Here is a 144,179-nt window from a genome sequence, read left to right as displayed (position 1 = left end):
GAAAGCTGGATGTGCTTCTGAGCTGTGTCCAGCTGGTCTCCATTCAGGCTTACAGGACGGAGGTGAGTCTGAACCAGCTGGGTACCTCCTTCTAGTCTGCAGGTAGCACAGCTTTGCATTTCAGGTACCTGGATGGGCTGTATGTTAGGCAGATTTTTAAAGTGTGATGCTGTTCTGAAAAGCAAGGAGGTTAAAGTGGGATGGTAGGTCTTTGAGCTGATTCCCTCTGTGACTCAGATCAGATATGCCCAGCCTGCAAAGGAAGATGATGAGGAGGTTCTCCCTCACCTTAATCTGGGAGCCAGGTTGGTTGTTTTACACTGTAGTCATTAATTCTGCCTGATTTTGCCCAGGGAAAACAGACAGCCATTTATCAAAGAATTATTCAGATGATGCAGTAAAGAGCTAAAATACAGCTTTCTACCCATGAAAACAGGGGCAATCCTCCATGGCGAACATTAACAGAGAGTGAGTAAGTGTGTATTTATATGCTGCGGTGATCAGCGGATAGCAGCCTCAACACACACGGGATATGATTTTAAGAAATAATTATTTTCCTCAGCCACTTTTGTAGTCACACTAGGATTGCCCAGTCACTTCGGAAGATCTGCTTCAGCTCCAGACATGGGCTTTCTTCTCCACAAGGCTTTCATTTGTAGCTGTGCAGCATTTCAAGCTTTGTGTGTACCTGTGGCCCCGTGCACCAGGCAGGGGAAGGATTGAGCCCAGATTTAAAGTCCTGAGCCTGGGAATTTGGTAGGAGGCAGGGGAGCTACATTTGAGCTGCAGCGTCTGCAGCCAGCCACATTGTTTTTGAAGTGTTCCCAAACACACAGGAATACCATTAGTTGTCCCTGCTTGGCTGAGGCACTCTTGATACATCCCATTAAATTCAGGCAAATTAGTGCTGTTAACTCACCAAGCCGTCCCCGCTTTTGCTTGCAGGAGGCAAACCAGATGAGGTGGCTGGCATCCTGCCACACCGCCCAAGTGGCATTGCCACTGCCAGAGTGACAGGGTCGGCACAAGCCACCGTTTGCCGGGTCCAAGTCTGGTTTTGCTCCATGACTACAAAAGGAGAGAAGCTAATTCAGGCAGGAAGAATATTCTGGCACCGGTTCCTGGCAAGCACCAGGGCCTTATTTATTATTTCATGCATTTTCTTTCTTCTGCTCATACAGTCAGTTCAGATCACATTTTGTCTTCCAGAGATAAATTAGAACCCGCAATGGGCTTCAGACCAACCTAGATGGAAGCTGCTTAAACAGAGCATGAATTTGCCCCTCTACCTTTGCTCTGATTTAAGGAAACATGCATGCCCAGATTATTTCACCTGAGGTAGCCAAGCATTAATTAATTACATAAAAGCATTTGTGAACCTGTTAAAACTATCTATTAGATGAGCAGCACTGCTATCTCCACCATCGCTCTAAACGTTTTAATTAATTTGGGGGAATTTACACATGCACGCTGTCTGCCAAATTCAACAAAAACTTGCTTTATAAACTAATAATAGCATTTGCTTTCACTGTGAAGGAGTTATGCAAGCTCTGTATGTGCATGTAAGGGGAGAGGGTGCTGGGTTCTGCACAGAGCCAACCGCCGCTTGGTGATTTACCAACAAAACCAGCTTTCTCATCAATATCACATTCACGTTAATGTCAGCAGAGGTGCTGACAAATGTGTGCTCAGCATCTGACAGGATCTAGCCCATCAAAATAGTCAAATATATACATATATATTTAACATACTGAGAAAAATAGCAATTTGCTTTTGCAAAGGTATCGGTGAGGCAGCAGTGGCTGATGCTACCCCCCTTTTCTGCTGCAGATTTCACATTGCATGTAGATAACATAATTATAACTGCACATCTGGGCTCAGATGCTGGGAATTTATGGCTGGTGCACGACTTCTAAAAGGAAAAATTACTTCTCAGTTTGACAGAATTTAAGAGGATAACCCATTCATTAGGTAGCCTGGAAAACAAAATAAAATCCTAATCATCTTTGGTGGATTAGCCACACGGGGCAAGAAGCAAGGCCTGGACAGATGTGAGGAAGCTTTGCTAGATGGGGCAATCTCAGCTCGAGGAAGGAAGGCGCAGTGCCTCCTCTGGTGGCACTTTCCTCCATGGCCACAGGAGGAGGAGACGGCTGGCAGCCAGGCCGGGTGGCATGGGAACACTTGCTATGGTATTCCCCCGTGCCCCAGCACTGCCGCCGATGCTGGCCCTGCTTCTCCACGTGCCCCACCGTTCTCCATCTGGACGTGGATGTCCTGCAAACACCCCAAAGATCCCCCTGTCCCCACACGTCCCCACACCGGGGTAGGCCTGGCAGCCTCCAGGCCTGGTTGCCCCGCAGCCTGTCCTCACACAACCTCTGCCCGCTGCTGTCCCGTTCCACAGCACGGAGGCGCAGGTATTTTCGGGAGCACTTAGACGTCGAGATAGGCATCTGGCCCCAGCCCTTCAAAGGTGCTGAGGCGGTGCCGTGCTGCAGCTTGGGTTAAACCCACTGCAGCGGGAGCAGGAGTGCCCCTGCGCTTGAGGTTTCTCTCCAGTTTAACTACATCACTCCAAATCCACCTAGATAAACCGATACAACTCTTCTTGTATAGACAAGACCATAATCTCTGCGTTTCATCTCTTCTCGCTATTGTTACTCCTGGCCTGGGCCTCCTGGCAGCCTTGAGCACTAATCACAGTCAGGTACAAGGATTCCTAGGGACGAGCAGAAAACTACCCCGCAAATTCATTTCCACTTGTGCCTGGCACAGGACTGGCACTCCAGTCCCCTGAGGCTACCTCAGTTTCAACATTTCCAGCCTGCAAGACTCAAATTTAACATTCAAAACGCATCTCCTTAATTTATCTTCTTCCCTGGATATTATCTTCCCTGTGCTTCTCAGTGATTTGTTTGTTGTTATACCTACAGTGGTTTTGACGAAGATCCCCCTTCTCCAGCATCCCGGGACTCAGTACACCACATCACACCGCTGCTCTGTCAGATTGCATCTCCTCTCTTTGAGGGGCCCTGCAAGTACAATTTTCAGAGAAATGTGGGGAATCCCACCCACCATCGGGCCTGTTGCGGTCACCGATGCTGTGCTGCCTGCCCAGCACGGCCTGCTGGTGTGAAGGTGGCCCCAAGATGGTCCTGCTGCCTTGGGCAGCTCTGTCCTTCGTGGTCATCCCACCTCAACTGTTTGTGCACATCATATTGTGCACAAATGAGAAGGTCCCAGCCATGCCGTGCAGGGACTGTGTTAGTGCCCCTACAGATGTTCACTCTGGCCAGATCCTCTTCATCCCCTGCGTACCGGGAGCTCACACACCGAGCCAGCCTTCACCTGATGCCTCTCACAGCTCTATCCTTTTAATCTTTTGATTAGGCAGGTGGCTCTGGATGTATCGAAATGAGGTTGGGGGTGTTGCTCGAGGTGACCACTGAGCTCTCCCCTGCTCTGACCTCAACCTGGGTAAAAGCAGAGGAGACAAACGGGAGTCACATCTGACTTGGGTCAGACTCTGGCCTGGTGGAGGTAGAAGTTGTGTTTTGTAGAAACTGCCATAATAGAGGCTCATGACCACATCTTCAGGGCCTAGGTTATTACAAAAAAGTAATCATCAGAACCTCTAAACCAGTCAATATTTATGCAGCCCCCATGCCCTCCTAGCCACACTTCCCGTGCAACGTTTCCCAACAGTACCTGCAACTCAACGTGCAGCTGATACCCTTGGAAAGACCAACAAAAAGAATGATTTCCATTTAAACAAGATTTGGAAATCAACTTGGAAATCTTCTGCAGGATGGTCCCCATACCTCAGCAGGCTCCGTTCTTACAACAGGCACACATGTGAGGAGATGTCAGGAGACATGCAGCAGCTCTCAGGGCTGTGTGAATACCATTTCTCACTTGCAAAAGCTCTGGGCTCGCAGCAGGGAACCATTTGCAGTTGCTTAGAAAGCTAGGAACAACACATGGCATGCGGTCTGCGGGCGTACATGGGTGCACGGAGTCACATCCCCTTCCTCACGCTGTTTCATGGCCAGTAGTTATTTCACTTACCATTAACTGCACTCGCTCTTCATCCAGGTAAATGTGTGCCTGCACTTGACGTACCGTGTCAGCGGGAAATACCAGAAGGGAAATTTGAGCAGACACATCTGCAGGATGTGCAAATCAGCACAGAAACGAGGAATTTGGCAAGTCTCTCGGAAATGATGATAGCGGTGTTTTCTTTTTTTACATCTCATGCCTTTTACTCATTCAGCTGGGACACTATTTCCTATTTCACGACATTTCCACATTGCATATCTACTGGGAATGTAAACACGTTCCAGGATTCAACTGCAGCTTTTTTCGGGAGAGAAGTCACAAACATCTGCTTTCTAGTGTCACGGCCGGGGAGGCACTGCCTGGGTGGGGAAGCGCTCAGCGGAGGAGTGACGCAGACTGAGACAGCCCTGATGGTGAGCCCCGTACCTTGGGGCCAGGCAGGATGAGCTCCACGACCCGTCCCGGGCTCTGCAGCTCCTTGCAAGGAGAGGAGCTGCTCTGGGACCAGCAATGGCAAAGCCAGCGCCTACAAATGGAAAAAGCAGGGGTGCTTGTCGACAGCACGGAGGGGGAAAATAAGTGTCACAACCTAGGATGCTGGAAAAGGTGATGGGTAGAGGCTCAATGGACAGAGATGCATTTTTTTTTCCCGTAGGAATTAATGTAACTAAAGGGGGAATGAATGCTTGCAGGGGCTTGTAAAATGCACATTGTTTCAGTGCCCAGGGGCAGCATCGAGGGTGCAGAGGATATGGACACGGGGACAGGACCATCAGGACCTTTGAGGGTTTTCAGAGACTGTTTCTGGGGGAAAATGTGGGTGTCCTTAGGCCCTCGTGGCTGTATTCCAGGGAGCAGAAGCACCGCTGGAACCACCATCCCTCCCCAGTGACTCCTTTGAGGATCAGTGAGCCAGCCAAAGGAGAGCAGGATAATCCGCGTGCCCTCACAGGACAGCACAATAGTTCCCTGCAAGGCGTGCTTCCTTCCGAGGACCACAGCCTGTATGGTGTAACACAGGCAGGGCCGTGCACAGGCTTTGGTTTACAGCTTTCCTCATTTATATGATCTCATTTAGTCTCTCCTGCACTCTCCCCAGTTAGGTATGATGCTACCAGAGCACTTTGCTGTCCCCTCCATAGTCAATCTTGCACTTTACACATACACTCCCTTCCCCGATATTAAATTTTGGCTCCATTTTCTGCTTCTGCAGAGACACGTTCTTTTCAAGGCAGTGCAATGCCATCACGTGGCAAATTTTTGAAGGTTTGGCCCTAAAAATCCAGACAAAACGGCTTCTGAATTGTTGAGGAATCCAGGATTGCTGTTCCAGCTGACTGCTCTGTCCCCGAGCTCTGCCCGCTGCTGGGCTGTGTGGGCACCTCCTCTGCCTCGTGCTGCCTTTGCTGATGGAGGAGGTCACCCCTTCTCCTGCGGGCCTAATTCTGGCTAGTAGTAATGCAAGCTCACTGGATTCTGGAATGGAGATGGCTTATAGAAAACATGGAAGAAATGAGAGTGGGTGCTCCGACAAATCACAAAATACCCCAAGTTGGAAGGTACCCACAAGGATCATCCAGTCCAACTCCTGGGTCCCCAAAGGACCACCCAAAAATCATACCGTGTGTCTGCGAGCATTATCCAAATGCTTCTTGAGCTCTGATGGGCTAATACAGGAAATTCATGCCATCTGCTATTTCCCAGCAGACATTACTGTTCCTTGCCACTCTGGCCAAAGCACACTGAGTCTTCAGCCAACAAAGTTTGCAGCTAGGTACCTTAGATTTAAACTGGTGTCAATCCCTGCTCCATAAAACATGGCTGGGGATGGTGACCTGTGGCCAACGGAGGGCAGCAGCCTCCCGAAGCACCCCGCGATTCATGCCAGTCACCAGCTCAGCCCCACCAAATCAGGCAGTTGTGGTCACTGCCACAGGACCTTCTATACGCAGTCTTAAATAAGCTCTGAGGTTAAAAACTGAGCACAGCATCTCACAGAGAACCCTGATACATCTGCTAATTACCCACACAAGAATTAAGTTGTGATAATTAGAAGATCAGATAATGGTGTCTGGGAAACACCAGAGGAGCAACAGCAGAAATGTTGGTTCCGTAATGAAATGCGTGTTAAGTACCTCATTAACATCTGGGGTGTGATTGCCAGCACCAGCCTCAGTGTGCTAACAGCAATAAGACTCGTTGACCTCCAAACTGAAGTGGACATTTTCTCACTGATTTTTTTTTTTTTTAATATATATATTTTGGCAAATGAGTCAAATGAAATCATGTGGAAAAACTTGTTTTTCACACAGTTTTCAGCATGAACCAGTTTTCACTTTTCAGCACTGTGAACATCACTGAGTTGCACTCCTTGGAGTTGATTTACTTTCTCCTCCCTCCCAAGAGACATGGGGACAACCCAAAGGGACTTGAAAAACCCAGGCAAGAAGATGATGGGAGGATTCAGCATCGCAGTGGGAGAGTCCCTTTAGCCACCAAAGGGAAAGTGTCACAGGAGAGAGATCTCATGCTCTGACTTCACCCCCAACTCAAAAAACTTCAGGAGGAAATAGCACAAGCGAAATACATTAAGTGGGTAGGAGGGAGTGAAATAAATATAAGGTCCAGTACACCTGTAACAGGGTTATGACCAAGTTCTCAAAAAGAGACTAGCTGCTGGAGTAGCCTCTTCTTGTATACCATTTGTGGCATCCTAAAGAGAGTCCCATTTCAGAAGTTCTGGAGCAACAGAAGAGGTTGCACAGAGAGACGGTGGGGTCTCCTCCTTGGAGATATCCAAAAGCCACCTGGATGTGGTCCTGGGCACCCTGCTCTGGGTGGCCCTGATTGAGCTGGGGATGGACCAAATGCTTCCAGAGCTCCCTGCCAACTTCAACCACTCTGTGATCCAGTGATTCTGTGATACATTTGCTTGAAAAGTGAGCTAAATTCAGGCAATTAATGAATCCTTTTTGGAAACTTTGGCCAGCCTACTGTAGGCTATTCAGAAAACAAAGTACTTCATGCCAAACAGTCTGTAGTTGGTTAAAGCAACACTTCAAGTATCTACGATAAAGCCAAAATCAAATAATGAGAATAGCTACATCAGGGGTGTTAAACCTTCTTAAACCAAACCAAAGGAAAGGGAGGGGTAGAAACACCAGCCACTGAAGTAAGTGGAGAGGTTATCCACCTCTGGAAAACCTACAAAAGAGGGATTCAGCACAAAAGCTGAACCCACCCCTACAGGTGGACTCCCATCTTCAGTTTGCTCAAGCTCAGAGCACGTCTGGCCAGAGGTGGGTGAGCTCCTGCTCTGGAGTACCACCTACCCTGCCCACTTTTGTTTTGTTAGTTATGATGCCATAAAAACTTGTCTGTCAGAGAAGGGACTGCCCTGCTGTCACCTGCTGGCTGTGTGACTGCCCTCTGGCTGGATTTGGCACTGTGGCAATACCAGGTAACTTCCTCTGAAAAACACAGCTCAGTTTTTTATCCAAATACTTCGCAGACTTCTGAATGGATTCAAATACCATACAAGCAAACAAGCTCAGGAAGCTACAGGACACCATTCAGGACAAATTCTTAAGCAATCTATCATCAAAGGAGATGGACCGTGGCAAAGGATTTTCCAGCTGTGCCCACTTAACAACATCCCTCAAAGACAATGCTATTATGAGTGTGCATTTGCAGCCATGTACACAAGACTGTGACGAAGGCCCTTTTATTGTGTTGAATCTTAAAGTCACTCCCTGGAGAAAAATTGGCCTTCCTGTCCAAAGCATGGTTATTAAACTACCAAGTACTTTATAGCTGGGGAAGGGAGTTCATTATGAGTATTCCTCAAAGCTTATGAAGACCCAGAAAATGCTGAAAAGTATTTCTTCAGCAGCTGTAGATATTACTTATAGATTAAAATAGGAGTATATACTACAGAGTCATTTGGGGTTTTTCTTAAATCACTGAAGGATGCTAAATTGCCAAATGCTTGCTCTGCTCCGGACATACTTTGATAGCTAACTGGCAGAACATTAGGATTACGGGATAGCGATCAAGATATTTAATCATTAGAAGCCTGTGTCTCCAGCCCCTGATTCTAAAGGTAACTTCAGTCCATACTTAATTAAAAAGTGATACAACTTCTAACTTGTAAGCCAGTGTTTTGGGTTGGGTGAGATTTGCAGAAAGGGTACTTTCCAACTAAAGATTTCTCCTGCTCAGCAGATTTCTGTCCAGAATATTTTGTCTACTCCACGATTTTTATGAGAGGACACTGAACTGAAACCATGCTTTGGACAAAACAGAAGCATATATATCTGAGAGTGGTACCTATAAATGGGTCCAACATTATAAACTGTGACCTGGTGGGCTCGCTGGGATTACACAGGGGATCTCTCCATGTACAGATCATGAATTCAGGCTGGTAACATGAAATCGCAATATCAGAGTGTCTTAGCATTCATGCCAAGGCTGTGTCACCTAGACTGAAGAGAATCTTTAAAAATTAAAGCCAAAATGAAATATTATTTTTGGAATAAAACATCTCTAAATAAAAATAAAATGCTAGATCAAATGTTTTCTTCCTGATGTTGCTACAGAAGAATGAGGGTTGGCAAGCAATCCCAACAGAGAATGACAAAGCAATTGGATTAGTTCTGCTTTTTAAAATCTGCAGTTCTCAAGAGGGTGCAGGAGACCTCAGAAGGAGCAGGGAGTCCCAGCATGGGCAGGTCATAATATCACAGCAGAAGACCAGCCACATTGATGCAGTCCGTCCCAGAAGAAGGATTTTGTGAGGCAGGGGATGCTTCTCTTCACTCAGTGAATACCCAAGAAGAAACTGAACATGGAGCCACACATGGGCATACACATACACGTGTTCTATGTAACTGAATTTTCCATGCTAGCTCATTAAACACTGATTGTCTTGTTATGGTGTTTACAACATCCATTATGGCTTTTTCATGTCCCTGAGCATGTGAAATCTAACCCCAGGACTGGGGCTGTTATAGGCCCAAAGGAGCTAGTCCCACTTCTAGGAAAAGGTGAGTAAGAAATCTGCTGTTTAAAAGGGGGGTTAAGTGGGTGAAGAAAAGGATTGTGTCGCAGCCTTCTCAGAAGAAGGGAAATGGAAGAGAAAAAAGGTCCGTCACAGTGCATCCAAACACACGGGCCTGAAGACCTTCTGCCTAAAAGAGCTTTTTGAGAAACCCCAGGAGACGAAATGCTGGCACCCAGTGTTGGTGCCTGCCCTCAGAGAGAGGCTCAAATGCTCCTGCGCCCAGGGTTTCACTGTGGCTGGCTCCGGGTGGCCTCCACCTCAGCCCTCCTGCTTGCTGCATCGCTCCCCAACCAAACAAAGCTCAGCAGGACAGAGGAGTGCCTACAGCACCAGTGTGAGAGTCCCTGGGGAAGGCCAATTAGAGCTGAACAATGAGTTGGACACCATCAGCCCCTGCACATAAATAACAGCCCTGCGAGCGGCCTAGCTCACCTCAGGGAAATGTGCAACGCCAAGAGCTGCATCCCTCACCATAACACAGCCACGGGCAGCAGGAGCCACAAAGCACGGACCCAGGGAAGTCATCTCTCCTTGACTTGTGTAACACAGAAAAAAATGAGGTCGTTCCCATGAGCAGCACAGCTGTGTAGGACTGGGCTTTAGCACAGTGCTCCTCCAGCATTGTCTTCCTGAAATGAAGCCTACCTCGCCATTCGTCTTGCTGTGTTTGGTAAAAGAGAGCACAGGAAAAGAGATGATGCTCTACCTGATTATCCTTTTGTCAGAAGTGACTGCACCTTTGTGTTATAAAGCCTAAGGCTGCTTTCAAGAAGCTGTCAGCTGCTTTTGGTGCAACTTCTGCTGCTACTGGAGCCTGATGTAGGCTACTGAGTTACCATACAAGCTGGCACAGAAATGTAAAGCAATAAAAAGCTTACCCGTCATAAGGTACTAAGCAGTGGTAGGAAAATTGACTAATTAAAAAGCTTTTTAAGCTGTCCTGTCATGGTTGTTTTATTTGAAAACCATTTACTGAAAATGAGCATTTCCTCTCTAATTTGTGCTCCTTCATAGGGGATTATCATCTCATTGCCACAGTTTGCACCGCTTGCCTACGTCTGCGTGATGTGGCACGGAATGATTTTCGGGGCTGCATCATCCACCCCAGAGAGGCAAGATGCCAGGCAGGGGGAAGGTGGAAGCTCAGAGCCGAGCTCCCTGATAGCTTGCACCTTTAGCTCTGCCATAGCCACAACTATCCTGCAACCAAACTGCACCACAGAAAGGAGTGCAACCAGAAAAAGGCCAGGAAATAATGTAGCACAAGAACTAAAAGCTTACTCTTAGCAGATGACCCAGGACTTGTGATGGCTTGTTTAATAGTCCCATTCTTCAAAGGCTATTTCATCTGGCCCTTTGGGGAAGGGAATGTGTTTCCAGGCCCTCCTGTTTCACGTCAGACAGTACGTGGGGCATTTCCACACAGCCTTTCACATCAGGCATGAGTGATTTTTGTTCCTGTTCCACGTGGATCCATTATAGACCAGGTGCAGCCAGAGCTATACGGCTGCAGAAAGCTCCAGCACACTGTGCTCCAACTGCCACGGCCTGACTTCCACTTGGGGGTTGGTTTGGATGGTGGCAGGAGAACTTCTCCATGTCGTGTCAATCTGAAAAAGACTGATATTCCCTCAGACTAAGATCTTCAGGAAAAACAAACAAACAAACAAACAAACAAACTCTATCCTCAAAGAGCCAGGCTCATGTGTCTAGTGGAGGGTTTTCTGATGTGCCAAGCACTTCGGTTTGTGGATGTGTAGGCCTCAGAGAAAGATGAAAGTGCCTCTTTGTGGGTCCAAAAAATAAGAGCCCGCTTTCTAAAATACTTGTGAAGGGATCTTCCACCAAGTGCTCTTCTGGGACAAGTAGGAATAAGTGCAAGTCTAAAGGCCCTGCAGGAAAAGTGCAGTTACTTCTAGTAATTGGATTTTAGGGAAGTCTGCTCCTGAAAAAATTTCTACAGTTGTTGACCAGAGTCTTTTAAGTATTCTCAGTCTACGGATTGCAGGGTCACGAGGTAGTGCCTCACATTACACTAGGCTCATTGCCAAGGCACCAACAGGGGATGAGTTAAGTCTAATTGAAAAGCACTGGCCCAGCTGTTTTTAGACTTGCATGGCTTATTCCAGGTCTTGAAGAGCAAGAATCACCCCTCTGAGCAAAAATAAATAAATAAATAAAGAGCTATAAGAGTGTGAGGATACATTAGGGCCCTTCGACATCCCAAACATGCAAAACAGTTAGTGTTGTTTTTTTTCTGGACATAAATAGCAAACCCGATTAATTGTTACTCCCTCAGTATGAACTAATGATACACTTGGCTTTCTGGGCATGTTCTGGAATAAAAAGGAGCATGTTATTAATTAACTGCAATCAAGATATTCATTATGCTATGTGGGACCTGGATGAGTCCGTTGCTCATTTTAAATTTAAACTGTTGCAGAATTTGGCAAATCGAATGGGGTTCTGAGGTAATGTAAGGTAATTAATTGCTCTCTCAAGATTCCTCTCTTCTTGCAGCATCCTCATGGACAGCAAACTTGTGGAATTGCTTACATGAGGATGTAGATGAAAGACAGGTCTTTAGCACTCCAGCCAGCGGCCCTCCACCTTAAATGACCCATGAGCCTCATTACACTGGACAGATTTATAGGGGTGAAGATGCCAAAGTAGCTTGCACATAGCTAGCTAATACCAGGCATGACACTGGAGAAATGCCTCACGTGGTGCCTGCTCCAGCTTGCAGCAAGGCAGACCCGTGCTTTTCCAGGGTGCAGAATGGTGGTGATCAATCAGAGGGTGACACGGGTTAAAAGAGGGCATCTGCAACTGCACATTCCAAGGTATCAATCCCAAAGGAAATAAAGAAAATGGAATAACGATGGTGCAATTAAATTTTCCTCCAATTACCTACATTGCTTTGAAAAGAGTTGCTGAATATGATTGCTACTAGATAAGGAATGACAGTTCTTCAGCATGTTGGTCCAAATTCTCTTCCAATAAAGGCAGAAACACAGAAAACAGTATGAGTGACAAGTGAGAGAAAAAAAAAAAGGCACCACAGGTTAATTCATTGTAGACATTTTCACAGCAGAATGCAAAATGGCATATAAATCAATAGCTGCACTGAGTGCTGGATGGTTGTGGGGTGAAATTCATATTGCTTTGACTCTTGTCCAGGAAATAAGACATTCCCAGATCAAATCCACTCTGCCTCATTCATCACAGAGCTTATAACTGGGGGACTGCCATCACAAAACAAACTCTAAGGTACCATAGTGTAGATAACCTGCAGTCTCTCTCCTATTCACAGGAGCAGGAACCAGAGCCTAAATTTCGCTATCTCCTAGTCATTCAAGGGCTAGAATTGTTTTTTTCCTGCTGATTGATCATGATTTAAGTTACCATAGAGAAAGCAGAAGTTCCAACATGAGGGATGAGGGTGCACACTAATTCAGAGCTGGTGGCTTGGGCAATGTCCTTGTGGGTGGGAGGTGCAGTTTCAAATTCCCTCGGCAGAGGACTCTGTCAACCCCAAGGTCTCCCACATCCCAGCCCCAACTACCAACTTACCTACTACAGCTAGTGACCATGTGCTGGGCTGTAGTGTCTGAGCCTAACATTGCAAAGATCCTTTAACTCCTCAAACAAAGGAGTTCTTTGTGGATGTCAGATCATCTGCTCTTCCCGAAAGGTTAAATAGGGCCTCGACTCCTTCAATTACTTGGCTTGGAGACAATGAGCTTTAGCAGGCTAAGCAAAGCTCTGCGTGTGAAAACAACTGAACTGACATGTATTTAGTATGTTGCTGGCTTCTCCTCCCAGCAGCTTTGATCAATGTTCAGAGAGCAGGTAAAATGCGCGGTGCATGCCCAGAACTAGGATGCCGGTGGCAGTTCCAAGAAGACACCCAGGCAAAAAAACCCTTCATCGGACAAAAAGGGAGGTCTGCGATGCAAATAATGAATACCACACAAACCCTTCCATCTGCTGATCTAAGGAACTCTCTGCTGATGGCTCCTCAATGAGTTTTGCAGTCATCATGGGAGTAAAGTATTTCCTCTATTTTAAATGCCAAGAGACTGAAGCTGGGAGAAATTTGGCTAAAGCCATGCAGCAAATCTGCCACGCCAGAAAAAAAGCTCCAAACTTTAAGCTCCTATTCATGTTTCAGCTCCTTTGGTCTCGTTAGCTGGGACTCTCGTAAAGCTACTTGTAAATATGACTGGAGACCACACTGCTCCAGCCCTGCTTGTCTAATCCAGTCCATCTCCTTTGGTCCCTTGAAAGCACGTTGCATAGGGTGACCTCCGGGGTGCAGAAACCACCCAAGAGATGCTGCCTCCCTGGGTACTAAACAACCAGTCTGATTTCAGGTCTCTGCATATTGCCTTTGGATGACAAATATGTCTTCAGGATTCAGAAACTGGGGTGTGGATCTGGGCTCAGACCCGTTATTTGATCCGGAGGTCAGTGGACAACCGGACTGTATCTGCCCAGCTTAGCTTTAAGCAGGGTGGCCGCATCCAGACCACTCAGAGAGACTGGGTCCAAGCTGATCCCCAAGCCAGGACCTGGGCAAGGATAAAGTCCAGACAGGACAGATACCTCCAGAGGCTCTCACCATAGCAGTAGGGGTCAGGTTGAGAGCAGGTTAATTCAGTTGTGGTGGTGATTTCTGACAAATGGGATTCAGTTTAAATGAACAAGAGTAAATCATATCAAAGAGACCACTAGAAAGCTACTGAAGAAAAGCGTGTTTCAGTCATGACTGATCTGATTCACAGCCAAATTAGCAACTCAGAGGGTGAAAGGCCCCATATCCCATTACCATCCAGAAGCTATCTTTAGACACAGTAGAAGCTCTGTCCTGTCTGCAGACCATCCTAAATCTCTGGGAGTGAGTGAGAGGAGGCAAGAACAGGAAGGGGGAAATGCACCATGAAAAAGATAAAGGATGCTTTTTAGGCTTGTGGACTGGAAGTGGGAAAGAGATCATAAAGGAGCATAGCCAAAGTCCACTGTCAAAAAGGAAACATTGGACCTTGAAAAGATAAATAGATTTAATGGTGCTGCGAAAGTATTTTTAATACTCATAAGCTCTTTGTGTTGCTTTATAGCATATGAAGAAGAGTGGATATTTTTTGGTTGTGCTTCCTTCCTTTTTTAAAGCTTGTCTTCCCAAGATTTTTTTCAGCACATTCTTAAATAAAAAGAACAAGATCTGAGATTTTACCAAATTAATTTTCCAAATGTCAAAGAAGTATTTTGTCTTCTGAACTGAACTGCCCTGTTGTACAAGTAAAAGCTGGTCTAATGCATTGCAAAGAAACACGAGAACGTATCTGTACAGATTTCTGCAGCAGTGACATGCTTGAAAGACTGATTTAGAAAATGACTTAAGCAAAACCATGTTCAAGCCTGACCATTTTGACAATATTAAATAATGGGCTTTAAATTGCATTTGTTAAATCAGCGCTAAACTACCTGTAGATGATGCTTGAGAGTCTCTACAATGAACTTGGTTGCTGTAAGGCTGGGCATAGAGCAGGACCAGGCTGGGGAACACTGCATGAGCCCGCAGTGTGGGGGAGTGGGGGCTGCGGTCAGTCCCTGACACTTCGTCTCCGCCGCGCCTTCACGGTCACTCTCTGCCCCTGCTCCCCGTGGGGTCCCTCCCACGGGATGCCGTCCTTCCTGAACTGAGCCTGCGGGGGCTGCCCACAGGCAGCAGCTCTTCAAGAACTGCTCCCACATGGCTCTGTACCATGGGGTCCATCCCCCAGGAGCAAACTGCTCCAGCACGGGTCCCCCACGGGCGGCAGCTCCCCCCAGACCCCCTGCTCCTGCGTGGGCTCCTCTCCACGGGCTGCAGCTCCGGCCCGGGGCCTGCTCCTGCGGGGGCTCTCCATGGGCCGCAGCCTCCTCCAGGCCACATCCACCTGCTCCACCGGGGGCTCCTCCACGGGCTGCAGCGTGGAGATCTGCTCCGTGTGGGACCCGTGGGCTGCAGGGGGACAGCCTGCTCCACCAGGGGCCTCTCCACAGGCCGCAGGGGAACTTCTGCTGCATGCCTGGAGCACCTCCTGCCCTCCTGCTGCACTGACCTTGGGGGCTGCAGGGCTGCTTCTCTCACATTTCTCACTCCTCTCTCCCAGCTGCAGTTGCACAGCAGTTTTTTTCCCCTTTCTTCAATCCGCTCTCCTGGAGGCCCAACCAGTGTCACTCCCTGGCTCAGCTCTGGCCAGCAGCAGGTCCCTTTGGAGCCGCCTGGAGCTGGCTCTGATCTGACGTGGGGCAGCTGCTGGGCTCTGCTCACAGAGGCCACCCCTGCAGCCCTCCGCTACCAAACCATGCCATGAAGCCCAGCACACCTGGTTTAGAAGCATGTTTCTATCCCTGCATGTAGAAGAGCCTTTGAAAACATGGGCTTAAGCAAACCCAGAGCAGAACTGTTAACAGCTAAAGCAGAGCAACTTAATCATTTTAACCATTAACTGCAGAAACACGTTCTGTTTGGAAACAGGAGGAGCAGTTTGAGAAGCTGGTGCCCCTCACAGCTGGCCACCTCTCTACAAGGAGACCAGTAAGATCAAGCAGAAGCAAGGGCACATTCAATGTGTTGGTGTCGGCAAATTCAACATGTTCATGTTCCTCAAAACACGAAGGAAGCTGTGGTGGCTGAGGCTGCTTGCAGAGGGAGGCCCATCTCAGACGTCAACCCTCCTGCTGGAGCAGCTTGGGGTGCAGCCTGGAGCACTGGCAGAGAGATGGGGCTGATGCCTGGGAAACGCAGGCACCTTAAAATGTTCAGTCAAGGTTCACTGGAATACAGCTGTCAGTTGGTTCACGTGAGAGGGCCTCCTTCATAAACCACACCAAAGCATCCTCAAGTCCCCTTCTGACCTTACTGTTTATATTTAAGGTGTCTCCTCTAAAGAAAAAAATAGGGAGAATTGAGTTTGTAATATTATCAATTCCTAATGAGCTCTAGAAGAAAATCAACAGTTTTCAAACTGTTGGCTCGCTCTCCATGGAGGCAGAGGGCCTGTCCAAGACAGGACAGCTGACTTGGAAAGAGCACCAACTTTGGCTGAGAGTATGGCTTTGTCACAGCCCGCTGCTGCTACCAAAGGGCTTGTCATACCCGAGGTCATTTATGTGCCTTCCCTTCTGGCTCCTTGTTCTGTGCTCTGCAGCAAAACCATTCCCTACTCTGATCTTACCAACACTGTTTTATTGAATGGGACAAAAGCCCCACTTAAAAACGCCTTCCATTGAGCAAAACACAGCGATGGGAAAAGCTCTATCAAAACCACTAATCACGGTGAAATTCAAGCACCATCCAAGGCTGCCAAACAGTCCTCCACAGTGCCGTCTCAGCATCCTCGCCGGTGGGGCAAGGGCAGCTAATCAGTCTCCATCCTTATCATACAGCAGGTGTGGATGCCTGCTCCTCAGAACGGGTTCACCTGAAATAGAGGTTTTTGAACAGATTGGCAAATGCCTGATCTGCCTGCCAGTGATGGCAATGGTTGTGGGAGCACACCATCACGGCAGCCGTGTGCTAACCTCAAAGGACTTCCCTTCATGGGCAGATCTGCCTGCAGGTAGATAGATCTTTGAAAGTCAGACAAAACTGGGTAATGTCCCCCCTTGGTTTTAGGCTGTAATGCCTACAAAAAGCTGAACTTCAGGTGTCTGTGGGAGACAGCTAAGGACAAGAAAACACAACAAACTCTGAGGATTTCTGCCACTGTGATACCTTCACGCCCAAGTGTCCCAGCCTACAAGCTTTGGCTCCTCTCGCACACTTGTTACATAATCTCATGAGCATGTTCTCCGTTTAATCCACAAACTTTCAAGACGTTTTCTCCTCTGAGACAGAGAATCACTGCTGTTCCTAACATGCAACAAGATGAGGCAGAGTTTGAGTGACTTCCTCAAAATCCCATGGGAAAGAGCAGGTAGAAAACAGATCTGAAGTTTATTCCTACCAGTCCAGCATCCTAGCTGTAAGACCATCCTTCCTTCCAGACGCTCAGATCTGACAGGAAGCGGAGATAAAAAGGAGGCTACCAGAAGCGCTTCCATGCCCCAGCACCGCCTGCCCGCGGCGGCGCAGGAAGCACCATTGTTATTTTGAGCTGGGAGATCCACACACATCAATCTCTGCAGTGAAAACACAGCCACTGGCAGCCGCCACAGCCAAGGACACCGCTGATGGAGATGCCATGTCAAAACGGATGTCCAGGATGTTTGTGATCCTCAGGGTTGTGGGGGTCTCTGCATCTGCACCTGGACCAGTTCCAACGCGCGGTTTTATGGTCTTCGGAGCCCGCATCGGAGCTTGCCCCACTTCCTGGTCCCCGGCTGCTCTGTAGTTTAGGGCGACAACATTTTTTGCTCGTCTGGGGAAATAAAGGCACACAGAGGAATGTCATTCACAATGCATCACGTAAATAGAAACACTACACTTCCACTCCTACCTTCCTCAGTAGACCTGAGACCTAAGTCCATAGGACCTAAGTCCTATGGCAACTGAGACAGGGTCCTGTGACCCTTTGTGCATCTGAGCTTGCACGGGTAAAATTCCTGCCGCCTTCCACAGTCGGCTGCATTTTTGCAGCGTGCAGAACAAACAGATACCCATCGCAACAAGCAGGCCTTTCTGCCGAAAGGCTCGATCACGCAAGCAGGCTCGCCGACCTTGCGGGGGCTGATCCGATGAGTAAGGACAAGTCCCATGAGTAAGACCCACAGGACTGGACGCAGCTTGTCATTTTTTCAAGTGCGTGCAGGCCTCCTGAAGCTGACCTGCAAATTAGGCACGAAAATGAACGTTAAAGGTTACAGTCTCCTCTCTTCCAAAGCAAACGCCATCTTTTTCTGAGCGTACTTCCTTGGTCTCTCCGGGCAGCCCCAAACTTGGAGTTACAGTGCCCTGTCTGAAATGGGAATATTTCCTGACAATTTAGACAAGTTTTTCCAATTTCTCAAACCTCCCTTCCTCTCCTTGCTTTACCTGGAGCCCCTCTGGTGTGGTAGACAACACACTGAACCACTGAGCACATAAAAACAGTCTTCTTTACAAAGCCTGTGCAGGCAGACAGCACAGCTGCCTTCCTCTTGTCGGATATTCCCTTCTCCCTTTTGCTGGAGTGGGTCTGAACAGAGCTGACCTCTCGCTATGGTTCACTGGATGAATCCTCTTTCTTTAGAAATGTTTTTACTGATTCTACAGCATCTTAAAAAAAATACAGACGAGGAGAGTTTGCTGGAGGCAGGTGTGCAATCCAGATTGCCTGCACTTTCAATAACCCATTCCACAATACAGGTAAGTTTACCATAACGTATGTGCACCACATGCAACCAGGAACAAACCGTAACCTCTGCAGTGTCAGCAGTATCGTTAACATCCAGGGAACAAAGAGCGAACAAAAGAACACTGTAAATACTGGTTTAGTAGGGAATGCCCCAAGATGGGAGTCACTGGGATTTGCCATGTGCTAAATCTCAAGGAAGTTGTGTTTAAATTCTTCTTACTCATCTTTGCATACTGGTCTCAGATTTGTCATCACCAAACAGCACATGCACGCAAGATGTGTATTATCAGCTCTTGTAGGCACCCACGATCGTTTCATTTCCTGCTCGCTCTGAAACGCCTCCTGCCACACGGCTGACACAGGGCAGGAGAGAAGAGAAGAGAGACATCAGTGGTGGCACTGACCTACTAAAAGGTTTGCTGCAGCCGGTCTGTTTACGGGGGATTACTCCAGCGTGCTGATTAAAGAGATTGCGATGATCTCTTTAGAAGAGATTTATCTCCTGTGATTGAGTGCACGCAAGAACCTCACTGCAAGTAGCTGGAGGAAATGCAGTAGTCAGATAACGCCAGATACAAGAGCAAAGTATTTGAGATGAGTAACAACAAATCTCTCAGAAAGCACAGAACATCTAGCCAGATGCCACTAAGGCTTGGCTAGGTAGTATTTCATCTGAAAAAGTCCAATCCCCATCTGGCAGGAAGGGGCAAAGCTCCAGTGACCAGCTGAGGAGCTGGCCTCTATGCTACAGAAATCCCATCTTTCCCTTTCTGCAGGAAACTTTGCGAAGTGGTAGAAGTGAGCTAATGGCTATTACGGGTTGAGGTAGGTTAATAATAATAAATCGGCGTTCAGACTGGCCCTTGTGAGGCCCTCTGGGGCTGTGATCGCATCTAGTGCACGGCACGCCAGGCTGTGGCAGCAGGTCACGTTGGATCTGTGATGTTGCAGTGGGGAAGCAGGAGGAAAAATCCAGACACCTAATTTTTATGCTACTGTTCCACTATAATCCAGACCACTATTTTATATCGCTATAGCCCGTGTATCATTTCAGCCTTAAAAAAAAAAAAAAAAAAAAAAAAAAAGGATTTTAAGGTTAGATGTCACACTGAAGTGATGCGGAAAATGCCTCTTTCAACTCTGGACTCTGACAGAGCAGCCCCAGCAAATGTTGCCACTGTGTTTTAAGGTGTTTCCTTTATCTTTCAGTGCACCCACCCAGATGGGGCTGCCCGCTGCTCCTTGGCTATCCAGGTAGCTGGAGCCAGCCTGTGACCAGGTGGGCTCTTGCTGAGGGAGGCTGTGACCTGGCACGGTAGGGGTCCACCACAGGGGCAAAAAAAACAGCCTAGGGGATCCCCACCGCTCCACCACCACGTTGCTGGGGCCAGCACACCCACTCAGGGGTGATGAAGAAGAGCTGTGCTGAAGTGATTCAGGTGAACTGCTCAGGGCTGAAAATAACCCTGTCAAGGTGAAGGTGACACCCATAACCCATAACCGGTGCTGCTGTTGGCGGTGGCTGCGTGACCGAGGGGGTGGCTGGTGGGCTGCAGTGTGGTGCCGAGAGGGGAACTACGGAAACCAGCAGCTGCCGTTTGGAAATTAAGCTCACTCTATGAGGAAATAGAAATGCACAAGCCGACGATTCAGTAACGCTCTATTTAGCCAGTTAGTTACTCCAGCCTTTCACCAGGAAGACCAAAGGGATGTCCCACACCACGTGGCGTCGTGCTGAGCCATAGAGCCGGGGTGGTTGGTGGGTCACTGCTCGGGGACAGCCTGGGCATCACTCAGTGAGTGGTGAGCAACTGCATTGTGCATCACTTGCTTTGTATTCCTTTATCATTAATATTATTATTTTTTCCCTGTCTTTTCTGTTCTATTAAACTGTCTGTATCTCAGCTCATGAGCTTTTTATCTCTTTTTTTTTTTCCAATTCTCTTCCCCATCCCACAATGGGGAGCAAAGGGCTGCGTGATGCTGAGCTGCCTGCCGGGTGAAGCCACAGCAGGGCCGAGGGTTCCTACTCCAGCCTTGACCTGAGCAGTGGGATTCTGCCTTAAGGTGGGAGTTCAAACACCCTTGGGCTCACCGGCGTCCTAGGCAAGAGTCATAACCACCCCGCGCGACTTCCCAAACCTGGGCACTCTCCCTCTTCCCCCAGAGGGAAGCAGCTTCAGGCACAACTTCCAGCTTTACTGACTCCAGGCAAGAAGGAGTTTCAGACGCACTCTTCTGATCACTGTTGATTTGCTGTCCTGCTTTGCTACCTGGAGGCAAAGCTAAAGGTTAGGTGGCGTGCACCAGATGATACCATCCCTCCCTGGCCAGATCTTTTCTGAAGCCCAAGCTTTGCACTTCTGGGTCCCCACAGCAAAGCCCCACAGTTAATCTGGCTTCTGCCTCCTTTCGTGCTTGCTGCTAATTACAAGGGGCATAAGCAGGATGCGGGATGTCCCAGGACAGGCTGGCAGGACCAGAGCTCCATCGGCCACGTGCTGGATGCTCCATGTCCCCTTGCCCCCCTGCCCTAGGTGTGCTCCATTATGTGCTGTAGCCGGCAAGCTCTGCTTCATCATCATCATCATCAGAGCCTCTGAGCCAGCAGTGGGTCCAGGGCAGCATTTTGCCTCATATATGGTTGTTCAGCCGAGATTTGAAGGCCATGAAGTTTCTTTACTAGAGGTAGGATCTGAAAAGGCAGATGCTTTCTCTGGGGAGCAGGGCTTGAACATAGAAATACTTTAAAAGAAAGGAATTTTTCTTATCTTCTGGTTCAGGGAGAGCAAATGATTTGCAATTGCCTTTTCCCCTATTTTAATAAGACATTTTACTCCCCGTCCCCCTCTTCATTTCCACCTTCTACATTCACCACTCCTTAGTTCTGAAACACTTAATTATGACACCTGGCAACTCCTCCCTGTACTTATTGAAATCTTCTATTCAGAAGACCAAACCGTAGCACTTTCTTTTCCTCTTACTTGTACCAATACAGAACAAATTAACATTTCTTACCAAGCCATGTGATAAAAGGAGACCCTTGCAAAAAGAGTCTCTAACACTGAATACAGAATTTTATTAGAATAAGGAAAAAAATATATTAACACTATTCTGCCTCTCTCCATGCTCCTGCCAGGGATGTACCCAAATTACTCCCATCTGCCACCCTGCTGCAAATTTAAAAGCGGCAATAATCCATATATCCTTGCAGCTATGATTAATTCTATCTGGGAAGGAAAAAAAACTCAGAATTCAATGAAGAAGTTACCACATACAAAAGAGATGTTGCCTAATAGTGGCCCGCTTTTATTTTATTAGAACTATAACACTGAAATTAGTTGTTAATGTTTTGAGGTCTGCCTTTGATCTTAATAATATATGTGGTGAGAATTGGACAAATCAGTAATTGGCTCCAGCTGGAGACAAAGCAGTTGGAAAAGAAGCCATTTCAGGATCCTCTGTACTTGCTTAAGTAAATCCTAGGATTAGGGACACGCACATTTTACTGGGGAAGGGGGAAGAGGAGATGGGCTTGCAGTATTAAACAGAAAATAAATAAAAATTATTTTAGGTGGGCCAGAAACCCAAAATGCTTCATTTTATTTAATTTCTTGAAAATGGAAAACTCTATTTTGGCGTGGCCTACCTGCAGTGCAAGTGAATGGCCAAGTTCAGAGCTGCAGGTGGGGGATACCTGTCCAAAGGGTTTGCCAGAGCTAGTCCTAAGAAGGTGAAGAGGTGCAGAGGAGAGCTGGTTTTGGAGGCCTCCTCCACTACATCAGAGTAGATGTGTGAACTGAGACCTCCCTCCGAGCTGCATCTGATAATCCACTCCCATATACCACTGAGCGGAGTTATCCCAACTTCTGATCAAAGTGTGCTGGGGTTTGCAAAATACGTCAGTATTAATTAGGGAACAGGTAAGTAACACTTCGTAGAGGAAGGTTTTAACCAATAGGCTATAGAATACTTGTTTCCTTCTGCAGTCCCAGCTAAATTTTTGTGTGAAGTACACCTGTCCTGCTTGCTGAGCAAGGGGAGCCCTACCTCAAAACGCTTTGGTCCTCAGAGGTGAAGAGAAGGCGACAGCTCCAGCCAGCTTGTATGAGACCCTGGTCTCCTTACCACTTGTGAGCAGTGCCTTAAATCCTTCAGGAGTCCAACCTAAAAAATCTAGGGAATACAGATCAGAGCTTAGATGGGCCAAAACTGTGCTTCTTAACAAATAATTTGCTCCCTATAAACACTCATCCCAGTTAGGATGTTGCAACATAATCTTTGATTTTGCTTATGCTGGGAGCTAACGAGGACAAGCAAACAATAATGGGCTAATACCACACTGACTCCCTCCTGCATCTGTCGTGCCATCGCTCCAGGATGCATCTAACTAAGTTGGACATTATTCCTTCTGTCTGTTGGTGCTAAATGCAGAAGAACCTTTGGAACAGCAGAGGTGTGTTATGATCCTTCATGCTCTATTTTTCAGCAGGATTACAGAAACACCACCTTCAAGACTACCAGCAGTCAGACACGTTCTTCCAAACACATTTTATTCCACAACCACATCCTTTATGCTCTTTTTTTTTTTTTTTTTTGGTGTGTGTGTGTGTGCTACACCTGGATTTCATGAAGGCAATAACAAACAAATCAACAAGCAAACAAAACCACACTATGCTCTCTAATCAGTTCAGAAGTTGTCAGCAACAGTTGAAAACAAGATGGAAATATTTTCAATTGTTGCTCTGGTTTCAAGTGCCAGATCTGGTTTCAAGTGGATCTTGCCCCATATGAAAAGAAGAGAGATTGTGGCACTGGAACATATTTATGGACTGCAGGGAGCTGTTTGCAATTATTATTTGTAGAACATACCTTAATGGAACTACACTGAAGTGGTTTACCTGTGGTTCAAAGGCTGGGTGTTACTCATGCTTTACATGTGGTAGACACTCTGAGGTTGACTTGGGCAGGAGCCATCGAACGCTTCTGACTGCTCAGCCTCATAACATCCGTGAGGCAGCCATGGAAGAAGCTTCATCCTTCTGCACAATAGCCAGCCAGGGCCTGGAATCTGTTTTGCCTCTGAGGAGGGATTTCCAGGCTTGGACATCTGTGGTTAGATGCAGCTCCGGCCTCCTGGATGCAGGGCCGATGAGCTGGACTGAAAGTCAGAGATTCAGCTATCCTCCTGTCAGTCCTACTCGTCTGTGAATACCAGAGGAACACAGAGCAAGACCCTAGGAGGAAAAAAAAAAAAAGGGCAAAAAAAAAGCTCATAAATCTTCAGACAGTTTTAGAGAGGAGATGGTGGCATATACAGAAATGCTCTGTTTGCTTGTACCCTTTCTTGCAGGTAGTGATTTTCAAATGCCAGTTCTTGCTATGTTCTTTGAGTAACTTGGGAGCTCAGTTACTCTCCATAACTGCAAATACATGACTCAGTGTTTTTGTTTTGTTTTTGTTTTTTGTCTTTTTCTCCCAGCATAGTCTGATACCTGTCCATATTCAATGCTATCTACGACGATTGGTTTCTTTTGCAGAGAGGGAGCGGGAGGGAGACTCAGCCTGCAGTAGCTTCCCCACGGCATTGCCTCAGTAGGGATGAGACTGCCATCTGTCATGTACGCCCATTCCTGTGCTGTCCTTTCTCCCATGGAAAGATCAGGGGTCAGATGCGTTGTGAAATTGCTCCTTAGGTGCTTCATCTGGGCCTTCGTCACCCGTGCTGTGACCTTATAACAACAGCTCAGGCCTGCGGGCTCAGTGACTGCAATTCCCACCTCCCAGGGCTCAAAGCAACCTCCCTGTGCCACGTGCACCCGTGGGCAGGCTGCTAGTAGCACAGCAGACCAGCACAACTCCAACGCCTACAACCCCGGCTTATGGCTTAGCCTGGCTTTTGAGTCACATCCTGGCAAGTCCGCTCTGGTGTACTTCAGCTCGGCCCCCACAGGGAGAGTAACACTGGAAAGATTACGTAAAGTTGTATAGCCTTCCCCGGCACAGATGCAGTGCTTCGGTGTTCTCCCAGCAGCATACAAACACCCACAGACCACTGTCACCTGCCCCACAGCAGATCATTTAAGGAAGAATATAAGAAACAGGACATAGCCAGAGTGATATTTTTCTCAGTTCATGCTCCCAGCTTCAGGCAATCACTGATTTTGTGAGCTGGAGGTGGCAGCCGGGGTCTCAGGTAGAGAAAGCCTCAAAGCATTTATCACTGGTGAGCATATCTCACCCCTTCTAGGACTGCTAAATACATTTGGCCTCATAATAGCCTAAAACAACCAGCTCCACAATGTGCCTATACATCGGACACACAAAGTCTCCACGTGTTTGTCTTAAACTTGCTACCTGGTAATTTCATTGACGGCACGCAGATATTACCATATAAAGAATATTTAACAATAGTTTTGCATTCGTCTTCTACAAAACATTCAAACCATTTTATAGACTTCTATCGCATGTCTGCTCAGTTGTCTTTATTTCCAAGCTAATTAGTCCCACACTGTGTAATCTGTACTTGCAAGGAAGCTCTTAATGCCTCTTATGAAATTCTTGTTCTTCTTCAGTTGTACCATGCCCCTTCTTAAAGTTAGGTGACCAGAACTGAACATAACACCCAAGGTACAGTAGCACTGGGTGTTTGTATATGGCACAATATTTTTTTTTCTTTTCCTTTCCTTCTGTTTCCAATAACATTTGTCTGTTGCTGAAATCAATGATTTCAGAGAACCTTCTCCAGTCACAGTATCTTTGCTGGGTACCAATAACCAGCGTGGATCTCACTTCTGTGTCTCTGCAGCAAAGCGTTTTCCTGCCCGTCCATATAACTCCTCATAGCTGACATGCCACCCTCTTGTCACAGCGTGCCACAGTGACAGCTGTCACCTTGGTTCCTCCCCACGTTTGCTGAATTCTCTTACAGCTCTTTGTGGTCTTCTTTACTTTTGACTTTCCTGGGTGATAATTTATCTCCCCAAAGCACTTACATATACAAGGAAGAGCACAGGGCTCCACACAGACCCCTGGGAAGCCCCACTGCTCCCCTCCTTCTGGCAGGGACATTGCCCATTTACTGTTACCCTTTCTTTCCTCTTATCTATAATAACTTACCAATTCCTAGGAGGACCTTTCCTCTTACTCCCATAACAACTGAGAGAAACCAAGCCTAGTTTCCAAGCAAAAGGGAAAATACTTCATTAATAGCTTTTCAGAAAACCTACTGCGCTGCACGATTTGCATGTTTACAGAAATGCCAGATATTGGGCAACTTCTGTACCAGGAGTCACAGAATGGTTTCCAACTTCAGTCTGGAAAAGAGATGACTTAAACAGTTATGAAAGAAGCCTAAAAAAATAAAAAATATGGAAAAAAAAAATCAAGAGTGTTGTCACAAAGTGGATGTCAATGAAATAGCTCTCTCACTGTTTCCTCCAGTCCGGACGAGTGCACAGGAGTTAAGGCACAAGGGCACAAAACCCATACTCAGCTAAATTTGTCCCCAAGACAAATACCACTGACAGCTAGGTGACTATTAGTCAGAAACTACTGCTGTAGAAAGAAACAAGTGTCACAACCTTCATCAGACATGGACCATACCGTAACTGTACACGGCTCAAAGGAAAGTGTTGCAATAGTTCTTTAAAAGGTCACTGTAAGCCTGAAGTCCCAACCCGTCCGAATCTGCAGGCATTCATAGGGTTTTCCCCTCTCCCCAAACACTCTGTTTGCAGTCCCATTGCCCTTGTCTAATCCTATAACAACGTAGGTGATCCTATGCAATCACCTACAGATACTGAGCCTATTCCCCAGGGGAAAATTCAAAGCGTTCTGCATATAAAACCCAAACAACAATGGCATTTCAGACCCAATCTGTTACTGAATGTGGCATCTTGGTGAGTGGGTTCCATACAATTTCAAGGGCACAAGCCACAAAAAATTGACTCTGCTGATCTCCCTCAGCTCGTGAGAAGTTCAAACAAAAGGGAAAAAAAGTAAATTGTTTTATTTATTTAAAAATATTTTTAAAGATTCTTTATTTTTTCCACACTATGTACCTTCCTCGGTATTTCCTCAGTATTGTACCTTCTCAGAGAAAGAGATGCCTTTGGTTAAAATCCCTAGTAACAGCAACTGGGGCACAGAGATGTTTTGACAACTACCATCTCTAATTAGATCACAAATTTCAGAGAGCAGGGAATGTACCTTTTTCTGCCTTCCGTGTAAGGCAGAACCCATTTGCATTTAACTGCTAGTAAATAACTCTCATGAAAATTTCGGCTGAATAGCATGAGCAATGACTCAGGGCCAAAAAATGTCTTTGCTGCATTAGCAATAATCCCCACAACACGTTAAGAAGGCTGCCATGGCGGCCATGGAGGAAACAATCACCTTATGCCTTGCCTGATCATGGCTGGGGGCAACCACAGTCTGGACAGCAATATCAGCATATACCTGTGCTATTATAGTAAGGGGGATTTATGCATGAGGGTGCGTTTCCTCTTAGCCCCTATTATTTGTTAATAATGATTTCAGTGTCTTTTCAGTGTCTTACTTCACCCTCTTCCTTCCTCTGCTGACCCAGAAGGTTAGATGTATGATACGCCGGCCTGTCAGGAAATCAGAACAAAGATGCAAAAAGTCTTGTCCATCGGGATGGATGGAAATTTAATCTCTTCCTCATGCCCAGACAGGGCTCTGAACAGAACTGCCCCGTGGATTCAGAAAACGTTACCTTCCTCTTCTGGGATGCAGTCCTCATCTCATCTCCTGTTTTGAGACCCACTGTAGCACCTACATTGGGAATGGGCGTGAAGAGAGGGAACCGCAAAAGTCATACAGAGCCTCCAGTGTGGTCCTGCATCCTCCTTCCTCTTTGGGAGATTGTTTGCAACCAGGAACTGGGTCTGTGCAAAGCACGCATCAGACTTGAGCATGACTCCAGCTGGGGCCTCGGCCCCAGAGTGGGAATCACAGGCTGCTCTACACAGCATCGTTCGGGGACAGGCAGCTGTCATTGGAGCTCACCACACCTAGAGAGACATTTTCCCTTGTCCCACTGTGATATACTTCTCCTCCCCCTATCTCCACGCACCAAAATCACCCAGACCTGTGCACAATCAATAAGCCAGACAGTAACTTGCAGTTGTCACAGTAAACGTGCAGCCAACACCATCTCGATGCCTTTAGTGACAATGCCTTTGGTGACAGCGTGGCCTGTGTCAAAGCAGAAAGATCGACCCCGTTGTTTGGTGGCTGTGTAGGTGGAAAAGACAAGACCTGCAGTCGGAATCGAAGCCTGAAGAAAATGAATTGAGAAATTATTCAGGAACAGTTCAAAGCCCTGCATGTGCGATGAAAGCTGACTTAAGTTTAATGAATCTAAGAAATGATTCAGTAGTAGTTCATCCTGTGCAATGGGATCCCTGTAATTAATGTAAGCAGCATCCACGAGAGCCAATACAAATTAAGTACTGGCCGCTCAAATTAATTCTCTGCCTTTGGGCAGCTTTAGTTATGTGCCCAAGTTAAAAGTTTTAACAGAGAAAAGCGAGTCTTTCTTCGTGAGCATGGTCACTGTAGCTAGCTCTCACGGTATCTTGCCTCCCTGGTAAAAACACACGCAATCCCTTCAAAATAACAGATTTTCCCTCTTTCAGTGCTCTGAAATCCACATTGAAAAGGTGTGTCTAAAGACAGCTTTGCAATTGAGGAGCTCTCAAATTTCTTCCTTCATTTTGAGGCATGCATCACTGCATTGAGAGACTGACACTGAAATATCTCAGCATCGTTGTTATCCCTTGTTTATTTCTGTCCTTCTAACTTCGGGCTTAGCCCTCCTTTCCCTGAGCCTGGTGGTCAGTTTTTCCCTACTTTCAGAGCCCACAATATTTATGTGAGGAAAATAACATCAGCTATGGACAGGTTCAGTTTAATGCTCCTCAGAGCAGTGATCAGAAATATTGCTTCAGGGAGTGGGTGGTACCTTTCTGAAACACTGAAGATATTTCTAGACACATTGGTCTCAAAACATGCTTTTAGGTATTGAAGGCTTTCAAGAAGGAGGAGGAAGACTGCTCAGAGAATGCACTGCAGGAAGGCCAAAAGCACTGGCCTTGCCAAGCTCTTCAGACACCCTTGCTCTGACGACTTTGGAGCTGTGGCCAAAGCAGGAATAAGTGCATGCTTTTAGGTTCAAACATCTTTGAATTCTGAGCAAGCCCAGAGGGCAGTCCAAGATCTGGAGAAATGCCTTAGCCAAGAGACAGAAGTTGTGACCTAAGGGACTGCAACCTAATACAGTAGAAGTCTGTGGCCGTAGGTGTACCTTACCCAGTGACAGACTCTTAAGCCCATCTGCTTCTCCAGCCTGGTTTATATCTTGCTGTTATTTGTTTGGATGTCCTGAATGCGTTAGTCAGCGTGAACCTGAAGGAATGCATGGAAAGCAGGAGTTAGGGTTGACTCAAAGTCAGAAGCTGCAAAACTTCCTGTAGTTAAGACATTATTTCAACTCAGCTCCTATCAGTTCTCAACAAATCCTAATTGCACTAGGGGAGAAAACAAACAAACAAACAAACAAACAAACAAACAAAACCATCAGTACTGATGAGAAACTGGTTTGCTGTTGGGACTTAGTAGCTAGCAGCATCTTGAAGAAATGAAGTGGTTGTCTATCAAACTTCCTATTTTGCCCTCCAAATAGTATTCACTAAAGCCATTTTTGGCCAGCTGAAAGAAGTCTGGGAAACCTATTGCTGACAGCTGCTGTTGGTCACTTTCTTGATGCTGTCAGTGTCAAACTATGCCCACCCAGAAGAAAGGGAAGATAGAAAGGGCTCGAACAGCTCAGCACTTCAGTGGTCACAGGCTGGAGGCACTTCAGACTGCTGCTCCGCACAGCACTCACTGACTCAGGCCTGGTGATTAGATAGTGCCCAATTATCTAATCCCCAGCAACTCCACAGGTCAAGGGGAGGTGAGAGGGGAACAAACAAACAAACAAACAAACAAAAGGGTTTGAAAGAAGTTACATTACCATTTGGATCTGGCCAACTCCAACAACCTTGTCGTTTTGGTTGGAGGAGTTCACTGGGTTTTGCTGTTTTTTGTTTTTTAAAAGACACCAAAGCAAAAAGCAAAACAACAAAAAAAATCCAACACACACGCACACACACACACACACACACAAAAAACCCACACAAAATCCCAGAAAACAAACAAAAAACAAGAAAAGCAGAAAACAATGAAAAACGAAAAACAACCAAGAAAACAAAAAAGAGAGCAGAAAAAATGCCAGAAAACAACAAAACAGAAAACAACTCCCCCGAAGACAAAAACAAAAAAGAAAACAACAACAACAAAAAAGGAAACAGAAAACAAAACAAAACACACACACAAAAAAAAAAAAAAGGAAAGAAAAAAAGAAAAACACACCAGAAAACAAAAACAAGAACAGAGCAGGTCAGGACAAGATTCTACCCTGTAGGAGAAAATGGTGGTAAAATTAAAAGCTAGAAAGTCTTCACTGAAAACCAAAAAACAGAAGAGATTAGTTTCAGCTCTTGAAGCTTTGACAGTTGCATTGATAAGCTCTTTTCTGTTGGAAAGTGTTTTAAGAGAAAGATTTGGCCAGATCCCAAATGATTTTCTAGGTCTCTCTCACTTCATTCCCAGCTGCTTTATTTACGCTAGTCTTATTTTTTTTTTTTCCAAATTATCTCTTTCTATGAGAAATTCCTTTAATTTCACGGGGAGTGGTGACTTCTTTGCTCTGCTTACCAAGATCTTCAGAGGCAAGGAGCGATACTAAATCTTAACTGACATGATGGGTCTATTGCTTCTTCATGGCCAGGATGAAACGTAAATCTCAGTAGAGGCCCAGACATCTATCCACTGCTGGACATGCCTTTCTAGAAATCCCTTCAGCAGACATCATAAACACTTCACACAACAAGGGAGGCTAGGAAAGCTTCTCTGGAAATACACTGGAGAGAGCAAGCTGCCTGCTTGGTTATTTCACCCTTGGTTACACCCAGGTGCAGCGCTCTGCTTGAACTTAAAATCTCCCTTGTTTGGCCACATTAAATATCCCCCACGTCTCACCCCCGCATCCAAAATGCCACCGTTGAAGTCAGCTTTCATTCCCACCACTCCAGGGAGGTCAAGTGCTTGCTGGATGCCTAAAATAGCCTCCTGTCTCAGAAACTGGAGCAGTTTCTGCCTTCATCCAGTTTCAACTGGGGCCTCCCATGGTTTGTGAGACCACACAGGAAAATAAAGAATTGTCTCCTTTGACTCCTCCTAAAATACCCTTCCCTAAACTTATCGGTACTTCTGATTTCCTCCCTTACCTGGCTAAAGGACAGCTAATCTGATGATACTTGTCCCCAGCGACCCGCACCCGTTGAAGGCGACGTTCCTCGCCCGCGCCTGTACTTGCGCACCGCGCCACGCCAGGCCCGGGCCTAGGCGCTGGAGCACAACCCTCTCCTCTCTGCTTCTACCAGTATTTCAACTGCAGCAACGCAGTTACCATGGCATCGTGCAAAAGAGATTTGTTGTAACATGTCTAAAATATCTCAGATAGAGGATACGTATTTGCTGTGGAGATCTGTTTAAAAATATTGCCTCATATTTTCAGGGCAACCGTGTCATAGTCCTGTTGGGAAACCTCCCATGTGTATCTGGGAAAGGAGGAAAACAGAGTAGCTATGGCAGGAGCATCACAAACTTCCCCCCAGTCCATGTACTACAGACAAGATAATTACTTTTCACTACGTGGTCATTTGCATAAGAAGACAAAATAGTTACGTGTAAGCAAGCAGTCTATTATGACTCCCACTGCATGCACTTCACGTGAGGTATAAAGCTGCAATATTTCAAAGGTTAAAATATAGAAGAAAATACATTTACAGGAGAAACGTAAGTAAAGGGTATGGATCTAACATTCATTACTGAAATAAGATGATGTATAATTGCTCTTCTGAATGTTGAACTTTCCGTGTAATTGTACATAATGTAATGTAATTGTACATGTATGTAATTGTACATAATGCTCCAAGAGCTTGGCCCACTTCTACTAATGCAAAGTTCTTGAAAAATTATAACACGCAAACAACCCCACCCAGAACAGCCAGACCCTTACTAAAGTAGGCTAAAGCAGTGGTACAGAAGCACACTGAGCAGCGAAAGTGGGATTTTTTGGGGGGGTTCAAATGGCGTTCCCCCTGCCTATCCCAAAAGACTTGTACAAGAGCATACGCCAGCTCTCTGAACCCTCGCCATACACTTTGATGTCCCAGCACTCCAGATCTGAGTTCATATAAATCCATTCTGTCCAACAAGTGACTGTACACAACCCATCCACTACTGCCATTTTAGTGCGCATTCTCGAAGCTGTGCTATATCTGTACAAATTTTTACTAAAGATCCTGATAATAAGAGAAAAACCATAGCGTAGATACAGGCACCCCCCAAGAAATAGCCAGATGTTAAAACAAGAGATAATAAGTAGGAGAGACAGAACAGCTTTGGCAGAAACCGCTGTAGGGAAGGGAAGGGTGGTTCCAGGAATTGGGAGTATAAATTTTGATTAGGGCTGGGCTGGTATTTCCCACTTCAACTGCCTAGTTTTTTCTTTAATGAGGAAATGGGATTTTCACTTTTGCCCCACTCAATGAGTGATTAAGCGGGAACAAGGACTTGCCTTCATTGGTAAGCTGACCCAAATGTCACTCGTAAAGCATGCCCACGCTGGGAACAGCAGTGTTTTAAACTTATTCCTGATCTTGCTGTAAAGTGATTAGACTTTAACTGAATGTAACTGTCAAAGAAAACGCAGCACTTCTCTCTGCAACTGCTTCTTCCAAATGGTGAGAGAAAAACGACTCTTTTCTGAAGAGCAGCTGTGTTTGGGGTCAATCTTCACTCCCTGCAAATGCACTGGAAACACTAAGCAAACAGAGAATAGAAGTCGAGATCCTGAAAAACAAGGTCAGCAACAGATAGGCACAATTCTGAATTTACACCAGAAGCAGTATGGGTGATTCTTATACAAGTGAATGAAAATCACAATGACTGAATTTGCTTACTTCTGCTATGTGGGAATGGCAAACGAGTCTGTACCATAGGATGCTCACAAGTATTTCGTAGAGAAATGCCACTTACGGTACAAACACAGGATAACGTGTGCCGCTTTATCAATAGAAATTTGCCAACAGGCTCCACGTAAATCGTGGATCTGGGCCAGATTCAACAACAAAGGAGGAAGGAAGCTATACTAAAATGCCATTAACAGGAGCACAGTCATCAAAGAGAGGAAAGGGGCAGAGAGTGAGAGCCTAAATTATAGGTTGGGGAATGGGTGTGGAAATCAGCAATACCCAGTTTTATGGACAGAATGACTTCAGAACAGTGTAGCAAGGTTTACATTTATCCATCTGCAAAGTCTCTTAAATGTGGGCATTCCTTCTGCTCCAGTTGTGTAAACTACAAGCTTTGCTAAAGCTATTTTCTGCAGGCTGTGCTATAAATTGTTCTGTTTGGTGATACGATAGGACTGCTTCTTCAGCTCATCACAGAGAGTCAGTTGTTGAGCAATATGGGCTTTGAAACACGGAGATAATGATCAAGAGCCAAAGTTTATTAATAGATTTATGTGCTTTCATTCAGCTTATAAAGCCCATACTTCCCAAGATCAGACAAAATATATTAGCTATGGACACAAGCCAAAAAAAGTATTTAATCTTTATGAAAGAGATAAAAAGATAAAACAGCCAGTGAGTGATGCAGTTGAAGGATGGGACAAAGAGGAAAAATGACACCAGTCAGTTAACACGGCATGCCTGTTCCTCGTACCCCACAGCCAGCAGCAGGATCACCAGGCTCGGGAGGTCCTCTCAAGTTCACTCATCCCTTCCTCCTCCTCAAGCAGACTCCGCTGTACCTCTGTGGATCCTGCAGCTGTTTAATCTGACATCACAGAACTTTCAGGGGACATCACACAACCTCCCCAAGCAAGCTGTTCTTCTCCTTGCAGACACGTTTGAAAGCCTGCCCTTTGAGTCTTTCTTCCTTGAATTCAAGACTATTACTCTTTTTCCCATCTAGGGCAAACATAAAGAACAAAAATATAAAAGGCTGCTGCGAAGGAAGATGGAGTACTTTGAAACCTGCTACACACTCCCTCACAACTCTTGAAGTATGCAATTTCAAGTCATACATACTTCGATGTCCATACATAAGCAAATAAATTGAGTATAAAAATGTGTAAATACATTTTACACACACGTGCAATTATGCAGGGGAATATTTAAAATCATATTACACTATTTTGTTCAGATACTTAAAGAACCGTGTGGTATAGTAAATTCTTTCACTTGCGTGTGTAAATCGGTGGATGCTCTCCATTTCAGAAAATTATACCAACCACAGGAACACAGCATGCTTCTTGGTTTGTTAATAGCACTTGGGACAGAAAATTACACAAGTAATTTTGGTTCAATGTCTGTTCAATGACTAATAGCCTATCTGAAGTAAATTATGTTACTTGTGGAATAAGGAAGTACTAAAGTATAGGTGACACTTCAGATTCAGATCTCTTGCTAGTACTTCACTCAAGTTTAACCACTGACTGGAAATTTACTTACAGTGAACTTTTCTAAACCTGGTCATCACCAAAAATTCCAGTACATATGAAACAATCAGTGTTCCCACAATGCTACAGATCTTACCTTAGAGCAGGAACCTTAACTGTCAAAAAGGATCTCAGCAGCTGCTGAGCTTCTAGGCATGGCAATACTGGATCACTACTGATTCCTGTACCATGGAAAATGGTACGGTTGACTGAAAAAAAAAGTTTATGTAATCAGAACGATGACTAAGAAATGCCTTTTTTGGTTGCATTATGAAGTCAAGTGATTGCAATGATGTTGCATTAACACGTCAACTTGTATTGAGGCTCTCAGTTCTTCCCCCAGATAGCTGTTCAAGGACAATAACTTGCTTTTGATCAGTCTCAAGAATCTGAACATGCTTCATTCCAGGTCCCTAAGAGTACTAACAGGCTCTGCTCTTCCCTTCTTGCTGGGTTTGGCTGCCTGCACTCAAAGCCACCTCTGACACAGATTGATCAAATAAGGGGATCAGACTGCTATGAGAAGAGCCGTGAAAGAAAGAGCTCTGAAAAGCCTTGCCAGAGGCTTTGTCTGTCTGGGAGCTGCAGCATCCTTGGTCCTTACCTAGGCTATGTCGCAGGTGTGCCCACGCCTACCCACGTACCCCACTGCTCCTGACCTGCTGACTTGATGTTGGACCTCTCTCGTCCTACAGGCAGGTCAGACTAGTCTGCTGGCTGAATCTCATTACTGCCAGCTCACGTGCCCTGCTGCTCTTGGTCACTGCCAGGATTGATCATCCCTATTTTACTGAAAAGCTCTTGGACTTGAATGCACATCAGGCAGCGGGGCACAGGCCACCAATAGCTCATCCATGTTCCAGAGTTCAAGTGCTGGACACCCTGAAGTACCAGGCCCAACTCTTAGCAAAATGCAAACATCTGACACTTCTGAAGTGTATATAAAGAACACTGCCATCTTTCAAACATTTCATAAATTAAAGCTAGGAAACCCACTTCTGTGGGTATCACTGACTAACAAGCTGCTGGTTCATGGGAAAAAGTAGCCTCAGATTAAATACTCATTCAATTATTTATTTATTTATTTATTTTAATTTTCTGCTTTAGAGACATGCTGGTTATCCATCTACCTCAATCAGAACAATGTGTCCTTCCTTCAGGAGTATAGCTGCAGCAGGAGACCACTTTTGGCACAGAGACCTTTTACCTATGGACCTTTTGTACTACAAACCTGTTTCTGGTTAATTCTCTCTGGTCTTTCAAAATCTACATCAGCCACTAGTCATCTAGCAGAGCACGAATTCAGTTAGAGCTGAGATGGAGATTGCATAGAGCTTTGCACCTCCTGCATCTCACACAGTTGCCCTACTCCACCATGATCTCATGCAAGCCCTGGGCAATCAAGTGCACAAATGAAGAAACTGTTGCATGAAGAACCATCCTGGGCAAAGACGAGCAGAATTTGCAACCCAGTACAATCTCCCTTCTCAATAGGGTACATCACAAGCGGTGAGTTTACGTATGCCATTCCTGAATATTCAGATTCTTGAGCCAACTCTAACGTTCTCATTCACAAATACCATCTGCGATCTCCAGTCTTCTAGTATTACTCCCAGGAATGACTGGTATCCATTCCTCACACTTCGATCTCGAGTTAAATTTGTTATAGCAGTACTGTTTATACATGGTGTATACACACACACACACAATTTATGTACATTGCACAATTACAGACAAAGCCTGCAGTGCTTTGCAAAATTCAAACAGTACGGACTATTTTCTAGTATGTTTTATACCAAATAAGCTTCTCAGTGCATTAAGCCTGTCTTCCAGTTTCCATATTTGCTTCCTAAAATATTCTAATCATCTTATATCTTTCCAGGCATTTCACTGGTTATGCCTAGTATATTTAAACACCATTTCATGTGTATCCCAAACATCCTTTGTGTGAACTGAAGGATGATTGACAACCTCACGCCTTCAGAAAAATGGAACTAGATGTTGCACTAGTAAAAACTTCATAAATTCACTTGACTTTCAAAGGTTTGAATGTCACCAAAAGACAAGACCCCAAGAAGAGGGATGTACCCATAACTGCATTGTGTTTTCTCAGTGGCTAAATGGAAATAGAAGTAATAAGGGTATTTCTTGATATACAGCATAGCTGAGACAGACACTGGAATAATAGATAGATAGATAGTTCTGTGTTAAACAGAAAGCACAAGAAGCATACGGACAATGCAGAAATTTGAGATCTGGAGAAAAAAATAGGTATTGAGAGTCTGTTCCTTTAGTTGAGTGAAGAGACAGAGGTGACAACTGCAATGCATATTTTAAAGAAGCAAATACCATGTGCAAAAGACATTCTAAAATTGAACAATGTAATTACAACCAGAAGGAAAGTATTAAAGAAAGAATTAAGGAAAGAATTAAATCAGAGGGAAGGAAATAAATTCAACTGTGACCAATTATTCTACATCTAATAGACAATCAACCTTGATTCAGAAAAAAACATCAGGCTATGAAAAAGCAAGGTTTCCCCCTAACCAGTTAGGTTCAATTGTAACCACATAATTGTTACATTTTTACCTACATTCTATGGTAAATACTGTTCAAGAGACCTGACCAAAATTAATAGTCTCTCTGGTTTATAAAGCAAAACACTTAAGAACCTCCAAGCCTCACAGTGATTTACTGTGATGGGTAGATTCATTGATTTTTTCTGAATCCAGAGTTCAGTTTCTTGGATTTAGCAAAGAGACAATTTATAAAACCTTCGAAAAAACAATACACAAAGCTTAAAAAAGGTCAAATGTAAAAATTAATTTATTTGCTCAAGTAGCAAACAACTCATGTAGATGAAGGGTTTGTGAGATTAAAAAAAAGTGTTCTACCCTTCTCAGCAACAAGCAATCTGTTGGTAATCAAGAAGACAACATACAAAATTATTTTCTTAACATATGTTCTAGGCAACCCAAGAACACAAAAGACAAAGTCATTTTTTGAAAAACAAGGTTGTATGTCATACTTCAAGATGCACAGAAGAAAAATTTCTTGTGCCCTTGTAAAGGTAAGTTTTTAGACAAAATAACCCACCCTTGATCTTGTTTCTAAGAAGTTACAAATAAAAATTTCAGAAAGCAAAAACCCACTTCTCTTAAGTAAAAAGACAGGCAGCTTCACTGTCGACATAAATTCTTGTATCAAAAACATCTAGGGTTACACAATAACCAGTTGCTGTTTATTTCTGCACAAATACAGTTCACTTTAGAGTCTACAACATACCATAGTCATGGTGTCCCTTAGACAATACTTATACTTTCATAAGCTTCTCAATAATTAAGACGTCATTTAGCAAGTTCTGTCTTCTGTTCATCAGTGTAACAAAATACAAATACATTGCTATTGCAAAGTCCCTTTTCCAAATGAAAAGTGAGAAAAAAAAGTTCCTTAAAAAATAACATAGATCAATGAAACCGTTGTCCTCTTCCACGTCTACTCTTGAGGTGACCAGCAGAACGCCTAAGAGCTTTCCTCTCTTGACGATGTTGTTTCTCAGCTTCCTGCTGCTTCTTTTGCTGCTCTGACTGAAATATTGAAAGAAAAAAAGGCTCAGGTTCTCGCAAACTTACATATCACCTCATTGATGAAGTACTTCTATATCAAGTCAGAAATCCTTGCGAGAAATCTGGAAATGCTACTATAAATGGTCCCGTTACCTTGCCTTATACTGTACCTACTGGTTCTGGCTATCCCCCGACATTACCATTCAAAGTAAGTCAGAGTAAATGTTTAAGACAAAGATACTGAAAAGCACTGAATAAAATCATGTATTTCAGATGAAAACCAATGTCTGACAATAGACTAAAATTACAATCCATAATTTAGGTTTTAATGCCCTTAAGAAGGTAGACCAGAATTTCAGGCTATTTAGTACCTACTCTGGTTAACTGGCATTACCACCTTGAATATTTGCACAAGTGTATTTTAAAGTGACAGACGGGACAATAACTAATTTTGCTGAAACATACAGGTTTTCTAAAATGTGTTCTTAGCATTTCTTGGAAGTATTTGATATACTGTATACAATTCTAGAAACATTTTTTACATGAAAATAATTGAAAATCTCCACTCCAGTGGCACATGCTCTATTAATGTTTTTTCTCTTCATCAAAAATGCACTGAAAGGGTTTAATTTACATACTACACAGATAAAAAGGCTCCTACAGACATAAAAGTCTCTTTTCTTGGGAAGACCAAGGCTTGTTTTCAAACTAAGCATAAACTGGAACTAGCAGACTTGAACTACCCACTCTCAGATAAGTGTCCATGCTATAAAATACTCCATCAATTAGAGCGATTTCCACTGTAGGTAGCAATAAACCCATGCCCATATTATGGTAATAAAAGATAGTGGTCTTTAGACTTTTATTGACTCCTGTTTCCACTGCAAGTAGGGATAAAGAAACCCACTACGTGAAAATGTAAGTGGTTTCTCTCTGTCTCTAGGTGTCATCCGAAACAGTCATGACAAATCTTACTTAATGTTTCCTGATACAGCTAGTATGCTGAAATTGAATGATCTCCATTTGCACTTGGAGCACTGTTCCTCTGTACTGTAAGTACTTGGGCAGTCTGTAAAACTTTTTTTTTTTTATATTTAAAACCCCCTGAAAACTAAACTGCAAAATATCAATGACAAAAATTCATTGCAAGATCTGTCCATATACATTATCAGCAATGAATTAAAAAACTCAAAGCTGTAGCATATCTGATGGACTCATGTAAAATTGGCACTCTGAACAACTGCTATATCCACTTTCTTCCTCCTTGCTCCCACCCAAATCTTCACAAAACTGTTAGCGAAAGATGATAGTTCATTGTTCACCATCAACTGCAAGAAATCTTGTGGCTCAGCACTTCCCCATTTAAAGCTGCTATGAAAGAGACTGTGCTTTAAAAGTCCCCACAAGCCTATTTACTTAGCTGCAAGACACTAACATATCAGTTACAGCAGTTGGTAAAATCCCCAGAACAGCTATCCTACAGAGCACTGCAGAGGAACCTATAACTTGTTTAACAGCCAACACACTTTAAATTCCAGAAATACAGGAATCAAGCCAGGATGAAACAGTCAATAATCAAGTCAAGCAAGTGTTGTAGAACTATTCCAATAAATTTGTATGTTTAAAAATTTTATTCAGGTATACCTCAAGTGATCACTTAACTATTTTCTTGTATTATCAGTTGTACCGATGAGAAGAATATTTGACTACTGGTAAGGAGAAATTTATTACAGTGCAAAAAAAGCTTACCCGAGGAAAAACTGAAGTACATTTTGTCAACTGAAGTATCAATTAATATGGACCTTCAGCTTTTATAACGTGTCCTTGGTTCAATTCTAAAACTTTTTTTTTTTTTAAAGCAAAAAATCCCTAAGTGTTCTACAACAGCAGCAGATGCACACACGGATTTCAATACATTTGAAATACAATTTCCTACACTATAGGGTGATCGCCTGTCTATGGTCTACAAAATACCTCAGGACAGGAAATAAAAACCCTTTGGGAAAGGTAGTTAGGCAGCAGTCAACTACACATTTCCAGTGGAATTTGGCAAGTACAACAGGACCAGAGCTCATTCTTGTGATCTGCGTTACAAAGTTCAGTGACAAAAGTGGTTAGGAGCTCTGTTTTTATCATGCTGAGACCTAACAACCTCACCAACCAAGAGAAAAACTGTCACCTACAGCATCCTGATTGTGTTTGGAACTGCAAACCAAGATCTGATCAGTCCTGGCACTGATGTCAGGCAAGGTCACAAGCTTCTGATGATATGTCTGCGAATGAACTATTAAAAGATGGAAGCCAGTATTTTCCACCGGAACATAAGATTTTATGAGTGCTGCCTGAGTTATAAGGGTATAAACACACAGAGCACTACCGGAGGCTTTCATTCTCTTGGCAAGAAGCAGCAGAGTTGGCAGCATATGAAGAAACGAAGAGGGACATTTGTTTGACGGTTTTAAAGTTCCTGTTCCTTCATGCAAAAACTAAAGTTACTCGTGTATTATCTTAAAAGAAAAATAATAAAATAATAAAAAGTTATATATATATATATATATATATAGCTCACCTTCTTTAATCTGAATGTTGCCTGCTTGCTGCCTACTGTGGTATCAGACACATTTAACGTGCCAAGTTTTTCTTCAAGCTTTAAACGATCTTCAAGAGTTTTCCTGCGGAGAATAATTAACATTAGTCCCTGTTCTTGCCATCTTTTTACTACAATAAATGCTGATAATGCAGTCAAAACTAATCTCAGTTTCTCTGAAACCCCGAAATGCCATGTCTAAAAAATAAGCACTCAGTAAACAGAGAAGAAACACAAGCTCAAATCATTCCCTCCAGATACTGTTTACATAAATTTAAAAAATGTTTCTACTGAAAAGTTCATTGTCTTCTAAAAAAGCATCAGGCCTCTAGCTGAGAAAGAGACCACACCCTACTATTGCTATAGTTTTCTATGACATTTCAGAAAAAAATCAGGTATTCAGCTGCAGTAACAGATATAAACAAAAAAAAAGCTTTAAAGCATAATATACCCAGTTTGCTTAATAACTTATAATTTCTGATTTGAGAAACACATTTGAGGGAAGGAGATAATCTTGGCTATACATTAAAATTAATTCCTCGCAGAATGAATCATGACTTCACCGACACAATCTACATAGCCCAATTAAAAACGATTATTCAGACATTGCGTCCCATAACTGTATAATACAACGTTTTCTAAATAAAAGAACGTAAACAATGAGTCTGATTAAAAAAAGAGAACCTGACTCCACAGAAGAGTGCCACATGAGCGTACACCTTCCCCTGCATGGTGCTCATCAGTCAGTTTCTGTGAGTTATTTGGTCTCAGGCACCAAATTTGACTTCAGTAAGGGGGTTGTAAATTGGAGCAGCCGAGGACTGACGACCTCGAAGGACCTCCAGCGCTGGGGTGAGGCAGACAGAGATGGGACTTGCTCGATCCAGTCTTGCTAAACGCTACCTGTGATTCCTTCCATAGCGAATCCTTCATCTGTAATTTAGTGCCTACAAGTAGGCAAGGCTATCTGAGAACACGACATCACTGGGAGGACCAAACTTACTCTGTGACACACTCAGAAGGCATTCACCTAACTGTAAATGAATTTAGGTATTGCAAACTGAGATGCTGCTATTAGGTAGATCTTTCTGAAGAGGGGTAAGAAACATTTTTTTGGACAAGTTTTAAAGTGCGTGCATTAGCTGAATGCTAGCATATACATTTCTGCAATTTTAAAATTTTTTTAAAATTTAAAAATTTAAAATTTTTACTTTAAGAGAAAGGTGGAAAATAAATTGTCATAAAAATACACATGATTAGCAGCCACCCAAAGTCAATGGAGTTTCTAAGGATGAAAGGCTCACAGATTGTGCCCCATGTATGAAGCCTCTGAAGCCTGCAGAATTTTGGTTAATGAGCCATTTATGTAACAAAGACTCTTCAGATTAACAATGAAAAATTACTGTCAAGAATTACTTTATTTCTCATGACTAGGTACTTTGATTGTATTTCTTCTGTAGTATATTTTTCATTCAGTACATGTAAAAACTTGTTCCATCTGTGTGAATCGGGAAGACAAGCTAAGCCTTAGAGCTAACTATGGCAGAAGATCAGTCACCGACATCGTGGTGGGATTTCTACATACAAGTGGAGTTCCATTTTTTCTCCCCTTTGAAAGTGCACCAGAGAAATATGGCTACTACCCAGCAATTATTTAGCATGACTGCCTAGATACTGCTTCAGTCAGGAGAAAAACTAAAATAGGGAGATATCAGGAAAATGCTTTCGGTTTGCAATTTTACTGAGTACATGCAGGTATGGCTGTGCTTATCTGAAGATGTGCACACCCAAATCACAGGGAATTGCACACAAACTTACAATAGCTAGGGTCTTTTTTTTTCCTACATCACCCTCAACAAATTTATCCAATGGATTCCTTTAAGAGTGTTATTAAAATCAACTTCCCCGACACCCTTCAGTACAAAACCAAAAAATTAAAAAATTGACCAGGCACTCATTTTTTCCTCCTTATAAAGCAAAAGAGAAGAGTTTTCCAGGACTTTTCCTTTCCTGCCATGACACTTTAGCTGACTTTCCTAGATATTGCTATGTTTTTGTTGGCTTTTGTTGACTTTCTTGCCCATCTCAGAAGACGTAAGCACTAATTTATACTTTGCAAAGTAGGATTACTGCAGTTTTTAGTTTTGACGTGCTTTAATTTCAATTACAAAGATTTTAAAGGGAAATCAAGAAAATCTAAAGAGCTCTTAGCACACTAATAAAAACCCTCGCCTTTTATGTATTCCTTTTAAGCTGTTATGCAAGGAAATTATACAGAAAGTAAACAAATAAAACTTTTGCATCTTTACTAGTACGTTCAGCAGGTTTTCACGTGTAAGCATAAAAACACGAAAGGGGGAAGAGAAATGTGGACAGCTTTGAGACAAGGTGTTTGTTACGATCATGGCTAAGTTTTGCAGCTTTCCTGCGCAAAGAAATGCGTAGACTGTTGGTCTGCTAAGAAATTTATAGTATGCACCCCTGCTTTAGAAGTTGGGCTTGGAGCCGTGCTGAGTCAGGAACATGTCAAAAGCAACACCCAGTTTTATGTAAGTCATAAACTGTTTCCTCAGGTAGAACATTATACGATTAGAGAAAAAAAAGAACACCTAGCCATTAAGTGCATAGTGAAGGTATTAAGGTACTTAATTACATTGGTCACAGACCATCATTCCATTGCTTGAATAAATCAAATCAAAGACAAACATGCCAGCCTCACCAGATTGTACATGCCACTACAGTCTTTCCAATTTTCAGTACATTAGCTGAATTAATTATTTTTTATGCTGACTACTTATCACTGAATAAGGCCAGCAGAAAACATTATTTAGGTATTTTTTATCAAAAAAATTCTACTGTGTAAAAATGCTTAACAGAACAGGTTAGGTCTCAACAGAGACTAAGTCATTATGATTCTGTAATCGTATCAGCTATGTGGTACAACAAATGGACACCTGCTGTTAATTTTGAGTTTCCTCCCAGAATTTGAGGAGTATACATAGTCAGAACAATGCCTGGATGAGCCCAAACAGGGTCACTGAGTACAGAAATTACTGCCCAGACCAAAAAAAAAAGGGGGGAAAGACAATTCAGAGACAGCAACTCAAAGAAAAACAAAGGCAGTAGTGCTGTCACATTTTTGTCATGCTGTTCTGTCTTAAATCTCCCCCCCCTTTTTAAACATTTTACATTACATCCCACCTGTGCTACTACTGCACAGAGGATATCTAACCTAAGCAGCCCTAATTACACATCATATCTTGCAAAATATTCTGCACAGAACTGTGAATCTTAAGACAGATGCTCTCTTCCCTAAAAGGAATCTTTTAAAAGATCTTTCCATGGTTTACGTCATCACTGATATTCTTCCATCCACTGGACAAGACTGTGGTATTTGATTTCATTTTTTCCTAGCTGAAGGAATGATCTTTCTCCCACTGAACACCAGATGAAAGATTTAACTTCATTCTGTGTCACTATTATTTTTTTCTAAATGTTTCTCTTCTTTATAGCTGTGTTGGCTTATTTACCTAACTTTCTGTATCCTTGCACATGTTTTGAACAAAATGAAATCTTAATATTTCAAATGAGAGTCCTTGAGAATTTTGTTTAGATGTCAGTAGCTCAATTTCTCTAAAAGAACAAAGCGCAACAGGCTGCAGCCATACTGCTTTAAAGGGAAGTATTTCAATGTCAGTGAGAACACAGTGCCATTTGACCGCTCTTTCAGGCTCCTTTCAAGTCACTTTCTAACACGACTATGAATTTAATGTGAGAAATATCTTTATCCTAGGACATTTCCTAGGACAGTGTTCTCTGTCAGAGTGTCCAGAATGGCTATTTTCCTTCTGACAAAGCAGAAGAACTGACAAAAGGAAAAAGCTGCATCATTGTCTATAACATAGAAAGAAAAATAATCAGAAGAATGCTGGAGAAATCTCAGCAAGCTAGAGACCAGAATGAATGGGTATATTTACTCTAGAGAACATAGGAAAACCCTGTGTGTGTAAACATTTGCTGATCAACAGTAAACACAAATATCACTTCTGCAGAACTACTATCAACCTAGAAATCATAGACTACTGCAGGAACAATGTACCAGTAATGCTCAGAGACCATTTTATATGGTAACTCTAGTTAAAAACTTGAGCATTTAAGAGAAAGGCTGAATTTTGTCATGTTTCTCTATGTATATCTAGCAAAAGTCCAGCATGAAACATCTAGGCTGCATTATCAGTTCCTACTGACATAAAAAGCAGCCCCATTATATATGTTATTCACCTTGAACGTACCATTTTATTCTAAATTTAAAAAAAAAAGGCTATTACGAGATCCATCTAACACAGCAAGTTGTTTCCAACATTAGTCAAAGTTCTGCTCTGCCTCCAATGTGCTGCAAGAACTTTGAACCTATTGTCCCTCAAGGTTTTAATAAAAAGCGTCTGCTCTCCAACTAATAAAAGGCTATTAAATCTCATCTTCTGAAGGCCTAAACCCACCTCTGGAAAAAAAAAAAAAGTCAATGAGATTTACAGGCATTAAGCACCTCAAAGCCAAGTCCTTTAGTTTGCAAGCCTAAAGGATAATCATGCCCTTTATGCAGTACCCAATTATTTCAGTTGATCAACAATTTAAAGAAATCCAAATAAGAAAACTGACTCCATTTTTTTCATTGCAAAAATAAAAACAAAAAGTTAGACCTGACAACAAAAGGACGGCACATTTTTTGAAAATTTCTGGACGCCATAAAAATACCCAGACCAAATGATTTTTTTCTTTTACTACCTGGAACCTGCCCCCCAATAGTGGCTGATCATGCAGTACTAGACAGCCTTTTAGAGGGTCAGCTCAAAAACATCCAAAATGTCAACCTCATGTTGACATTGGTGGAGTAATATATAACCAGTCTCAGAGACATCAGTGCTGTTATTTGTGTAAGCAGCAGTTCACTGACAGTGAAAAAAAATGGATGCCCAAATCAGGCTCAGAATATGAATCTCTTACTCCTCTCATTTGCATTGTCTCTCTGGCATACTTAAAATGTTATATTTGTTTAGCAATAACAAAAGACTTTCAACAATTATGTCCCTCTAAGTCATATCCCTGAATCACCAGATGTGGCCTTATTAGTAAGTGCTTCCAAGACTATCATGCTAACTAACCAAAATGCCGTTGGCCTGCACTCTAGAGACATACTTGAGAATATTCCACCCCCAGATGTTAAAATAGGAACTTTAGTCTTACTTCATTAATTTTTGTTTTTTGGCAGAGTCTTTGAAGCTTCTGAATTCCTCTCCTTCTTTAATCTCAAAAAACTGAGGTTTTAGTAATGTTTGCTGATCCTCCTTGAACCTTTCCTGCCGCTTTACTTTTTCCTCTTGGCGTAGAAGCTTGCGCTGTTTCCTGACCTCTTCAACCCAACCTTTTTCATCATCTGAACTCTCAGAGCTTTCTGCATCACTCGGTTTTCCTTCTGGTTCTTCCTCCTTTTCCTGCAGACAAAAATAGAATAAAATGAAAAATCATCAACTAATTTTCTTTTCAAACCATTTCTGCAACGAGAGTATGTCAGCTTTTACTTAGATTCACTTGAAGAGATCTAAAACCTGAACAAAAGCACTAACAGCAAATGAAGCAGAAATATTAAAAAATTACCTCCACCTACATATTATATGTTTTTCAAACCTAAATTCATGTAGACATACACCTGAAAACTTGGATGATAATATTATAAATTACATCTAACTAATTTATCTGGTAAGACATTCTTGCATTCCCTTCCTCTTTCCTTCTTTCTAGGGTAAAAAAATCTGAAAGAATAACACAAAGGTAAAAATACATCTTTTTCATACACCAAAAGGAAAATATTTTACCTGTTCTTTTGCCTCCTGTTCCTGTAGGAGCTTTAGTTTCTTCTTTCTTTTCTCGCTTATTTTAGAAACAAGTGGGTTAAGTAGCCTGAATTCTTCACTCTGTTCATCTACCTGGAAATCTGGATTCTCAAACATGACTTTAAAACGATCATCTTTGAGAAGGCTAGGCAGATTCTGGAAAAGAATCGAAGCATGAGTTAGTTATAAAATATCAAAACAGACACTGGTAAAAATACCTAACACCGCTTTAATTAAACAAAACTCAAAAACGGAATGCAAAGTATCAGTTGCTTTATCCTTCCAGGTCACATAAATCAAGATTTATGGTTATTATACTTTATTACGTTCACAAAGATCAAATAAATATCATTCTAAGCTACCTGTAAGCAAGACAGGCTTTTATGCACACTACAGACACCATAAATACACAATTACTACTATTTTTGAGCTAATGTATGTCATACATTCACAGCCAGCTAGTCTGGAGACACGTTGATATCCATTGACTAACTACAAGTACCTCTGAGGCAAATACCTTGCCTGATCAGGATGACTCTACAACATGTAAAACAAATTATCAGAGTAAACATGTCTTCATACAATACTACTATTGTGTTACTGTAAATATATAAGAGTAAGTATTTCTGTACATCTTACTACAATTTCTTCACTGCCCTCACATAAAGGATGGAAAAGGCAGTTTCATTCATGTTGGAAATAAGAAGAACCCAATGTAAATTATGCTACTGTTGAATTAAGAACAGTTCAAACTACAACTACAGTTCGTATGAGTACTTGTCATTGTTTCAGATAATTGAATACATAGCTCTTTGTAATAAAAGCTGATCTTATAATTTAACGTTTCCAAACTTCTACCAGCAGATTGAACACACCCCAGCATTATATTTTCATTGTTACCTACAAAGTAGGGGAAGAAGATAGAGGAAACAAGTGTAAATTTCAAGTGCAGAAGCTGTTGCAAACATGCGACTTGCAATTTCATTTGGAAGCTAGAAGTTCAATCTCAAAGCCAAAAATAAATGGATCTTCACAAGACTCCTAGAGCCATTTCAGGAAAATAATCAGGCCACACATTTTAATGTACTCTTTTTAATGTATTTTGAGATGCCATCTATCTGCATTCCTAGACAAATCACTCCCCATTTATTAAACTCATTTCCACTCCAACGCTGGCTTAGAAATTCTGCATCTAAGGTTTTACCACCACCTCCTTTTTCAGTAGTTCATGGTTCCTAACCATCTCAACCGAATCACACTAGTTTTCATTGGATGCCACATGAAGCTAATACATGCCTTTCATGAATCATAGAATGGTTTGGGTTGGAAAGGACCTTAAAGACTATCTAGTTCCAACCCTCCTGCCATGGATAGGGACACCTCCCACCAAACCAGGTTGCCCAAAGCCCCATCCAACCTGGCGCTGAACATCTCCGAGGATAGGGAATCCACAACTTCTCTGGGCAACCTGTGCCAGTGTCTCACCACCCTCTGAGTGAAGAATTTCCTCCTAACATCTAATCTAAATCTTGAATTTTGAGTTAAAAACCTCTTGTCCTATCACTGTCTGCCCATGTAAAAAGTTGTTCTCCATCTTTTTTACAAGCCCTCTTTATGTACTGAAAGGCCACAAATAAGGTCTCCCCAGAGCCTTCTCTTCTCCAGGTTGAACGGGCCCCAGCTCTCTCAACCTTCCGTCACAGGAGAGATGCTCCAGCCCTCTGATCATCTTTGTAGCCCCCCTCTGGATCCACTCTATCAGCCCCACATCCCTCTTGTGCCGGGGGCCCCAGATCTGGATGCAGCACTCCAGGCGGGGCCTCACAAGGGCAGAGTAGAGGGGGACAATCACCTCCCTTCACCTGCTGGCCACTCCTCTGTTGATGCAGCCCAGGATGCAGTTGGCCTTCTGGGCTGCAAGTGCACACTCCTGGCTCACATCGAGCATTTCGTCCACCAGAACCACCGAGTCCTTCTCTGCAGGGCTGCGCTCAATGAGTTCTTCTCCCAGTCTGTATTCCTGTCTGGAATTGCCCTGGTGCAGACCTGCCCAGGTGCAGACCTTGCACTAAAATACTAACAAATGAAAAAAAGTTTTGTTTTTTTTTTCCCTGAACAGCTTTGATATCAATTCTGCACTTAACTAGCTTCTGGACTCCTACAAGGCCCATCATCATCTTCAACAGGGAGTATTTCAGCATTTTAAACTTTTAATATAGATGACAAGGTTATTACATGGTCTTTTTGGTGCTCCAGCCACACAAGTCCACTTTACAGTCACCTAGTATAGTAAGCTATTTATGAGACAAGAAACAGAGTTCTGAAAACAGAGTTCTGAATCTATTTGGCCAGGTAACAATAAATCAGTAACTATAAGCATTATTATTTCTGTGTTCCTAGTTAGGGAAGACTTTAAAACAAAAGCTTACCTTTTGTTTCCTTTTTCTGGCAACCTGTTGTTCTTCTCCTTCTTCTTCAATCAGTTTGAGTGCAAGCTCTTTATTGACTTTTGGAAGTTTCTAAAGAATATAAATATAAAGAGAATACATGTATAAACACAATATTATTTACATATGTTTCTTTCCAGAGTATTGCATTTCAATGGCCTGAGTCATTTAGTTCAATGGCAAGCAGAAACTGGAAGTTTTACCTCTGGGTTATCTGCTCAAGCAGCAAATGTGATGAGAGCTGCTCTTTTACAGTTTGGTATCAGACTTTCTCATCTGTGGGATTCATATGCATGAGAATTTTATGTTTCCATTCAAAAAGTTCTATAAATTAAAGCTAACTTTACTTTTTGTCTCTAATGATAAACAGAATCAAATCCTAAGTAATTACATTTCTGAGATACACTTAAGAATATACTATTTTTTATGAATAGTTCTTCCAAAGCATATTCATTGTTCATGGGATTTACCTTCAGCTGTACCCTCTGTGCACGTGTTTCTTCTATCTTCTGTCTTATTTTCTCTCTTCTGTATTCTTCATAGGCAAAAGGGTTGGCCATCATTTTTGCCTTTGAACAAACAGAAGGAAAAAATATATATCATTAATACAGGATACAGTCCTCTATGTGGGAAAAATAACAACACATTTTATCGTTAAGAGCAACAGTTTACAAGCATCATTTTTTACCTTATGATAAAGTCTTATGTCCATGAAAAAGCCATGCATATATGCTCTGAGCAGTGTCGATCCAATGAGATGAGCAAGGCCTGGGAAAAAAAATTACAGAGGATTTCAAAGAGCTTTCACAGATAAAGAACTCCTATTCCAAGCTAGCCACTTCACTTACTCAGTTGAAGACAAACAAGCACTGCCAATGCAACACATCAATCTCTCTGATAGTCACATCCAGTACATAAAGACTAAGTAAAACCACAAAAAATCAAGTTAGGCCAGCAAGAAATCCTAGCTACTTTGGAGCAACAAAATCCATTTTTGTTGTCATAATACATGTTACTATGCACTTTTTATAGATGCCTGCATGTACTGCGCACCATAGGAAGTCTACAAAGAAAAAATTTTTTTTGGAAAGTCTGTACATGTTTGACAAGCGCTTTTTTTTGTGTGGTATACTGAAGTTATAAATGAAAGAATTTCATCTTGGGTCCCTATCTTTGAAGAATCTATGTGCTGAAAGAAATAAGAGTACCACATCAGGTTATAAAACTGTCACCCTATGCCCTAACCTAGAGTAAGAATGAAAATACTGAACAGTTGTGAGATTGTCCTTCCTCGTATCTTCACAAAATTCCAAAACTGAGAAAAAGGGAACCCTTTTATAGAAAAATATCCTCTGCAGACCCCCAAATCTTTAGAAATTAAAAATTAATCTTATTCTAGAACTAAAAGGCAAAAAAAAAAAAGAAAAAAAAAGAGAGAGAGAAAGTTCCGTGTATCTCAGAAAGCAAAGTTCTTATTTATGTTATTTTTAACTGTTTCCAAGAAACAATTGTCCTGCATACTCCAAAATAAGAGTACTTCAAATAACGGGTACTATACAAAGAACACTGATGTATGAAATGCAAAATATAACTTAAGTTGGTTCTTCACTTGAAAGCTTGCATTTATGGGGAAGTGAATTTTACTAAGTTATTGTGAATTTAAAGCAGAAGAACTATTTCCAGTCAAGTCTCTGTGTTGATAACACTACACTGCCTAATTCCCTTAAGTTTTGAATAGGGATCTACGGGCTACATTCAGACCACCTCCTTCAGAAGTTAAAAGGCAGGTGTTTTGGAAGACCTCCTCCTTGTCCTGCCATATTCAGAGGTAAATGAATTAAACTGGAGTAAAATACTACAATCAAAATATGTAATGGAACGAAAAAGAATCAACTGCCTTGAGTCAAACATGCTAACTCTCTCTGCTATGTCATTTTTAGTATTCTAGTTCCATGAAACCATTTTTCCATTAACCCTAGAATGGAGTTTTATTTTCTGGAAAATACTACACTCAATTAGGGTATCCTTTGGCAGGTGAATCATTTCTCAACACAAACATCTAGTGTTGCACTGGTTGGGAACCAAAGAACAGAAAGTCATCAGTCTGGTATACTAATAACCAAGATAACTGGAAGAAACTACTGCCAATAAATTTCAAACAGTTCTCCACATTTCTCACTGATAAGTCACATCTGAACTAATAAACTTGCAAGTGTGATTAAAAAAAAAAAAAAAGAATAAACAAGTCAGCTAAAGAGATTTTACCTAAATTTTCAAGGTCTTTTCTGGTCACGAATTTGTAGTCATCGTAAACTGTGCTCTCTGGATTCTCTTCCAGTTCTTCAGTCAAGTTGTCCAAGAAGGAACACCATCTGGGGGCAGGTCCTAAAACCTGGGGATATTACAGAAAGGTACAAAATTGTAAATAGATACAGAAAAAAAACAACACCTAATGTTAGGCTCTCAGCTGCTGTGCTGGAAGAATAAATGAATCTCCCTGAAAGCAAATACACCTTAAGAACAACAGCCGTTAGAGAACACAGTTAAATCTACTGCTTACATTACCAATAAGGAGTACTATCGATTATGCAAGTGTTCTGTTAATGCAGGTAATTTATTTGAGACCAACAATTGAGAGGTTTCATATTCAACTGTTTCAAGAGATCCTAATCTGACCAATTAATTTATTAAAAGCTCAGAGCTAAACATTATAGATACAATTAACAACTTAACTAATGGCAATAGATATCAACTAATCTGTACAGCACAGCTGGACCATGACCTCATTAGTTCACTACACAATCACGTTGATTAAAATAAGTAGGGCAGAACAGGATTTTAAACAGAACATCACAGGTATATTTCACGTACTTTTCTTCAAGGAAAAAATCCAGACTATATGGACAAATAATGGAAAATATTAAAAAAGGACTGCATATTTCCACCATGAGGCAAAGGATTTATTTGAACAATATTACGTTGCACTATCAATTTACTTTTCCATGTATGCTTCCTCCAACTTCCCAAGTCAATAATTATCTCCCTTAACTTTTCCCTCCTGCTGTTCTGATTGAAATTCCTCCCTATCCTGATGCACGCTGACATACTCAACTGTTCCAGCATTATTATTTTAGTAGGTGAACTAGCAGAATGGAAAAATCCAACATTACATTTTTCTCTCCAGAGCAAATCAGATGACATTTTAGGATGTAAAGTGGCCAGTTAACTTCTGGAGTGGGACTTCTAACGAGGCTTCCATTTTGTTCGCTAAAAATTCACATGAAAAACTCAAATCACAAAACAACAATAGTAATGGTTGCAATTCAAATCTAAACGTCACGCTTTCATATTAATAACAAAGCACTCTAGAAATATTAAATGTGCTATTGCTTTTCATGCCACTGAAGAAACCAGTAACTGGTGCTTCATTAGCAGACCATCAAAACATGACTGGACTGGGGGAATCATCTTTGAAGTTTACCTGTTTTTGTGTTTTGGATGAAACTGTTTGTCCTTCTTGTAATAAAAAAAAAAAAAAGTTGCTTATTAACTAACAAAACTTTTCCTGTAATCGAATGTAAGTATAAATTTGTCTGCTGAAGATTATTAGAAATGAGATTAGAGAATCCTTGACTCACTTCCATTCCAATTAAATAAAAAGTTCCCCTTCATTCCATCTTGCTGACGCATTATGTAAAGATCTCTATCGCTTCAATAAACTTTTTTCATCACTTCCATTTCTGTGGCACTATCTGTTCAAGCCTTGCGCAGTGCACATTACTCATTAGAATTCAAACAACTGTAACCAATTAGGGTAATCCCCAGATGTGATCTTGACTGGTGTAAATCTTTAAAAAAAATAATTAAAGCAGAAGTCTCAGAAATAAAGGAAAACAGTTTATCCGCTCTTCAGCTGTAACTCCGCTCACTGTTCATGTATCCCTGTACTCAAAACCCGATACTAAGATTAAAACTTCTATGGCAAAATGTCAGTGATGAAACACCTAAAAATTACACAACCTGAATTTTCTCCATGATCTATAAAGCAAGTTGCAGGACCACATCATAGAAAACACGGGGGAAAGCGAGATAATTAACGGAAAAAAGCTGTGGCAGAATACCAGGAAAAAATATAGAGTTGAGCCATTATTCAAATTTTGCATGTAAACTGAGAAAAAGGAAAACCCTACAGAGATGTTTGTGTAAGTTTTATTGCCTCGTTTCCCTCTCTCCCACCCTACTGAAACCGCTTGCCTACCTATTCCAGAACACCTCTAGGAAACCTCTAGGAGTTTTGCTTGGTATGTTAAAAGGGAACATTTTTTAAAGCTTAGAACAAAAATTAAAAATAAAAAAGGCAAATGATACCAGACACAGTGCCAAAAGTATCAACAAGAAATTTCTTTCCCCTGCAACTGTAAATTCTTCACTGGCTTAAAATGCCACCGCGCTTCAATTGCAGAGTGATCCACTACCAACATACTCATCCCCTGTGAAATGTGAGCCTCTGCTGTCCCTGTAGCCAGGTACAAACTCCACAGCTCAGGGGATTTGTCTGCACCAGGCAAACACATATGAGGCAGACACTGGGAACCCTGCCAGCTGATGCTGGTATGGTCACAGCACGCAGTACAGTATTTTGTAGGGGTGTAAGTTTTAGGGAATGGCCTCAAGTTGTGCCAGAGGATGTTTAGGTTGGAAATGAGGAGACATTTCTTCTCAGAAAACGCAGTCAGGCATTGGGATGGGTTGCCCAGGGAGGTGGTGGAGTCACCGTCCCTGGGGGTGTTTAAGGAAAGGTTGGATGTGGTGCCTGGGGACATGGTTTAGTGGGTGATGTTGGTGGTAGGGGGATGGTTGGGCCAGATGATCTTGGAGGTCTCTTCCAACCTTGATGATTCTATGATTAAATGTAGGTAATCACATGCAACTAAACTGACAGGTCTCACGTTTATCATACTTATAACAAATAGATTTCTCTGCAAGTTTTAGAGAAGTTACGTATAGCTAGTGGGAAAATCATTATTAAATGAGTGCACATCTAAACTTGGCTCACACTCAAATATTTCTTCGGCTAAGAAGCCAGACATCATCATCAACAGCAATCGAAACAATATTTTTACAATCTTCCTTATGATTCCATTTTCAGCCGAATTACCACTTCTTGAAACAATCTCCGACAATTTCCAGTGAAAGTCAAGACGACCGTCTTTGAAAATATTTTTGTCTATCAACAGAAGGGCCTGGCCGGGAGGCTGGAGCCAGCAGGCCGGGTGGGATCCTTCCTGCCCTCCCTCCTCCTCCTCCTTCCTCCTGAAGGGCCCGGAGCTACCACCTGTGCCAGGACTGAGGCAGGGATCCTCCACCACAGGGCCAGGCGTCCCGGCACCGTGTTGGGAGGCAAGGGTGGTGGCTGGGTCACACGAGGGAAAGGCCCGAGCAGGAGACACGGAGCGCAAGGGCCGGCCTGCTGTAGCGCCCCTCAGCACAAGTAATGCAGATAGCCTGATGTTGCCTTGGATGTGTTACACCAAACCACGGGAAGTATGGATGCATATTTCTTAATTATCAGTATCGTGCCATCAAATACCGAACTTCTGTTAGCACATATTAGAACGTCTTTATTTATTTACCCTAGACACAGAAGATGTACGATGAGTAACTAAGCATGCGACTCATCTGAGTTGACAAGTTGCTAATATGGCAATGCCAAACTGTTCAAGAAAAGGAGGAGGAAAAAGACAATCTGACAAATATTTTGAAAATACTGCAAAGTAACTTCAAAAAACACCCTTTTTGTGTTCTATTTTAAAAGACATTTAAAGTAAAAGTTTTATAGCACCCCTTATCTTGCTCTGTAAAACACCGTACTTCTGATCGTGCCTAATTCCTGAGCACTTCTGTAGAAAATATTCTGTCATCATTTTGTATTTCCCCTGAAATTAATAAATGTTAGGACTAACTGGGTGTTATTACCAACCCACAACAGATGTTCCTTATCTTCAATCTGGAAGACCAGACAGCACTTATCCACTTCTAAGTGCCACTCAACAATTTGTCAGCCAGCTCTGCAGAGCCACCAAAAGACCGGGTCTAATCCTGACTACCATTAAGCATGTAACCCACTCAACTTAAAAGCAGCCCGGGATGCTTAGGAGATTCTACAGCCAGATGCCATGAGATTTAAGTGAAACAATTCTGAATTCACACAGAAATGGGTATTGTTAAGCATCTCTTTGAAGACTAAAGGGACAAATTCGACAAAATTGAACCAAACAGTTGGTCTTTTCTCAGGGAGTCAGAACAGGTTCCAAAATCCAAGTTTTTCAAGACTTTAATGACTAAGCCCCTGAAATACTTCATTCAAGGCAGTGATTAGCTCCTAAGTTGCAAATAAAATGTCAAAAATGTGTTGGGAGGAGTTTCTGCTGTTTGACTCAAGTTTTACTGAAGTATTTTAGCAATTAAAAACATGCAAAAATGCTATATATGCGGCCCAGATCAGATTTGAAATAACTAAACTAAATTTGCCAAGTTTAGATTGCCTAAATTTCCTCTGGAAGACTAACTTCATCTATGTGGACATCATTCAGCAGAACACTTAAGAGCTTCCAGAGAGCTTTTGTAAAGCAGAAACACTGGTTTCCTTAGACAGCAACATGCAGTTTCACAGAAATTAGCACTGTAAAGCTGTATCGCTCCATACCTATGGGAATAGGGTTACCAACGAAAAAATATGAAAATACATTGTATCACTGCTCTTTCATAACAAAACTTAAAAATAAAACCTTCTTTGAAAAATCTTGGAATTGTTCATTGTTGTATCTTCTACGGATTTTAAGTTAGGCTGTAAGATCTTTACCAGGTAGCAAAAATGTACTACTACAGTTAAATCATTCACTGCCATTCTTTTTGAATAATGTTGATTACAACAAAAATAGCATGTATTTAAGGTCCTCAACAGAGCTCTGGTCTCAGCGTACTGTGTAAAATTTCTAGTCGGATGATAATTTTAATACACCATAAGGCATGATAGGAACTAGCTAATGAGAAATAGTTTATGTTGAAAAGGGAATTACTGCACAGAAAGGAGGTTACAAGTGAAGCTCAAGGACTATCCTATTAAACATTTTCACTAATGATTGCCACATATAGTGGGAAGATGCCTGTGAAACGTACTGATTACAGACTGCCTGAAAAGAAGGGTCAAAATCTCTCAGTGGAAAAAGCAGCTACCTTGAAAACTAAAAAAGCTGCAAATCAGATGAAACTTATAGCCAATTACTACCTGATGTAAACAACAGAAGAGGAAAAAAGTGATACTATCTGAGCACAAGACAATAAAGTAGTCTTAAAGCCATTGTATTAGTGTAGGATAAGGATAATGACTCAGGGAAGATATCTTGTACAACGTCAGGCAATCATGTTCAGGATCCATGAATGCGAAGTTTAATAAGCACAGTGAAAAGCTACTGGGATGATACGTGAAGCAGTAGCGCTCACATAAGATTGTGTACATTCAAGTTAACACAGTTACAGCACAGGGTTAGCTGAACATCAGGTGGATGTGAATGTCAAACAGTCTTTTAATGAAATAATGAGGAAAAACCAACTAATTTTAAGGTGAAATCTGACATTCATGGAAAAGATTATACAATCTGATTGCCTGTGATAAGATAGGCTGGGACTCCATGACCCAAGAAAGCTCCTCCATTCCTCTGTTAACATTAAAAAAAAATGCCTTAAAGCAGTTTAACAAAGAAAAAAATCTTTTCTAGATTACAGATTCACAGATTCACAGATTTCTCTAGGTTGGAAGAGACCTCAAGATCATCGAGTCCAACCTCCGACCTAACACTAAGTACTCCACTAAACCATATCCCTAAGCTCTACATCTAAACGTCTTTTAAAGACCTCCAGGGATGGTGACTCCACCACCTCCCTGGGCAGCCCGTTCCAATGCTTAATAACCCTTTCGGTAAAGAAGTACTTCCTAACATCCAACCTAAAACTCCCCTGTCGCAACTTTAGCCCATTCCCCCTCGTCCTGTCACCAGGCACGTGGGAGAATAGACCAACCCCCACCTCTCTACAGCCTCCTTTCAGGTAACTGTAGAGAGCGATGAGGTTGCCCCTGAGCCTCCTCTTCTCCAGGCTGAACAAGCCCAGCTCCCTCAGCCGCTCCTCGTAAGACTTGTTCTCCAGACCCCTCACCAGCTTGGTCGCCCTTCTCTGGACTCGCTCGAGCACGTCCATGTCCTTCCTGTAGCGAGGGGCCCAAAACTGAACACAGTACTCGAGGTGCGGCCTCACCAGAGCCGAGTACAGGGGCACAATCACTTCCCTCGACCCGCTGGCCACACTGCTTCTTATACAGGCCAGGATGCCGTTGGCCTTCTTGGCAACCTGAGCACACTGCTGGCTCATATTCAGCCGACTATCCACCAATACTCCCAGGTCCTTCTCGGCCAGGCAGCTTTCCAGCCACTCATCTCTCCAGCCTGTAGCTCTGCTTGGGGTTGTTATGCCCCATGTGCAGGACCCGGCACTTGGCCTTGTTGAACTTCATGCAGTTGACCTCAGCCCATCGCTCCAGCCTATCCAGATCCTCCTGCAGAGCCTTCCTGCCCTCGAGCAGATCGACACACGCACTTAGCTTGGTGTCGTCTGCAAACTTACTGAGGGTGCACTGGACGCCCTCATCCAGATCATCAATAAAGATATTAAAGAGGACCGGCCCCAGTACCGAGCCCTGGGGGACTCCACTAGTGACCGGCCTCCAACCAGATTTGACTCCATTCACCACAACTCTCTGGGCCCGGCCATCCAGCCAGTTTCTAACCCAGCGAAGCGTACGCCAGTCCAAGTCCCGAGCAGCCAGTTTCTCGAGGAGAATGTTGTGGGGAACGGTGTCAAAAGCCTTACTGAGGTCAAGGTAGACCACGTCCACAGCCTTTCCCTCATCCACCAAGCGCGTCACTTGGTCATAGAAGGAGATCAGGTTCGTCAAGCAGGACCTGCCTTTCATAAACCCATGCTGACTGGGCCTGATCGCCTGCTTGCCCTGCAAGTGCCGCGTGATGACCCTCAAGATAATCTGCTCCATGAGCTTCCCCGGCACTGAGGTCAAACTGACAGGCCTATAGTTCCCCAGGTCTGCCCTCCGGCCCTTCTTATAGATGGGCGTCACATTGGCTAGCCGCCAGTCAACCGGGACCTCCCCCGATAGCCAGGACTGCCGATAAATGATGGAAAGCGGCTCGGCCAGCTCCTCCGCCAGTTCTCTCAGTACCCTTGGGTGGATAGATTATAATTTCTAGAAATTAGATGTATTTTATGTATGTGAAAGCATTGAGTCATGTATAATCTACCTGTAGGAGACAGACAAAAGGAAATATATTTTAAATAAAATGGCGCACAATCACTTTACATTTTTAGCCACACATTTGCTGCAGAAAGCAAATGCACATCTGTGTGTACATATTCTCAGCTTCAATTATGCCATGTAACAGGAGAGGAAGATTACAGAAGGTCTAATGAGGGAGGAGAAGAAACTGGGTGATCCCCAGGGTGTGGGCAGTGATTGAAATGTGCAATTGCGTTTTCAACATAATTAGCTCCCTAATTGCATAGCCAGGTTTAATTAATGCAATTACATGAGTAATTAATTACTATTCATTTTAAGAGTACTGTTTTTAATGTTTTGTTCTCTAATTTTAAGAATTAGACAGATCTCAATATGTAATAATTTTGAAAAGTTTCCATCACATGCATTGAAAAGGGAAGAGAAGAAAGAATACCTCCTTATGCCTTTGTACAAGTCAAGGTTACATCAACTGTAACCTGTAGCTCTCAAAACCCCGACGTATTATTTCTAGCTTGCAAATATGAAAAACTGCATCTCTCCATTCTTGTTTCTGTGCTTTATGGGCTTCAGGTATGTCCAGGCCAACAACTTCAGGGAAGCCATGAGATTAGCTTGTGCTAGAAAAGAGCCTTGGGATGACGTTACCTCGTTGTTTCTGTCTCCTATGTTTCCATATACAGTACATTTCCCCCAGCAACCAGCGTGCTCCAAACAATTCGTGATTTTCAATATTATTCTGGCATTCATTTCTATTCTGCTTTTCCCCCTATGAACACTCCACGATCAGCTCCAATTGTGCCCTGTTCATCTCATGAGTAATCCCACTTAATTTAGTGAGTAAAATTCTTTCATTTTCTAAATTAAATGGGTTTGGGGAATATACTCCAAACAAATCTCCCATATACTTACATTTTTCTTAATTTCATGCTTTCATTTACCCTACGTTATACAGTGTGGATTGATGCTTTTACAATAACTGAACTTCTATGGCCATCAAGTAGCTCACTGGAGTACAGCTATGACCAAGAGACAGAATAGCACTTTTTTTCTTTTCCAGTTTGTTACTAACAACAGCATTGCGTTTGGTTTTAAGCCCACGCACTCATAAATTTCACTGAACTATACAACGAATTGGCTTCTTCTCTCATCCCAACTCCGGCACATCCAGACATTTTTGGCAGATTCACTAATCTGAGAGAGGTTGGTTTTCCTACCTTTCACTGTGCTATGGGAGCTGCCAAATCAACCACTTGGAGGTTTTACTCCTTAGAGAGCATGTTAAAGGAAATGCTGCTTTTAAGATCTTTCCAGCGTTAAACAAAAACTGCTGCAGGAACTTGCACACATCTTCTAGGAATGAGATACTAAATCTTTCTGCCCTGGTAGTTATCAGATAGTAAGTATTCTTTTTCTAATCCTAAACAGTCTAGCTTCATAGGTGTTTTTTTGTGTTCTTGTTTAATCTCATGTTGTCTGATCTGACAGTTATTAGTCGCTTAACCAGCCAGAGGCCTGTTCTCACTACGACTGTCTTCCCAGTGAAGCCACCACCTTTTGAAGAAGGCAATAATCCTGTTGCTTGTAATGTTGAGGAAAAAAAAGCACCCTCCAGGATAGGAATAGCAAATAAATTTTCAGCAAAGACAGAAAATTACTCCTTAAAACTGTAAATGAAATCAACAATATTTCTCTTTCTCACTAGACAGGAAGAAAAAGGGATGCTTCTTAAGTCAGTTACCGGCAGTGGCATTAAGAGTTAAGCAGCCTAATGCTTTCATCAATATCCCTGTCATGTTCTGACATGCTGACTCAAGTAAAAGATAAACACTAGTCACTCTTGCTATGGATCTCTTTATTTCTCAAACTCCGTATGCTTTTTTTATGGTCTCGAGACAATTAGCACTGAGAAGATTTGGTGTCAGAAGAACAATAACTAAAAATGAAGTGCAAGAACCCACTACTTTCATTTTAAGTCACCTAATCAAATGAAGCTAAGGAGGAGTGGCTTCTAAAAGCATGTGTTACAAAGCACGATCTGCTTCAAACACTATCCCATAAATATCAGCTGGTAATGAATCAGAAGTTCCCCAAAATTCCCCAAACACACCACCACCCCTGAACCCTGCCTGGTTAGAGAGCTGGATCAGCAAGCAAAGCTCGAACAAACTCCACGACCACCAGCAGGAACCGAGCCACCACCCTGAGCAGAAGGAAGCCTGCGACCACCAGCCGAGCGCTCCTGGCAGACTGAATCCCGACACCTCGTTGGCACGGCACCGCAGAGTGTTTTCTTAACAGAGGAGAGAAAGTGAGCTTAAATATTCCTAAAGCTTTTTAATCTGACAGCATGTTACAATCATCACTTTTTTAAACCCGTTTTTACCCTTTCCTCCCACAAGAATTCCTCCTGGATTCCAGGATTTTGAGGAATGTTCCACAGTCTGTGAAATGTTCAAGCTTCACTAACCAAAATACTTAAGGACTGAAGTAATTAGTACTACTTCCAAATTCACAGAAGAATGACAAATAGGAGTGCCCTCCACATTTTACATGAAGTCTAACAACAATAAAAAACCTAGCACAATATTCTTCAAATAATACATCCCTCACAGAGCTCTCCCGCACCATTTACAGTTGTGATGGGGTGAGACAGATAAGGCAGGTGTGAGACTTTACAGCTGCCCTGAAATTCATTTTATTATTATTATTATTTATTATTATACTACAAGGAAGAGCTTCCAAGGTGGTCCTGCCTGTTCCAACGAGGTCAGAAACCTGCATCTCAAAATACAACAGCATCTCTTGTAACAGTAAGGACACAGGCCTACAACAGACAGCACTTCCAAAACTAAGAGGGATGAGGGACACGTACATTGATTTTAGTATGTATGCAACAGCCACTGATTGCAACCTAAATTAACAAGTTAGAAGAACTCAGAATAAGCTAGAAATGCAAAATCTTGGCAAGCCATCTTGTCTGTCTCTCTGACAGCACAGGAAACTTCTCAATCATCACCCTGCGTGGTGACTTGCCTCTCCTTAGGTCACTACAAACAGCTGGGCTCTTGCAATACAAGCAACATAGCAAGTACTTTTACAGTGTAAATACCTTAAAATTCATGAAAACAAAACTGACTGTACTGGAGTTAAGAGCATGCCCTGTGTTTTAAGGAAATTTGAGGGATGCTACAGAAAAAAAAAGTAATGGTGAGTCAGGCTCCACTTCTACCTTATGTAACAGACGAGCTACTGGAAATCCATGAGATAACTGCCTCTCGGGGCAGTTTAGCTGCTCTTTGCGGAGCTGGGAGCAAGGCTGGTCTGGGTGCTTACTCAGGCAACATCCCGGAACGGGACAGCAGCTACCTGTTGGGAACGTGCAGCTCCTCCAGAGAGATACCTTCAACGTGAACCAGTCTACTCCTTCCAGAGTCCTATTTCAGCACAAAGCTTTACTTAACTTAGGAAATGCTTTGATAGATATGTCCTACTCAAAGGAAATTATTTCCTAATGCTAGCTTTCATATATTTGATCGGCTTTATTTATCTATCTGCTTTGTGCGATAGAAATCCTAAATCCTCACAGCTTTTAAACTACTTTTGTATATATATATATATTTTTTTTTTTTAACTCAACACACCCTTTGGTTCACTAATGAGTTCAGCCAGAGGATGACACAAATAAGCCATGATACTCTATTTTCAAAAAATATGAAATATTTAGTTGAAATTATCACAGAATTCTCACATTGTCTTTTCTGATCCAAAAGAAAAAAAAACAAAACAAAACATGACCACCCACTAATTCTTATAACATGCTGGCAGACCCTAGTAGGGTATAAAACTTCCTTCTCAGAAATTATTATATACATGTATATTTTTTTACATTACTTGTGATATGGTGCTGCCCATTAAAGAAAACTGGACAAGTGCTGTCTATCGTATTATCACCCATAAGAGCAGGAAGCAGAGCCCATACTCCTTCATAATCTATTCACGATGTTGAACTACTACACCAGCAGCACCAAAAACATCTCTAGCAAATCTCTAGCAAGGAAGATCAGAAATTGTTTTCCAATTATCACACGTTGGTGTTTTTCTTCTGTGTATGTGTGAAAAGCGGTCGTTTCTCTCAGCCAGCGCATGGGAAACGGAGGATATCCTTTGTTGGGACTAAGCCCAGTGTGTTATTTTTCAGTTTGAAAGTGTTTAGGTTAAAAGGAGGAAGCTCACATTTCTGTTTGTCAGGATAAACAATTTTTTCCTAAGCTTGTTAGTACTGCGAGATAAGTAATGTATCATTCATTAGACAGCCGCCTTCTACTTTATACTGTTTGCATGATTTTACGTATAAAGGATTAGAATGTTCTGAATGGAAAACCAAGCTCTAGAAGGATGACACACCGAGACTCTGAATTAGCTTAAAGGCCAAAGCCGCACTGAACTGTCTTTTTGTTAATGGAAAGTTTTCTTTCAACACCACTGTCCTTCACGGTCCCAAAGCACAACTGTAATATGTGATGCCACAATATCTCTGCTTTCTAGACATTTTGCAGTTCTTGAAAAAAAAAAAAATAAGACTATGGTTAAGACCAACATTTCCCATTGTATGCCATAACTGCTGCATTTTACCTTTTTTTTATTATTTTTATTTATTTATTTATTAATTTTTACCCCCAGGGAATGAAACACCGTTTTTGGACAGAAAAAAAAACTCTTTGTGCAATTCAGTTTCATTGTTGTTTTCCACCTTACATAAAATTTCTCAGGTAATGGTTACATTGAAGCAGATGAACAACTCTAAAAAATTCACCCTCTCCATACAATCTTCAAGAAGACAGTTGAGGCAGCATTAATTCACAGTGACCTAATACTGCCAATAAGACATGAAAACATCCTAAAAGAAATCAGAATCTCACAGGCTAACACTAGCCTGCTCCAGTACTGTCAAAATGCCAGTCACAAATACGAAAAGAATTGCATTATTTACTTCATAGCATTTGCCATGCTGAGGCCAAAACTCAGGTTAGATGATTCCGATGCAACTCCAAGCTGCTGCCATGAACCACTCGAATGCAGGCTGACAATACACAGCATTGGTCTCAAGTCCGACCTGTGGGGAGGTGTTCGCCTCTAATTGCATCCCCACCGTATGAAGACCCAAGAAAGAAAAGACAAGAGTTATCAGATCCCCAAATAATGAAAGAATGAGCAAGGAACTGTTGTGAAAGGTCACGACCATAGAGGTTAAGTGTGGTACATGCCTCATGAGAAGCTTCTCAGACCTTTTTTTTTTTTTTTTTTTTTAAGTGAAAAACAGAATGTTGGAAGGAATGAATGTAAGGAGAGATATCCAATGGTTACAACCCCTTGTACAGCACCAGTTGATAGCACTCTGCACCAGGCTGACAAAATCTCTTCAGTAAATTCAATCACACGTAGCAGCTAATCTGCAAACCTACAATCCAACTAAGCCATGTTCATCTTTAACTTATAACCCGGGACTGTCCCAAACTAGTATCAAGAGAGAAATAAAAAGAATGAATTAAGGTATAAAATAAAACTGCCTTCACTTGTATTTGCCTCAGTACAAATTCCATCTACTGATTTGTTTCATCTAATATAAAGCACATTAAATTTAAAGCATTTAATTAGAAAATAAAAACATATTAGCTAGTAGAATTTGGTGCCTTAATCTGTGGATCTGTGATTATATTATCTCAGGTAACTACTAAGGAAACCTGTAGGTTTGCCTACGGGTTTCAAGATTGTTGGTTTTTTTTTTTTTTCCCTAAAATTAAGATTTTTTTTAAAGAATGTGCATTATTGAGGGGCAATCAACAAAGAGATGGTGATAAGTTGTTATTCGTATAGGCAAGTAGAGGATCTAAAAAAAGGAGAAATAAAATAATTTAAAACAGCACATACGAAGGGAAAGTACCACCAGTAATGGCTGGTTTCGTTGAAAAGCCACCCAGTTTGATGAGGTCAAAGGTCATAAATATTTCTAGCAATAAAAAGATTGACACATCCAAAGAGGGTATTGTATTAGAAACCAGACCTTAACTATAAAGATATTCTCAGAGAAACTGGATCATTGAGCAGGCAAGAAATACTTGCCCTTGAAACATTTCCACTTTGTAACTCCAACAGCCCTGAACTAGGAGAGCACTAGGGGTATCAAATGATTTTCCAAAACCACCTGAAAAGAAGCCAGAGACGCTCCAGGATTTATTTTTTCTTAAAGAGCTTAATATCTTCCCTACACCAAAAGTACATTGCTTCTAGCCTCAACAGGGAGCTTTCTGCCAAGACTGCAGGAAAGTAAAAAAACATCCAGAACACAGAATATTACACTCAATTAATTACAGTCTTAATTGCTCTCTTCTTTTAACAGCCTAATGAATAGAGCAAGTTTCAGTTTCAGTATGTATATGTAGTCCAAAGTTTCAAGTCCAATAAAGGAGACAAGACTGGTTTGAAATGTCTGTGCTAAGATCAGACATGTTCCCGTAACCAGTAGTAAACACTCAAAATAAATCATGTATATACCCCTTGCTTTCTTCCCAAAGGATCCAGAAGGTAATATGTAGGCTTTTCTCTGTACAACCTGGAAAGTGAACCTTTCATGTCATGGAAGCTGACAGCTTAGCTTAAATTTAGGGGAATCTGGCTCATCTTAGGTCCCAGTCCATCAAACCACCTTGTGTCAGTGGAGCTTCTTCCTCCCATTTCTTTGGGCAGAACCTGGGTGCACTATTGACTCAACTGACGTTTCTGAGTCAGTAGTCTGAAAAGTATCCCAGGGCACATACAACTTTCATTTCAACCTTCCCGAGACACACTTCAAAGCGAGGTACCAGGAAGCCAGCTGGCAAGAGGCAGGTTCCAAATGTTTGCATAAACTGCAAGTTAAGTATTAAACTATTGGCAAACAGCCCAATTCTAGGCAGAGGCACTTGCCCTCATTAAAGCCCAAAAAAATAAAACAAAAACAAAGTCTCTAAGCTAAGCCACTCAAGATGTTACCTGCGTAAAACAAACATTTCATTTTAGCAGTCATTTTAACAATAAATTTGCCTTTTACTCATCCTCTGCATTGGGTAGCTGCACAAGGCAACTTCTTGCTGTTTAAAACCAAATCTGCCTGTCATTTCTAGCAAACCAAAAACCACCTTCTTTTCCCTCTAATAGTTTGCATACTAAAGGAACAACTGCTGTGATTTTTTTTTTTTAAAAAAAGCATAGTTCTCTCAGACATTCCTAGTCTCAAATGTCATACCTATCTTGTTGAAAATCCTGCAGTGAAAGCTGAAGCACGCCATTTACAGACAATATTATGATAGCTGTTGTCAACTCCTTCATAATCTTGAAGTTCAAGAGACAGTCATTTTTTAGGTTTGCAATGGAAATTTAGCTTTGGCATGAACAATGGAGAGAACGGGCACACGTAGACAGATAATTCATTCAGACATGAGCTCAGTCAGAGCGTACTCCAAGCTAGCCAGACACAAGCCAGCTCCAGTTCAGAAGTCATAGAACTGTGTTAGCACAGCACTGTGCCCACACTAATAAAACCTGCTGAGAGGCCGGGTATATTAGGCTGGGCACAGTCCTACGCTGTCTGGCCAACTTGAATCGAGGACAGAGGATTCTGGGTCTGTCTGCACCCAGCCATGGGGATGCACACTCCTGTGCTGTAAGACTTCTGTGCACCTCTTCTACAAAATATGAAAAAAACATTTCAAACTAGAAGGGCTACAGTACAGCACCATACACTCAAGAATTTAAGCATCTACCTCAACCATCACCATGATATTGCCTTGTCCTTGTTCCAGTGAAGACTTAAAGAGCAATCATTACTAGCACTACAGGGCAGTAAGTGCTGGGGCAATCAGATGAATCCTGTTCACAAAAATGCACTTCCAACAGTTCTGAAACACAACTGTCCTCCATAGCTGGAGCTTTTCCCTCAGGCATTTATTCTGTTGTGGAATATAAGAATTGTAATTTAGTTCTTGTCAACATCTCAAAAAGACAGGACACATCTTAAACGTTATTCATGTCTATTTCAAAGTAAACAAACAAATAGAAAATTAGGCTGTTCTTTGGAAAAATGGTGAATGGTTCTTATGAAAAGCCAGAAAACTTCTCTGTGAAAAGAGATCAGGCAAAGCAGCAAATCATTAGTTCTTTAGTTTTGCTCCAAAAATGCACACAACTAAACTCATCTTTGTCTGTACAAAGGAAATTACTCAGAGTTCCAAGTACAGGAAGAAAATGTGTCTTAATAATCTACTGACATACAAACCAAAGGACAGGTGTGCATCTGAGCTCAAATAACTAGCCCAAAAGATCAAGGAATAGAAGCGTTAAAATGAACACATTAATAACATTGAGTTTTTCTTAATAACAAATGCCCCGGAGCAGCTTAAGGCTGACACGACTTCTCCGTTTTATTTTTTCTTCATTTGAAGAGGAGATTAAAAAAAGCCAACAAAAACAGATTTAGTGAGCTACATACTTGATTTTTAGGAAATGCAGTAAGTAACCCTTCAATTACACAATACTATTTGTGCCAGACCTTTCATTCTTGCTGGGCAAAATGAAAAAGTCAAATGGGGTAAAACAGCAAGTTAGCAGAGTGTGAAACTTCTGTTCAAAAAAAAAAAAAGTCTTCTACCTTTGGCTTTTCTATTGTCTAAAATTAATATTCCATGTTTTTATACTATCTGAAAATATTCACTTGCAACGAACAATAGATTTTTGAATGAAAAAATCACGCCAATACTTAACATGTCTTCAGCAGCCTTCAGATGTGAAGCCACTGACAGGAACTCCAGAAGTTCAGCTTATTCAAAAGCAAATCTAGCCTGGGTAGTACATTTTAAATCAAACTTTAAGTTCTCTTTATACACAACAGCATAAAAAAAAAAAAGAGGAGGGAGAATTCTTATATGTATTTATGCTTTAGCATTCATCATTTGGGAATCAATCATGGGTCCACTTTTATGCTCATGTGTCACTGTGACCGTAAAACCCATAAAAAGGTATGACTGAGAGAAGTTCAGGTGGACTCAGGTACCCATAATCAAAGAACACTGACAAAGGAATACAGCATAATGTTGATTTTCATGGGAATAGCCTGTACTCCACAAAAATAATAGACAATGTTAGGAAGTATTTAAGTTTGTAGTTAATGTCTGTTAAATGTAATCTGAGATCAAAAATAATGTTTATTAGCTAAAAAATCCATATCTGACTTCAGAAACATACATACAATATTCACAGAGCCTTCTACAAAAGTGAAGCTTTAAGAGAGCAAAAAATAATTTATAGTATGTGCAAGAATATTCAAAATAATACTTGCTGGAACAAGTTCCGACAACACCCATTGCTGGTGACAAATCAAGTCTGAAATATTTTTTCGGCTAAGTGGCAATGTTGGATATGTACCTCTAATGTGCTATACCAGTCAGGTTCATATATCATGCATACTTGCACAAAAAAACGTCAATGCTCAATTTCCAGAGAGAAGCTGAACCATAGGCTTAGTGACAGGAGGAATGCAGGTGGTTTTTTTTCCTTCCATCTGAATTACTTAAATTCAGTAACTAGTCTATTCAAGTTTTAAAAACTGAACAGACTTTGAAATTATGGGAGTTTGTCTTCTCCAATCCCCTAATTAAAAGGAAGATAGATAAAGGCTTGGAGAGCTCTTCTTAAACTTTACAAAGAACAAGATAAATAGAAACACCGTGTGTTCAGCTTCTAACTACAGCTAATGCTTGGTCTTAAATACAAAAATATTTGTTGTCCCTATTACCATTGTTATCTCAAGCATGGAACAGCTCCAGTAAACAAAATGGTTAGAAATGGGTTCAAGAAATTGACAATTTCCATCTGAAAAACCACCTGATATAAACGACACACAACAACTTGGTGTATAAAAATGTACATTTCTTGGAATGCAAAAATTTCTCTCTGTTAGCTACTTATATAGTTTAAAATATTTTTCAAAATTAACAAATTTTGCAGTTTGTCCAGTATGTGAAGAAAGTGACTTATGGAGCGGTGTACATAATATTGGAGTTCAGTCTGCTCTTCTGCCTGGAACATTTGCTTATGTCCCCTAGTATTTATCTCCTTCCAGGCCATAACAAATCCTAGAGTGTACTGTAGAATCAAAAACATAACCTAGAGTGAAATGCTGGTGTAGTTTTCTGTGGAGTTCCCTAACACCAGAAGGCCTGCTGTTAAGTCTCCCTAAAATCAACCCACAGGAAGAAAATGCACGCTTAACTGCTAAGCTTTTTGAGTGAAAAGCTTCTCAAGTGAAAAGCTCCAATTCAAGTATGGCACTGAGCAGAAACTACTGCTAAGAATCACGCACAAAACCACACAGTATTTCCTCGTCAGGACACAGAAGAATATTTAGTCCATGGTATACAGTGATACAGTCATGGCATTAAAGACGCTAATGAAATATTTTTCAACAAAGCAAAACTATTACCTCAAAAGCAAATTATACAGCCTCCTTTTAGGAATTCTTTTCTCATTAGCTATCTAAAGCAATTTTTTCCCCATCAAAGCTCTACCTGAACTTCCTACTGCCATTAGCCAGTTCTGGAAGTGTTAGGAAAAGACATTGCAAGCTTTTGTTTTTATAAATAATAATTCAGTATATAATATAAATAAGTTATGGTTATCTTAACTTTATCATGAAAAGTCACAGAATCTAGACAGGAATCTGCAGAAATCATTTTCCAACATGAAAACCTGACTTGGCACCAAATTACTGGCAGTTTTAAAAGAGCAGTATCAGCAACAATTTGCATTACTTACTGGCATGTAATAGATATTCATTTTAGGGGCTTCATTGGCAGTCATTAGCATTCCTAAAAAGAGATTTCCACGTTAAAAAATGTTGGTCACAAGAGGATAACGTTACTTTATATAAATATGTATACACACAAACACACAAAGTATTTAATTCACATGAAGTAGGTTTGTACACAGGACTAGGAAAGAAAAGCCTGATAGTGCAATTAATAAAGCTTAATTTCCTATATATTTGTGCCTTTTGTTCTCTATCTTAAAAAATTCTCAGCACAACTTAAACAACAAAGTTCTACCACCTGCAGATTGCCAATTTTCATAACAAATTTTAATAGTTCATCCCATAAAACTGTTTAGAAGAAATCCAGGCAGTACTACTTAAAACCTACCTTGGGCATAAACCGGTGTTATTAACACAAGGGGGTTTTGGGGATTTGTTTTGCTTTGTTTTTAAACACACATCTATAGTCTAAACAATGCCATAAATCATAATATGGTTTGCTGCTTTATTCATATTTCATCTTGGAAATCAACAGTAGATTGTCAACACAAAGCGTGAGGCAGGATATTGTGGCTTCAAATGCAAGTGATTATTAGCCAGGTGGGACAAACAAAATTTGAAATATCTATGAATATACTTAGGGAATGCTGTGAATACTCTGGATATAAAAGAACTATTGCAGAAATATTAAAATCGATGGAATATCTGGAACTGTCACAGGACTTGGTATACATTCAAAATCAGAAACTCTCAGTTTCATCCTCCATAAGAGCTTTTTAAGGACATTTGGCCTGTACTTTTAATTCAGCTTCGACTTTCCAGCATAGGTGATCACCATGTAATACAAGAAGATGCAGCAGGAAGAAGAGAAGAGCAATCAAGTTAGATAACATTCTGATCCAGAAGTAACATATGCCATTGAGACTATGAATAATTGGGGCAGTTACCACATACCCGGAGGGCAGAAATATAATTTACACCCAACTAGAGGAACGCAATTAACATGGGTGGAGTAATCCTTCCTACCTAATCCTTTTTATTAAAAATACACAATGCAGCTAGACTTTTAATGTTAGAAAAAAGGGGGCTTGCTTTCCTGGCAAAGCAAGAAATTTGTGAAAGCTTAGTCAGCAAACTGAGGCTTAAAACCAAACCTGGAAATGGTTACAAGCAGTTTAAGGAAAAAGTAAGAATTCACAGTATATTTTGATAAATTTTGTGCTCCCTTAACTTATCAGCGTGTTTGGTACTACTACAGGAGACAAAGCATTTCTCCATTGACTGAATATGAATCACTAGAGATAAACCGATAGAAATTAATTCTGCAGGTGCTTCAAAGGTGACAGTAACGGGAAAACCTCCTCTCTGGGAGTCTTCCACCAATAACTGAAGGCGGGAAAGTTGTCTCCAGAACAGTACAGGGGTGGGTGTATATTAAGGGGAAATACAGAAACCAAAAAAAAAGGAACAAGTCTGTGAAGGGAGAAGTCTACTGTGCACTATTCATTGTTTCAGCTCATTATTTCTAACCAATTTTTACGGGAAGGGAGACCACACCCTAATAAACTACACAGCAGTCTAGTGCAATCACTTAAAAAGAGAAATAAACGAGAACTCTTCTATCACAGAAGCCATTTTAATAAGACTGCATATAGAAAGTGATCAATAATACAGTATCATTCATTTAAAGAAATGAAAAAATGCGTATGAAGCGGTAGTAAATGGGAGAGGATGTTTTAGAAAATGCAAATTTTTTACCTGTAAAAAAATAATTTTACAATAATAGAAACAAATGATGTACAAATTTCTATACACTGAAAACACTGTTAAGTTGCAAAAGGGTTTGCTTCCCACAGAAGGTAGTAGTACTGAAAATGGCTGCTGAAATAATTTAATTAAAAACAAAAATAAAGCAATAAAAAAAACAGAAACACAGCTACTGAGAAAGATTAATTCACATTATTCTGATCCACATCTTACCGTATTTCAGAATGTTGTTACAAAATGGTTTCACTTCTCCATTTTTTATTGCTTTCGTAACTGAGACAACACAGCGTTAAAACTATTTCATTACTGCACATGCAGCAGACGTTTTTACGTAAAAAAGGGCTGCAACTAATACGAAGTAGCAGCTGCTTTCTGTGTTTTTTAAAACAAAAACTTGAATATTACAACTATTAGAATAAAATTATAAATAGAAAATGTAAAAGTAAAATATCTACGTGTACTAGGTAGCAATTTTCCCCAAAGAAAAGCATTCTAAATGGAGGTTCAATGACTTCTGCTTTGTGACATTTCTGACATTCTCTTCAAGTCTGAAACACAATCTGTGTGTTTCTCATGAATCAAATTCTGAATTCTGACCCACATCAGTGAAATTAAGTAGGTAAATGTGTATTGTTCCATGCAGTGATGAACAGCAGAGCTGTTTTAAGGGAATGAAAGAGCGTAAGGGAAAGATTAGGTTACAGGCTTTCTGAGCAGTAGTTTCACATGAAGTCTAAGCACAGACTGGGCAAAGGTCCTGGGATTTGCTGTGCCACTCCAGCTTCTAAACATCCTGAGGTGCCCGGAGAATGCTGAGACCCCAGTGACAACACTGAGCTACACTCGTACTATCAATTAAATGTTATTGCCTTTCCTGCTTTCCTCAGCTGCAACATTTGTATTACTGGAAGTATTTCCTTATTTTCAGATGTTCAGATGTAATCATTCTTTACATTCTGAACTTGCATGAGGCAGTGCCAGGCATCCTAAATTTTGTAGAAACAGTATTTATTACAAACGTGAATGCACCACCTCTCACCTTAAATCTCTTCGTTTTCACTGAAACACCTTCAAGTTTTTCCCCTCTGCCTTCGCAGGGTTATAAATTACAACCTAATTTTCAGCCCACAACAGCTCTTACCAAAAGACCTCAAACCTGCCCTCCCTAAAGACATGGTCAAAGAAGAAAGAAAAAGCAAAACTGACTCGTGAGGAGACATGGAACAGAGGACTGCAATGCACGCTCTAGATGACTGCGATCAGACATGTAGAAAACCAACGTCCCATAAGCAACATTAAATAGACAGGTGCATTTAATTCTTTGTGCTACGAGATTCATCCTGCAGAGTCTCACAAAAATCATTTAAGCCCAAATCAGCACTTGAGCTACATCTACATACCACAGAGACTGTAGAACGTCCGTAGCTGTGTGACATCCATCCTTATAGATATTTAAGCTTGACTGGTTATGATCTGAGCAACCTGTCCAGACTTTGAAGTAGGATCTAACTTAAAAATTGGCCTTGCTTTGAGCAGAGAACATACAACCCCCAGAGGTCCCTTCTAAATTATGCTAAGATTCTACATAACTTAGTTGTCTTTCCCTCCATATCATGACCCCTTCGTTATCAATGCTGCATGGATGTTAATTCACTCCAGGACTCTCATTTGGATCAAACCGATAAGCTCAAAGGTGAAACCTGGATGAGATGCTAAATGTAAGTCACTTCAATGACCTTTTTCTGTACTGCTCTTCCTGTGGCCTCTGTGGAAGAGGGAGGACCAGGTTTGGCTACCTCCACGTTGCACGGCCCACACTGTTACACAGCTGCTCTCCAACACCCCCAGAAGAACTCATGTGTACAAACAGAGCACGCAAGATGCGCCCCCAGCGCCATGCCATAAGCTCCCTTTTTGGCAGGCTTGAATTTTTTGCCTAAAGTATTTTTGGCACATTAATCTGGGAAAAACAAATATATGGAACACAAATTAGAATGCTATTGATACATTTTTTGAAGACTCATTAAAGAAAAACAAAAAACAGTCCAATTGCTAAGTACTGTTAACACCATTCTTTTTCAGAGGGGGGTAAACCTGAGCAGCATGGAAGGGAGCTAGTAATTTCACCAAGATCCTACAGACCCTTACGTTGCTGCTGCTGCATAAAGTCAAAAAGGCTTACCATCTCAGCAGAACTTGAATACTAAGTTCTCATCTTACCAAAAAAAAAAAAAAAAGACATTCTTAACCGAAGTTGGCAGAAAAGGCAAGATAAGTTTTAACTCGTTAGAAATCTCACTTATCTACAATCTTGAAATTGAGCTGCTGGTATGAATCAAAGTCTAAGTCGCTCTGTCTTCACTGCTACCTCTCTGAAATTAAGATAATAGCAGAGTGCAACACAGGCATTCTCTGATCAAGAATTTTGTCCTCTGACATCTTAAAGGCCCTAATTTTTCTTTCATCTTTTTCAGTGCTGCTTTCTAAACAGGAAATGGGTGTCATACTGCTTCAGAACTAAGCAACTAAAAATTAAAAGTTTTAGTGCAGTACACACAAAAATATTTTACACAATACAACCACCACTGTGTAAAATATTTTTTCCTCACTAAGTAGGATCTGGAAACTAGTTAAAAGTGGACCTCTTTTTTGCCTTCAAAACATAGTGCCGTGAGACACACCAAATTTGAGAAGAACGCAGATCTGTGCATTTAGAATTCTACACTTACAAAGAAAAGTATTCCAGCTTAACTAGGGCACAGTAAGTACTGTAACTAAAAAACAGGAAAGATCAAATGGCCATAAACACTTGTAAAAATTTGTAAACTCGTTGTAAAGAGGTTTTTTCCTAGCTCTAGAAAGCAAGCTCTAACTGATCTGGAGCTTAGCCTAGACAAAAGGCCAAAATTCCTTCTCTTATGAGAGACTTAAGATATTTGAAAGGGCAAAAGAGGTCAATCACTCAATTGACAGCACAACAGCTTCCAACTGCAAAGGGTCTTCGATTTAATAAAGATGAAGAGAAAACAATGACACTAAATAGCAAGTAACTATTTTTCCTAGCTCTATCATAAGGAGAAAAGTAGACTTAATTTGCATCACCTAAATAAGAAAACCACAGTTTGGGTTAACACACGCTTTCCCTTTTGAACTTAATAAGACATTAATATATCTAATGTACCTGAATTTGGATAAAGACAGACATCATTGATGTCATATTCTGGCTCCATTGAAGTAAATATCTTCCCCTGTAATTGAAGGAAGATAATAGATTATAAAGAATTCCAAACAATATAATGAAATTTAGTAAATATAAACACTATGAATAGCCATTATAGAAGCTAAGAAATATGATGTTATCAAGATGGCAGAGATTTTGCAGAACAATAAAATGTTATTAAAGTATCTGATCATAACATAGGAACCTCGTACTGTGCTCTGTCTCCCATCAGATCTCTTACACGGGAGTGTTGTCTACTGCTTATCGAGGACACAGCAATGTATTGTGGCACCTCTGATTTCTTGGCTCACACTTCTGTGTTGAAAATTTATGTCAGTTCAGCTTCATTTTATTTTATGTAAAAGGAGGATGAGGTCCGTAAGTTCCTGGTACATTGCCAGTGCAACCCTTGTTCTGTTCAAGTCTGAATACGGTAGTTTTAAGTAATTTCATTTTTTTAAGTACATTAGCTGAAATGATGGATGGGGAGTGGAATTTTATTCTGGAGCTTGGTTCTTCCACCCTGCACATGTCTACCTAAAATGAAATATGGCTCAGCACTTTATTTGTAAATTACAAACTCAGTATTAAAGAGGTCTAAACACAAAATTATATAAAAATAATAAAAGTATCCACTGGTATGTAGCTTAGGTCAAAAATGAAGTTTTAATGGTTAAGAAAATGGTATAAGCAAGAAACGTTTAAAAAAAATAAGAATTGGAACAGAGTCTGAAAAACCCAGACAAAATACAGGTGCTCTTGTAAGCCAAGATGCAATACAGCCAGTTAAAGAAGTGTGTCTAACAACTGGGCCACAGAATCTGAAGCATGAGAGTACATGCCTACACGGTTCTAAACGAGGGACAGGAACAGAGCAAATTTACATCCTATTCCTCTTTTCTCTTTCCCTGCAGCAATCCCACCTACCTTTCTGGGCCCTTCCTTTCCCTCCCAGTTATATGCTGTTACCCCACCCACCTCTGGTCTCTCCCCGATGATTAATAAGAGTCCTCCCCCACGCCAGTCTTAGCAGACAAAAGCCTCATACTCCCCACCCCAAGGCACGTCTCAGCATGGGGCTATTCTGGTATCAAAGCCATATGCTCTCCACCCCGCAGTCTGCCTCTGCAGTTGGTTCCCAGCCAGAGATAGTCAAGAACCAACATCTGGGAGAGGTGGAGCCAGCTGGAACATACTCTAGGAAGGAGTCCAAAGCTATCTTTGCCTTCCAGCGGTAAGAAACCCTCCCTTTTCCCACTGCAGAGGCCACCTGACAAACCTTAGTGTTTCATTCTCAGTGAGGAAAATATCTATACCTAGGAAAAATGAAGAGAGGCCACTGCAGATGTTTTAAATAATAACCAATAATTTATTTGCCCTTTAAAACAATAAAAAGTAAAAAAAAAAAACACAACTGCTTGCAATCACAGAAAAAGAGGCTGTTGAAAGTTCATGAAGAAATACAACAATAGAGAAATGACTGCCTGAAATAGTTAGAGAATAAGTGCCTCTAAACTACTGTTACTGCTCCTGATATGTTACTGTTACATTACACAGCTAGAAAAGCATAGATACAGAATGGAGCAAGTTTTAAGGACTAGAATGACTAATGATAGCCCCTTAGACCAAACCAAATGACAGTAGTATTACTGTGAATCTATAGGGTAAGATACCTTGTGCAAGCTGCATTGATCGGAGACAAGAATAGCATAAGGTAAGAAAGGAAAGTCTTAATTAGATCGCAACTTCACTTATAGGTGCAAAAGACAGGGATAAAAATATTGTCTATTGAAACTGGATCTATTGATCCATTAATATAGCATAATACACATTGTTATTTGAAGCAGATATTATAGATCCAAATTTTAAATATCCAAAATCCAAATTTAAATAAATCCAAAATTTAATAAATCCAAAATTTAAATAAATTTCTGTGAAAACAAGCGGGACCTGGTTTTAACACTTCATAAACTGATCTACCATTGAAGCTGCCCTTTTTGGAGCAGAGAACTGAAATGATCAATTTTTCTCTGATGAAAAATCAGAATCAGATGTTTCTAAGCACACTGAGAAACATACAAACTAGAGCAATGGCTGAGATACTTTGTGTTTAAATCCCTCTACTGAAAGAAGCATCTTAAGCAGACATATACAAACAGCTAAAAAAACCTGAAGTCTCTATCTTTATACCTGACAGGCTGTAAAACACCTTCCCAGATACCGGCCTGTTTAGCCAGACAAGGCAAAACATGTAAATTAGGACACATTAAAAACCCAACTTCCCACCCTGAATTTCAGCTTCATTATTCAAGTTGAAGGAAAAAAAAAAAAAGTGAAAAGATCTGAATGCAGCAGCAGAGAAATACTTACTGTATCTTTGTTCCACATTTTTATGATTCGAGAATCTGCAGAGATAATTAAATCCAACTGATGCTGAAACTGAATTGACTTTATAGGCAGGCCATATTGGTGATCTTTGACTATTAATGGGTTACTAGACCGGAGGTCATATAATAAAACCTTGAAGAATAAGAGACAGATTAAACTTACAATATTATAAGATCAAGAGGAAATCACACACACTAGGCCTTCACTAATGTTTTAACTCAGATTGGTTTGCTTGCTTGTTTAAATACATGGACAGGATTTCCATAAAATAAATCGTTTCAAGTTCTGAAAATGACTTACTAAGTGAGCCCTGCTTATTCTTACAATATATTAACTCCAAAATGTTTCAGTCTAGAAAAGTTAAATTTGAATTCAAGAAATTGCCATCTTTCTAAAGTCCTTCTAATTTCTATTGCAATTAAAATTGAAAAAAATGAACTATTTTCAAGGCTCTTAGTATTTCTTAATTTTTACTAATTTTTCACTCTTCAATTATTGCATTATTCTCACTCACAAGATTTAAATTTTCAGATGCCCTTCTAGATTCTGTGAGTATCGCTTTCACTCAGCAAAACACCACAGAATGCAATTATTCTTTTAGAGAAGTGGAGAGTACAGGCCATCTTCCAGAAACCCGTGTTTTTATCTCAAAAATTTCCTTTGCAACTTGAGAAAGACCTCAAATCTTTCATATGCCAAGTATGAATATTAATAATTTTGGGGAAAAAATATATATATTTATATAATCTAAACAAAATGATAATTTCCAATAAAGTTAGCCTGACATACATACTAACATTATGACACCTACAACTCTTGCTTATGCATCTGTCTTCAACAAGCTACGGTTTTCTAAACCCATGAAAGGACCACTAATGGCAGAAAAACCCTCATACTCCACTTGACAAATGGGATGGCAACGACGCAGAAATGAATCAAAATGATCTTTTATAGAAAGATAAGACATAAAAAACAGTAGTTGAAAGACAATTAATTCTGCTTCTTCAGCCACCATCAAGATACAGCATATATTTTGCATTGAGATGGCACTGGCAGAATCTAAAAAAGCTGTAACTTCCTCACATAATTGACTGTTAAGTCTTAAGAAAACTGCAGAATTTGAAGTTACCTAGGTTGGAGGTTGCAATGATTTTAAGCCAACCCTACAGTAATTCTGAAGAACAAGATCATTTGTTAAACTGCAAATTAATTTTGTCAATGTCTATCGTTGCACTATACATGTAGTTTATGGTCTTAAAAATACTTATCGTATATCTATCTTACATTAAGTGCACTCAATGTACAAGAGACCTGGACTGACAACTGCATAAAAAGGATCTCATAAGAACTGTTGCAGAAGAAGTTAAATCTACCTGCCCAGTAGACGTTCCAACAGCCATATTCAAAGCTCCGTTAAATTTCAGCGCTGAAATAGATGGTAAACAATCTATCCTGCAAAGCACAATGCTTACAGTTAGGCATTCTTTCCATAACTGATGCAAATACTTTTTAAATGTTAAAAATAGCTAAAGTAGTTACTGTAAATTAATTTACAGATACCACTCAGAAATACTACTTCAACAAGCGAAATTGTTTCCAATCACAACTTCCATAGAAAATTAGTTATTTATCTGAGCAGTAATGGCTCAGTTTCTTTGTGACTAAGAAAACCCTCTATTCACACTAGCAATGAGAGATTTTGATGCAAAATGGGAATGGTTTCTAAAAGCAAAACTTAAAGAACAAAACAAAACAAAAAAAACAAAAACAGAAGAATGCACTTTGAAAAGGCAGCCTTTACTCACTCTGTATCTGCTGTCACACTGCTTAAAGCACAATCCAGCAGCCCAACTCGATTTCTAGTTCTAGGATCCCAGCATTCCACTTTACCCTGAACAGTTCAGAAAACATATTTTAAGCTTATGAAACAAATACCTGATATTGTGCTTAAATACAATTATGAATTATTCCATCTATGAATAATTAATCAAAAAAAATTCCCTAGTTTGACATGAGTTGTACTAATAAGTGCATATAAGCTCCATACATTTTATCATACATATATATGTATATGTTTAAATACATATTATGTATTTAAACAAATGTAATCTGAATGAAAATGATTAATGCTAAGTTTTCCAATATTAACTGGGTACAGAGGCTAGATAATTTCTACAGATAGCTACATTCTTAAGACAAAGCTATTTTCTCTCATCTGCAAAATCTGACGCGTCTCAGCAACGAAGACAGTTCTGAAATTATATCTTCACTACACTCTAAAAAGTCATCTTGTTTAACAGATCTATACTTAACACAGCAAATGAGATCAAATTAATTACGTAGGTTCCTGTTGTGATTTTTTCTTATCCTCATGCAAACCAATATTAAAGAGATACAAACACTGCTGCCCTTTTAATAAAAGGAATGCAAACATTTACCTCAGCTGTCCCTGTAGCAAACAAGAAGTGTACAGGATTTATGTCACAGACATTATTCTCTCTAAAACAGAAAAATGAGTAAGTTTAATGACCTCAGAATAATGTAACTAGAAAGATTTCTGTAATCACATATTGTTTAGCCTCGAGAAGCAAAAGTGGCGGGGGGAGGATGGAGTGCATGTGCGGATGGCAACCTAATAACAGATTCTCATACTTAAGAGGAGTTTATCAAGAATTCTGAGCTATCAGAGAAAATCAGAGACAGTGCTGATAATTTGAGATGGGTGAGGTTCCAACTGGATGTAAAGATAATATTTTTTATGCCTTGAGGGTAATTAACTATTGGAATGAGCTGCCAAAAGCAGCTCTGGAATTTCTATACTCAGAGCTTTCAAGACCTTGTGGGCAAACTCATTTGAATTCAATGTTGACCATGTCTTGAGTAGGACTCAGGTTCTTTCCAACCTGAATGATTCTACAATCCTCTGCCCATGGCCACCATCCACCACCAAGCCTTGATATATTGCTCTGCTCACTGTAGTCTTAAATGACTCAGTTACATCAAAAGGTCTTCCCGACGACATAAGTTAGAAGCATACATCTCCAACTTATTCTGATAAACAGCCCGTCCTCTTTTCCCTCAACAGCTCAACATGGAGCCCTCTATTTCTCCAACAATTCTTTCAAAATACAAATATTTCTGATTATACTCATCCCAAAAAATTCCAACTCCTTCTATTCCAAGACCTCCACGTATAATACTATAACTCATCCAGTTCCCCTGCCTCACACCCTTTTCACATCTTCAAGTTTCTTCTCCCTGATTCAGATTTCATGCATTATGACTTAGCTCTCCCGGTCCAGGACTCTCCCCCACCCTCCTTTTTCTTTTTGCTGCTACTCAGTTTATATAGTAGAGCCTGCCCAAATATTGCTTCTTCCCATAAGCTCTCCTACCCACTGAATATCAGCTGTTGCTCACTAACTAGCCACTTTATCCGCTCAAGTCAGTTCTTCTCATCTGCCTCTCCCCACACAAAAGTGGCCCAGCTCCTGCTACGGTATGGTTTTCAAAAGAATCAGACACATGTTGGTGATATTAAAAAAAAAAAAATGCATCTCTTTGGGCTACCCCAAGAGCAGAAGGACAAAGACATGTCTAGGAAAGTACACAACCTGTGGGCAGACCTCTATATGACAACTAAATTGAGCAGTAATGGCGAAGTTTTAATGAAATGCTCTTAAGATCAAGTTATATAATACCTATTACATGTCTATATTAAGCAATTTTAATTGAGTTTTCTTCTGTGAATGTTTGAAAACGTAAAAACTTGAACAAAGAATTACAGAACACAAAATAAAATCAGGCTCAGGCTCAGCATATGTTCCTTTTCAACTCTGCAATGTATTTGGGAATATTCAGACATACTAGAGATGGAGAGCATATTAGGAGTTTGGTTCCACCTGGTGGAAGGAAGACAGACGGACATTGTGCATTACAGACACTTACGAAGCATCAGTTTGCAGGGGGTTGAGAAACCTTCCTTGTTCCAGATTTAGCCTGTATACTTCAGAACTACAAAAAAAAAAATAGATCAAATTTACTCCTTTCTCTTACAAATACTGAAAAGAGGATAATGTGTATGTTCACCAATGATAATTACTACAGTGCAGTATCCTATCAGTTACTCTTTTGCCACAGAAAATATACATGAATCCCTTTTTTAACATCCTTAAATTTCCTACAGTTTACACTACAGCTTGGATTACTAAAAGCTTTTCTCACAATTTGCTTCAGACTTTGAAGATCTCATTTTATTTTTACTGTCTTCTCACAAATTCTGTTAATTATATGTGATTTTACTCCTATTCTAACAGCTTTTTCTATCTTGGTTGTTTTATTACTCTCTCATTTTCCTTACTTAGATGTCAAACACTTTTAAAACAGTACACTGATTGTAATTGTGTCAATAAAATTTGCAAACACATCATTCAAAGAATGAAAGTCTTAAAACAAAGAAAAACTGAAAACTGACTTCCACTTTTTTTTTTTACACTCTTCATACACAGGCTCTATTTGGAAAGAACAGCTATTTTTTTCAATAACATTTTTAACTTTTCTGGTATTTTAATATTCATCCTGTTCTTGGAAAACATTCCTAACAGAAGTGAAACAAAACAATCTATGTAATCAATACCTTGCTCCTACAAAATACAGGTCACATGATGGATAATGATAAGAGAAATCTCTACCAAATTTTGGTATTCTTGTCCTGTAGTAATGGCCATGTTGTGAATGAAACTCCACAAATCTGTCACACTGCAGGAAGACAATCTGAAAATGAAACAGAAAGAACTGAAACATACAAAAGCAGATGACTGCAGCTCCTCAACTTGTCTCATAACACAGCCTCCAGGGATTTTTCCAAGCTCACACAGGTTAACCATAACCCACTTAAAATAATTTCTATTAAAATAACAGAATTGACTAGTACTTCTTCATTCTCACCATCCACAGCCAAAGCTCCATTAATAAAGATATCACTCTCTCCTAAGACTTAGTCCAAGTCTTAATTTTAGGAAAGCACTGAAATGTAACTGGGCTTATGGATATCAACATGAATGAGAACCAAGTGTGCTCTCACTGTGAAAATGCCAACAACCCTCAAAATGATACCTCAGGAGGTTAGTGGGAGCAGACTGGGGAGGATGTGTTTTCATTTCTCCACACAGTGCTCATTACAACAATTTATTCAGTGAATTTGTGGAACCTCAATGCTTGCAGTTTTTGAGATTACTGGCAAAAGTACTGCTTCGAGCATTAAATGAACCCTAGATGTCCCCTTCCAATGAATATTTTTATATTTTTAATGAAATACCATCCCCTCTTTTTACCATGCTTAAAAAATTAAGACAGCTACCTGAAATTAATTTTCTTTCTAGCTATTCAGTAAGTTTTGGGAAAATGAAATTGAAGCTAAGGTTGTCAAGAAAGGGCTTCAGTCTGAAATACAATACCAATTTCAGTTTCAAAAAACACAGAAGCCTTACTGTTAGCAATCAGTCAAAAAGACTGCTGAACACAAGGAGAATACATTCCTCAGCCTCTCAAATAACTGTTTGGTCTTTACAACCAGAAACTTTCTCTCACAGACAGGCAGGAGGCTACTCTATTGTATCAGTCACCTTCTTCATCCATTTGAGTTCACACACATTCTTGGAAAACTCACAGGGGAAAACTTTGAAAAGACTAGAGTTAAAAGGTTAGATGATAATGCCTCTGATTAAATGAAAATTTTTATTATGACAAGCCTGTACCAGTAATGCTAAGGTCTCTTCTAAGAAAAAAGAAATACAATTACAAATTAAAAATGCCTTGTCCTAATGAAAAGAGCAGAATTATGTGCTTAAATTTTGTATTTCATTTGGCACATAACACCTTGATGAATCAACAGAGCAAAGTTTATAGGACAAGGCAATCTGGTACAATGTTTTACATTTTTTGGGTCCTGAACAAAATTTGAATTGATAACTATGAACCTGAAAAAGGCTAACAGTTCTAAGAACTCATCTGTTTCTTCCAGGTACAGGAGTTCATAAAACAAGACATTACTTCCCTCCAGTTTTTGCCTCATTCGTATGCTTATAATTATCATTTCTACAGCAAATCAATCTAACCCAGTGGTACCTATCCCACCTCTCAAAAAAAGATGTATGTGGGCTACTGTCACAAGCAATTATAACTAAATGTTACCCCGGCAAGAATAACTAATTATGTTTTTCACATTAGTTTGGTTATAGGATAGATAATTATTTGAAGCTTTTCTCTACTGCAGACAAAAGACTTTAAAAGTGGTAAGGCAAATTATAATACAAAGAGGTAAAGAAAACAAAAAAACATTTTAAAGGTACAAAAAATGTTTATCCTGTTTGATTTGTGTTTTTTTTTTTAAATCTGTTCCAAAAGTTCTTGATTGACTGCCTTTACTATATATGAAAATATATTTTAATATACATATTACACAATTTTCTCATTTATACATTGAAAACATTAAACATACCTTTGAGTAATCATCTGATAAAATCTCAAATGTAACCACTAGAGGAGAGAGCAAGAGAATTTCAAGTTAACTAAGTAAGCAAATTTATTTGCAAACATTGGCATATATCCTGAAAATATTTACACTTATTCTAACCTTTAGTCATATAAGTATTCCCCACAGGTGTCAATGCATAATACAGACATTGTGATAAAATCTTTAATTATATAACTTTATTTGCAAAATAGTAAGTAGTTTTAGAAAACTTTAGAAACATATGAAGCATCTTGTAATCTTTTTTGTCATTCTTGTACATTTGACATGTTCCTCAACACAACACTCAACCATGTATTTATTGGCTCAGGGAACGTTTAATGAAATGGTTTTGAGTGAGCATGTGGTCCATGGATCTTTGGTAAACTGTCAAAAATGATAAAAAATAATATGGGGTCAGATGTACTACATGCAGATCTGCAGGCACGACCTTTCTAAGGAGTCAGCTTCCACAGAAAAAGCTTAAAGGGTCCAAAATTTAAAAGCTATTATCTACGCTGAAGACCGCAACATATTGAACTTTGCCTAGTTTTAAATAAGGTGGGTCAGGAACATTAGGGAGTAGCTGCTTCATCTAAACTGTTTCCATTTAAATGAGGTAACTCATTTAGGATTACCTGAAGTGACTCCATGCTACAATTCAAGCTAAACATACTTGACAGTGTAGAAGCCAGTTCGGAAAAATTAACTTCAAGTTCTAATTAACTGCAAGCATTTACTATTACAGTGACTTCTCTTTCCAAGTGGGTCTCTCTTGCCACACCTTCCTCTCCCCAGCTTCTCCTACAGTCTCCCCTCATACTACTCTGTAGCACCTTCTCTTTACTGTACAAGACTCCTTGTAGTACTCAGGCACCGCGTACGGAAACGCTACCATGCTCTACTCCTCTTTCCCTGACCTAATTCAGTAGTTTTCATTTTTATTTTTTTACATCACATATTAGTCAGACCAATTCCACTTCTCAGTAGTGATTCAAGTCTTCCGCCATTGATCTAACAATAACAAGCAAAATCCATCGCCAATTCTATATACCATAAAAATTCAAGCTGCAAAGCTGAGGCAGCTCTGACCTCCTCCCCTAGTCCAAGTTTCAGCAGATTCTCCCTTCTCATCGTCTAGATAACTTCTCGCTTTCACCACCACGGTTGTTCTCCCTCCAAAATACTCCCAAACAAGGTGAAGTTAGAGCCTTCCCCATGCTACCATTTAGGCCTTGCTTCCAAAAAGAAAAAAAAGAAAACAACCAACCAGCAACCAACCAACCAAAAAATAACCCAAGAGAATTCTCTTTATTCTAACTGACCTAGCTTGGGCTCCAGCAGAAAAACATGAGAATTCATTTCAGTAACAGTGGTGCAACCACAGTGCATTCTGCTACCTTACTGCTTCACAGAGGCAAGAAAAAAAAAAAAAAAGAGAACTGGACACTTAACTAACCATCATAAGCACACAGCACTCCCCAAACAGAGCAGCCTTCAGCCACATTCACTCTCTGAGCCCCACACTTACTGGCTCAGGGTAGATCTTACTCTCTTCATACAGCTCCAACAGAGGAAAGAACTTTATAGAAAAAGAAGGAAAAATACAGAGATAAAGACTAGGTGAGATTTTACTCTAAACTCTTGTGTTTCTCCAAAATATAATCTGTCCCCTCAGCACAGGGAAAGAAATTTCTATTTAAGTCCAACTTGAATTATATACGAAATACATCATGCACTAGCAGCCATAGCTTATACTAACCTTCAGCATCTAAACATCTTTCAAATTTCTGGGATAACTGATAGGTATCATAACAGCGGATCCTTGGCTTATAAGTTCCTGAAAGAACAAATTGATCTTTAGTAAAACACTTGAACGAAAATATAACACTAAAGCATATATCAAAAAACCAAACCAAAACAAAAAACTTATGCATACAGTCTTTAATGCACCTCAACTATAAATATTCTCATCTTAACAAGGCCTCAGCAACTGGAAAAACAATCCCTAAGGTTGTATTACCAAAAAGCCTGTTTTGTTCTTTGTTGTTTTTTTTTTTGGCTTTGGTGTCTGAAAGTACCTTCTATGTACTTTCTTGTGCTGAATGCATCACACAGTACTTAGTAATATCTTCCAGTAAGTCTGAAAGACCAAGTCTCTCTGTGCTATTAAATCCAACTAAAGTATTCATGTTAGGCTCCTACTTTGACAGTTATAAAATATGGCATAATCGTCCATCCTTTAAAAAAAATACTCAAACAACGACATTCAGAAGTTATTAAAGCAACTTTATTAACACACAATAAAAATAATTAAGAACTTAAGTGTTCAACTGTGTTACAAATAGAAGAGTATCTGCATTTTAAAAATAAGCCTTTCACAACATCACTATCAAAACATTCATTCTACCACATCTTAAGAGTAGGCTTCCAAAACTCCATTCAATACTCTATTTAAACAGTGAACTCTATCAATTTTACCTGAAATATTAAAATCATTCTGCAATAAAAAATTTCTAGTACTTTTGGCCTCTGCTACAGAGGGACCCTTAGTTAACTCACCAACTGCCATAATATACTGTCCGTCTCTTGATACCTTAATCTTTGTGCTAACTGTGGGCATTTCAAAGTCTTGAATAAGTTCAATTCTTCTACGGATATCTACAAAGAAAAGAAACAGCAAAAAATAGAATTATTTTTAAAGCTAGTAGTATTGTACCAGTCCAAAAAACTACAATGATTTCTTACAGAAGCATGCGGAGTTCATTGAACACAGGGTATATCTTTCATGATCTTTTAAATGATAGTTAAATATTTACCTTTACCACACGCTATAAGAATAATAATAAAGTTTGCTAACACTGAGAAGCAGACTATCACCGTGCAAAACATGGTGTCTATTAATATGGTGTCTAATAGACATCCTGAGATGTCTACTCTGAGGTGGTAATTAGGTTACAAATTATATAAAGTATTAGTGAATATGTATCACACATTTTACACAACAAAAGTGTTGTATAATATATTCCATCATCATGTTAAACTTATGCCTTTTTTTTTAGTTGTTTTATACCATGCTTCTTATGGCATGTTAATAGCCGTATTTTACTTCATATCACAGAACGTTAGGGATTGGAAGGGACCTTGAAAGGTCATCTAGTCCAATCCCCCTGCCGGAGCAGGAACACCTAGATCAGGTCACACAGGAACACGTCCAGGTGAGTTCTGAATGTCTCCATAGAAGGAGACTCCACAACCCCCCTGGGCAGCCTGTTCCAGTGTTCTGTCACCCTCACCATAAAAAAGTTTCATCTCATATTTAAGCGGAACCTCATATGTTCCAGCTTGCACCCATTACCCCTCGCCTTATCATTAGATGTCACTGAGAAGAGCCTGGCTCCATCCTCCTGATGCTCACTCTTTACATATTTATAAACATTAATAATGTCACGTCTCAGTCTCCTCTTCTCCAAGCTAGAGACACAGCCCCCTCAGCCTTTCCTCGTAAGGGAGATGCTCCACTCCCTTAATCATCCTTGTGGCTCTCTGCTGGACTCTCTTAAGCAGTTCCCTCTCCTTCTTGAACTGAAGGGCCCAGAACTGGACACAATATTCCAGACAATAATATAATATAACAATATTCCATATAACAAGTTTAGCCTAAAACGATGACGTTCCTGCACTTTAAGTTGAGTTTAAAATGCAAAAAGGAGTCTATAGTCAGACATTATCATGAACTACACATGAATGCATCCATCACGTTTCAGTTTGATCTACAATCTCTCAATATTTAATGCCAGAAATTTAAAACAATAGTGGTAATGTACTATTCACACAGCACTACGTAGGAAGCTGAAGTATGGCCTTCTAACGTTACCTATAGCTTTATATTTGCACTTACTAAAATGAGTTATGCGTAATTGTCCTGTATTTGTTAACGGCCTGCTTCTGGACTTGTGTGTCATGTATGTACGTGCCACCTAGTAGTACTGAGGACCAAGTGATGGAGAAACTCACCCACATCTTTCTTCTGTAACGCTCTTTTCTTCCTGTCTGAGAGCCACTGTACAGAAACACATCAATCACTGTTAAGTTTATTACACGTAATGGACCCAGAGAACTATTAAAGCCTATCACATCGGAAAATGTAGGAAGTTTAGGATCTGTCTGGAACATTAGGCTTTTTTCCTTAATTATATTAAAAATTCTAGTGGTAAGTTCAATCATTCTTAAAGACATTTAAAAATTAGTGTTTAAGAATCTGTAGAATAGCACACCTAAAGCAAGAGACACACGTGTTCAAACTGTACTTTAATATAAGAAACATTTACAACCGTTTTTCAGCTAAAAATCCTCTCCCTTCAACACAAGAGGGTCAGGCCAGGTTTGTGAGCCGCTCTGGGCCAAAACACCACCCCAAATATTTTCGCAGCAAGCGGGCCAACAACTCGAGGGGCTACGGCGGGCCTCGGCCCCCTCACAGCGGGCGGCGAGCGCAGCCCTGCCCGCCGCGGGGCGGCCCTTGGGGGGCGGCCCCTCGCTCACCTCCGGGAGGCTCCTGCCGGCGCTGAGGCTGTAGATCTTCACGTCGTTGAGGCTGGAGACCTGCATGGCGACGGCCTCGCACGCCTCTTCCTCCCGGGTGGAGAGGAAGCGGAAAGCGGCTGGCTTTCCGGGCTGCTGCTTTAACCCGGCAGCAATGCGCCGTGAGGCGGGCGCTGCTGTGGGGATGGGGGTTGTGTGGCGGCTGTGCTGCGCCACAGCTCGTACGGAGGGATTGGGGACATGCTCAACCCGCCCCGAAGTGTAGATAAGTTATCGCTGAATGAGGGAGTTGTTAGGCAAAATCCCATTTTATCACCTTAACGCTTAGCGGCTGCTCTCTGCCCGAAGTGTTGGCATTCCGCACAGCCACATCGCAAAGGTAGGAGCTGCCTGTGCAGTTGTGGCTGAGGAGATTGATTTTCTTGCCCTACAGCGAACCCTGCCCACTATCGATGGAAATCAATCAATCCAGAATTTGGTTGAGCAGCATCTTGCAAGCAAACATAAAAAAACAGGTTGTTAGTGCTTTGTACCATCACCGTCTGAACAAGACTGGACATGCAAAAGTAATACCATTCCTATTTTAGCTTACAGGAACAACAACTAAGACAAAAATCATATGTATCTAATTTGTGTATGTTTTCTAGAAACAATTAAAATCACAACTGAGTTTGTATCACAAGAACACATAATTCTGCTACAAGTTATGAACTGAAGCTGTGTCAAGTAAATCTTTTGTATGATGTTCCCTTGATGATGTATTTCAACGACAGTACCAATATCATGCCTAGAAGGAACTGTTCATATCATTAGAGGGTCTTATAGCTGAGATTCACGCAATATCAACACACCAACATATAGGTGTTTGTGGGGGTGCTAAGCTCCCGTTTCAGAGAGCTAAGTCTTCACTTGCTTAAATGTAGGTTGTCTAGAGGCATTTGAGATGCTGCACGGTATCCAAGACACCTAGATGGGGCTGACACAAGACCTACGGAAAACCCATGCCCTTCTGCAGCATGACCTGGAGGCCAGGCAAGATGTGCAAGGACATCTCAAATGGCACTAGAAGCTCACACCTGAATCTCATCCCTAGTGAATGCAGTTAATGATGCCTGAGGAGCAATGTAGCACGTTAGCCACCAGGTGTCTACTTCGGGGTGAGCTCAATCTTTTCCTAGGTTCTACTGTCTAATTACTTAGATCATTACTAGCTGTTAATAGACACTTAAAGCTGAATGCATTTATCCACAGAGAAGTGTCTCGTGCGGTTCAGGATGCCCTAGGGAATTCCAGACATCCTGACCCGGTTGGTTGATGTGACACAGTGACACCTCAAAGGGCAGGGTCAGGAGGACTGAACCGACAAAGAACTTAGAGGTACAAATCCTGGAGGTTCTGATATATTGGGGAACTATTAGACATTGTTTTGGTGAGGCTGCCCAAAGATTCCCGATCCTTTCCTCAGTCCTCCAGATGCATTTCAATGACCGCAATGCAGAAAAAAGAAAAAAAAAGAAAAAAAAAAAGAAAAAAGATGGAAGATTGGTAGAATCCAGAGATTCTGGCTGCATAGCAGGAAGCTAAATTTTATTTCAAGTTTCTAGATTTTATTTTTGACAAATTCAGAAATTCAGTTCTCAGGCAAAGGTGATAAATCTTACACATTTAAGACTTTTTAGAAAGTTTAAAGGTAAAAAGACCAACTAGAACATGGACTATTAAAGTTTCAGTCCAGATAACTTTGGAGCAGCAGATCTGCTTGTTACACTTACTACAGATAAGTTCAAAAAATCAAACTCTGAATGATGCAGTTGAAGCTTTGATGAAGCTTTTTGCTTCATATGTACAATGAATCTTTCTTGCAAGTAGTAATGATTTACTTTCAGATTTTCAGTTCAATGAATATAGCTGAGGTGTGCTGACTGCAAATAGGTGTGAGAGAATGCTTTCAACTAGGAGCAAATAATTTTTCTTGTGTTTTTTTTCTCTTCTAGTGTCAGAATCTACTACATTACCTTGTAACATACAAGATACAGTGTTCTGGAACAATTAGTGATAAGCAAACTGAAAGTAATCTTTACTGGTTTTAATAATTTTAATGGTAACTACACAATGTCCATTCAGTATATAAATGCATACAGCTAAGGAATTATAATAGAGAAATAATTTGCATATTAATCCTAAAATACATGGAAATGTTTTCATTTAAATAACAGTGTTTTACTATCTCTATCAAGTCATTTTAAGAGTTCCTTCACTGAGATATTTTATACTAATTTCAATACATTTCTACAGTAATACACTTGCAGGACTAGGAAATGGGATTTTAAAAGAATCTTTTTAAGCAGGGGGAAAAAAAGACATTACTGGAAGACTATGCAGATAATGTATGTAGTAGCTGTATAAATTGTTTTATAGAGAACAACAGCTCTGTGGTTGCTGTTTTGCAAGACAATACTTAAAACATAAGCTTTCCCATTAATATCAATGTCATAACTGTCTAGGCAATTAAGTTTGATTACCTGTTTAGAGAAATTTGCCTGGGGAGATATTTCAAATAAGGTATTAATGCTTTTAACGACTATTTGGGGGCTGTGTTTTGCACATTAGTGTGACATATGAAGAAGTACTCATAAACATAGAGAAAGGCAAAGTCACACAAAGCTTCCTTGCATTGATGGATCAAAGGGAACAGAAAGACACATGATGATCACAAGGGAATGAAGTGGCTTTGAGGTCACATGGCACAGCACACAGTCCGAGCTAGGGAAATGGCAGGGGACACAGGAGCTACCATAGCTGTGCTAGCAGCAGTGTGCAGCACACTCCTGTATCCCGTGGTAGGAGCTTTGTCGCTGCGTGATCCTTCCTTCCACTACCTCCACTGCTGCTTCATCCGGAACTGAAAAATTTATAATGGGGGGTGGGGGGAGATTAAAAAGTCAGAATAAAAGTGGAAAATGTGGTAATAGAAAACAGTCAGTACTATTTTGCTTAGGCATTAACATCACGTTTCCTTGAAAATTTCCTATCAAATCAATAAGTAGCATAATATTTTTCACTATAGTAAAAGGAACCAAGGCAAATGATTACATATGAAACTATAAGAAACCAAAAAGTGACATTGCTACAAAGCATCTACAAAAACATTTAGGAAAAAAATAGCTTGAATTGTAGAATCCATAAATCTGACAACCCTTCAGCTTGGATGTTACCTTATTCCCTATAATATCCATGCATACAGAAGTATCCCCAACAGCTAGCACCACTACAGCAAATAGCATTTCTCATCTGTTAGCACTAGTGTCAGCTGACACAATTCTAACCTTAAGAAGCTTATGAGAATATAACTTTTCTAAAATTAATCATGCAAAGCATTTCTGTGGCTTGAGACTACAGCTAAGATCTAATGCAAACTCTGTACTTAGTTTGAAATGGGAAAGAACTGAAGAACTGCCTTAACTAGATGATAAGGTTTACTACACCTCTACACCCTTCAGGCCACTATTCTGTAGGTTAAAATATATGATGTACTTACCTGAACTAATTAGTTTTCATTATTAAAATGAAATGTACAGTGAAACAACAACAAAAAGGAAGATTAAAAAATAATCACTGTTTCTATGAATGACAGACACATTTATTTTATATATATATATATATATATATATATATATAACTTCACTAAAGTTCTTTTGCTGTGCCCTAGGGGACACCATGTTTGAAAAGAACTAGAATAATCACAATCATGAACACTGACTTTTTAATTACCCCGGGAAGGAAAAAGAATAAACCAAATAAGCAAGCAGACAAAGTGAAACGGTTATTTCAACTCTAAGTCTTTGTGTTTCTTTTTGGAGAGCATTTAGTAGAGACTCTCCTCCTCCACAGAAGTATTTCTTTTTATATACCACTAAAATGTTAAAAAAAAAAGCAAAGGAGGATGAATCTTGATGGTATGTCTTGCCTAATGTAAAGAATCTATAAACCTTAACTCTTACATGAGCTACCTGAAGCATAATTTAGATGGAATTATCCATGTCTAAGACTACAGACTTGTCCGTGTCTAGAACTTCTCCTATCAGCTGCTTCTACCTCATGTCGGAGAAACTCACACCCATTAGAGGTCTTAATTAGAGTAATTGCAAACATCAGGAGGTCTGAGTTTGTGCATGACCAGAACTGCCTGGACCAAGCCATTCAAATGCCCTCAGTTTAAGAGATCAAGTGGAAAAACAAGGGCCATCCTTTTTGAATTCAATTTCTTGTGGGGCTTCGTTTATGTTTGGTACATAGGAACATGAATAGGTCCAGAGGAAAATGCACTGTCTTCTAAAGAAAGTAAAACACGAACTACAGGTGGTTGGAACAAGTTGCCCAGGGAGGTGGTGGCATCCCTGGGGGTGTTCAAGGAAAGGTTGGACCTGGTGCTTAGGGACATGGTGACATTTGTGGTAGTCGGATGGTTGGACCAGATGATCTGGTAGGTCTTTTCCAACCTTAATGATTCTATGATTGTACAGGAAAGATTGCCCAAGCGACGGTACGGTGATTAGAGCACTCTGTCAGAAAATGAGAACTGGATGCACCACGTAGTATCTAGGAGGAGGCTGAATTCCCAACTGCAGAGGTGCCCCTCGCAGGCAGGTACTCAGGTATTTAGATGCTCCTTTCCTTTAGAGCACATCTAGTTCAAAAGGGTCTCCAGAACATTACTCCAGATGAGCTACAAAACACTCCCAAGATCTCAAGCAAATTTAAGGCAATTTATGACAAACTTAAGACTGAGGACTAAAAGCCACGACTGTATTTTGCCAACGAAGCATCACCTTACAGGCTGCATAAGCATTTGCTACATAAACCACCCAGGGCAGCCCCAGAAACAGAAGCTGCCTCAGAATTTAATTATTCCAAGTCCTTCCGGCTCGCTCAAGTCAGCTTTTATTGAAAGCGAGTGGCATCCGTGTTATGTCTCCGAGTTTAAAAGCGCCGAGGCCTCTGTCAACAGGGACCCCCCTGCGCCGCCTCGCCTCAGCTTCCCGCCGGGCCCGGCCCTGCCCCGGCCGCCTCACCGAGCATGTCCGCGCCCGCCCCGCGGCGCCCGGCCGGGGTGAGGAGGTGGGCACGGTGAGGGGGGACACGGGTGAGGAGAAGGAGGAGGCGGACACTGGTGAGGACACGGGCGAGGAGGTGGGCACGGCGGGAGGGGAGCCCCGGAGAGCCGCCCGGGAGAAGAACTGGGGATCTCCGCGTGTGGTTTGTGCTTCTCCGATCTGTTCACAGAGTAACCGCGGCGTAGCTGTCGGCCGGCGGTTTTTGTAACTGTTTTATGTCTTATTCTGCTGACAGCATCTCTGCGCATCTTCCTCCTGCTCCTTCCTGTCCAGCTGGAAGGGAAAACACAGGGAGAGCAATATTCCAGTGGCGCCTTTTGCAGCCTCCAAGTTCAGCAGTCTTTCTACATCTTGTTTCCACATCTGCCTATGAGCGCCTGAAGAAGTGAGAGGCAATACTGATCAAGCAGAAGTCCTGCATGATGTTCGGATGTCAGCAAAGTCCACAAACCCTGCAACGATGGAGACTGCGCTCAGCGATGCGGGTGGACTGGCATGGGAGGGACAAGGGGAGGAGGAAGCTTCAGCTCCTCGTCCAGAAACTGGAGGGAACAGCCCTGAGAAAGGAGGAACTGCTGCGCTCTCTCTGTGACATTGTGCAGAAGGTCGTGTTCCAGTTCAGTCTGAGACATAGGGTGACTCACTGTACTTGTGTTTCAAAAAATAAATCAGTAATTCACCCTAACTCTGTCAGTTCTTAGGGAAGAGCACGTTTTATGCGGGACTTTGTTAGCCTCTTACCTGCCTTGTGTTTCTACAGTGACCAGGAGTGAAGGGGAAATATCAGCATGTCGGAGTTCTGGCTAATTTCTGCCCCAGGAGATAAAACAAATCTGCAGGCATGGGAGAGAATGAATACAGTGACGCTGAAATCCAACTTGTCCAGCAACAGCAAATTCCATATTCCAGACTTAAAGGTAAGCGGGGAAGCGGTTTGGTTATGGGTGATGAAACAGCCCCAGACAGGACTAAAGATTTCTGTGGGATTTTTCATTTGGGATGATGGGCAGAGAGCTGAAGAGGATTGCGACTGGGGAATGAGTTGTGTTCAGTCAGTTGAAAATCGATCAGAAAGGAACAGGAGTTGTTTTGCTTGAAGCTGACTTTTGCATTGGAAGGATGTATGTGTAAGGAGTGAGGGTGACCAGTTAAATAACTAATGTATTGCATTTGGTGTACTATTTGCTTCCAGCTGTGACAATCATACAGCATTATACATCTTGGATCACTAATGCACAGGGAGTAGTGAAGTATCTAGAACCATGCCAGTAAGACCACTGACAGAGAAGACAGTCCTATAATGCACATTTCTCTATGGGAAATAGACGTGTGTATATATTCAGCTACATTAACAGCTTCATAGCATCGTATAAATAGGGAGAGTATTAATTTTTGATTTTATTATGTCTTTGCCTTATTTAATCCTTCTTTCATAAAATTTTCACCTTATTTTTGTTTCATTTGCGGCTATGAAAAGTCCAAATATGCTTCATTAAAGTCAGTGGAGCTACAACAGATGTAGAACTTGGTTCCCTGGGGAGCTGCCATCACCCATCACTTACAAAGCTACATTTAGTGCATCCAGGATCTGGCTTTAATCCAGAAAGATTGTTAATGGTTATAATTTGAGCTATTTATGTTACATAAGGATGCAAACGAAAGGGGATTGTGGCCTCTTCTCAAGTAAATAACCTACTCAATTAGCACATGAATGCTACAGACTGGAGGTGCTGCTTTTTACATGTGCCCAGAGATTGCTATGATTTTACCTTCTGTGCGCCTTACAGTCACCAACCCAGCCAGCATTGGTGAGAGTCCATTAATGTTAAAGGAAATAAAGTGTTTGCAGCATCTGAAGATGCTAATTGTTCTATGTAAAACTTGTTTCTTTGTTCCTTTTTTCCTTCAGCTTGACCCTTCGTAACGTTGAGCTGTCAACAGTGCAAGAAAAGGTTCGGCAATATATTGTAACACCATACAATCACATCCTAAACATAGGATTTTGACAGTGACAGGGTCACACCAAAAGCAGATGTTGGTGTTGAAGGAAATGTCTTTGTGAAAGGCTTAGTCTTTGGCAATAGGAAAGAATGAGAATGAAGAACCTCTTGAATACATACTGCTTCGCTTGGTTCTCTCAGTACATCAGATTTGTAGTGTATGTATGTTGGGCACATTTCTACTCAGTGTTTTATCAGGAAAAAGGCCAGTATGTTCTACAAGATCATTCAGGAATGAAAACAGGAAGGAAAACATTGATGTATAATCTTGTTGTCATATACAGCTTTTCCTTCATTGAAAAAGGCTTTTTGTACCCTGGGCTTTGAGAAAAGGAATTGCTTCGGTTTTCTACTGAGTGAATGAAATTCTGCAAAACTGTTGAATTCACACGTGCTAAATACAAGTCAAAGTCCCTAAGAAAGCCAACAGAAGCCTTAGACTTGTGTATCTTTCACCTAATTCTCATCTCTTGCACAGGTGGGGACACTGGATGCTCTTGTTGGTCTGTCAGATGAGTTGGGAAAACTTGATAGCTTTGCTGAAAGGTAAAATAGAACTTATTTACTACCTACAAATGAGAAACAGACATTGTTTTTATGGGATGGTATGTCCTTGTGTTCACCTCAGTCTGACTCAGTTTAACCCAGACTACAACCTGACTGAAGTGGATAGGTTTGTTTAACCCTTCTGTCAATTGCCACAGAGTCATCACAGAGAAAGGGCTATTTCTTAAAACCTGGCTGCATGAAGAGAGTGGAACTGTTGTCTGTACAGTGATGTCTGAGTGGCAATACTAGGGAAGCTGTTTCTCAAAGGGAAAATGCTAAAAATTGTTGTTTCTTTATTTTATTTTATACAGCAACCTTGACCCTATCCGGAATCTCAAATTAATAAAGCAACATTTAGACAATATGAAGCCCTCCCTGATTTTCTTTTTTTCAGAATATTTTTCTTGAGATTTCTCTCTTCCAACCAGAGGTAGGAGTTCTAAGCAGTAAGTTCTGAATGAAATCTGGGACTCTCCCTCTTAGCCTCTTAAACTCCCAGAATATTGACTCATGTTGTATCAAACCTATTTATGCAAAGACTTGCGTGATCTCCTTGCTGATCATCACCAAGTTTGCCGTTAGGGCCAAACTGACCTGGGTGTACAAAGGATAGAGAATAGCAAGCTGAGGAAATGTCAGGTTTTGAGATACTTCATGGCACAGAGTAGGCTCTGTTGAGGAAGCAATGAAAGTACAAGCTGCTGCTTCTCTTTTCTTTTCTTTTTTAGCTTCGGAGGCATACCTCACATATGGCTGCGGTCTTGGCCACAGAGGCATATGTTAGCTCTGAGGGTTTTTGCCTTTTATCCCCCAGCCAGGACTGATGAGGAGTTGCTTGTCTAAATATGCTTGGTACTTTTCGTGAATTTCGTCTGGTGGATGCAAATGCTTACAGGGACACTGATATAAGCTGTTTACATTTATGTTAGGCAGTTTGGTTAGAAATAAGTCTGCCAGAACACATTTCTCCATAGGACAGTGTAATGATTTTACTGGTACTCACAGCAGCACTGAATTAGGATGATTTGATCACCCTGGGTTACATGCAATTTTGATCTTTTCAGAATTGCTTTTTCAGGAATTTTTAGCAGGAGAGACCAGCTTAATAGTTAATTCATCAATAAAACCTCCTCTGTTGCGACTCTGTCCATCTGGCAGGGAAAACTACCCTGAAATCTTTGTAAACATGTCCAGGTCCCTGGTTCATACTGCAGAGATTGTCCATAGAATCATATGCTGAAATAAAGTGGGAATGGGAGTAAATTTGGAGAGACCCAATAGCAGCTACCTGTTCTAATGCAAGATTTCTCTATTTCAGGGCAGCAGATAGCCAAGCAACTGTGTGATCTCGGTTTAAGCATTGTAAAAATCATGCAGAAATGATTTTCAGAAGGGCTTAACTAATTCCAGACTTTGTGCTGAATTAGGACTTCTGTAAAGCCTGCTATAGGATCAGTGAAAGATCACTGAGGGTAGTTTATTCGATATATCATTATGAGCTTCCCAGGCTCACCGTCTCCCACTGTTACCTTTGTCTTAACTCTTTAACATAGCGTATAGCTCCTTGTTCAAGCTGAATGCCACTTTAATCCAGTAACTGTCCCTTTAGTGCCAGTAGTGACACTCACCATGTGACACGCATATGCACTGAGCAAAGGAGGCAGTGAAACTTTTGCAGTGTAAGCTACTGAGGTAAGGACACTTCCTATTTGTCTTCTTTGAGCTAACTAATCAAGAAGACACAATAAGACTTAAAAATAATAAAAACATGCTTTAAAAAAAGAAAAATGAGTTAGAGGAGAGCAATAGCAGAGAGTAATCAACACAAATGTACAGGAAGTCCAAAAGTGTTTAGTGTTAAATATATGCCAAAGGTTTGGAGTATGAATTGAAAGCCAAGGGTTAAAATGCCAAGCACTTGAACTTAGTGGAAGCAAATGGCATCCAGAGGGTTACAAGGCTGTTAAATGACCTGAGCATTTACATTCCTGCTCCTCTGTGGCAGCTAGCTACCTGCTGCACTGTTGCTAGATAAACAAAACTGCCCGTAAAGCCAGGCAGCACAAACCTGTCAGCGCTGCCTCCTGCCAGGACAGCAGAGAAGGGGCAAGAGTTTGCAGGATCTACTGTTTCCATGTACTTTTATTATTTATTTACACAGGAGGCGGAGTGTTTTTCCATGTCACCGTATGGTAGGTAGCATGGTGCTCTCCAAAGCTGACGTTCCCCTCCCTTACTCTTACCCAGGGACTCTCCAGGATCCAACATCTGCAGAGCCTGAAGTTGAAGGGCTGCTGCCTGCAGCCTTTGGAGACCTAGCTGCTAGTGCCAGTTAATACACAGCATCATTTAAAGACTAATAGACTTTTTTTTTTTAATTAAGTAATGACATTGCAGCATTTTCACAAGCAAAATGTGTGGTTCTTCCAAGCTATAATGATAAGCTACATGGAGTTATTTTTGTAGCTTTTCTCTCTACAGGTTTTTATTACGACTTTTTAAAGGCAGTCTGCTTGAAACCCTCTCCTTTTATAACACAGCATTTGAAGGTGATATTTGCTTAGGGTGAGATTCACCTGATCAAATGGAGAGCTTTAAGGGCTGGTCGTGAAAGCTGTGCACCGTTGGATGCTGCTGTAGTCAATGGGGCTTCTCCAGGTGTCTGATTCCTCTCCTTTGCCTCAGCCATCAGTGGCACGCAGGGTGTGCTCTCTTTCTTTGCTTTCTTTGCCCAGGCAATGTATTAGGTGAGTGAGGCCCAGCTGCATTTCCCAGGGTGGAAGGCAAGGTGCAGAGACCAACCTGGGGCAGGAGAACATCTCTCTGGCCCAACTTGTTCTGCCCATACCCTGCCTGAGGGGACCCTGCGGCACTTGGGCTGGAAGGGCAGGGAGCCAAGCCTTGGCTGGGCAACTAGATCTGTAGGGTGCATGAGAGCACATACCTGCCCCACCATCAGTCTCTAAGGTGAGAGACCAAAGCTGACCGTCTCCCAGCTATCAGGTTAGCCACCAGCTGCACTCACCTGTAATTAAAACAGTTCAGTCCCCTTGGAAAAATCACTGCTTTATATGCTTTCATGTTGGCTGCTTTCTCTGTTACATCCTCAGCCTCCTGCGATGCGTTGTTTTGCTCCAAGTTCCTTTGGGCTCCCTGAGCATCAGGAAGGAGCTGAAAACCAGCTGCATCTGCCAGCTGAAAATTGCAGAAGTATTTGGCAAGGTGGCAGCTGACGCAGAACGGCTTGGTGGGTCCCTGCACTCTCCCCTCGGCCTGAGTGTGGGCAAAACACAGTCCTCTACCAGCAGCACCCAGCCCGCATGGGGTCCCTAAGTGTCTGCAGCTGGATAGTGAAGACCAGAGCAGCCCTTAAAGGGCTGTGAGCTGGTGTAAATTCCTCCCAGGGAATGGGGCAGCTCTATTTGGTGCACCAAGCCTAGACTCTGAACTGCTCCTGTCTGGCGTCATGAGAACAGCAGCAATTCTGACCACTGTATTTTTGGCAGCATCGGCAGTCCCTGATCTTTCCTCCCTGTCACAGGACTGGAAAACCTTTCCAGAAACTGTGAGTTTGTTCCCAGGAATGGAGGCGGGGGAAATCTTTACCTCTAGGAATTAGTTCTTTTAAATGCCCTGTAAATCAGCTTTGCAGCACATCAGAGAATCCTTATCTCTGGTACTTTCACAATATCTGTACCTGAAATCCCTTTCCTTAGCTCTTGAAAGTCACAGGATGTCTCAAGGCACACTGCCACTTTGTCACCATCCCATGATCCACTTCATGTCCCTGCAAATGTCATGATCAGGCAGTCAATTTTTAGCTGTAGCTTTATTTACAAGGTGTAGTAAACCTGGAACTGTTACGGAGCTGAAGGCCAAATGCTGAGAATACTTCTGAGTACAGAAAGATAGAGAAACAACCAGAGATGTACTTTGGCCTTTATGAAAGAGGTAGTTTATCTAGGATCAAATGAATCTACTGCTGAAGGGATGTGATGAAACTTTTCTTTTTTTTTTTTTTTTAAAAAAAAAAGAAACTGTCTAGAGAAAATCTTCAGGAGAAGATTTGTCCAAATCACTGCTCAGAATCAAAGGAGGATTTGAACCTTGTTCTCACACATCTTAAAGTAATGTCTCGTCCACCATGCTGAAGAGAGGAGAGAAAGAGAGTCCTCTAAAGAAGAGGAATAAGATGGAAATTCTCACTGTCAAACAAGAGAACATTGTTGTTTTCCCCTGAGTACCCAGTCAGAACCTTATCTCAGCAACCCCAAAGGTTTATTCAGCATCCTGTGGACCATATTTTCAAGCAGGGCTAGACTGGATGGTTCTGTGTGTAGTCTTGTCACTCCATCACTTTCAGAGCTGTGAACATGGGTTTCTTGTCTTCTGGTTTCTGCTACAAGTATCATGACTTACAGTGTATTTTTAGGAAGCCTAGAGCACTGGGAAGATGGTATTACCTCTGTGTTTACAGAATTCAGTGTATTTTAATTCTGCTATATGCCATAGTGTTTATTATCATTTTAATTGCAAATTGACCTGCCTTGCTTCAGAATTGTTTTGTTTGGGGATCTCCATGTTTATCAGATCATTGTGGTAACTATTTTATATTGACGTTTCTTCACTAACAATGTTTCTCTGTTACACTTAAGCGTAATAAAGAAAATAGCCCAGTATATAGGAGAAGTTATGGAGGACTCCAAAGACAAAGTCCAGGAAAATCTTCTGGCCAATGGAGGTAGGTGCTGTGAATGGGGATATCTTAATGCATTGATGCTACTGGTATTTGCTTCAGAGTACAAACACTTAGAATTGAAACACTCACACATTAGTACGGACAACAATCAGGGATACTTCTTAAGAATATATCTGGCCAGATCCCTTTTTTTTTTTTTTATTTTTCTCCAAAGTTCAGAGAAGCTTTATCCAGTTCCAGCTTTGCTTCCAGGACAGCATCCAGTGGCTGGTATCCCTCTGTGGAATAAATATTCCTAGCACCAGAGCTAAGGAATGAAGAGCAAAGAAGGAGACATCCTCCTTCATTCCTAAAATGATCTGGCACCTTTTTTGGTCTCCATGGACTGGATCACGTCCAGACAGCTAAACTGTATACAGCAGCACAGCATCCATAAGTATTTTGCTTTTCCTCCCTCAGTGCTGGGATAGATCCTGTGCTCTGTTAACCGTGGATTTCTGACACCAAAGGTAGACATTTGAGGCACTGGCTCCAAAACATGACACATTTCATCTCCTGGGTAGTTAAGAGTTGGTTGTGAGCAGCAAGACCGAAAATACCACGTTATATTCAGTGCTGCAGTTACAACCAAAGCCTGAGCAGTTTCCTACACTGATAACTTGGCATATGTAGGTTCTCTGTGAGTGGAGCTGTGATGCTGTTCAGCAGTCGGGTGGGTAAGGACTTCCCAGGCCGGCACAGGCAGCAGGACATGAGTTCTCCATAGTCCCTGCAGTAAGAGTCCCTCTTGCTGCCCTGTCCATAAGCTGCAGCCTCAGGGGAGAATGAGCTGCGCTCACTAGGTCATGCCAGCAGCCGCTGGGATGTGCACGTGCTGCTCCTGTTAAGAGCAACTTCACATTGGTTTCCCCTGTGATGTCCTGCCCTGGCTGGCAGCTGTTGCATAGCAAAGAAGAGCAGGCAGTGACAGCAGGGACACTTCTGACATGATGAATTTGGAGGCCAGTGCTTCCCTGCATTGTCTCTAAGCACTCAGCGTGGCGTTTTTGTAAACTCCAAGAACTTATTTCCCAGCTTTATCACTTAGTATGGTACTCAAGGCCCTAAAGGGAGCCTGTATCAAGGACAAAGTTAACATTTAGGAACAAATCTCTGCACATTTTGTGAGACCCTCAGTGGGTTTCAGAGCTGCTGCAGAGCATATTCTTCCCGAGCCATCCTGGACTTGTAGAGTGAAGCTGGACACGTTACATGTGCTACATACAAGCTTGTAGAGGAACGCTTTTAACTGTCAGACAAGTAAACTAACAGCACACACTCCATCACCCTTCAATTGTCTGCAGTGCTGTACTTCAAATCTGTATGAGTAAAGGATAAGGAGGAAGTTCTTTCAGAAATGCCCTTCGTGCATGAAATAAGACTGACATTTGCTGTGCGCAACTACTTAACAAGTACCATAATCCCACTTATTCTGTTACAGGGCTAAAGGATAAAATGAAATGTCTGAAAAGTATGTTGAGAATTGCTGATTGTGGTGGTGTTACAAGCATGCATCTGTGTGTAGTAGTGCTAGAAACAAGTCTTGGTCTGGTTGTAGAGATACAGTGATCAGGTTACGATGGATTTCTCAAGTAACAACCTCGTAGCTTGATCACGATATCCCTATGACTTGAGAAACAACAGGTTCAGCTTATTTCCTTTGTTTCCTCTTTCTACACCCTTTTCCTTTCCTGTCAGCTCTGCATGTGCTGTAATAGAAGGATGTGGAAATTATTTGTGTATGTTACTAGTTTCTGTCCTTTGGTCATCCAAGTGAGTCATATCGTATAACTTTTCAAATATTACTGACTGCTTCTTAAAAAAAATGGATCAATTTTAATATACAAATATATATATATAGGATTGTGCTAATACAGTCCTGTGTCATTCCTCATAATCAGCAGCAATACTGCTGTAAGAATTCTTCCTTTCCCCTCTCTGGTTAACAAAAGGACCCTAAAAAAGGTCATGAAATCAGAAACAAAATCGTAAGACATGATTTCTTGCTGCCTGGTCCCATTTCAGACAATGAGGCTGTCCAAATTCAGGTTTTGTTTTTCAGTTATATCGTACAAATGGTCAGGTTTTAGCTCAGATGTGTATACTGCTGACAGCACATTGGTCCACCAGCTGATTAAAATGTTGGCTGTGCGTAGCAGTTGTCTGATTAGGTATGTGTGAAGGAAAATGAAAATAACAGAAAATACAGCACTTTCGGTTAAGTGAGCACACAGACTGCATTCCAGTGGACAACAACTGGAAGCAGTCACGTAGAGATGTCTCTCTTATAGAAGGAAAACTTGGATTTGTGTGTACAGGGAATTTTAGTGTATCACAATAGCAGGAAGTGCTTTCTTGCTTATGACAATCAAAAATGTGAAATGTAAGTAAAGCTTTTCTTAAAAGATTTAGAGCAAATTCTGTTCCCTTTGTAGTTACGCTGACCCAAAAATAATTTTAAAATGTGGTTAGTAGTGGAATAACTCCATTCTTTATAACGAGCTCAAAACTGAAACGGACAAAAAAGCAAAACGGGAGGCGTAACCATTTTGAAGAATTCAGCATTTTGTAGGGAAAGCTGTTAAAGTTGCTGCCTAGAGCTGGGTGAGTGAAGCAGAGCTAGGAAGGACTCAGGCTGTGGGGTTCCTGGGCAGCTGTGAGCACGCTGGGGAGGAGGCATCTCTCCTGGGTGGGCACCAGGGAGAGCTCTTGGAGAAGGGAAGCGACTTGAGAGCTCTGCCGAGGGGTAGGCTTGTGAGATGGGAGGAAGACTCACGCTGTGCTTAACTGCCTGACACCTGATTTCTGCTGAGACTGGAGGAATGCAGGGATAGAAGGGACACGTGTATGTCTTTAGGGAACTTTTATATCTCTGCAGCTATAAATACGTCAGTGATTGTCTTTAAAGAGCCTGTGAATGCACTGTTGCACAGCAGAACAGGTCCATACTGTGCTCTTTGCACCTCTCATTCCCACTGAATTCAGCAAAGCCTAAGCAAGAGCGCTTTGAAGAGAGGCAGCAGCTTGAAATCCCTGTGTCACATACCCTGTGCTCTAAGTGCTCCTGTGAACTTCAGGTGTTTTGATGCCCCTGCCCCTTCTCCGGAGGTCTAAGCAAGCACTGCCCGAGGATGAGGCGTGCAGCAGCCCTGCTGCAGCTTTGCCCCGCTCCTGCACACTCCCTGTGCTGGAGGATTTGCCAATTCCTGGTCAGATGTTGGCAGGAGCGGCTGGATCTTTGCCTCATGACTCCTGTGCTTTGGATGTGTGGGAGATTTACATAGCTGTGGTTTGCAAAGAAAGGGAGGGAGAATGTGGTCACGCCAACGCTGTCTGCCTCCTGGGCAGTTTATCCTTTGATAAGAAGCTGGTTTCTTCCTAATGTAAGACTTTCCATGCTTTGGAAATCTAATAGGGTAAACTGACTCTGTTGTGGGGTGAGAGAAGCCCATGGAAAGGATAGAGCTCTCCTGCCAGGGTGTTCGATGTCACACGAGGCAGGGCAGCACCCTCAGCCTGGCAGTACAGCAGTTAAACACCTTTCCACATTCCTCCTCATGCATTTCAATTCATACAGCGTTCCTCACACCCTGGAAGTCCATCCCACAAGAAATTGTGCTCGGACCTCGCTGTGGGAATGAGTTCACTCTCTGGACAAGGCACCAAAGAGCACTGAGCAGCCCCAGCGTGCCCCTAATTTCCTTAGCACCTTGATCCTATTCTGCTTCCCATCTCCCCAGAGCAGCTTCCCAGATATTCTCCATCCTTGCTGGTCTGGAAGGAAGCCCATCCTGCAGCTGACAGCGCCTTTGGCATCTTTGTCTGGCCACTGAGACCGTGCCTGCTTCCTTTCTCTACCCTTCCCTAACCTGCAGGTTAGATCCCAGCCCCTCTGCTTCTTGTGGCAGGGTGTGTGGGCTTATCCCATCCCATAAAGCTGCCCGAGAGCACTATGTGGGGGTGTGGGTGGTATCCTAAGGGCTCTCAGGACTCAGTGTAGGTGAGGAGTTGTCTGAATTCATGAGCTGCTGGAGGAGAATTTTAACTTGGTGCCGTAATGCGCCAAGCTTAATCTTCTGAGGTTAAGGAGCCTTGGATTTCAGAAGTGAAGCAGTGCCATCCTCTTCTAGGGGATGTCATATGCATCATTTCCCCTTAATTCTGGAAGACACCAAGGCTCCCAGCGGTCTGAGTTTGTCTTATTTTGGAGGGCTGCATGCACACAGGGCCTTGCTGTGAATTTCTGATGTAGGGTGCTGTGGCTGGACATTTATTTGGATTTACCACATAGAGAAACACTGTATGGCTTTGTGTGAGATGGGGAGCTTTGTGTGCACAGTGAGTGAAGAATTCCCCATCGCATCTGGATTGGTTTGATTTCTAGTGAGAGTTTGACTGGATCACAGATAGGCAACATCAGCTATGCTCTGAATATCTTTGTTCAAACTCTCAGTAACCCTGAGTGTTACTGCAGATCCTGCGAGCAAAATACTTTTCTGATAGCTCTTACTGTGAGGAACGGTTGCATGTTGCTGTGCCCTGCTGATACAGCTAATGTTATGGTAATGCTTGCTCTGTACTGCTAGGAGTAGTGCAAAAAAAAGATTTCTGTTTCAAATATTTCTTATTTTGGGGGTGTTGATTAGATTGGACATATGATTTGTGCAGATTTGATCAAATTTCTGTGAGGATTCAGAGTGGAGCTTCTGGTTCACACCCATCTCTAATGCTAATCAAGGTTATGTGTAGGCTGTAGCGAGGGAAGACCCCAGTTCTTATTACCTATTTGGTAAGCTGTCGCATTAATACATTTAGGTGTACATACGCTTAGGGATATGGTTTAGTGGAGTACTTAGTGTTAGGTCGGAGGTTGGACTCGATGATCTTGAGGTCTCTTCCAACCTAGAGAAATCTGTGAATCTGTGAATTTGTTTGTATTTTCAGTTGACCTAATCAGCTACCTGACCCGGTTTGAGTGGGACATGGCCAAATACCCCATAAAGCAGCCACTGAAGAATATATCGGAAGCATTAGCAAAGGTAAATTGTACTCCAGATTGCAAGAAGATATTAGAATGGGGAGCCGTGTCTTTTGATAGTTTTTGGTCCCTCCTATCATGTCAGTCAGTGAGTTTTGCCTTTGGTGCAAAACGGGAGCAGGCTCAGAAACGCACTGCACTGAATCAGTCAATTTAATTGCTACTGTAATAACACTGATCACATATATATATATAAAATAAGTATATAAACCTATTGATGACATAAATATGTCACTATCAGATTTACTAGGACATATTGATACGCTTTCTGCATTTTAGTCCCTTTACAGTTACATAGAAACAATAAAATATTACAATAATATTATTCTCCATGTCAGTTTTCTTGTGAAATCGCTGACCTTACCTTAAATCAAACACACTGCTGGTCAGAACAATTGCTCACACTGCCAGTCTATTCAGGAAGGAGTGGTCTGTTGTTTGATGTAGATAACAAATGAAATGGTGAACTAGCTCCTTAGGCACACCCATGATACACACAGTAACAGCTAACCAAGTCCTTCTGGCTGCAGGGCCCATTGCCACAGGGCACCTGCAGAACCCAGAAGTGATGTGGGTTCCCTCTCAGCCATGATCAGCTGGTTTGCGGGGGCTGACATTTCTGTCGCCTCGCTACAGGGCGGAGGTGGAAGGAGGAGCAGGAGGACAATGCCTCAAGCACCTAGTTGACTCACATTTTTTAAATTTGTTTTAGCAAATGACTCAAATAGAAACAGACCTAAAGACCCGATCAGCTGCATACAACAACATTAAAGGAAATTTGCAGAACCTGGAGAAAAAAACTGTGTAAGTATAGCATGTGTCTGTTCACCTCTGGAGTGTTGCATGGCTCAGCTGAGGACAGTTCATGCCTACATCCACTTCTGTCCCGTGGACCTTGTGTGTTCTGATGGGAGCAAATTTAGTGCCTGGCTTTGGGACATGCTGAACATCCACAGCTGCAGGGGAAGCTGAGGGGTGGCTGGTCTTAAAATCAGCTCGGGGGAGACTGCAGTTCCTAATATGATTTTATTGGCAGGGGGAGCAAACAGCCTTGGGAAAGGGTCAAAACTGAATGCCACTGTATTGCTCTAATGAGATTTCAGGGAGTCAGAAATCAGATCATCTGAGTCAACTGGCAGATTCCTTTGCAACACAGAGCTCTTTCCTAGGGGAGCTCTGCAAATGCTTTTCAGAAAGTTGACTACAATATTTCAGGCAAAAGCATTTAGTTTCCTTCCCTGCTGTACCTACCTCACTAGCATCCCACTTTCATTTTTCTTCTCTTTATTTCATTCTGCTGGTCCAGGCAAGGGCTAGCACAATTCTGCAAGTCTCTGCCAGGGCTTCTCTCTCCTGTCTTCAGTTGCTTATGATCTTTGCCTATGTGCTGCTACCTGGATTTTGCTGCTACCAGTTCTGTTAATCTGGATTTTCTCTAGGGCATCACCGGGGAGAAAAGTAAATTTCAGTATATTTAGAGCAATTTAAAAGATGCTCTGCAAGCCTCATCCAACACTTGCTCGTATGTGCCACTCTCACGGGGGCTCAAACCCCAACCCGGAATGGCTGGAATTTTGTTCTGCTTGCTTCACACAGAGCAAGTCAGGCACCAACTCAGCTGAACCCAACCAGAAACCGCAGAAAAAAATACTTCAAGGAATTGGCTCAGAACTTTTGCCAAAAAATGCCGTTGTCCCTCGTGGAAACCTGCTCAACACGGGGACTGCAGTGCCCCCGAGGGTCAGAAGAGCCATATCACAGTTGCAGGCCTCTCTGCTGAGTTTGTGTCCCGTGCCTCATCACTGCCAGCCAACCCCGCTGGCCTGTGCTTCCAGCTTGGTATGGATGATGTTAAATGTGTTTCTCTTGGGCTGCATGAATATGCATAATCATGGACAGGAGGCACTAATGGGACAAAAAGCTCTCATTTTCCTTTTCTTGTCCTCTCAGCCTGTTCCTGCAGCATCTCTCCAGCTCCACAACTCCCAGGTCAGGTTAAGCCCCAGGAGGGAGGCAGCTGCTCTGTATGGGCAACGTGAGCAGTGCTGGACCTAGAGCAAGGGGGTGAGGGACAAGAGCTGAGACCTCATGGTTCAGGCCCATCTTCCTTTCTCAGTGCTGTCCACCTTTGACTGCTGGTGCCTCTGGTGTGCACCAGTGCCAGCTAGCTTGGGCTTAACAAACATCTAGTAAGTTGTTACTGGCCAGTTAGTTAATGTTCCAACTGGCACAGCAGGCCTCAACCCCAAAACTACTGGCTCAGGTCGTTCTTCACTCCTGCCCAGTGGAGGAGGGAGGGCAGCTGCTCTCTTCCCTCTGGTTCTTGCCAGCCATGTCCAGCCTAGCTGTCTGCACTTACTGGGTGCGCAGCCCCAGGGGGCTCTCAGGTGATCAAAAGGGCTGTGAGCAGGCACCTCCTGCAGGCCTCACAGCCCCTGTGCACGAGATTGCTGTTTCCACTGTTCTTCAGCTGGAGGTAATCTCCCTGTGCTGATGTGAGGGGCAACTTGTCCTCTGCAGTCCAGGCTTGCCAGGTTTGTGTTGGTGGCTTAGATCAATACTGACACTGCTCGCTGTGTCTGACGCACGGCCCCACAGGCAGCCTTGAGAAAAGCAGGTGCCTCCTGGAAGATGTGGTGGTGCCTGGCAGAGGGGTGGTGACTTCGGAGGAGCACTTTCCAACCACCTACACCCTCACTATAAAAACAGTAGCAGCAGCATGGTGTAATTTCACATAGGGGAAAAGGATAAACTAGTGCTAGTTGATGACATGCTGGAATTAGTATTATTTTTTTTATTTATTAAGTACAATAAAGATAAATAAATGGCCATTTTAAAAGCATAGATGTGTCCTTTAGGCACTGCATTCCTGATGCTTTTCTACCCCAGGATGCACTGTTGGCAACCATACTTACAGCATGATACCTCCAGCGTGCTGCTGCTGGGTTCCTGCTAATGTCATGTGTTTTTTTTTCTTTGTCTTGTTCACTTTAGGGGAAACCTGCTGACTCGGACCCTAGCAGACATTGTGCATAAAGAAGACTTTGTTCTGAATTCTGAGTACCTTATCACGCTGCTGGTCGTAGTGCCAAAGTAAGGCAATAGCGTGGGCACGTGCGCTCAGGTGCGGTGTTGAGTTTCGGGCCTAAATACTGGATCCAGTCAGTACCGGATCATGCTGGGGAAGCTGATCCTCACTGTGTCTGGGGAATGGGTGGATTTCTTAGCAAAGAGAACAGTTTCTGCCAAGGGTGGTGCTGGCACAAAAGAAAGAGACAAACTGATCCAAACTTACAGCAGGACAGAAGCGGGATGTAGGTTTTTAGCTGTTACAACAGAGCAGGTTCTCAAATGGCCTCCTGGTAGGAACAGTAGGAGTTAAAAAAAAAAAAAAAAAACAGCAACCAACTAAACAGAAGAACAGATTTTTACTGGAGCTTAGCCAGTTTATAAAAGGAATTAGACCTGTCATACTCACAGGGCCTCTGCTGGTCATGTAGTTGATAGTGCCTGCGTGTGGGATGGTTGCTATCACCACCAGTTGTGAAGGTACAAGATGTCCTTCTTAGAAGCCTACACAGAACTTGTCCTCTCAGTACAGCCCTATCCCAACACACACACAGTACCATCATTTTTCTGTCTGTGGAAAACACGTTATGAAAACCTGTTTGAAGTAAGTTTGCTGAGCTTATTATTGGCATGTTCTTTTGGATTCCCCCTATAAACAGATGTCTCACTTTGCAAACTCACCCTTCTCTTGACCCTGTTCTCTGAGCGCTGGCACTTGCCGTGTTTCCAGCATAGCACCAGATCAGCTCTGGGTCTGTGCGCACCAGATGTACCACACCTGCCCACGGACCAGAGGCATCATGCATGGAGGTCCTGGAGCATGGGACACCGTGTGACAGCCTGTACGTGTGTGCCAAAAGCCTCGTTCTTCCCACCTTCAGCTTCCTGCTTCAGACCCTTCCTCATCCCAAGACACAACATGAGGACTGGCGGTGTAACAGTGAAGAAACATCTCTCTAGCTGGTGACTAGGACAGGAAAGGATAGAAGGATGGTCAATAGCCAGCTGAATATGAGCCAGCAGTGTGCTCAGGTGGCCAAGAAGGCCAACAGCATCCTGGCTTGTATCAGAAATAGTGTGGCCAGCAGGGCCAGGGAAGCGATTGTCCCCCTGTACTCGGCTCTGATGAGGCCATGCCTGAAACACTGTGTTCAGTTTTGGGCCCCTCACTACAAGGAGGACATTGAGGTGCTGGAGCACGTCCAAAGAAGGGCAACAAAGCTGATGAAGGGTCTAGAGAACAAGTCTTACAAGGACCTGCTGGGGTTGTTTAGCTCGGAGAAGGTTTAGGGGAGACCTTATTGTACTTTACAATTACCTTAAAGGAGGTTGTAGCAAGGTGGGGACTGGGCTCTTCTCCCAAGCACCAGGCGATAAGATGAGGAGAAATGGCCTCAATTTGCACCAGGGGAGGTTTAGGTTGAGTTTTAGGAGAAATTTCTTCACTGAAAGAGTTGTGCAGCATTGGAACAGGCTGCCTAGGAAAGTGGTTGAGTCACTGTCCCTGGAGGTCTTCAAGAAAGATGTAGAGTTAGAACTTAATAGCATGGTTTAGTGGTGGACTTTAGGTTAGAGGTTGGACTAGATGACCTCAGAGGTCTTTTCCAGCCTGAATGATTCTATGATTCTAAGAAGCTTTATGTGTCTTTATCACATAACCCAGCATGAAGAGCTCATACTCCACGCCATTACCTTAATTAATTATGATTATCAATACTTTTTTTTTCTACTGTACAGTGTTTAATTACTCTGCTTTGTTTTGTGCTCAAAGGTCAAGCTACATACAGTGGCAGAAGACGTATGAATCCCTCTCTGATATGGTAGTGCCTCGCTCCACCAAGTAAGTGAAATTCCGAATTAAGGTCCTGGCTGGCTTCAGAGATCCCTGCTGTATTTCAGTCCCTCAAGTTGCTAAAGAATGACTTGTCTAACATATAGGCTCCCTGTTAATATACAGATTTGCCCAATCTCATTTGAAAAAAAAAATACACCCTTGAAGGAAAATACAGCTAAAAGAAAAAATAAAACAACAACAATTTTTTCTCTATAATTAGCATGTGGTTCCCTTTTCCAGTAATCTAGTTCTTTCCACTTGCAGTACTCACATGAGCAATGCTCGTTCTATAACAGAGACAAAAAACTAGTTACGATAATCCAGGCATAATTCAGACACATGTAATCACACACAACTTTAAAAAAAACTACTTTTTACAGAGATCAAAGAGTATTTTTGCATCTGGAATTGTTTTCTGCAGCAGAATAGAATGATCCAGTGTACTGCCATTTGCATAATCCGTTCACCTAGAGTAAAAAATCCTTACAAGGAATTAAATATTCCACTGCTCAGCTCAAGGCAGACATGAGGTCCAATCCAGGGCGTAAGAGGTGACAGTGATATTAGCTGAAATGGAAGAAGCTGAAAGCACACAGAAAGAGGAAAGCTGTGTGCTACTGCCTGTTGTAAAAACACACGTGCATGTAAGTGAAGGGACATATTAGGAAACATGGGGAAAAAAAAGCCAGTCAAAATGTATGTGTACTATAATGGGTTCAGAAACTTAAGTCATGGGCTGTCCTCTCCTATGACTTCCCAACTTAAGTCATCTCCAGTGTATTGGAGGTACTGTGGTTGGTGCTAGTAAAGTCTTTGTTCTTTATTTCGGTTACAGCAGGTCTTGAAAGGCAGTGTGTTGTTCAGTACCATAAGTGAAAGAAAGAACTGCAAAAGGAAGGTAAAGAAAGCACAAGAGGCTTGCAATGTCGAATCACAGCAGCTTTTTTTCCCTCCCACAGAATGATCGCTGAGGATGCTGAGGGAGGACTCTTCACTGTGACCCTGTTTAGAAAAGTGATGGATGACTTCAAGGCTAAAGCCAGGGAGAACAGGTAGGCAGTCACGGATTGCGAGGCACGTCAGGCTAACAGATGATGAGGGTAAAAGCACTTGTTCTCTATGCAGTACAGCTGAAATCGTTGTTTTTTAGGACTTTGCTGTTTGGCCTTCTGCTGGCCCTGAAGCCACTGAGAAGGCAGTGGGGAGGGAAGGAGCTGTGACTAGATAGAGCAGTTCTTTTCTTTGAACACCAAACTGCAGATCCTGGAATTGTTCTTCCTGCTCTCTGACAGCAGGAAGTTTGCTTTCTGGGAGTGACTTCAGCTCCTACCCTCCAGATACTTTAGATGGCTAAACGGCTAGCACCTTTAAACATCCCAATCCTGCTTCTCCAGATGCAAAAGAAATAAGTGTGCATATTGCTTGGACTATGGCTTGTGAGAGCAAATGTCATTCAATTACAGGTTCATGGTTCGAGAATTTTATTTTGATGAGAAGGAACTGAAATGTGAAAAGGAAGAGCTGATGAAATTAGCTTCTGATAAGAAACAGCAATACGTAAGTAGCACATCAAGTTGATAGCCCGTGTATTGATGGCCCTTGGTATTGGTGTGTGTGTAAGGATCTCACTCAGGAATGGCATTATGGTTCCAGCAGATTCCTGTGAGCTCTATCTAGCACTGAAAACCAAGGCATAGGATACATAACAGAATTTGCCTTTTGCCCAAGGTTATTCAAGTTTCTGATAAGCTGGGAGCCAATAATGGGTTGCCTGAGAATTAACTCAGCAGCCCATGGTGGTTTCGATGGTGTTAGCCATGGAGCAGCTTCAGGTAGTGAAGGGCATCACGGTACCGTTACATCTGTTCTCACAGGGCCCTTTACTGCGCTGGCTGAAAGTGAACTTCAGTGAAGCATTCGTGGCTTGGATTCACGTGAAAGCCTTGAGAGTTTTTGTTGAATCTGTCCTGAGGTAAGTGGGTACGCGTGCAGTGCCGGCAGAGTCCTGGAGAAGTCAGAACGTGCAGCTCGCTTCCTGCAGCTGTTCCTTCATGGGAGGGAACATCCCTCGCACACATTTCCAGGAGCTCACGGGAGATGACACAGATGACTGCAAGAAGGATGACATACAAAGCTGATATGGTTCTTTGGGGTCACTTACAGGGAAAACAGGACACCGTTTAGTTCCCTTATGGCTTCAAAACGAAAATGCTTCCAGATACGGAGGCAGCACAGCACCACTGAGGTTGTGTGCTGCAGATGCTAGCTACTGGTGCACCACGAGTTGCCGAGGCAGAAGGCGGGGGTGGAAAGCTGTGCCCCCTCCTGGGAAATGACCCTGTGTGTTGATGTGTCCCAAGGTACGGCCTCCCGGTGAATTTCCAAGCAATGTTGCTGCAGCCAAATAGGAAGTCCGTAAAGCGCCTGAGAGATGTCCTAAACGTGGTCTTCAAACACCTGGACGAAGTTGCAGCAGCAAGCATAATGGATGTATGTATTTAGGCTACAACTGCATGTGCTGTAGCAGTTCAGTCAGGATCCCTGGATACAGCTGTAGCCTCTGGTGGCTACAGAATGGATTGGGGCGTCAGGCAGGGGCAGGTTATCATGGAGATGTACAGAGATTGTACAGTTTCCATTGAAGCAGCCAACGTTAACAGCTACCAGGCTGAAATAGGTCTGCTCAGTTATGGCAGTTTCTTCAGGTGAAAAGCTTCATGCCTTCTATAAGCTTTCACACAAGGAACAAAAATAATTCAAAACGAACACTAGGACTACGATAGCTCCCTGCCCTGTAAACGGCTGTCACTGACTAAACATCTCAACCTGGGCCTTCCGCAGGCAGCAGTACTTGCTTTGTCCCTCCCCACATCTTGAGTGTACCAAGGATTTAGGATAAACCATTGGAAACCCAATGGCTTAAAACCAAAAGCTTAAAACTACGTAAGACCAAGCAGGCCTAAGATTCCCAGTGCATGAACCAAGGGGAAAGAAGTATGTTGTTTTAGAGCTGAAGCACCCAGAAATGCTGCAGTACACGTTCATAAAGTTGCAACCGAGTGTGACCTCTCAACGCTTAACGGCATTAGACAGCCTAAAAATACCAAGCAAACACCAGATTCTGCGTGAATTCCCTGTGTTAAGCACAGCAAGTATGTCTCCACTCCACCTAAGAAAGCAAAGCAAAAAGCAATCCACGTTAGCTTGGAACAGTGCAATGCTTTCTTTACTGGTACTAAAGTCATGTTGTTTCCTTTTGCAGCCTGGCATGGACATCCCCGGTTTACAACTGAGTAATCAAGAATACTATCCTTATGTCTATTTCAAGATTGACCTCAGTCTTCTTGACTGCAGTTAAAAAAAATAAATCACTCAAGCTTAACCTATTCAAGACCCTAATGTTATGATGAAAGAATCGTTAGCTGTTGAAAGTCAAATTAAAAGAAGCTGTAGGATAACCACATAAGATTTTCCTAACATTTCCAATAACATTTAAGCGACTTCAGTATAAACACCTTTTGTTCATAGTGTTACAGAAATATATTTCTGAGGCAGGAGGTACTATGGTAGTATTTATTATTTTGTTGGTAAGTTACAAAGATGGAGTCTCTACTGGACCGGAAATAAAACAGTTTTAAATGTGTGGTGGCTGATGGGTCTATTAGGCATGTACAGTCCTGGTATTGTAACAAAAACTAAAAAAAAAAACAGGAAAAAAAGCATCAAAGCAGGATCCCAAGTTTTTTTGTTTTCTTTTTTCTCTAATTTAACAGAAGTACTTAAGATTCACCAGGATTGCTTTGAACCTTATTGTGGTATGACTTACAGGCCCAAGTAATCACAGCTTTAGTTTTTGCCAAGACGCATTAGTTAGAACGTGTCATTAGGAGAGCTCATCTGCTGGGACGACCTGAGTTGGAGCACAGCTCCTGCCCCACATCAGTGGTCAAGTTATTACTGGCTGCCAGCAGTTACTACATCGACTTTCAGAGGAACGAACTAAGGGCAATCCTTTACAGACACCACTAGATCATGAATATCCACATTTTAAATTATTTCCTTGAAAGGATGGGAACTTTCAGTTCCTTCATTCCGTACTTATAAACAAGCTGATCACATGAGGGTCACCCTACTAGACACTGACACACAAGACATGGAGAGCAATATAATGTAATAGTGTCTTTATTTAAAAAAAAGCAGCAGTATAACTATACTCATGCCCAATCCTGCTTCCTCTTGCAAGGAAATTGCTATTTCAAATCCAAACAGTGCCAGATGGGAAGTGAAGAAGTATCAGATCCAATCTGCTGGAGACAGCACCTTGGTTTTTTACTGTTAGCACCTCATGCCCTAAAATGGGGATTAATTTCACTGCTGATCCTGGGGAAAAAAAAAAAAAAAAAAGGAGTACCAGCTCCCAGTTCAGCAGCATTTTCTACTGGATGGTGTCTCCCACTGCAGCAGCAACACAAGTTCCATTGTACTATCAACCATATAAAGTCTGGCACAAAGAAAGAGAAACCCCCTGAGAAAGAATAGGAAAAGGAAGACTAAATAGCATTTAAACTAAGATTGTCTCTCTAACCAAGCTTGAGGCCAAACTGCCAAGACCTTTCGCAGCAAGGAGGTAAAGTTTAGGACTCCCTCATTCCCCAGGCTCTCTTCTGCCAGTCATTTTTCAAGAGTCATCCAAAACAGGATAGCTTTTACCATGTGCACCTCTGTTACTCTGTACAAGATTAACACTGTGTGTCAAAAATATTGTTTTATTCTTTAATTGAAACAGAAGCTGACCAGGTTCCACCTCAATGGAAAAGAAAAAAAAAATCACATTTAAAATTGGTTACACTAACAGCCTTCAGTAACACTCGAACAGCACACCATCAACAAAATAAACCCCAAGATGTTTCAAAGAAAAAAAAATCCACGTTGTCCTCAAAATATTTGTTACACAGAATACAATCAAGTTTACTGGTTATGACAATTCATAGAATTTCTGCAATGTTTTCTTGAGTTGCGTACAGTTCACTGCTGCAGTGCATCACGTAGCACAGTGTGTTGTGTGCTACTTCTCCATAAAAAGGCCACTGGAATATCCATCTGAATGTGAACCAGGTTGCAAACTGCTGCGCAAACTCTTCCCAAGAAAAGAAGTCTCCTGAAGATCTCACAGCTCATCTTTATCCCAGTCATCCAGATCGACGTCACTGAGATCTATATCATCTTCAACTGGAAGCTGCGAAAACGTGAAAAAGCAAGAATTCTGAGCAAGTGTGCGTCAGCACACAACACCAAAACATTACTAACTTAGATCCTCCCTTCATCCTAAACGTAAAGCTCCCTCCTGTTATCTTTCATTCCTAAGAACTCAGTGGTATTAAGCAACGGATAACTGATCAGAGTTTAGACTAGAAAAAAGATATTTTCTACTAATTATATATACTCCAGATAAAGTCAAATACAAATAGACCATGTAACAGAACTACCACCATATTTTAATTCCATATTTTAATTCCATTGAAGTTGACCAAAGCATGGTAGTAACTGATTTTTACAGCAGTGCTGAACCTTAAATAAGAACACAGTCACTGCGTGGGGCTTTACCTTATGAGGTTTCCAACACTAAGACTTTGGTATTAAGGTCAGCACATCGCAGAACCAAAATCTCCACAATGTTTGCATCTTGCATGCATACATGCCTTCCTTACTCGTCATGGGTAGTAGAACATGTTTCACTCTCAAGTAACTGAACTTTCAGATTGCATCCTAACAGCCAGACAGGAGTGCCGTGTTTGTGTCAGACAATCAACCTGGTGTCTGTTTTCCCATTACCTAAATCCTGCCACCAGACCACCAAAATGATTTGCTATAGTTGTTAAAGAATTTTCACACTACTAGTTCTTATTCTGCCCAGTCGCTTCTGAACCTTGCAAAGCATCAGCACTTTTACAGAGAGAGCATTTCTTACCTCACCATCTTTGCCATCCCAAGGTTCAACTGTGTAAATTTTAGGGAAAGCTCCGCCACCCACTGGTGCTGTAGAGCCACGACCAACAGATAGTTCCCTGAGATGAAACAAGTAAAAATTAATTTTAAGAATTTTCTCCAGTGTCCATCCACCTGAACAGTCTGGTTCAACTCCACCTTAGAACAGCTCAAGATCAAGTTTCTTTTAAGTGGACTCTTAAGCCTCTACTGACTACAAGGGCTACAAAACCAGCTCCTGCTGTGAAGCACCCCATCTTGCACTTGTTGGTTTATGCTTGCTCAAAAGGCTTAACCATTAAAAAGCTGAAGAGCTAACCCTTCTGCATTTTCAGTGACAAATCAGACACAGCACAGGACCAGAAAGATGACTAGCAATAGATAAAACCTCAAGAACCTCAACAGCACCGATTTAGATCCGTTTATATCATTGCAGAATGACACTGCTAGCAATTCCCAAATCAGGAACTTCCCAATTACTAATCAGATCACACCATTTGAATTAAACAGCATTGATTACCACATCCCAATTTACCAGCTTACTAGAGAAACAATTTTTCAAGATCAAAGTTCACTTCTGTTTTCAAGCTATTTTCAAAAGTCTTTGCAGAACTACCATGAAATTCCAAACAGCCAACTTCCTGATGGTACCTGTCCGTTACACAAATGTAGACTGCTTTAGTAATTGCAATCCCATTGAAATCATTTCCTTCCTCCAGTGAATGCCTTTTATATTTAACTGTGCAAGTATCATCCATGACAGCCTGATTTTGGTCCAGAGAGTCACAGCACCAGATACTGAAAGATTTAACTCACTTAAAGATTTAATACCTGAGAAACTCATTGATCCCTTGCTCACTGAACGATCCTTTCAGAAGGGCGAATTTCATTTTCCGAGCATTAATAGCTGCCATTGCTGGATATCCAAAGCCTCCAATCCCCAAAGAGCTCTCAAGATCTGACTGAGCGCCTGCTTCTGTCCACAGCCACCTTGAGGAAAAAAAATAAGGTAATGGATAATTAAAAATAAGTATTGCAATTGTTTTAGAGTCACACATACCCTGCAGAGTTTGCACTGGGCTCTGAACTGCCCTCAACAGTGCCAACCCATCCCCGTTTGTTACTCCAGTCAGCAGGGAATAGCGGGGTCCCAGATTTGAGCCATGCAACAGAAGCAAGCCCCTCCTGAACAGCAGCACTTCTAGTCTAGCCCCACGTTCACAGCTACTTTTCCCGTCAATCGGAACAGCCACATAAGCCATTCTAAGGCAAGAACAACGCTGCCAGCCTGAACAAATGGCTGCACTCTAGCTTATAATAAGTGACATTTAAAATGGCTCAAGTCACAGATCTCAAACATGACAAAGTGCTGCCCAGGTCCCACTGTAGAGGGTTTCTGGCCGAAGACTGGATGACTAACATTTCACCCAGTATTATTTTCTCACTGGTCAGGTCTCAGTTCCTCTAATGCTTAACAAGTCTGCTGAGGATCCTGTGGAACCAGCTCATCTCAGCATTTTTCCTCCAGGCTTTCAAGCCGTTTTGCCCCTTTTTCACAGCAGTCAGTGTCAGAACAACTCTCACTTCCCATAGAAGTCAACATGCACTCTAGAGAGGAGGAAAAAAGAGGTTGAACCTGCTTGGCCTGCTCCTTCAGGAACATAAAAAATTGCTAATAGTTTTCGAGAATGCCAGTCACATTGACAAACTTAGCCATCAGTCCAAAATATTGCCCTAAAATACTGTAGCATTCATGATAAGAGCAAAACATGCTTAATCTGATCTCATAATGCTTGGATATCTCTTGTAAACGCAGGGCTTGAGAGATGCATGAAGACAAGAAAAATACAGCCGTTTATTCTAGAGCCACAAGCCACCTCCAGCCCCAGCACAGTTAGTGAAATACCAGGATAGCGGATCCAGAACAAGGAACAACTCTCTGCAGATAAATCACTACCATACAAGATTACCTCTAAAAATGCCCGCATCTTTTCCAAAAAGATGAAGCCACAATGCCACTCACCCCCACATCTTCTTTTTGTATTTTTCAGCCATTTTTAACATGACGTCCAGGTAAGAATTCCTCCCTGAAGCTCCTGTTTGTCAGACAGAATTAAAAATTAAAAAACATTTCTACATGCTTTAATGGACAAGTTCGTATAGAAGACTGCTCGCTTGTATGTTTACCTGTGTCAAGAATATGAGGCAGGACAGAAATGATGCACAGCTGATGAGCATCACAGGTGGTCTTCAGAACATCCTCACTAGTTATCTAGAAGAAAGACAAAGTCAATGAAAGACTTTTGATTACCCAGCTGTGTCCGCACTTCCCTCCAGCAACCCACTGACTCCATCCTACCAGGTAATAAGCACATGAAACAACACAAAAGCTTGCAAGCCCCACCTACTTCACTCGTCCCCCAAGGTACGACTAATTACAAAGAGTTCACAAAGCTTTCTGTTAGGACTTGAAGCAAATTAAGCAGTATCAAACAAGGCTTGGAGGGAGCACAGTAAGATGCCACTTCTAGCTCCGAATCAGTGCCCTTGAACCAGGGCTTGTGTAAAACAAACCGCTGGGCTCTTCGCAAATCACCGCAGACTGCACACCCAGACATATGCCTGTGCCTGCAGTTCCCATTCACACTGTTGTTAGCATAAGGAGAGCCAGCAGGGAGCACCATTTGCTAAATACAAGGAAATTTAACTGACATCTGATGGAGCAATACCACTTCTGTTTGATCTACCACCTTAAAAAACAAAGGAATCAATCCATTTATGTAGATCAGTGGTCACCAAACTTTGACTCTGCACCCTATCAGTAAAAAATGTTTTCAGCACACAGCCCCAATATACGTATACAAGTAACATATCTGTTATTCTACTAATACCTTATGCATATAATAAAATAAACACAGTAGAGATTTAAAATGGATGGGATAAGGGTGAAATAATCACTATTTAAGAACATATATATTTTTATTTATTTCATTAATTGTACAAAAAGTTTTTCTTCCCATACCTCAACGTCTTTGCACACCCACAGAGGTGCACATGCCCCACTCTGCAGACAACTGATCTCGATCACCATTTCAATTCTACCCCCATCAAGCCAAAACCAGAAATCACCATACTGAGCGTAGAATCTTTTGGACCACAAGTTGGGTCAATCTTCATGCAACTCCTAATGGAGAGCATACAGATGCTAAAACCCTACCATCTTGTTCTATACTCAACTTTTCCTTCGTTCCCCAAGGGAGGGCTCAGACATACTGGCACGAGTGCTGTCAGTGCCTTCACTGTACCAATTCCAAATATTTTAGGGAACAGCAGATTCACAGTGAGAATTAAAAACAGAAAGCAAAGTGGTCAGAATTGTTATCCTCGACTATTTCTGCCTCAAAATGGTACAAAAGCAGCATACTTTGGCTTTATTTACAGTCAACATAGTCCTATAAAAATGCTACAAAGGATATAATGGAAAAGCAATTTGAAAAAAAATGATGTAGAGGTACCTCCAAGAGCTCAGGCGGCGGTGCGTTATCAGAAAACAGATCCAGAGCACGAGCAACGATATCAGATCTGGTTCTCCCACCATCATAATCAACAGGGTCTTCTCCTTTCTGGAAGATTTTAATTGTGGGAAATCCACGAATCTGCAAGACAAGTTTAAGTCATCAACTCAGTACATCTGGTCATCTGTGGTGGAAGACATCTGTTACACTGATGTATTCCAAATTAAGAAGAGATTTAATATGTAGATGAGTCAAGTCTCACAACATGTTACAACTGAACTTTAACAATTTTGTAGCTTCCTACTTATTTACAAGCTGAAACACCCTTTCAAGTTTTAGGACTGATGAAGCAGCAAAGCTTTCCATCTCCCTTCAGAAGTACCAAGCACTGCAGGTTAATTACAGGAGGACTACCATAACCCTTCGTATCTATTAGACATAATTTCATATCTGTTAGACATTAGTTTCCCCCACTTAAGTCTCTGGCAAAACAGCACTGTGCCTATGTGGAAAAATCAAAAACACAGAACTAAAAAAAGAAAAAAACCTTAAGCTCCCTCCTGCTACACTTCCAATACAATTTGTTCAGTGCTCTTGCTGATTGCCAGCCACATGCACTTACTTGGAAACTAAGCAGCACACTAAGTTCCCTCGCACTATATTAAAAATCAAGACTACCAGTTTGCTTCGGGCACACAGCAAACTGATCTGGGTAGCATTGGTGGAGTGATCCCTGATAAACGGCTCAAAGCCACCCATGTGTGTTCTGGAGACACCCAGACAACATACAAGTGTGAAAGGAGAGACCTCTCACTACAGTGATAAGGCTATTCAGGATGCTATGAAAGTGAACAGCCTTTTTCATCAGCAACCAACGGGTTTATTCTTTTCCTCTCACCCCTTTTATATTGCTACTGACGTTCAGGAACGAATGAGTTGTGTAAAAATTGTATGTGTCACTTAACATTTTTAGAACAAAACATCTGAGTGGTGCCAGGCTACAATCAGTTCAGTAAGATCGAAGGGAAATCTGACTTACTAGGGACGGAAAAGAAATTATAACCATGGCAAGGCACACTCACCCCATACCGGCTCGCCAGCATCTGATTGACTGTTGCATCTACCGCAGCCAGCTTTACTTTCCCCTTGGTTTGTTCTTTCACCTCAGTGGCAGCAGCTGCCCATTCTGGCTCCAGACTGAGAAACAAAAGATTATCAGTGCTCTAAGTCCTCTCAGAGTTAGCAAAAGTATACCTCATACCAACAGTATGGAGCATACATCACACAGAGGGAAAAGAGAAACCTACAGAGTAAGAGCCAGCTGGATTATTAAAAGTTAGACTCAAATCCTGCATCTGAGGGAGTGAAGAGGTTAATAAACTTCTGAATCTTATTCCCACTGGTAACTGGGAGTTTACTGCTAAGGGAGAGAGCAGCCAGAACAGCACCGAAGGTGCCCTATGCTGGAGAAGCCCACACATTTTTGGTGAAAAACACCTTATAGGTATATCAGAAGTGTGTTTTTCTAAGATCCCTTTCAGGGGATTAAGCGTATTGCACAAAAATAAGCACTAACAGGAACCAAATTGTCAAAACAAACAAAAAAATCTCATTTACTTTTTGCAGTGCCCACACCACGGGGCATAAAACTCCACCATCCACACATCGTCACTGTTTATGACGTTCTTATCAAAGCTGTCGTCAGTCAGCTCAATCACGTCCTTCTTGTCTCCACCTCCACTCTCTCGGCTCTGTAAGAAACAAACAGACCCTCACATAAGAAGCAACCAAAATGGGTTCCCACACAAGCTCTCCCACCTCACGCTGTACCAGACGCTCTTTATTTGAGTTAGATACAAAACAGGCAGTGTTAGGTCATACAACTTTCCCATTTTAGAACTGACAAGAAATATATGCAGCCTATTCCCATGGCACTTTCAAGAAACAGCAAGAAAACCTTCTCTTAAAAACAGCATCTGGGTCAAACTGACTAACAGGAACATGTGGGAACGCTTCCCCAGTTCTTCACGCCCAGATCAGTCCAAGAACAAAGGGCCCTCCACAGCCCACCTGGGCCACCTCTGTGACCTACTTTCTGTACAGAAGATGCCAGTGGGATACACACCACACAGTGCAGTCCACCCAAGCCTTCTATCTGGCCAACTTGAGGATGTCAGAAGACTTACTCCACTATTTAGAAACTGTAGGATGAGTTAGGAATGTTTCAATTTACCTTCAGGGAGAAATCCAGCAAGACGACTACAGCAGAACATTACCAAATTTAAGAACAAGCAAAAAAATCACTCATCCACCTAGCTTAGATTTGGACCAGGCAAACAGTGGCCCCAATGCCAAGCAGGCTCCAACAGCACCTTAATCTCTCTTAATCCTTTCTTGATAAGGGCAGAGCAGTGGATGTTCCCCGTCTTGACTTCATAAGGCTTCTTCTGACACAGTTTCCCCCAATATCCTCCTTCAGGAACCGATAAAAGCGTAGGTTTAATAAGCAGACAGTGAGCTGCACTGCAAACAGGCTGAACTGCTGCGTTCAAAGGACTGCCCAAAAGCATCGTTATTCACCACTGCTACACAGCAGGGGCCAACGCTAGGACCACACTGTCCCACATCTTCATTAGTGACCTGGACAGCAGAATGGAGTGCACCCCCAGTGAATTTGCTGATGACACCAAACTGGGAGGAAGGGCTGATGCACCAGATGGGTGCGCTGCCATTCAGCGCTACCTCAGCCAGCAGAAGAAGTGGGCAACAAGGTACAACAAAGGGAGAAACACCTGTGGAAGAACAACCCCCCCCCACCACCATCACATGTGGGCACAGGCTAGCTGGAAAGCAGGTTTTCCTCAGGGTCCTAGTGGAGAACAAGCTGAACTTGAGCACTTCTGCGGCAAAGAAGCTCAACAACCTCCTGGGCTGCATTAGGCAGAGTTGCCAGAAGGTCAGGGTGGGGGTGTCATCCTCCCTTCTACTCAGCGCTGGTGAGGAACATCTGTAGTGCTGGGCTCCCCAGTATAAGAAGGGCATGCACACACACTGGAGCGAGTCCAGCCGGGGTCAAAACCGATTAAGGGCTTCGTGCATCTGACATACGAGGCTGAGAGAGCTGGGATTGTTAAGCCCGAAAGAGAGAAGGCTCAGTGAAGGCCTTGCCTGTGTATATAAATAACCGAGTGGGAGGGAGCAAAGACAAAGCCAGACTTCTCTGCAATGCCCAGTATAAAGGCAAAAAGTAAGGGCCTAAGTTGAAATACAAGAAGTCCATTTAAGAGTACGCAAAAATGTTTCTGTTGTGTGGGTGGTCAAACACTGGCACAGGTTGCCCAGGGGGCGCAGTCTCTGCGGAGTCCCTGTCCTTGGAAATACTCGAAACAGGCCTTGACACTGCCCTGAGCAACTTGCTCTAGCTGATGCTGCATTGAGCAGGAGGCTGGACTACACATCGTCCAAAGGTCCCTTCACAACTATGCCGTGAACACAGAACAGGGGGCACAACCCCAGCCTCCTGCACTGGGCAGCTTCCAGTTCAAAGCAAAACCACACGTCTCCTCAAATACCTGTCTCCCAGAACTATATCCTCCACTTCTGCCGCTGAGACGGTCTTTCACCAGGGACCGAAGAGCGCTTAAGGCAGCATCAACAATAGCTTCACTTGTCCTGCCACCTGCAACACAGCAAAATGAATGATTAGAACACCAAAAAGCCAGTCTAAAGGCCAGCCACTGACTGAATTGTAAATTTAAGGAACACATTCTCACCCTAGGAGTTCTTTAGTACAAGCAGGACTGGGCTGTGAGTGATACAGAACCAGTGGTGGGACATTGTTGACTCGAAACACAAGCAGCAGGATTCACTCTCACTCTGCTTTTCAAACATCCACCTTATCTGATGGAGGCGGTGACTGTTGCAAGCTTCCACTAAACCACAGGAAAGCAGCAATTTTCTGGAGCTGCCCATCAACCTCCATCAACTAAGAACTGCTGATGGGACACGCAGCCTGAACTAAAACATGCACAACTCAGCCAGCAAATCCCACACACCTGTCTCTCCCCGTTACTAAAAGCACTAGACAGGGAGGAACTACAACGCAAGACAGCACTAACATAATTACTGTATTCAGGGATGTTTTTACGTGTGCAGCAGATGAAAGAGGATCACATTTACCCTGATAATCTTCTGCTTTGTTTTTGTTGGCTCCAAATATCTTGATAGTTGGAAACCCTCTGACGCCGTACTGTCCACCCAAAGACTGATGTTTATCTGCATCTACTGCACCTACTTTCACTACACCCTGTGAAGTAAAAACAAAAACTAAGACAAGCCTTCTATAGTCATTTAATACAGTTTATACTCTGCACATGCTGGAGACAGTTATTAGGAAGCTAAGAAAATAGTCACTGAAAGATGCTGTAACCCAAAAACATTAAACTAGGGAACACCTCGTATGCTCATTTCTTTCCTTATCTTAAGTTTTAAAGTTTTTTTTTTCCCTCTTAAAAAAAGGAATATATATTTTATGTAGGAAAGAGCTCATCAAATCACTGAATGACTAAGTTTTCCATAATGAAAGAAATACTCATCACCGACAGCTTACAAAGCTGTGTTCAAATACTCAGTTCACGCTGTTCCTGTATTTCAATAGCAGGGGACAGGACAGCAAGGAAGAAAAGATAAACGCGCTATTTTGGGAGATGGCTGGATTCTAAAGTCTTGTGATGCTGTTAAAAGCAGACCTGGAAAACAGTAATGGAAACTTGCTGGGACAAAATCGACTTGCTTCCTCTACAACTGAATGGCTTTTTAGAAAAAGTGAACTTTTAAGTGCCTGTGTGCCACCTTTTATGTGCCACTTCTGCAGCTGGACAAGTATAATTAAAGTGCTATGATTCGGGGCATTTCCATTCTGCCTCCATGTGTCCAAGCCAGACGACAGACAAATTCTCCTTAGTCCTCTGCGACAAACGCATTTGTGAAAAGTTAAAACTTACTTTTAATGCTGTTGCAGCTTTCTTCCACTCAGGGGTTAGTCTTTGACAGTGACCACACCTTTCAGAAGGAAAAAAAAACACAGAACAGTAATATTCATTCTGATTGCATAACTATTTCATGAAGCAGAAAGCAGTCTTGTTCGGTTTGCAAACCAAAGGATTTCTACCCATGAAGAGGGGAAGAGGTTATGCCACATCACATTATTGCTCAGACAACTTTAAAAAAAAACAACACACCTCCATATATATATTATATAGATACATACATATATACAAATACACACAACCCCCCTTACAAGCTACTTGGCTTTCCAAACACATATGTAAATGTGAGCACCAAAATCCAGATTTACACACAATCCCATCTGATGCAAGCTGAAACAGATCAGTGATGAGGACTGAAAGATTTATTCCAGAGGTAACTCCTTAACTAGCAAGGATTTTTGGTGCACCACCTCCTGGAGGGGTCTGTAGGAGAAGCCCAACAGCTGACTGGCAGCCAGTGTATAATCGTGGCATCCTAGGTCTGTAGGAAAAAGGAGGTAGCCATTTGCTGATACCTACTGTACACTTTAGTCCTACTGTTTGGCCCGGCAAGCTGCAACAGCACTAGGAAGAGGCAGCAGGTCGGCCTTCACCTAAACCTCTCTGTACGGAGGCTGTCAGGGGGTGCAATGAAAGCCCCCTTTCTTCAGGGCCTGGAAGCTTTGGACAGCAACAGTGCAGAGGAGCCATGCAAAGATGGAATATGCATGATCAGAATTTATACGCAGGACGAAGAGACTTTGTGCTCTGGACACGAGCAGGATGGGAGAAAGGGACAGTAAATTAAGATGCACAAAGGCACTGTTTTTCAACAGAAATTTTAAGTGTGAATTCAGCTCTGTGCTTCACATTAGATTGAGGTTAAGACAGAAATAAGTAAGGGGCCTTTTAACTTGAGGTGGTAAAATGGCACATGAAGTTTCATCATTACACCCTGTTTGCCAATTTGAGACTAATTCCTCCCTTTTTCTCTAGTGAAGACATTTGAAAAAGGAACCCCAACTACAACTATTTTCTAGTCATGACGCCACCAAGTTGATACTTGGACTGCCAATGAATGAAAGAAACCCTGATCAGCACCAGATTCCTGCAGTGCTCCTCCAAGATAAGAGCAAGTACACAGCTGTAATTCTCACCATGGGGCGTAGAACTCAACGAGCCACAAGCTGTCACTCTGAATGACCTCCTTGTTGAAGTTGGTTGGTGTTAGCTCTATCACATCATCACTGGCCGAATATAGGCCGTTAACTGCCAGGAATAACGTGCAGCTCACTGTGCCTAGAACAAAAAGCAAAGCAATCAGCATTCCCACAGACCATTTATGGCACTCCTGTTTCCATGGCTAAATCATCTCCCCTCCCCTAAGCAAGCTTTCACATCAGCAGAAAAAAAAAAAAAAGGGTGAGGAACTCCAGCTTCACCAGACGAAACAGAAATTAAGGCAACATATGCAGTCTCCCCTCCCGCCCCCAGTTAAATAGGATCATGTAATACATTCTCTGTGCCTACAGCAAGGTGGACTCCTGCTAAGCTGAGGATGTCTAGAGAACATTCGGTCAAAGCTGCAACCCTAACTTCTGCTGGTTCCAGACAGGCAGGACTTCCACGTGGACACCCAAGATCAGCTAGAATTCCTTCTCAGTTTTCTCACAGGACCTCCTAAGCCAACTGCCTACATCTCTTGCACAACAGGCACTCAGTGGACTGCGCTACCAAACACATCTTTCATAGGACCACTTAATGCAGGAGTTAGTGCAGTTACACTGATTTTAGGACAGACCCTGATATACTGGTAGTGCATCTACCTTCACTCTTGCTCACAAGGATCCTAATCTAGCATTGATTTGTCTCTCTAGCAATAGGCTGGAGAGCAACAGCTAAATCTCTCTGGTTAACAGCTCAAACACTTTCAGCACTCTTAAAAAACACGCTATTGAAAAGGCACAAGGATATAGGTTTCTGTTAAAACATTTCTTGCTTCTGGTCACTTCTCTATCTTATTATTACTTGAGACTTTCCATGTAAAGCTTCACAATCCTTCCTTCTACCTTGTCAGAGGATTAAGACCTGACTTTCTGAAAGACAAGCATCTTTGTAACAAAGTCCATAAAGCAGAAGATTTTCTTAATCCACCAAAGTCTCAGGGGAGTAAAAGCTCAGACACTGAAGTCGGAACTAATGAAAAAATAGTTGGCTAGTTTGCAAGTGGTTAATAACTCGCATGGCGAGCTGCACCTTGTCTCTCTGCAAGACTGAACGTGTGAGGAAGATATGGTTCAGCGATGCAAAGCTCTGCAGCACATGGCACGCAGACTGCACAGCATCACCTACGCTTTAACAGTCCTGCTCGAGAAAAGACAGTTTCATTACATGTCTGCAGATGAGGGAAGCAGAAAGAAAAAACATCTTTCAGGTTGCTCAGCCAGAGGTCAGGACTGAATCACCCCACTGCAAACCAGCACCTTATTGAGTGATTCACGCCCCCCCCAACAGGATCTTCTAGCCCTCTATTAGGGTGATCCCAGCTGGTTTCCACCACCGGATTTCCATGTTAGATTGGCTCTGTCCCTTCAGTTTGCCCACACACAAGCAGCACTTCATCAGCACAGATCAAGCGGCTTCTAGGGCAGTATGTGGCTGTCACAGCATGTTACGGTGACCTACAGTAACAACTGCCGCTGGGGCAGAATAAGAAAACAAGGATGCAAAACGCTACTTGTATGCCACAGCCGTTCTCAACAGAAGCTCTTCCCACAATGGAAAGAGATGATTAAATTTAACCCAGCATATTTTGTCATCACCCAAGAGATCCATGGCAGAATACACTCAGAGACCGAACAGAGCTCACCCAGCCATTTCTGTCAGTTCCCAGGCACTTCAAATAGAGAAGTTCTACCTCATGCAAAAAATACCCCAAAGAGAACTTACAGAAGATAGAGCATGGTGAAATTTACCTAGTCGCATACCACTGTGTTTTGATTTTAATTTTAACTATGACTCATGAACCAACAATGTAATTTCCCATTCTATTGTGAAACATGCACAGTTTAATTCATCTTTAAAAAGTAAAAGTATTATTTTCCTACAACCCTTTAAGCCAGGAAAATGCAAACCTCTGACTGCTTGGTTCTTACGGGGACAACTAGCCTCAGAAAATCTAATTTCAGAAGTTGCTCTCTAACGTAAGCAAACTACACAGCCAGGAGCATTGTGAAACCAATGAAGGCGGCTCCACAGTGCTATTACTCGTTCCCATTGAAAAGCCAAGTTCCAAGCCAGAGGAGCTGGGCAGGAAAGCTTTTGCTGGGGGGTGTCTTTGCAAACTCCCTCCTTAGGACACCCACACCTCCTGAGGCCCAAATTCACTCTAGTGGAGCAAGAGCCTCTCCTCACCCGCTCAGCATTACCTTCAGCTCTTGCATGTAGGGCTACAGTGGGGACCACTGAGAGGATTTAGCGATTTATCCAGCCCAGCAACAGGGGGAGTGGGAGAGGAAGAGCAGCTCCCCTGCGACTCCCCCCTGTGGCTTCCATGTATTAATTTTCTACTGTCCTTATGGCACCGTATCCCAACTCAGGCCAACCAGGCAAGTTAGAAATAAAAAATCCAAAAATAAGATAACACGCTTACACGCACAAAAAAAAAAAAAAAGTTACTGGAAACGAGAGTGGCTTTTAAAAGTAGAATAAAATAATTAAAACACTCTTTTTTTTTTGCTGCTGCCTGGGCTCCTATCACGCCCCCAACCCCTCCCCGGACTCCCACCACCACCTGGAGCCCCCGTAATGGCGGCCGGAGCCCCCCTCAGACCGCCCGGGGCCCCCGAAATGGCGGCCGGGGGCTCCCCGAAATGGCGGCGGGGGGCGCACAAAATGGCGGCCCCCCCCCCACTCCCCTCGGCGCCTTCCCGCCCGCCCCCGGCGCGCGGCTCCTACCCCACCAGAGGCGGCCCGCGGCGCGCGCCCCCATGGCTGCCCCCTGCTCCCTCCGCCGCCGCCGCCACTCCTCACGGCAAGCCCCGCCCCCCGCCCCTGTCCCCGCCGTGGCCGCCGCTCATTGGCGGAGCGGGCGCGGGCGCACTCGGCGCAGCCAATAGGGGGAGGCCGCGTCGGGAGGAGCTGGGGTGAGGGAGGGAGGCGAGGCTGGGCTGAGGGGAAATGTCCGCTCAGCGCCCTGTGGTGGGGCAGCCTCCCCTTTACAGAGCTGGGAGAGTGGGCGTGAGCCTTGGCGTGGGTTAGAGCCCACGCGAGGCTCTAAGGCAGCAGCTTTTGTCCCCTTTGTAGAGCCTCGCGGTGAGGCTAAATCTCGCGAATCACAGAATATTAGGGATTGGAAGGGACCTTGAAAGATCATCTAGTCCAGTCCCCGAATGGGGAGCCCAAGTGGCTTTGCTGCAAAAAGCAGATTCAACAAAATGTTCTCTGCAAGCCACAAGCTTGTGTGTAAAAGTAGAAATTCATCTAGCTCTACCTGCAGGCAATATTCAACACTTAAGTTGTACCAGGGGAGGTTCAGGTTGGAAATGAGGAGACATTTCTTTTCAGAAAGAGCAGTCAGGCACTGGAAGGGGTTGCCCAGGGAGGTGGTGGCATCTCCGTCCCTGGGGTGTTCAAGGAAAAGTTGGACGTGGTGCTTAGGGACGTGATTTAGTGGGTGACATTGGTGGTAGGGTGATGGTTGGAGCAGATGATCTTGGAGGTCTTTTCCAGCCTTAATGATTCTAAAGCTGATGAAAATAAACAGCTGATTAATGATATAGTAGTAATTCTGTTTATTATAGCAAGTAGATTGATATTATTAATTCATTATGATAACAAGAATCACAGTGATTAGTCTACTGCATATTCAAGTTGCTAAATCTTGGCATAAATCAGGCAGCTTTAAAAATTAAAGTTTCATTTGTCAACATACGTGGTTAGTAAGGATCTCTCAACCTCAAGGGGTAATTTTGAGAGGCATCCCTGCCCAAGGGGAGATCACTGCAGCCCACTGCTTCAGCAGGGAGACCTCAAATTAGGCTTTCTTTCACTGGCATATTTACACGGTAAAATGTTTGGCTTGTAGTCAAACTTATATTCCTCTTGACCTCATGCAATTCATTATTTCCCCATCAGGGATTTCAATGGTCACTTGCTCTAGGGCTGTGCCCCCCTTTGTTTGTGGTCATGGCTATGAGCATTCACCAGGTGCTCTGTTATTAATGAGCTATCCAGGTTAAGGAACAGTCACACAGAGGCCTACTGTGGTTCATAACCTAAGCAAGATTTATGTCAAGTGCAGACATTGAGCGTATCCATCACAATCTGCTGTAGGCCAACAGAAAGAAAAGCAGGGAAGGAGAAGGCTGGTTCTTGCTGACAAGAGCACTGTTTTAGCCTGCATAGCCTGTCTGCATCCAACAGAGACATGAAAAATTTAAGTCCAGCAGCATGATATTAATATAGCTAGTTTGTATGAAAAATCAGCATCCCAGTTCAGAAGCTCTGGAAACAACTGACTGACAAAGCTGAATGTTTTTTCCCTAATGATTGCACACCACAGGAGGGTATGTAGCTTGAGGCAATGTTGTTGGTGGGCATAGATCCAGACAAAGGCTTCTGCAGAGCTAAGATTCAGCCATTAAGTGAGCTGTGGATTTCTAGTGTAGTAGTAGCTAAACTTAATGTGCCATTGAAATAGTAAGTATCAGAAGTTGTATCTGAAGTGGTCTAAATTTTTTCCACATCCGCATGCCTGTGACACAAGTAGCACTTCTCAATGCTATCAAGTCCTGCTTTTTAAGAGTATGAAACTTAGCACAGTGGTGAGAACAGACAGCCATTGTCCAAATCAAGTTGTTTCAGATATGGAGGAAGAGGAATGCATGATGTAAAAGCACTTTTAATCAGAATAGCTGCATAATATTGGCATCTTGGCATTTTCAACCGTGTAAGAGCAGCCTGCAGAGCAGGCAGATGCATGTTAGTGATGATTCCTGTTTCTTAAGTTAACACATACCTCACCTCTTATTTTTATTACTCCGAATCTGTGTGAAAAAGCCATTCATTTTAGGGCAGTTTTTTATATTGGCAGCAAAATGTCTTTTCTTTACATGAGATGCTGGCTAATAAGTGAAAGTAGCAGCCTTCTGCAGTCACTTCACCGGTACATAAATCAAACGAGCTGCTCTGCAGACCATCCATCCTACCAAGGGAGAAGTATTTCTTTTAAGTTCTTCATACATTTCCACCAGTGTGATTAAAAAAATAAATATGACGCTTTGGGGCACTACTAAGCTGTTAGTGTGACATTAGCTCCAGGCAAAATTTTCAAAAAAAAAAAAAAAAAGGAAATAATTAAAGGATAGTTTTATGGTACATAGGTATTGTCAGAGAAAATTGATATATTTTTTTTTTTGGTTTGGCTCTAACCAAGGTCTCTTTTGTCTCTAAAAGGTACTGTATAGAGGTAGTACATTTGATTTTTTATCAGCATCATGTGACAGTAAGTTGAATGTCTGTATTTCATTCGTTCAACAGTAAGTTGAATGGCTGACATTTCTATAGCACTAAGAAGCACGTGTTGAAGTACCTATTGCCAAATAAAAAAAAAACAAACTTTTAACACATATCTTTACAGACTTGGTAAATTCCTTGTGAGTTTAGGAAACAATACACCAGCAATACACCATCAGCTTTTCAACATTTTTATCTGTATTCTGGAATTACACATAAGGTAGCGCTGAAAATGCCTGCATTAACACAAATATTAGTAAAGTGGTAAATATTGATGAAAACAGGACAAGGATGCAGGCTCTTTGATGAATCAGCTGCATTCAGACACAGTACATTTAGGGTTTTAGTTTGTATGAGGCTTTTCTACCTCAGTGAAGACAGAACACTCTCCAGTACTTGAACGGTGTCTCTGAAAGAGATTTCAGTGCTGTTTCTCCACTGCAGCATGAATTTCTACTGTGATACTGCTGGCAATAAAGCTGATGTGATTCATGGCTACATAAAAAGGTGAATAATGGAAAGATACTTTGTCTGCAGAGGTTCATGAGGCAAGTTATTGGGCCTATATTTAAAAAATATATCCATAATTACAGGGGCAGGGTTAGAAGGGACTTTGCTGGTTTCCTAGGTCAGCACTGTGATATATCAGCCACTGTTCCACACCTGAGTCTGTGAGGCCTCATGGATGCATCCAGGGGTGCAGGAGCCAGCCGATACAAAACCTGAAATCAGTTACCTGAGAAATTAAACACAGTGTTTGAAGAAATTCACAAGGCTCCTGACTGGGAGACCTGGCTTATGTTCTCTGTGTGTCCACAGGCTGCAGCTGTGTGCTGAGGTACATGATCTGAGTGTACATCACCCAAATGAACACACTTCCCCCCAAAAAATGACCTAGAGAACGCTTGTATCTGAAGTGCTGAGAAGCTGGGTTACCAGCTCAATTTTATGCACCTCCCTGCCTAAAAAGTGTTTGAAATTTGTGAAAGTCTCTTCAGCCATTGTGGATGAGCTATGAGCTTAGTGTAAAATGATCTCAGTCTGATTTCAGGGATCAGTATGGTAGAAGTGGGATGAAGTTAAAAGCCCTCTGATTTTGAGCTGTTAAGAGCTTTTAAAGGTCCACTGTAAAACCATGAGGTTTTTCCAGTCTAGGGTAGTAAAAATGCTTGCAGACCTAGATGTCTTTGCCAGGGTTACTGTGCTGTGGTCTGACCACTCCTGGTCATGGGAGAAAACCTGAACTTTACTGACACGGAAAGGCAGATTTTACTAACAGTTCTGCCTTTCTATCTTGGTTTTGGTTTATGCAAAATCTCATCTAGAGATCACTGAAGCAAGTAACCACGTAATACAAGCCTGGGTGCTACGTATCAGTGAATCCTCTTTGTCATTTCCCAGTTTTGCATAACCCTGTTGTTGCCAAGTCAATACCAGACAGATTGTTTAGTGCAGATCCTTTTTACAGAGCTTTACAAGCTAAGCCCCAGCTGTGATGCATGGATGTTTTGTCCTCCCTCCTTGCGATGTCCATGTAGCACTTGTACAGACCGGATAGCAGGAGGATTAATGATAAAAAATGTGAGAAATATTCTTGTATCCCAGGGATCTCACCTGGTTACTGCACTGGCAGATATGCAGGAGTATAAAGTGCAGGGATTCTGGCTTTACAAGTTTTGGGTGCCTCCTAACTCCAAATCTGAGACATAGTTGAGGGCTCCTGGAATGCAGTTCGCAGTAAAGCAAAGCTCACCCAAAGGAGCATTTTTCATTTGTGCTATTAACATGCTTTTAATCTTGGTGGCCTTTAATTACTAGACAGAAGCTTTTATTGGAGACAGAAAAAAACAGGGGAAGCCTTAGAGCTAGAAAAAAGAGGTAGGGATAAGGTTGCTCCCTGAAGCGGCTGGCTTTGCTTCCAACAGAGGTGAGAGAGCTGCCACTAGGCCTCAGCAGGAACAACGGATGGAGCTTAAGACAAGCTCTTGTCTACTTAATGAGGCTAATTTTCTGCTTAGGATGAGACTGAGACAAGGGTTTGGAAGTTGGAAGAAAGCCTTTTACTGGGATAATTTAATACACATGACCAGAACTAACCACGTTTAAAGAAGGAGGGGAAGACATGGAGGCAGCAAAAGTGTTGAGGGGCCTTCACTAACTGGTGGGTGTAGCCCTACAAATATTCCAGGCTCCAGCATCTGCTGTTCAGAGATTCAACAGGTCCCAGGATTAGGTACACAGGACGTGAGATCACTTTGTGAGTTGAATATGTGTGTCATTACAGGACAGACCCTTCCTCCTCTCCCAGGAGCAAGGTGAAGCCAGTGTATCTGCTGGAGTCCAACCCCCTTTCTGATTTTTGAACAAGCACTAAACCCTGCACGTATCCCAATAAAAGCCTCATATGAACATCCTTTAGCGAGCCTGCTGCTCCCAGCTCTCCCACCTGCCTGTCCTTGTGAAGTGGGAGAAGGCATGCAGAGGGCAATGACCACACACAATCCACCCAGAGGTCTTGTTCCTACCTCAGACTCTGGCTGGCCTCGCCTGAATCCACATCAAAAACAGAGCTGTGAGCAGTATGGGTTGGACCATCATGCCATGGTAACTTTCCTGGGTTTAATTAATGAGACGTGGGGCAAACCCTTAAATGGCCTTGTGAGGGCTTCAGCCAGGACTTGTAGGTTTGGGGTCCCTTGCAGGGCATCTCTCCACAGCGTGTGTCCAGGCCACGTTCCCTGTGGCTTGCTGAGAGCCTGCAGCAGTGTCATGCCAACAGCTGGCACAGGGCACCAGTGCTCTCTGTGGGACCCTACCCAGCAGGGAGGTGTGGATGTGCCTTGGGAGCCTTCCCTTTGACATCCTGAGGTTGGACTAGGTGATCTTGGAGGTCTCTTCCAACCTAGATGATTCTGTGATTCTGTGATCCTCAGGTCTGGAGACCTTTTGCCTTGATCACGCTGAGGCCATCACAAGGAGGAAAATCTATTTAATATGCTAGTTCACCTTTCTCATGGGAAATCAGTTACCAGGCCTCAACATTATCCTAAAGCAGATATTTTTTAGCCATATCCCTGCCACAGCTGGGATCAGCCACCTTTCCTCTTCTATTATTTAAATGGAGCATTCACCTTTTCAGATCCAGGCCTTTTCCCAAGTCTATCCTGTTATGGTCATCTGGGCCCTCAACAGGACCTGCCATGTTCTTTCTCTGTACCATAACTTATTTGGGATTAGCCTGTCACACAGCCATTTTATAACCACTCCTGGACTCTGAAAATGGCATTGAAAATTTAATGCAGATAGTCTGACCTGGTCATGCTAGCTTCCTATCCTCATGTCACATGGTGCACAAGCATAAGGTTTATTCTTTATGCATAACAGCAAGATGAATCATATTTTCCAGTGCCAGATGTTTCCTTTCTTAGGGTATATCCTGATAACAAAAGAGCTGGATAGCAAATGACACACACCGCTGTAGAAAGTCACCAACTATTCAGCTGGGCCACATGAGAAGCAGCATGACTGCAGTATCCTTCAGAAGGATTTCCTTTGGCCTTCTCCAGATCCTTGTGTGGTGGGTTGTGCCCGCAAGAGGTCCATCCCCGGAGCTATGAAGCCTCTGCTACCCAGATGTCTGATGACGCACCCACCCCTTTAAAACAACAACAAAAATGGTTCTTTGGGGAGGTTCTAAAAATGGTAAAAATTTGAATGGATTAAAAAAGTGACTGGACAAAGTCATGGAAAGAAAATTCCTTCCCGACTAGTTGGCCATAAACTCTGTCTTGGAAAGTCCCCTAACCACATAATGATGGGGGGTGAGACTGTGCTGGGAAAATGGATCTATTTTTTGGTTTTATGATCTTCTTCCTAGATAGAGAGCTTGATGGCTTTTTGACCTGTTTTCATATTGCTGTTTTTGCATTCTGAAATGCTTATCCATCTTTCATTAAGAAGGTGATTATTTGGGGAATGGAAGTGGCAAAAGCTCATGCAGGGCACTTACCACCAAGTGTTCGTAATTTCTTAGCCTGAGGTGCTAATGGGAAACAAAAACTCCTCTGCTAGCTGAATGATATATAAACCTGCATTTATTTGTACCGTGATGAAAAATTGGAATTACTTTGCTAAGAAATGCCAATATATTTAAACTGTTGTAGAGAATGGCACCAAAGTGGTGGAGGTTTAGAAAGATGAAGTGGAATTACCTATTTCCTAAATAATGAATAAACACTGAGTAGGTAGACGAAAACAAATGCCAAAAAAAAAAAATCTGTAGTACAAATATGCAGGTGATGGATGGCTTTTTTTGCTGGTGTATATGAATGCAGAAGGAGAGCTAGGGGAGAGACTAAATATGAACAGATTATGGCCGGGTGCCAGCCAGTACAACGAATACCCACTAGATGCCACTGTGCCATCTCTCAATCCACATATGCCCGTATGTCCTTGACAGACTGGAGTGGAATATGTCCCTTTTGGTGGCATCTTTCAGTGCTAACAAGACCATTGTACAATAGAAAGCAGCAGTGCTCGCTACTAAGACCTTTGTAATGATTTCCTACAAGCTCTTTGCGCTCAGCCTGTGTTGCTGCATGCCTGTGTCTGTGAGCCTGGGGACACCCCTGGGATCCCCCTGAAGGCAGAAAGGCACAAGAGCTCTGTAATGCACCTAAGCATTAAGAAAATAATTATGGATGGCAACTCCTTTGTTGTAACAAATTGTCAGCTACATAAACTCTTCTACCCTGCCTCAGCTGCATGGGGCTGACTCTTTCTCTCAACACCCAAGATTAGGTTGACCACTGGCCAAAGAACACCTAAATTTGTGTTGAAATCAGTGCTTCTAAATCATTTTAGCTGGTGAATCTCTGACAAGAAAACGTTAGAGTAGACTTGAATGGATGTGCATACTTGTTGAGTTTCAGAGAATTTGCAAAAGTTAACAAACTTGAAAAAAAACAACAAACCAACAGACCACAATAGTATAGGTCACTCATTATGCAGCTAATACTGAGATAAACGAGGTAATAAAATGAGAATATGTAAATGTTATATGTTGGAAAATAGAAGAAAAGTTATTTGTCTCATAAAGTATCTTGTGACTTTCTCCTATGCACTCTATTTTGCTTGTAGCCTCATTTGCCATAAGATTTGTGAGCTTATAGTGAGAGCTATAGGGCAGGCTTATGTCTGCATGAGTGCTATGTAAAGCATTTAAAAATAAATTAAAAACCATACAAATGTACACACACACATATAATCTTCATACATGCAGTAATAAATTGTGGTATATACTAGCTTGTTACTTGTTACCTGCTGTATGGAACCTCCTTGTTACATTGCTTCTCCTGCATTGAACTCTCAATTGCAGGATTATAAGAGAATGACCAAAAAAAAAAAAAATTTAACTACTGTTTTAAAAGTTCTAGTGAGGATCCACACTGGTATTGCTAGGTAAGTTCTGCTCTTGGTTACATCCCATATAGAGGGAATGGTCGAATCAGGACCAAAATGTACTTTGTTAGATGCCCAAACCAAAGAATTTTTCCAGTAAAATCAATGTGGAAGTGAGCACTGGAGCCTTGGGAGTCACCAGAAAGATGACACTTTGGCTGAGTTGTCCTATCAGACCAGAAACAGCGAGGCAGGATGCAGGCATGTTGATGCATTTATGAAGCATATACATTTGAGGAACAGGTGTAGAGGCATGACCAGCGCTGCCTGACAGCCTCTTTCTAAGAGGCAAACCAAATAGGACATAGAAACACTGACAGCTCTAAATGGAAGCTTCAATTCAGGAATGCTTTATTTTTATTTTTATTTTTATTTTCTTTTTTAGAAACTGCAAGACCAAGTATTGCCTTCTTGTATGTATTTAAAACTGGGAAAATTTAGGGAATTGTGACTTAGAAAAGCAAGTATGTCTCACGGCATGACTGTTGCTGTAAAGATGGCTTGTTTTGTACCTCTCCTGGCAGTGAAAAAGGGCAGTGGTCTACTGCCACTGAGAGCATTGGTGATGAAATACGATGTCACTTGTACACCCTGATGGGGACTGCCTGGCTGTGATTTGGGTTTCCCTTTCAGAGAGTTGCTATAAGTAATCTAGCCTGCCTGATTTTCTGTCCTCACACTCTACCTGTGTGAAGCTCATCTTTGTGTACCACTCCAGCTCAGTGTGTATATGCTATTCATTGGCAGATTGATTTTCTTTTCAATGTGCTGTTACTACTTACTCCTTATATCAGCATTCAGCCAGCTCGGTGCCTTTGCTAGTGTCTGAATGTCACAGGACCGTGCATGAAAGTTGGTGACCTGAAACAAAGTGCTGTTAGCAGGCTGGAGAGGCATTTAAAAGGCAAGGTGAGAGGCAGATCACCCTTTAGCAGCAAGGCAGTGTATTTATTACTTTGCTGTCTTTATTTCAAGTCAAGTGTCCTTGCTCCACGTTCAGATGCTCTGAAAAACAAGCCAGCAGCAGTGACCAGCACTAAGAATAGCAGACTGCTTGGGTCCTTGGAAAGCAGGAGGCTTTTAAAGGCAAGATGTATTTAGCTTCCATTGAATTGGATGATTGTGTGTTATCAAATATCTTTTCAATATCTTACCAGCAGCCAGTCTGCATCTGAAATAGGTTTAGAAATCTATTCAAGAATCAGGCAATAAATAACTACACTGATCAGCATAAGGAAATAACAATTTCTTCGGACCTCAAAATAGATAAAGTAATAGCATTTCTAGCATTAGAACTATATTTTACTCGAACGCACAGGTCACACTGCAATCCCTGTCTTTATTACACCACCCATCATTATAAAGAGACATAAATGCAGATCTTTGGCTAAGTGAGTGGGGTAGTACAAACAAATAGGCGCAACACACTGTAAAACAACTGTGTGTTTGCTACTGTGGCAAACACATTACAGATACAGAATTTATCAAGAAAGATACTAACATGAAACAGCAACCAGTTTCACCTGAACTCTTCCAGTGCAAAAAGACTCATGAGAGGGGAGGAAGAGAACTCAGAGCCACGATGAAAGCTTCAGGGTCTTGGGTGTTGCAGCTGCCCAGGCTGCTGGTTTGATGAACCAGAAGCTATTTATCCCAGATACCCACAGGTATTTTCTGCTACTCTGTTTTATTTAATATTCCAGTAGTGAATCCTATATGACTAGAAACCCTAAGGTCCTAACTGATAGTGCTGCTCCCTGCCTATAACTCCTGGTTTAAGAGGTGGCATCCAGGCTTTCCCTGGAGTGATGCCCTTTATTTTTCAACTATTGGTTCATTTGCCTTGTACGTTCTGCAGTTTCTCATTTGAGTGACAAACAAGCTACAAGCAAGAAATCAAAGCATCTTATCTCCAGACACCAGCTGGTACTCTGTCTGGACTAAACTGATGGCATTTAGGAGTATGGAGAAGAACTATGTGAAATCTGTATTAAGCATCTTGACAAGGAATGTGTTTTCCTTGTGTTAGTGGTTGGATCCTGCTGGCTCCTAGCCCTTGCTCTGCCACGTGTTTGCTGTGCCTGAGTTTACAAGGCTGCATGCAGAGCAACTTATCTTTTCCTCTGACTCGGCCTCCCATTGTCACTAATTAAAAGATGCCATTCCGGAGAAAGCTAATTATCTTTACTGTACAGAGAAGCAGGCTGAGGAGAGAGCATTTCTGGCAGATAAGATCTGTGGCGTGTTTATATTTTTTGGCAGACAAAGGTCTGGAGAACTCTCTCTTTTTCTGCTTTCCTGGGGGTGGTGGTGGTTGTGATGGTGACTTAGGTCAAGTCCAGAAGAGTCCTGGTGTCTGTTTTCCTAACTGACCTGTTTGTGTGCTTCTAGAAGATGCATTGCTTCCCAGTAAATAAATAAAAATAAATAGGAAAAAAAAAAAAAGGAAAATCTCTATCCAGCTCCACCTGTTTAGGGGAACAGCTTCATCCAGATACACACGGCAGAAGGGATGTATCTGGGCAAAGGGAGGGAGGGAAGAAAAGGATGGACTAGTGACTCCCCCATGCTCTTTTTTAGAGCTATTCTCTGGGAGAGAAATTAGGGGACCATTTGGGACAAGGGCATATTGATTATCTATGGTCAAGTGGGGGTTGAGACATTTTCCCCAAAAGTTTTTAAATTAAACTAGCATATTGATTTTTATTTTTATTTTATTTTATTTTATTTTATTTTATTTTATTTTATTTTATTTTATTTTATTTTATTTTATTTTATTTTATTATTTTATTTTATTTTATTTTATTTTATTTTATTTTATTTTATTTTATTTTATTTTATTTTATTTTATTTTATTTTTCCTGGAAAAATACATTGTAGTTTTGTGTATTTCACCCAAAAATTCTTGATTCGTTTGAGTCATTCACTGAATCAATGGCACAAGAGCCGGTATCTTTAACGCAGGACATTATAGGCGAGTGGGGAGTGTGTGTGGGGGGAAATGCTCTTTCGTCACCCACTGCTGCCGCAGGATTGCTCCTTGCAGTGCTCCGGAGCAGCTGGCAGATGGTGCTGCTTGCCTTTGCTTTGAGTTTGTGTCTGTAGAGCTGGGGTTCTGCCCAGACAGGCTTGTTTGTTCGTGCAGGGGAGGTGTGCTGGGGAGCCGAGATCAAGGGAGGAGGAGAAGACTAAAAGGGGGTGAAGGGGAGTGAATCCTGCAGTCCTCAACATCTTGATCAAAGACACCAAAAGCAGAACTGAGCTACCGTGCTAACATAAGTTGCACAGGGTTTGCTGACGTTCAACTGGAAAGTCATAGAGGCAAGATCAGACCTAGTGAGTCATATTTTTTTTTTTTTACTGGGTAGTCTTAAGTAAATGTAGATGTAACTTGAGGGCAAGAAGGTTTCCTTCTGCTAGTCTAAACTGACCTGGGTTAAAATAAAGTTCCTAGAGCTTCTGCAAATAAATTCCCGTCTGAGCCAGTCCATATCTTTTAGACGAGCAGACAACCACAGTTTAAAAACGAACAAAGGTCAAGAGTTAAATGCTATTAATTAATCCCAGCTGAGCAAATGACACTTACATTTCCTGCACTGAATTCTGCAGTGCTCCTGTAGAAGAAAAAGATCACACTGCCTCTTATTGCATCATATCATTGTAGGAAACAACACTGCAACACTGTAGGAACACTATTGTAAATATGGAGGGAAAGGTTTTCTATATTTACAAAAATATTTACAAAATAAAACAATTGCTCCCATCCTCATACCCGTGTGGTCTCAAGCACCAGGACACAGGTGTCCTAGTACCCTGTCCAGCATTTGGGCACCGAGAAGGCGATCTCATGGATCAGGTGGACACGATTCCTTGTGGTGGAAAGAATTCCAAGACATGGTCCAGAATCCTTGCGGTGAAAAAAAAAATGCAGAGAGGACTCCGGTTACTGAGTATTCATTACGATTCCTGTGTTCTCCTTAGGCTGGTAAACATTTGATAATTTTGGATAAGCTTTTCTGCACACAGGTGCTGACGGTGATTTTGATCTTTTGCCACACCACCGTGATTCACCTCAGTCCTTAGAATTTACTCATGGTCCTTTGTCTCCTTGAGGGGGGATTTTAAGGATCCAGCCCCATTAGAATCACAGAATGCTTGAGGCTGGAAAGGACCTCTGGAGGCTGCCTAGTTCCCTACCCCTGCTCAAAGCAGGATTAACCAAAACAGGTTGCTTAAGACCTTGTCTAGTTGGGTTTTGAGTGGAGACCCCACAACCACCATGTCTGACCACCCTTTCAGTTAAAAACTTTTTTCTTATGCTTAAATGGAAGTTCCTGTTCCTCAGCTTCTCACCATCACCTTTTAAAAGGCTTGAATCTTTGCATTAGACTCGAAGTAGGCTCTACCCCAAGAACCAACCCAACCCAAGGGTGAAGTGTACACAAGCTGATGGTAGTAAATACTCGATGATCTTGATGGTGCTCTAACTGAGGTGCCACCATCACCTGCCATTCTTACACCTCCACTTCTTCCACGCATTCTGGTGCACTCATATCCAGACATTTCCCTTCTTTCTCCACTGGAACCCACCTTAAAGTTCCTGTTACTAATCTTAATACTATCAGTGTCACGTAAGGTCATTGATACTTGATGGGGACACTCCACTAACAGGCAAATGTTAGTGCTGTGTCGCCAGGTGTAAGGGAAACGGAGATAGTAGAGTAAGAGTGAGTGGTGACATTCTCCTTTTCACCCAACTTAGGGAAATTAACTTAATTGCAGAGAAGAGGGTGATGTTTCAAATTAAAACCCATGAGTTCTGTCAGCTCGGTCTAGGACAGAGAAATAAGATCTTGAATGTTAATTTCGGAGGTTGACAACGTGATAATGAAGGGGAATGTTAGAACATGTCCTTACAACGTTGCTAAAAATTGTAGCAAGTGATTTCTTGAATGTGGAAGAACATTTGTTTCACGAGCAGGGCCCTGTATGGATGCTAAGAGATTTAAAAGGAAGACTCATGAAAATGAATGTGCTCGTCAGTGACTGCTTCAGAACGTCTCTGCTCTATTCAAAGGAGACACTAACCATGTAGGAAGGTTCATGTGCATGTAATTACCAGGACTGATCCGTATTGCCACTGTGAAATGTGAAGTTTGAGGAACACAGTGCTCTTCTTTGCTTTTGTGAGTTACTTGGGGGGGATGTAGAGAGAATATTTATGTACTCAGCTGGTTTTCCCTGATACTGATTGGAGCACAGTCTTGAAGGAAACTTGCAGGACATTTCACTGCTTGAGACCTGCATACCATGGCTGAATAAATGCAAAATGGTTATTTTGCGTTTATTGGCCTGTATTCACCTTTGGGCTTAACAGAACTCCATAGCCATACAGTTCTCAGGTCAGCAGCCATCCGTATGCCGCCCTTCAACAGGGCAGAGGAGAAAACCTGACAAATTACAGCTGAGCATACCCTCGTTTTGGAGAGCTTTGTGATCTTTAATGCTCAGCAGAGAAAGAAAACGCTGGTTTTCAGAAGTCTCATCAGATGTCAGCACAGAGATTCTTTCCTGCAGAGCTGCCTGCCAGAACGCTGCTCGGCTGCAAACGGGCTGCTGCACTGTGAGTGGGATTTGGTCCCTCAGTTTGCCGCTGCTATGGTTTTAGGTGAGCCACCAGGCCTGCTGTGCCCAGGTCAGGGGGGCTCTGGTGCCAAGGCTTCAGGGCATAAAGGAGAGGTCTGTTTTTCACAGCTCTTGTACAGCTAAAGCTGCTGAAATCACACTGATGGTGCAGCAATACAGGAGGCAGATGGTGGATTTCAATGTCTGTCTGCTATCCCTAAGTTTAAAATTGACGGCCTTAGCCTCTGGAGGTGCCTCATAAGAAATATACAATAAGAACATACCAGCTGGCCCCACAAGTCAGTGAGATGAATGAAAGGTCTGTCTACACATACGTATGATTAGGAGACAATGTATAATTTGTACAAGTGCCACTCTTGCTAGAGCCTATATTTGAACATCTGATTCTGTGCAGCTCCGGGGTTGCAACCTGGCTCTTTGCTCTCATGGTAAGCTGCCCGGGATACTTCTGTTAAACCACTCAGAAAGAAATCGGGTTGTTTTCCTTACACTGCTGCATGTGGAAATAGTAACACCAGCAGGGAATGCAAAATCCAGAGCTTAGATTTCACAAGACAGATAAAGAGGGGAATAATTTATGGTTAGTTTCATATCGTATTTTTATCCTTAAGCATAGAAGTCAAATTTTCCCCATTTTACGACTAAATTGATGAAGTTCAATATAATTGTGCCAGAACTGCTGAGGGAAGCATGCAACTCTTTGGTTTCCATTGCTTTGGGTTGTTGATGTACTGCTGTTATACCTCTGCCAGTAAGTTGAGGAAAATCTGGATCCCTTTTTGGCCTTCAGGCCAATTGGCCTGCTGTGGCCACTACCACACTATGGAGCTCTTTAGCTTCTGAAAAATGTTGTTTGCATCTGGATTGATGCCTGGCTTGTATTTACTCCAAAAGCATACCCAAGGATTATCCGTGAAAGTACTAGTTGGGACAGCATTGCATCATGGATTCTTCTAATAATGAAGCCACTCCAGAAAATCAAGTGCCTCTAGCTTAACTTATTCAAATAAACAGTCTGACAGGTTTCAGCATAGCTTGTTTTCTCCCTGTAGGTACACTTACATGGCTTCTGGAGCCAGGAGGCAAAGCAAAATTTCAAGGTGAAACTTTCCCTTCCAGAAAACCAATAACTTTATTTACCAGAAACACTTGATCCAAACCCATTTTTAAAACCATTTATTTAGGTGTTTTTCCTTCTGGTTAGAAAAGCCCAGAGGAAAAAATGCAGAAAAATAACCACCTGTTACGGGAGTCATTTACCTGACCTCCATGACAATGTTACGTACAAGATGCAGGCTGCCTTTGTAGCTAAGAAAGAGAGATGACTACTGATTTCATACCAAGACAGATATCTAGATAGGTCAGGTGAGGTGCATATTTCTATTCCTTGAGCACACCAAGAACCTGGGTGAACGCAACATCTAACCTTCAGGTAGATGAAGCCTGTGCAAGTGGGTTCCTGCCCATTCTGTTTAATATTAGCTTCTCCAGATACTTTGCCCACATACGGCAAACTGCTCAGTTTTGGAAACCTTCTGCTGTGGAGAACTGAAATTTTGGTGGCTGTGAAACCTGCCCATGGAAACACCTACCCTTGCTCCCTCAGGGGTGTTTCAGGCCCCGCCAGAGCTGTGAGACGCTGCCGCTTCCCCTTTGGTTTACATAAGCCATGCAAAGAGAGACTTTAAACTCGCTTTAATCATCAGTGATTCATCTTCCCTAGTTTGTGTCAAAAAATAATTAACTTTAGTGTGCTAATCTGCATATCTCATTAATGCAGGCTCTAAAGACGGGAAAATAAAGAGCTGTCATTCAATCCCACTTCATCCTGCACACGCTGTGAGGAGCTGGGGAAGGGAGCTCTCCAGAGGGGACAGGTGGGCACAGGAGCCAGCAGCTTGGCTGGCTTGGAGACAGCCACTGCCTCCATCCCCCTGCCTTAGTCCTATTTTCCATTCCTCCTAAGAGAGACCAGTGCAAGTCTTGTGTGCAGATACAGGGTCTGCACCCACAATAAGCCAGTGAATCGGGCAAATGAGTTGTGTCTAATGAGGTGGAGGATAAATCCCGACTCTTCTCTTCTTAAGCCCCTGATGCCAAGCAGGAGGGCAGCGTGGGAGAACTTGGTGTGGAAGGAGAGGTTTCAGAATAGTGAAGACTGTTAGCTTGCTGCTCTGCCCTGCCAGAAAGAGAATGCTTCCCAAATCTGAGCTTTTCCTGGCATAGAAAAATTTGTTTAGGATTCCTGGCAGGTAAATGTAAGAAGGTCTCATTCTTGTGTGTGCTTTAAGCTCATCTCGATTTGGAGAAGTGGTCTAAGGATGCATGTAGCCTGGGCTGCAGGTGGATAGGAGAAATCCTTAAAGCTGAGACTAAAATCCAAGATGGAGAAATTAAAATTGTTCCCTAGCAATAGCTGGGGGAATATTTTTCTAAAAATATGATACAGACAATTTAATAGTTCCC

At 42.1% G+C, this 144,179-nt stretch overlaps 3 protein-coding genes across 9 annotated transcripts; 1 reads left to right on the top strand and 2 right to left on the bottom strand.

The window, feature by feature from the left end:
- Positions 1–36,901: 36,901 nt before the first annotated feature.
- On the bottom strand, positions 36,902–87,380 carry NOL10 (nucleolar protein 10). The gene is made up of 21 exons (XM_083827683.1): positions 87,223–87,380; positions 86,695–86,740; positions 85,240–85,338; positions 84,440–84,517; positions 82,666–82,703; positions 80,803–80,939; positions 80,115–80,180; positions 78,605–78,665; positions 77,972–78,057; positions 77,540–77,618; positions 76,149–76,298; positions 73,740–73,806; positions 68,797–68,849; positions 50,850–50,976; positions 49,273–49,352; positions 49,055–49,153; positions 48,567–48,656; positions 46,120–46,293; positions 45,491–45,738; positions 40,229–40,331; positions 36,902–37,680 (listed from the first exon to the last, which is right to left on the bottom strand). Exons 1-21 carry the CDS (start codon positions 87,286–87,288, stop codon positions 37,561–37,563), a joined length of 2,067 nt encoding a protein of 688 aa, XP_083683809.1. The 5' UTR covers positions 87,289–87,380; the 3' UTR covers positions 36,902–37,560.
- Positions 87,381–87,431: 51 nt separating this feature from the next.
- ATP6V1C2 (ATPase H+ transporting V1 subunit C2) lies at positions 87,432–113,207 on the top strand. Of its 7 annotated transcripts, none has more exons than XM_083827690.1 (14): positions 91,453–92,392; positions 92,572–92,971; positions 93,097–93,253; positions 94,815–94,882; positions 99,541–99,626; positions 104,568–104,662; positions 105,374–105,465; positions 107,656–107,754; positions 109,502–109,570; positions 110,524–110,616; positions 111,028–111,121; positions 111,439–111,536; positions 111,925–112,054; positions 112,827–113,207. In XM_083827690.1, exons 3-14 carry the CDS (start codon positions 93,125–93,127, stop codon positions 112,920–112,922), a joined length of 1,149 nt encoding a protein of 382 aa, XP_083683816.1. In that variant the 5' UTR covers positions 91,453–92,392; positions 92,572–92,971; positions 93,097–93,124; the 3' UTR covers positions 112,923–113,207. The 7 variants fall into 7 exon arrangements, with proteins under 7 accessions (XP_083683817.1, XP_083683816.1, XP_083683814.1 ...); XM_083827688.1 differs by having other exon boundaries at positions 91,454–92,392; positions 92,572–92,941; XM_083827689.1 differs by having other exon boundaries at positions 91,454–92,478; positions 92,572–92,941.
- Positions 113,208–114,314: 1,107 nt separating this feature from the next.
- PDIA6 (protein disulfide isomerase family A member 6) lies at positions 114,315–128,192 on the bottom strand. The gene is made up of 13 exons (XM_083827684.1): positions 128,049–128,192; positions 125,249–125,390; positions 124,068–124,125; positions 123,244–123,370; positions 122,637–122,743; positions 120,682–120,815; positions 120,147–120,261; positions 119,065–119,205; positions 117,737–117,821; positions 117,573–117,645; positions 116,381–116,539; positions 115,533–115,629; positions 114,315–114,800 (listed from the first exon to the last, which is right to left on the bottom strand). The coding sequence occupies exons 1-13, from the start codon at positions 128,080–128,082 to the stop codon at positions 114,732–114,734; spliced, it is 1,341 nt and encodes a 446-aa protein (XP_083683810.1). The 5' UTR covers positions 128,083–128,192; the 3' UTR covers positions 114,315–114,731.
- Positions 128,193–144,179: the final 15,987 nt, after the last annotated feature.

Source organism: Anser anser (assembly GCF_964211835.1).
Source record: "Anser anser genome assembly, chromosome: 3".
Taxonomy (NCBI): Eukaryota; Metazoa; Chordata; class Aves; order Anseriformes; family Anatidae; genus Anser; species Anser anser.
Note: the sequence above shows the minus strand (reverse complement) of the source record. Positions and strands in the feature narration are given on the sequence as shown.

Excerpts from the sequence above, each read along its gene's own strand:
- NOL10 (XM_083827683.1), bottom strand. The coding sequence starts at position 87,288 with ATGCAGGTCTCCAGCCTCAACGACGTGAAGATCTACAGCCTCAGCGCC. Across the intron at positions 86,741-87,222 it reads CCGGCAGGAGCCTCCCGGAG|TGGCTCTCAGACAGGAAGAA; the intron begins GTGAGCGAGGGG and ends GTTTCTGTACAG. Across the intron at positions 78,666-80,114 it reads CCCCTGCAAACTGATGCTTC|AGAGAATAATGTCTGTGACA; the intron begins GTAAGTGTCTGT and ends TTTCTGTTTTAG.
- ATP6V1C2 (XM_083827685.1), top strand. The coding sequence starts at position 94,044 with ATGAATGCTACAGACTGGAGGTGCTGCTTTTTACATGTGCCCAGAGAT. Across the intron at positions 94,289-94,814 it reads TGTCAACAGTGCAAGAAAAG|GTGGGGACACTGGATGCTCT; the intron begins GTTCGGCAATAT and ends TCTCTTGCACAG. Across the intron at positions 111,122-111,438 it reads CTGATAAGAAACAGCAATAC|GGCCCTTTACTGCGCTGGCT; the intron begins GTAAGTAGCACA and ends CTGTTCTCACAG.
- PDIA6 (XM_083827684.1), bottom strand. The coding sequence starts at position 128,082 with ATGGGGGCGCGCGCCGCGGGCCGCCTCTGGTGGG. Across the intron at positions 124,126-125,248 it reads GTTGAGTTCTACGCCCCATG|GTGTGGTCACTGTCAAAGAC; the intron begins GTGAGAATTACA and ends TCCTTCTGAAAG. Across the intron at positions 117,646-117,736 it reads GCCTCATATTCTTGACACAG|GAGCTTCAGGGAGGAATTCT; the intron begins GTAAACATACAA and ends TCTGACAAACAG.